The 103507-nt window shown below is 46.6% G+C and overlaps 3 protein-coding genes and 1 long non-coding RNA gene across 16 annotated transcripts; 3 read left to right on the forward strand and 1 right to left on the reverse strand.

Annotated features, from left to right (window-relative positions):
* Positions 1-1633: 1633 nt before the first annotated feature.
* On the reverse strand, positions 1634-25714 carry DYDC1 (DPY30 domain containing 1). Of its 6 annotated transcripts, none has more exons than XM_086680127.1 (9): positions 25587-25714; positions 25361-25434; positions 23007-23101; positions 22278-22440; positions 21516-21617; positions 15263-15355; positions 13096-13152; positions 12340-12444; positions 1634-2540 (listed from the first exon to the last, which is right to left on the reverse strand). In XM_086680127.1, exons 4-9 carry the CDS (start codon positions 22422-22424, stop codon positions 2496-2498), a joined length of 549 nt encoding a protein of 182 aa, XP_086536253.1. In that variant the 5' UTR covers positions 22425-22440; positions 23007-23101; positions 25361-25434; positions 25587-25714; the 3' UTR covers positions 1634-2495. The 6 variants fall into 6 exon arrangements, with proteins under 6 accessions (XP_086536253.1, XP_086536254.1, XP_086536255.1 ...); XM_025918347.2 differs by lacking the exon at positions 1634-2540 and adding an exon at positions 8779-9915; XM_086680128.1 differs by lacking the exon at positions 23007-23101.
* A 135-nt stretch (positions 25715-25849) lies between these two features.
* On the forward strand, positions 25850-34567 carry DYDC2 (DPY30 domain containing 2). The gene is given in 4 exon segments (XM_086680137.1): positions 25850-25898; positions 29841-29997; positions 30353-30475; positions 34053-34567. Coding segments are annotated over 3 exon segments (528 nt in total). The 5' UTR covers positions 25850-25898; positions 29841-29850; the 3' UTR covers positions 34311-34567.
* A 993-nt stretch (positions 34568-35560) lies between these two features.
* Positions 35561-82876, forward strand: PRXL2A (peroxiredoxin like 2A). 8 transcript variants are annotated; one of them, XM_086680135.1, is made up of 8 exons: positions 35561-35576; positions 64588-64693; positions 72525-72687; positions 74437-74528; positions 77594-77734; positions 78381-78545; positions 82122-82231; positions 82393-82876. In XM_086680135.1, exons 3-8 carry the CDS (start codon positions 72543-72545, stop codon positions 82448-82450), a joined length of 711 nt encoding a protein of 236 aa, XP_086536261.1. In that variant the 5' UTR covers positions 35561-35576; positions 64588-64693; positions 72525-72542; the 3' UTR covers positions 82451-82876. The 8 variants fall into 8 exon arrangements, with proteins under 8 accessions (XP_086536261.1, XP_086536259.1, XP_086536260.1 ...); XM_086680133.1 differs by lacking the exon at positions 35561-35576 and adding an exon at positions 62121-62274 and having other exon boundaries at positions 72508-72687; XM_086680134.1 differs by lacking the exon at positions 35561-35576 and adding an exon at positions 62121-62274.
* Positions 82877-99987: 17111 nt separating this feature from the next.
* LOC147576022 (uncharacterized) lies at positions 99988-101262 on the forward strand. The gene is made up of 2 exons (XR_015241996.1): positions 99988-101022; positions 101135-101262. It is a non-coding gene; the product is annotated as an uncharacterized LOC147576022 (long non-coding RNA).
* Positions 101263-103507: the final 2245 nt, after the last annotated feature.

The raw sequence follows: 103507 nt of genomic DNA on the forward strand, positions 1-103507 counted from the left end.
AATAAAAAACAAAACAGATAGGAAGAAAGAAAGAGAAAGAAAGAAAGAAAGAAAGAAAGAAAGAAAGAAAGAAAGAAAGAAAGAAAGAAAGAAAGAAAGAAAGAAATGGAATTCTCTAGTCCCAGCCCAAGACTGCCTTCCTTCCTGGGGGTGCATTTTAAGAAGCAAGCCCTCCAGCACATTGCGGCCCATGCCCAAGTTCAGAACCGCTGCCCCAGAGAAACTCACACCTCAGCTCCCACATGTTTCAACAGGACATTGCTAGAATACTGGGGTCATGGTTCTGGATACACTGCCTACAAAGGTGGTCTGACAGATCTTGGCTTTACTGGGACAGAGTGTCATTGAAAGTTAAGGGACACTGTGAAGGCAATCCAGGTTTCCTCAAATGTACACATTTGCACAAAGAGATGTGTACAAGGATGAACGTATAAAAAATGAAGCATTTAAAACAGTGTAAACAGTGGCCAATAGAAGAGTAGGTACTATGGGACATTATAGAGCAGTTAAAATTAATGAGATCTACATGAATCAGCAGGGATAAATCTTGAAAATATAATGCTGAACGAGAAAAAACAAGTTGCAGAATGACACCTATAGCAGGACACCACATAACATTAAGTTAAAATCTCATCCAGAAATCTACATTGTCTTTTGAGAAATACACAAACCCTTGTATGAAGACATCAGGGATGTATGTCTGGAAAGCACGCCTGCTGATCTTATTACGATAGTGGTTATCTGTGGGCAAGATACGAGAGGGATGGGATACAGGAGTACAAACAGAACATCAACTGTAAGATTTTTTTTTTTTAAGCTGTCAAATAGGGTAGAGGGTTAATATTTGTTAAACCTGAGTTGGGGTAAAACATATGGCTTATATTAATGTGTGTGCTCTTGTGCATATTCAAAGTATTTCATCATACTGATTTTAAGATTTGAAGTTCATTATATTTGTGAATACTAGAAAACCTTATCTCTGTACAAAAAGAAATCTTGTAAAGCCTCAGCCTCAAGAGGTAGAGCTTTTAAAAACTGAATCTTTGTGACACCTAGTGGCAGCAGAAGGTTACAATCTAATACACGTTTAGAAACAAACTGGGTTCAACATACCACAGATACCTGAATTCTTGGTTTAATTAACCTTTCACAAAATTTTTAAAGCTTGTGCTGTTTGTTTTGATTTGTGTTCTTAGTGGACCACATTTGAACATTAAAAAAATTTTTTTTTTAATCTTTATTTTTGAGAGAGAGAGAGCGAGCAACAGAGAGAAAGGGAGACACAGAATCCGAAGCAGGCTCCAGACTCTTGAGCTGTCAGCACAGAGCCCAACACGGGGCTCAAACTCACCAACCGCGAGATCACGACCTGAGCCAAAGTCGGACGCTTAACCGACTGAGTCACCCAGGCGCCCCTGAGTATCTTTAATGACACTTTGGAATATGGTATTGTCTTGTATACATTAGTCATGGGGCTCAGACTCTGGTCTCCTAAAAAAACATCAATTATGTCACTTCCGGTGTCTCCCACACAAGCCCCCGCCCCCGCCCCCACCCAGCCCTGCCACCCCACTCCCTGGGTCAGTGAGAGCAGCAGAGAGGAGCTCCGAGCTACACACCCAGCTGGCCAAGTGTCCATCCCTACCTCACACCAGTGCCCCCGCCTCATCTCCCCGAGCCCTCAATGGCCCTGTCGAGGTTCCAGATCCAGGTTTTTCCTGTGCCCTCCATGTCCATTCAATCAGCTTCCAAGTCCACCTCTGGAATGTGTCAGACCCATCACTCACTTACTCCCTGCGAGGGACGGGAGGCGGGACCATCAATCGCTCACATTCATGTTCCCCATAAGAACCTAGTTCAGTTCTTGGCGCGTGCGTGGTCAACCCAAGACAAATGTTCATGGAGTAGATTTCCACTGCCATGACCCAGGCTCAGACCCTCATTACCTCAGGCCTAGACTAGGACAACAGCAGCCTAAATACCATCCTTTAAAACCTCTTAAAACTTCTCCCTGTGACAGAGGGCCACATCCTCATCCCTCATTCCCAGTGAAGTTTGTCCACGTGCAGATCTCATTTCCACTCCCGTTGTCAGCAGACACGGTTTAAACTTCTTAGCTTGGGATGTAATGTGCTTCACAACCTGGTCCAGACCTGACGTTGCTCAACCTCCCTCCCCCAGACCCCTGCCCAGACCTACTATTCTTCAAGCTTCCTGAGGGTATTCCCATCTTCACTGCTCTGCTCACATGTTCCTCCTGCCCACCCACCATCAATTCTGCACCTTTGTTCTTGTGTGGGTGTCGTTTGCTCTGAGTCTTTCACTTCCATGCAGCTCTAGGTGGCGTCTCTCCATGTAAAAAGTTAATGGCACTACCTACCAAACTGGCCCTTTGGAGCTTGTGTCCTGATTTATCTGCTTGCTTGTGCCTTTGCCCACCATCTGGGAGAGTGCATTTCAATGGTACTGACCGCCTCTCACACTGGTTTGTGTTCTCAGAAACTAGCACAGTCCTCAGAGGGAAGCCAGCTCAGAGGGATCTGTGGAAATGAGAATTAGATAAAGGGTGAATGGCCATTGACTGCAATTGGGATAAGCCCTTACAATCTTTAATCTGGAGGTAGCTGGCACAGGACTCTGAACAATGTGTTATACAAGCTGATCTCTTATATTTTGGCTAAGAAACCGATCACCTGTGGCTGTGGAACATGAGAGAAAAAGGAGTCGGTATCAGGCTCCCTGTATTGGGCTCGAAGTATAAGAAGCACGGAGGGTCAAGGATGACTCCCACCTTCTAGATTGGGCACTTGGTTAGTAACAAAGCTACCTATCGTGCTGAAGAAATGAGGAAGGGAAAAAGCTACTAAGAAACTAGAGTCAACTCTATTTTAGACAAGGCTATTTTCTAACGCTCTTAGTATCCCACACACATTCAGTAGTTCTGTCAAACCGCATGGGGCAGCAAGGCCAGCTCCAAGGTTCATTAGTGAACAACTCTGCGTAGTTACTTTCTGAAACTTCATTCCTCCACACATTCAAACACAAGCTCATACCCACAGTCCCACGAACTCCTGATAGAGCCTCCGGCATTAAGAAGTGCTCCCTGTTAGTCCTCTCCCCTCTCCACCAATTTCAAGCCTTCCCACCCAGTCACAAGCCCCCTTCTGTCTTGCCCCAGTCCTTCCAGTTGGGATCAAAGCTGGACAATGGGCATTGACCCTGTTCCTAATTTATGGTCAAGTTCTTTGTAAGGGCCACAGCCTTCCTAAACACTGACTGCTTGGCTGGGCCAAACTCTTGCAGACGCCTCCCATGACTTATGCCCCTTCTTGTCTCCTGGCCTACCTTGAGCACCGCCCCCCCCCCCCCCCCCCCCCCCCCCCCCCCCCCCCCCCGCCATCACCACCATTCCCTGGCTGGGAATCTGCTTTGAACAATGCCACTTACCTCCTGGCCTAGAGCCAAGTGCTGACACCCAGCTAATGGTGACCATGGTAGCCACACACTCCACTGCTGCTCGCACTTGACTTCAGATCCCGCCGGTCTTGTGACAGTCTGCCAATCCTCAATTCTAGTGTGCCTCCATTACCCATGGATGCTGTTCTACCCTTGAGTTTGTTATGGGGCACTGGGGAATAGGACTGAAGAGCTCTAATGCAGACTCCACTTACCTAGCACAGTACCTGGCAGGTAAGACAGCAGCAGCAACAACTTCACTACCTGTTAAGTGCTTACTAAGGGCTAGCCACCCCTATGAAAACTTCACATGAATTGAGTCACTTCATCTTCAGAGCAATACTAAGAGGCAGGCACTATTACTTATTATCCAGATGCGGAAACTGAGGCAGAGAGTAAGCATTATTAAGTGCTTTTTTATTTATTTTTTTTAATGTTTATTTATTTTTGAGAGGGGCGGAGGGGCAGAGAGAGATTGGGAGACACAGAATCCAAAGCAGGCTCCAGGCTCTGAGCTCTCGGCACAGAGGCCGACACAGGGCTCGAACACACGGACCGCGAGATCATGAGTTGAGCCAAAGTCAGACGCTTAGCTGACTGAGCCACCCAGGCGCCCCTATCAAGTGTTTTTTGACTGAATGAACTTCCATTGGGCCCAAAAAGTTGTCCAACATTAATTCTGTGGTCCATTCCCCCGGCAGATGTTTTATTTATTTATTTTTTAATTAATTTTTTTTTAAGCATTAAACAATAGATACTCATTAAAGGCTAAAATATCAACGTTCAGTTTATCCAAGGGTCATCAGGCCCTAGGATATATTAGGTCAAGATGCCCAAAAGGCAATGATACCAAAAGGCAATTATACAATTTACAATGAAAAGCACAACTATTAAGTAGGCTGGTCTTTGTATTGGCTGGGTGACACATTATTGCCACAGGGAAGAAGCTTTCTAGGGGAAGCAAGTTTAAAATTACAAGGTGTTTGCCCCCCACCCCCCAGCCGAAAGGCTTCCCCTCCATTACCTTTCCTCTTTTTCATTGCCAATTTTTTAAATATAGTCCAGCCTTTATTAAAACTGGGATGCTCTTTAAAATGCACATTTCTGGTTTTTGCTAAAACTAAGTTAGAACTTCTAAGACTGAGACCCAGAAATGTTTATATTTTAATAGCTTCACCACTCCATCCAAATGATTTTAACGCGCATTAGAGAATCTTTTTCATAAATCTGTACCCACTTCCTCACTTCATGTTGTTTATTCATTTCTCTTTCTTCCTTTTTACTTGAATTGAAATCCAAGTTAGTTAACATACAGTGTTATAATGATTTCAGGAATACAATGTAGTGATTCATCACTTACATATAACATCCAGTGCTCATCCCCCAAGTGCCCTCCTCAATGCCCATCATCCATTTAGCCCATCTCTCCACCTAACACCCCACCAGCAACCCTCAGTTTGTTCTCTGTATTTAAGTCTCTTACGGTTTGTCTCCCTTCCTGTTTTTATCCTATTTTTGCTTCCCTATGTTCATCTGCTTTGTTTCTTAATTCCCCATATGAATGAAATCATACGATATTTATATTTCTCTGACTTATTTTGCTTAGCATTAAATACACTCTAATTCCATCCATGTTGTTGCAAATGGCAAGATGTCGCTCTTTTTGATAGCTGAGTAATATTCCTTTATATATATACACACACACCACATCTTTATCCATTCATCAGTTGATGGACATTTGGGCTCTTTCCACAATTTGGCTATTGTCGATAGTTCCCAGCACATGTTTTTTTTTTTAATTTTTTTTAACATTTATTTATTTTTGAGACAGAAAGAGAGCATGAACAGGGGAGGGTCAGAGAAAGAGGGAGACACAGAATCTGAAACAGGCTCCAGGCTGTGAGCTGTCAGCACAGAGCCCGACGCGGGGCTTGAACCCACGGACTGCGAGATCATGACCTGAGCCGAAGTCGGACGCTTAACCGACTGAGCCACCCAGGCGCCCCCCGCCCCCAGCACATGTTTTAAATGCATCCTCACTCATGTACCTGACCAGCCTCTGCCCTTCTCTCCTTCTTTACCAAAAGGATCAGAAGTAGAGAATCCTAGACTGTGTGCGCTGCTCCACTACCCTCAAATATTCATCCTCTTCACTTAAAATGTCTCTCTCTACATTTTCCCCCTCCTGGGGGGAAAACATAATTTCAGAAGTGCTCTCCTCCCTCTTGTCAGTTTTGACCCACACTTAGTACTCCTGGATCCCTGCTCCAACCCTCCTGAGCCCCACCTTCAGTCTCTACTTCTGGGCTCACCAACTTTCCTGTTTCCTATTGCCAGAGTACAAGCAAAGCCTCATTTCCAAGGAGAGCATCCCTGCTCAATCCTGCTACACTCTCCAGTCGCTCTCTCTTCGTCACCAAACTTCTCCAGAAGATCACCTCAGTCTTTTTCCTTTCCTTACCAAAATCCATGCCCTTAGCCACACGATCCGAATTTCACTTCCACATCCTGAAACTGTGGAAAGTCCTCAAAGGCCATCCTGGGTCTTTCCACACATCCCTCCCTGGCGTCAAGTACAGACTTTGGAGGCTGGTGTTCAGACCCTCCCCAGTCAGGTTCCTACCCATCTGTCTTTGGCCCAGTTTCCTTCTCATTTCCATGAATTTCACCCACTGAAAACTTACCTCTCCTTTAAGGTTCCTTTGGAAATGTCCTCGCTTTCATGAAGCTTGCTCCAATCCCATTCCCCTAAATTCTTAGCTTCTATTTGCACCAGGTACTTAGTTCCTATTATATGTGCACACAAGCTGTACTTGACCCAAAAGTGCTGTAGGGCAAAGGTCATGCCCTATTCTTATTCCCCATAGTAAATGGCAGGGCCAGGAGGAGGGCAAGGCAATCAGAGTTCCCCATAGCAAAATTTTAGAGGCGCTCATTCTCAGGTTCATGCTAACTGCAGAGATGGCACTTATATTTGGTTCTCTAGGGGCCACACTTATGCCACCCTGGTGACTACTTATGACCCTTTGACATAGATTGAAAATAAATGAATCTATAAACCAATGAATCAGTAAGACGACAGTGTAATGATTCCTTATCTTCCTTGTGAATGAAATTGGAGAGAGTAAATGTAGAATGCAATCATAATCAGTGAGACAGAAAGGGAAGTCTGCCGGGGAGTTTCTAGGAATATAAATAAAAACACCAGGAGGACTCTCCCCTCTTCTTCCATGAGATGCTGTCATGGCTGAATATAGCACCTGGAATTATTGACGGCAGCCACACTGGGAAGAGCCCAAGGATGAGACCGGTGGAGACCAGAAAGGCAGAGCCAAGAGAGAGGGTGCTGGAGCCCTGACCCATCGCGTCTGCGGCCTGCCCATTCTCTGGACTTCTCATGGGAGACAAGAGATCATTTGATCCATTAAGCCACTTGCATCAAGGGTGTCAGCCTGTTTCCAAGTCAGGGTTTTTGGTCACTTACGTCAGGCAAAATAATACTGAGAAGTGTCATTTCCCAGGAGAGAAGCGTGTGGCAGAACAGGGAGCCAGGCAATTTCTGCACCCTCTTCTCTTCCTTCTTTCAGGAGATGGGTGAATGGGTCTGGGTAAAGGCCCCACGCTCAACCTGGCCTCTCGAGCTCTCGCTCCTGAAGGCCCCGGGGATCAGGACCGTCCACAGCCCCACCGTGCTTCGGTCCTCCACGTGACAAGCAGATCAGGCGGACTCTTCAGCTGACACAGAGAGAACTATCATTCTCCAGCGGCTTCTCTTCAAACTAGCCAGGAGGAACAGGATACTCAGCTTTGGCCTGGTGTCCTGCACTCTCTGGTGGCCTTTTAGCATCTGTAAAGTTGATTCCTTGATTCCCGCTTAGCCCTTTCGGCCTGGTTCCAAGCAGGTTAAGAGACACAAGTCATTCGATACTTCCCAAACCCCCTAAATTCTTCTCAGAAAGTAACCACATTAAATTTCGCCAAATTAGGCAAGTTGAAGAAGCAAAGGAACAGGGATTTTCATGAGAAAACGTCTGTGGCATCTGAACTCTGGTTTCAGGCGAAGGTGGACCGACAGAGACAGGCCTTGCCCTCACCTGTGAAACGACGAAAAACCAGCACCGTTTGGTGCGACAAACCACACTGTCCCAGCTGTTGGGACAGTGAACCTGAGGCAACAGAGGACAAAGACCTCTGAGGAACGGGAAACAGTGTTCCCTGCAACCGCATCAGCGCTCTGCCTTGTGGGTGAAGCCCAGTGGTCTCAGAGCCCGGAGTCCAGGGGTACCTCCAGAGGGTCCCCCTGAGTCTTCAGCTGAGTAATAAATGCATGGGGAGGAAGAAGTGATAAGAAGCCAAGGAAAGAAACTCTCAGATGACTGGAGGGCACACGAGCTCTCTCAAAGAGAGCTGGGAATAAGTTACCTTTCTGTCAACCATACCTCAGTAAAGTGGTCTAAAAATACAATGAAGATAGTGTCTCTTTCCACAGCCAAAGTGACAGTTCTCATAATTCACTCAACATGGGGCAGTGTCCCTAGAGTGTGTGGCCTTAATGGTGGGACAAAACTTGCCCTAGACTCAATTCTTCTCTGGTCCCACCTAACAAAGCTTCTTGAAAGCAAGACCAGAAAGGATCAAATTATTCCCGAGTACCTTAACGGCATCCAGAAACAAAGCTCGCAAATATTTACAGGGATAAAAATATCCAACACCCAAGAAGATAGAATTCATATCTCATCCAAAATTACTCGGCGTAGAAGAAGGTTGAGAGAAAAAGCGTCATCTCCTTTTTCACCCCGTTCTACGTCCTCCCTCTTATGCTCAGATCTGGCTGGGGATGCTTCCAAGAGGGCTACCCTGTGTCCCAGAGCCACAGTGATTCACCCCGCGACTAGCCGGCACTCACAGACTCTTGCTGTCAAGCCCCAGCACCAGACTGCCTGGGCTGCGCTGAGGCCAAGGGCCCCCTGAGCCCGCCCTTCCACCCCCAGCCCTCCACGAGGGTGCCCTCACAGGCCCAGGCTGGGGGGCAGGGGGACACGTGCTCTCTCGCTGCCTTAGACACCTGCCTGGCAGACTGAGACAGGTCATCCATGCTGGGGACACAGTGCCTGGTGGCCCAACTGACCCGGAAACCATCTCTCCAGGGTACCTGGGACTTCTTTCTAAAGAATATACAGAACTGATACGACGAGATAACATTTCTTTTTAATGAAACCAGTGCTTCCCCCATTATTTACCCCCTTTCTCTCTTCCCATTTAAGCAACTTGGCTGTTCTGCTCTCACTGCCTCAGGAAAGATATATGATGACCAAAAGCAGATCTTTTAAATTTTTAATTAATTTATTTTTTATATAATTGTTTTAATGTTTATTTATATTTGAGAGAGAGAGAGACAGAGTGCGGGGGGGGGGGGGCAGGCAGAGAGAGGCTGAAGCAGGCTCCAGGCTCTGAGCTGTCTGCACAGAGTCCGACACTGGGGCTTGAACTCACAAACCATGAGATCATGACCTGAGCCGAAATCGGATGCTTAATTTACTGAGCCACCAGGGAGCCCCTAAAATTTTATTTAAGAATCCTCTTCCTGGCATTATACCCAGGCCTATACCCTTCCTTAAATAACAGAAAGGATTCAGAATAAAGACTTAGATTTGGAAGAATTTTAAAAAGGAAGAAAAGTTCTCCCTAAAGTTCAAGGTTGGGTGTGAAACTTCCAAGGGGCCAGGAGAGCAGTCAGGGCCCATGGACCACCCAGCGCCCACCCAAGGAAGCCCCCTGCATGGCCTGTGTCCAGCGAGAGCGTCTCTCCAACAGTATCACCAGGATGTCTGCCCACACTGGTTGATCCAGAAGAAATGCTGGGTCTTGGTACCCCAGAACTTGGCATCCTTCCCCATCCAGCCCTATCAGTAAGCGTGGATTAATGGTCCTACAAAGTATCACTGCCGAGCAAACTGGAGAAATCCTCACAGTCCACTTCCAGGGGGGAGCTCAGATCTAAGGCATGTCGAACACTCCCAAGTCCTGCACAGTGGTAGCCCCTTTCACTCTTCACAGACCGTAACCTTCACCTCGGGCAATCTTGTTCTTGCGCGCGCGCGCGCGCGCGCGCGCGCACACACACACACACACACACACACACACACACACACACACACAGTCTTTTCAGCTCATCTCCCATTTGCACCTTCCGGTTGCTTGGGCAAACTCTCTCTCTTGCTCTCTGAGGAATCCTACAAACAACCAGTTGCATCGGAGAATCCAAAACAACCTGTTAAGGCTACCCTTGAAAGCCCATTTATAAAGCTGTCTTTAGAGAAAAAAAAAAAAAGCAGAGTTCAGGTTTGGAGGAAAAAAATACAGTTGGGAACCTCATGTTTTGAAACTTGAAACAAGCAGAAAAATGTATTGCTCTTGGGTTGGTTGATCTTACAAATCTTGATCAATGTTTAATGCAACCTAAAAGCAGAATAAAAAGTAAATATACTTTAATACAATCAGAATTGTGAAAAGGTACAAGCCAAAGAAATCAGAGTTGGGGTCAATTCTATGTGACTATGTAAATGAAGCTTTTCGATAGTTTTCGAACTAGTTCAAGTAAGATCCAAACTCAGCATGATAACAACGGTGTTCTCAAGCACAGTGTTTATCAACCCATCCTTTCTTCTCCTTCTCTTGCTCCCCTCCCCCCTTTCTTACTGTTATCCCTATCATTCTTGTAGGGGTCCTCCTCCTGTGTCCACCCCTTAAATGATGGAATGTGTAATGGATGTGCCTGAGCCCCGTCCTGCACATTCTGCACATTCTCCTAGGTACCCGACTCCCTCTCCTAGCTTCACCTAGCTCATATGCCGATGACTGCTATGTTCCTATCTCCTGCTTGGACAGCTCTCTTGTCCTCTGAACCTGTACCGCACATCAACTGGTCTTTGGCCACTTACATCTGCGTATCTCAGGGTCACCTGAGACTCAGCATGTCCACAACGGAAGCCATCATTTTCACAAAACCTACTTCCTCTTCTTATGTTCCTCACCTCAACAAATGGCTAAGCTCTGAGTCCGGTTGGTTGCCCATGGCAGAAACCTGGGCATCACCTTGACTTTCTTCTGTCCCTTATCCTCCCAGCCAATATCAAATCCACTGGGTTCTCCCCATCTCTGCTGTCTACACCCTGATCCTAGCCCTGGTCATCCTGCATCTGGACAATTATAAAACCTCCTAAGTGGTCTCTCTTTTCCACGCATACCCACTCGAATCCTCTCTCTCCCCTCTAAAGCCACATCTCCAGTCCTCACATAAACCCTTTCAGTGAATCCCACTGCACTTGCCATACAGAGTACAGTGTGATGTGGCCATTAGCCACTTCTCCAGCTTGGAGTTGCACCATCTCCAAGCTCCGCACAACCCAGCCAGCGTCTCAGCTGGGCCATTCCGTTCTGTGGGAGTGTCTTGCTCTCCCTGTCTGCTGGGCTGAGCTCAGACTAACCCCTTAAGTTTCATTTCCTCAGGAAGACTCATCCAGGCTAGGTCTGTCCTCTTAGGTGCCCTTGGCCCATGCCGCCCCACCCCCACCCCGAGGGCAGGAGGCCCATCTGTTCTGTGCATTTGTCTTCGCTACCTCCCTGCGTGGTCCCAAAACACAGCAGACATTTAATGGAACATCTCTACTAACTGATTAGCACCAAGCCCTTCCAGTTCCCCCTTGTGAATAGGCCACCGATGCCATCTCTCTCTCGATTACTGCATTAGCCTCCTAATGGGTGTCCTCACCTCTCTCTCTCCATCCTCCCCTCCATGCTGCTGCCAGAGAGCTTTTCTAAAATGCAGGGCTGATAGCATCAGCCTCCATTGCCTTTAGGATAAAATCTACGGCATCTGGGCACAAATTACCAGGCCTTTCACAGCCTGGTTCCTGTTCCCTCCCCTGCGTGGTCTCTCCTCCTCCCTGCCTCACACCCCCAACTCTCCCCTGTCAGGTCTCTAGCTGTCTTGTACTCTCGAATCCTCCCCCTCGCACCCCCAGCAATCAGTCACCAACTTCCTTCAGGAAGCCTTCCCTGACAGGGCTCCTCCACTGGGCTGGCTGTCCCATTTTGTCAGTGCGCATGGTTAGGTCACTAAATACATCCTCTGCCAGGACAGTCCTGGTCTATACCCGCAGGTCCGGCTTAGATTAATAGCTCCCTTGTTCATTGTCAAAGCCTATTGCTCTGGGCAATAAACCACTTGTTCCAACAATGACTATCAATTGCTTATCCAATCGCCTATTTCCCCCCTAGACAAGGTAAAAAAAAAAAAGAAAAAAAAACTGTTTTATTCACAACATCAGGCACAACGCCTGGTACCTAGAAAACACCATGTGTTTATTAAACAAGCATGTGTACTTACATACTGTAAAAGCATGCACTTTCATTAGGATATGTATTTCATTCTAGTGTTTGCTCCTGAGAAACAATAAGCTGGCCCCCAACATTTAACTTAAAGATTATGTATTTCACCAAATGATTTTAAATATATATCTTGAAGAGATTTTGAGATTTTCAAAGCCTAACTCCAAAATATATATACATCACCCTCTGCATATGGCACACCATGACCTCAGCTCCAGCTTCCAGCTACTTTCCCATCAGTGCTGACACATTTGCAAGGAGCCAGACCTGCGCCCAGCCTGCCCCTGGTGGCCAGCAGCACAGGTCCACCAAAGGGCAGAAGGCCGATTGGGAATATGGTCAGCACTCGGGGAACTGGTTTCTTTCTATGACAGTAAGGGCCCATTTGCCATCCAACCCAGGCCTCATAGGCACTAGGCTTTCCCAGAGTAAAACAAAGCAAACAAACAAACAAATCTGTTTTTCACAAAACACTTTCTTAAGGATACTTACATCAGATAGCATTGGCTCATCAAGTTCTTCCACTCTGCTCAGGTTAGGTGCCCCGTATCGATCGCTAATTTCAGCTAGCGTTTTGCCTGAGTCTGGTGTTATATCCTACAATCATTAAAATTCGTTTCTAATATTAGATGAGTTCAAAACGAATACGTTAATTTTCTTTGATTTTGGTAGGAGATTTCTGAATTACAACATCCAAATTCAGTGTCATTAATTAATGGAATGAACCAACACCTGTTAATGGAGAGAGAATTCTAGAGATAAATGCTAAAACTTACTTAAATTTAAGAAATTTAATTTAATACAGAAAATTAACATGTATCATTGGAAGTAAACATATGGTCAATAAATATCTCACGACATTCTGGTTTTTAAAAATGGGTGATGGGCGTTGAGGAGGGCACTTGTTGGGATGAGCACTGGGTGTTGTATGTAAGACATAAATCATGGGAATCTACCCCCAAAACCAAGAGCACACTGCACACACTGTATGTTAGCCAATTTGACAATAAATTAGATTTAAAAAAAAAAAATACAAACGCAAACCAAAAGTCCAATTTTTATCCACTTTGAGATTTTGCTCTAAAGAACACTGTACTCGTGAACTGTTGTTACTAGAACACATACTTGGACTATCAAGTTTGATAATTTCCTTATTAAAAAGTTTAGCTCCTAATGCATCAAAGTTAAGCTTTGCCCCCCAGGACACTCATTCATTTCACGTGACACAGAATAATGTTTCCTTCTCACCTCTGAATGTGAACTATCTTCACTCGTAGGTATGTTTTCTATATTCATTCCCATCTCCTACAATATATAAAAATGAAGAAAAATATTTGAATATACTTTCCATTTTGATTCCATGTTTAATGTTCAAGAAGGTTTATTTTTACATAGTGCTATGATCAGTTTAACAGCAAACATGTCATCACTTTTAAAAGGGTGACCTGAATACATTTAGTACAAAACTGCAGCTCACAGTCTCACTTAACACTTGACACTAATAGAAAACCATGTTTTATTTATAATTGAACACGACTCTTTGAAAAATGAAATGATCTGAGACATTAAACCGAAAGCCAAATTATTAGTTAGGGTGACAAGTGACAAAACAAAAACTTTCCTTCCATTTGACATCACTGAATCCTCACCAGAGAGAAAGGGGATATACGTCCCCATGTATTTAAAAAAATTTTTTTAACGTTTATTTATTTTTGAGACAGAGAGAGACAGAGCATGGACGGGGGAGGGGAAACAGGCTCCAGGCTCTGAGCTGTCAGCACAGAGCCCGACGCAGGGCTTGAACTCACGGACAGCGAGATCATGACCTGAACCGAAGTCGGCCGCTCAACCGACTGAGCCACCCAGGCGCCCCAACGTCCCCATGTATTTATGTGTGTGTGTGCACATGCATGTATAACCACGTGCCCTCCAACATTCAGACTGAGATAACATCAGCATCTGTGTTTTGTTAACTACGTGTGTTTTCAGACTATGTATAAGGTTTTGAATTTATCTTTTTTGTGTTTTATCTTAGTATTTTATTTTTTCAAGTAGGCTCCATGCCCAACACGTAGCCCAATGAGGAGCTTGAACTCACAGCCCTGAGAGCTGAGATCAAGTGTCTGACACTTAACTGACTAAGCCACCAGGAGCCCCTTAATTTATCTTTTTAAGAATCTCATTTTTTTTTTCAACGTTCATTTATTTTTGGGACAGAGAGAGACAGAGCATGAATGGGGGAGGGAGCAGAGAGAGAGGGAGACACAGAATCGGAAACAGGCTCCAGGCTCTGAGCCATCAGCCCAGAGCCTGACGCGGGGCTCAAACCCACGGACCGCGAGATCGTGACCTGGCTGAAGTCGGACGCTTAACCGACTGCGCCACCCAGGCGCCCCAAGAATCTCATTTTTGATTTCAATCCATTCTTCCACCTTTCAAAAAAGTGCTCTAAATAATGATGCTCTCATCTAAGCCATGAATAGACATATTCAATGAAACCTACTTCTATTTTTCATTTTAATTGTGGAATAAATCGAGGCTGGTTATAAACATAGAATATAAAATATCCAGTTGAAAGGTATAACTCAGTCCTTCAGAAGTTTGGTCTATGTGACACACACATTTTGGATCCCAGGGAACATTGGCCAAACTAGAGGTCTGACATTATACAGACAGTCAATGGAAACAGACTTTTTTTTTTAATTATTTTTTTAATGTTTTTATTTATTTTTGAGACAGAGACAGAGCGTGAGCAGGGGCGGGGCAGAGAGAGAGGGAGACACAGAATCCCAAGCAGGCTCCAGGCTCCGAGCTGTAAGCACAGAGCCCGACGCGGGGCTGGAACTCACGAACTGTGAGATCATGACCTGAGCTGAAGTCAGACGCCCAACCAACTGAGCCACCCAGGCGCCCCGAAACAGACTTTTTAACATAAGTCCCTGCGTAATTGAATGAAAGACATGAAACAGCCATATAAAAATATTTTGAAACGTAGAAATATTGTTGATAACACATCTAACACGAGGAAGAAATATGCGACTGTCTCAGAGATCAGAACACCCTCAACGTTACAAAGAACTTAACCTTCAACATCAGCTACCATAGTCAAGGACCACTGTGCCTTGACTAAAATGTTGCTAACATCCCCAAGAGAGAACTCTACTGCTCACAAAGCAGTTTCACTTATACGGTCTTGACTGATCCTCGTGACAAACCAGTAAGATAGTGCTAGTGATATCTTGTTATTCTTATTTTTCAAAAAGGCAAAAGGAGACTAACAAGGTTATGACTTGTGTCAGTCACACAGCTAATGTGTAGCACGTCTATGAATCCCACGTTATAACAGCTGGAAGAAACAGTTTGAGGGTTCTAAGAGGTTTTAAATAAAGCGGGCAGGTATAAAACTTCAAATTACCTTCTCTAATTGTTCCTGAGCTCTGTGTAGTTCTTCTACTCTTTGTCTCTCTTTTTCTTGCATTTCCAACTCCAGCTGGAATGCCAGCTGTTGCTGAATATTCAGAAATAAGTAAGTCATGTTAAAGTCAGATCAATTGCCAGGAATTAACTCTAATCACTCTGAAATGTCCCAGGATAATTAAGTTTATACCTACGTAAATTTCAGACGCTTACAAGAATAAATGATCACAGCCGCCTAATACTTTAGCTTTTACAAATATTTCCTGAAGTCTAACATAAAAAAGGAAGCTTCCTTAATTGCTAATTTGCAGAAAAGAACAATCTGCACAAAATCATGTTATTTTCTCTGTTCTTCTTAGAGCAACAAATGAGATTGTCGTACTTTTTTTCAGATAAAATCTCTTCATCCATAGATAGGTCTTCAAATAGCCAAACCTTGGTTACAGAAGAGTGGATGAGAAAACCTTAAGTATATTATCTGAAACCACAGATAATCAACAGCATATTTGGTTCCAACTCAACAGACATGCCACACTAGAATAGGGGTCAGCAAACTAAATTCTGTGGGCCACATCTGAACCCAGTCCTGTATTGTACAGTCCATGAGCTAAGAAAGGTTTTACAGTTTTAAATGGCTGAAAAATACCGAAAGAATAATATTTCGCAGCACATGGAAATTACAGAAAATTCAAATTTCGGTGCCTATAAACAAAAATTTTGTTGAAACACTGCCAGGTTCATTTGCTTACTTATTGTCTGTGACTGGTTTTGCAGAACGGCGGTTGGGTAGTTGCAACAGGGACCATAGGTGGTACTCTCATCATTTTGTGCTCTGCTCAGCACACTACAAATCACAGTCATGCCATTTTATCTCAACAGTTCTTGGAGTGGCATGGTATCACCACACCATGACATTTTTTAAAACAGTGCACACCCATCATGTCAAAACAAGAAAAGATGTGGATTTGGAATGTTGCTCTCTGAAGATACAGTGGAGAGTGGATTATTTTATTATCAAATTAAATGGCAAAGTATGGTGTTTATGAAGCAATGATACTTTATTAAAAGAATGCAACACTGGGAATGCAAGCTAGTGCAGCCACTCTGGAAAACAGTATGGAGGTTCCTCAAAAAACTAAAAATACAACTACCCTACGACCCAGCAATTGCACTACTAGGCATTTATCCAAGGGATACAGGTGTGCTGTTTTGAAGGGACACATGCACCCCCATGTTTATAGCAGCACTATCAACAATAGCCAAAGTATGGAAAAAGCCCAAATGTCCATCAGTGAATGAATGGATAAAGAAGATGTGGTATATCTATAGAATGGAATATTACTCGGCAATCAAAAAGAATGAAATCTTGCCATCTGCGACTACGTGGATGGAACTGGAGGGTATCATGCTAAGTGAAATTAGTCAGTCAGAGAAAGACAAATATCGTATGACTTCACTCATATGAGGACTTTAAGAGACAGAACAGATGAACATAAGGGAAGGGAAGCAGAAATAATATAAAAGCAGGGAGGGGACAAAGCGTAAGAGACTCATAAATATGGAGAACAAACAGAGGGTTACTGGAAGGTGTGTGGGAGGGGGGATGGGCTAAATGGGTAAGGGGCACTAAGGAATCTACTCCTGAAGTCATTGTTGCACTGTATGCTAACTAATTTGGATGTAAATTTTAAAAAGTAAAATAAAAGGGCACATTTTGTAAAAAAAAAAAAAAAAAAAAAAAAAAAAAGAATGCAATACTACCAGACTAAGCACGTGTCATCACAATATTCTCAGCCCACATGAAAACAAAGGTCAGAAGTATTAGAAAATTTAAGCATAATTACTTCATCACAGGATTTCTTCACAAAAATTAAAAATAGAAATGAGACTGCAATGGAAGCAAGTTCCCAAGTGGTTCCTTTGTTAGCGAAGCAAAGACGCTCACTTACCAATGATGATTTAATGACGCGTTTTGATTTCAGTGTCCTGGGGGCAGGGGGTGGGGTCGGGGGGGACTTACATTAAGATTTTGGTGAAACAGTTGCTCAAAGAGTTGATGGCTTTGGGAGCAACATCAACAAGCAATTAAAAACAAGGCGAATTATTTTGAGCGATTTTCCTTGGCTCCTGATGGGTAGACTAATGTTCCCAACACTGCTCAGGGGTTACTGTTTACTGGAATCAAGGCTGAGGGTTTTTGTTTTGTTTTGTTTTTTGGACAGAGAGACAGGGGAGAGGGAGAGAGAGAATCTTCAGCAGGCTCCATGCTCAGCGCAGAGCCTGACTCGGGCTTGATTCCACAACCCTGGGATCACGACCCGATCCAAGAGTAAGACGCTCAACCGACTGAGCCACCCAGGCGCCCCAGGGCTGAGTCTGAAGTGACTGAAAGATCAGCCTCTATGAACAGTCTTCATGGGACAACTACAGGCAAGAATATTTTCAAAGAAGTCGAGAAACATTAATTCAGTACAACCAGCAATGAAACCTGCTAAGATGTGTTACAACCAATGGTGAACGGAAAGAGGCTTAGTTGGACACGTTTACCAAGCTTGTGAAAACACAGCGTGGAGAGCCTATGAGTCGTGGCCGTATTGCCCACCAGCAGGTGCTCTGCAGGAAGTGTCACGTGCTCTTGAGCCAGCGGGACCAGCAGCACCTTTCCTTCACCCTTTTGAGCGTGCCCATCATCAGTTCTGTGAATTTGTGTCAGGAACGGAAACCGAATAAATCTAGGCTTGCCCTACCACACAGCAGTTCCACGGCTTCACCGTGAAGCCGAAATTTGAATTTTCTATACTGGCCATGTATCATGAAATGAAAACACGGTAACAGTTTAGTGTGAATTTTGGGGCTCAGGACCAAGATTGAAATTTTTCTGAATGAGAAGAATCATGTTCAGTCACTATTATCAAACCGTAAATGGCTTTGGAAATAAGCTTTTGCTACAGACCTAATAATGTTTTTAAATCGATTCAAACTAAACATACAAGGTGAAACAGCGCTAATATGTAAAAATTTAGCCCTGCAGGACACACATTTCAACAACACCTAATGTTTGAATCACCATGTCAAGCTGCCTCATTCACTTCCCATGCAGGCAAAATCTAAAACAAGAAACTAGACCCCCATCCCCACACAAATCTGCAGCAGGTATATTTCCCAATCTCAAACTACAGATCCAGAGTTTTGTTGGGTTTTTTTTTTTTTTTGGCCTTGATTTAAGTGCAAATTAAATTTCCATATCCCCAAATCCATTTAACTGTGTGATTGAGAAGCTTTTACCAACCTTCAATTGGAAGTGATTAATCTACAAGGTAATGACATGCCAAAAGGCAAAACAAGATAAAAATCTAACAGAATTCTACAAATGCATTCCAGGAGATAAATATAGTCAAAATTATATGCACATGGACTGATAATCAGTATTTGGCAGGAAGCATCTCTAAGCTATTTTCAAAGATGGAATACTAAAATCTCATTACAGATCAGCATTCACAGATAAATATTTTCAATCAATTTTGATGATAAGGAACATTAACTCTGAACTCCAACTAAGTGAAATATTATCTTTAAAAAATAATTTAAGTCTTCCAAGTAGTAAGCCGGATTCCAAAAAAAAAGTTATATTTTGCAGTCAATTTTATTTTTTTTTAATTTTATTTCATTGACACAACATTTGTGGAAATTTGTTCTCTCTTGCTATGTCTACATAATACTCCATAATACATACATATCCCATTAAGAGCATTTAAAAATTTTTTTAAACATTTATTTATTTTTGAGACAGAGACAGAGCATGAACGGGAGAGGGTCAGAGAGAGAGGGAGACACAGAATCTGAAACAGGTTCCAGGCCCTGAGCTGTCAGTAGAGAGCCCGACGCGGGGCTCGAACTCACGGACCGCGAGATCATGACTTGAGCCCAAGTCGGACGCTTAACCGACTGAGCCACCCAGGCGCCCCAAGAGCACTTTAAAGCTATGCTTTTAAAACACATCTTTTAAAAATAATACATTTTGACAAATAAAGAGATAATAAACAGGAGTTAATATTTATTTACGAAAGGTCGTTGAAGGGAATTTCTTGGTAATTTTGTATCATGCACACTAGGATAAAAGTGATGGGTAGGTAGCCGAAGTGCAAGAACACATCACTCAATCCACTTGCAGATATTCGCAGAGGAAGTGAGATAACTAATCTCTCAACAACAATGCAAAATGTACTTGGCAAATACCAACCACATTGGTCATCAGAACCAGTGTAACATTTTCGGGAAAATTTCAAAACCTAAAACCTTCTTCACACATGAGTAAAACCATTAGAAAAGGTATTCAAAAAACAAAACAAACAGACAGACCAGCTTTTATACCTCCTCAGTAAGCTCTTAAGTAGAAAATGGCAGTAAAAATACTTCCCAGTTCACAAGGGCCCGGGGTTTACTGGAGAGTGCTTAAAAATCAGTAGCACTAACTGTGAGAGCAGGGAAGTGACCAGAGTCCCGAAGCCCAAGCTCACTTGATCCAATGGACTCTGAGCGCCTCTATGTTACTTTGCATCTCGGTCTCACTCTCTCCCAAGCTCTTCTCTGGTGCTCCCTCCTCCCGACCCACGTGCCCCTTTCCTCGTCTCATCTATTTCTGCCCACCAAGCTATTTCTTTAACTGGTCATAAAATCTTCTGGAGACTATTACTGTTATCTTCCATTCCCCATACAATGCTCAGGGTTCAATGCACAGCGGATCACTTCACGCTGGTCAACAGGATACCGCGAGAGGAGTGCTTGATTTCTAGTATTGCCAACTTGGATCTAAGTAAGACAAAGTGGATGAGTCAAAGAACGTTAAGTGCCTCTACATTTGTGACGTAACTGCCTTGGGGAAGGAGAACTGCTGAGAGATTCTCCTTATTCTGATAGAAGGGGGCAGACACTGGCTGTAGAAGCTGAAGAACAAAGGCAGCTTCTCGAAAGTTGGGGCAACTACAGCAGACACTCACCCATTTGGATGATCGTTTGACACCCAACTCAATGCTTTGCCACCTCCTGATAGGAATTAGCCAAATGATTAGATAAAAAGAAGATTCGGAAGCAGTAAAGTTTTCAATAGCCATATCTGTCTAAGGTGCCTAGAATGTTCTACCCAAGTATCAGGTATGAGAGTTTAGGCAGAGAAACTATTTGCCATGTCTATACTCTCCTTATCCACACACCCAAATCACGGGCTTCTTTCCCTTTCCCTTAGCTGTGACTCGAGACTCTAGAGTTAAGTACTATGTGGTAGAATGGTAAGGATAACCTAAATTTAGTTCAGAGGCTCTTCATAAATTAAATCGGTCCAGAAGCCACTCTGGAACTTTCCCTATCTTGTTTACACTCCAGGACTCATCCCTTAAACCGTTCTCTTACCAACATCTTCAGCTCCCTAATCCCGTTACCCCAAACCTACTTTAGTCAAGGGGTCTGCCCCTTCCACATCTTCACTCAAATATCTGGCCTAAGTGGAGAAAACCCATAATCATAAAACCAAACCAACTGGCAACATTATAAATGCCTGGTCTCTAACTCTAACAGGGTACTCCATGCCACCAAGCAATGCTAAGTTTCCTGGTCAACTCTAACATCCTCCAAAGCCACCATTTCAAACCCTCACCACTCTTCCCACACCTCCCACTTCATTGCCCCATTCTTGGAAGATGATCATGGTCTCTACTTCATAAAGAAGAGTCATTCAGAAACTGCTTTCAACTTTGTGCCACAAAACCTATACACCCACGTGTACCCAGACTATCCTCTCCCCATTTCTTAACGTCAACCACTCCCTTCCCCGCTGCTCCTAAAAAAAACCCAGCCTCCCTCCTTGAAAATCTCCTTGAAAGCATTACCTTCACTCACCGTCTCCCCCGTTATCCTCCCCCTTCCCAACACACTGCTCCTATCAAGGTCACCAGTGGCCTTGAATGAGCACTTCACAGTCTTGCTCTCACTCAACCAGCAATTGACTCCTCGGGTCTCAGTGAGACGCTCTCTCCCCTTGGCTTCCATGAGAACACACTCCCTGGGTTTCCTCCTACCCCAGCTGCTGCTGCTTCTCTAGCAAAGAAGGCGTAGATGCAGAAACACAGAAACATGAAGATAGAAGAAAGCCATTCCTAACTGACTAGCAATGAGGAGTTTTTCGCCATTTGGGTCGCACCACACTGAGGCTGACCCCACTAATTCCAGTCACCCCTGAACCCCCACGCTTGTCTCACCTGCTGAATCAGGAGCTCCTCTGCTTTGAGCCTCTCCATCATTTCCTGCTCTATCAAAGCCAGTTCTCTCTCACGCTCCAGGCTGGCCATTTCCTTCTGTCTCTAGCAGTGTTCAAAAATAATATCAAGTGACTAAGTGGAGATAAAACAATTTGTGAAAACAATCTTGAAAGCATGTTAATCACCAACAATGGGGAAAGGGTAAGCAAATTTTACTTCACCCATGTGGAAAATGTGTAACAATTTGGGGAAATGTGTGTTTTACTTGAACAAAGAGCATAAAATTAAAATTATACAGTGGGTATGTTCACGATTATGCAAAAAGAAAAACTACAAATGTATAGAAAATGTATAGAAAAAAGACTAGAAGAAAGAGGTCTTCTCTGGGTATTTTTTTACGTTTTTGATATTGTCCAAGTTGTTCTATAATAAACATGCTATTTTTATAAACAGAAAGAAAGAACACTTGAACTTTTTAAAAAAGCAAATCGGACCAATTATTTGACTCTTCTACTGTTTTTTAATGCTTATTTATTTATTTTGAGAGACAGCACATGCAAGTGTGCATGTGAGCAGGAGCAGGAGAGGGGCAGAGAGAGAGAGGGAGAGAGAGAATCCCAAGCAGGCTCCACGCTGTCAGCTTAGAGCCCACCAGACGCAGGGCTAGATCTCAGGAATCATGAGATCGTGACCTAGTCGGACGCTCAACCAACTGGGGCATCCCTCACTCTTCTAATTTTCTACAAGAAGGTCCCCACTTACCAGCTGCTCCATGGTCACATTTTCCTTATATTTGTAAATCCACAATGCTAAATATTCTATTGGATCCACTGGGCGAATTCTCGCCACTTCTGCAAGACCTTGAGTTAGACACGTCCCAAGGCACTTTTGAAGATATGTCGACTCCATTTCTCACCCCTAACCTCTAAAAGGTAAATGTTTTTGCATTAATGCAGGAAATGTTCAGTAAGGCACAATAAAAGTAGAGTCCGGCAAGGCCAACAAAGCGTTACATCCTGTCGTGGATGTAACGTGGGCGCCCCCCCTCCCCCTGTCAGGGATGACACAAAAAAGCTGGCTCCGGGGAAACTTCTCACAGTTTCCAGAAAGCCTCCACAGATGTCACTACGACTAACACTAAGATGCGCTTTCAAAATCCTGAAGGGCTTTCGAGTCCAGGAGTCAGAGAAGAGCAACAAACAAAACCCCCAACCAGCAAAAGGAAGGAAATAATAAAGATTAAAGCAGAAATAAATGATACAGAAACTAAACAACAACAACAAAACAACGACAAAAAAAGAAAAAGGGTTACTGTCATTGGGAGCTGACTATACGCCAAGCAATGCATGTGTCACTTAATCCTCACAACATGGGTAAAAAATCGGTATTATTTATCCCCACTGTGTGGATGAGGAAGCCCAGACACAAGGAGTGTAAGTCCATATGGTGGAGATGGGATTCATACCCAAATCTTCATTCCAGAGCCATTACCTTCATGACTAAGATGTTCCTCCCAAGCCATGGGGGTCCGTTTTAGAAAACATCACAATACTCCACCTCAAGAAACCACAGAAGTCCATAAATCTCTAAGGACAAAGAATAAAAAGAATTCAACCTTCAAAGGATAGCATAAGAGGCTCCTCATGCTTTGGCCCCAATTTCTTCGCCCGCTCACCTCCAGACATCTCCTCTGCCACCAGCACATCCTGGGCTCTAACTATACTAAACATTCTGCCATGCTGCCAGTCACACCTTGCACACTTCAGTCTCCAGGACTGTTGTGCATAATGATTCCTCACCATCTCCCAGGCTGGGAAATGTCTCTCCTCACCCGCAAGATGTAGGTCATCTCTCATTCCCTGAGCCTTCCCAAGCACCGTAAAGAAATTCTTCCTTCTCCAAGCAACTCACATAGCACCTGTCATACAACCTGAGAATCATCTGTGTACGTGCATGTCCGTCCTCCCTCTAGAAGACAAACTCCTCCAGCTCCTCAAGGGGTGTGTTTTAATCACAGGGCAGACACGCTGGTTCCCCATGGAGCAAGTGAACGAGTTTCTCCATTCTCCCAATAATGTCCCAGTCTATTCAGTTATGAAGATGGACAGGAATAATCTTAGACCAGATTTAATTTTTTTTTTGAGAGAGAGACAGAGCATGAGCAGGGGAGGGAGAGAGGGAGACACCGAATTGGAAGCAGGCTCCAGGCTCTGAGCTATAAGTACAGAGCCCGACGCGGGGCTTGAACCCACGAACCGTGAGATCATGACCTGAGCCGAAGTCAGATGCATAACCGACTGAGCCACCCAGGTGCCCCAATCTTAGACTGGATTTAAAAGAGAGAAGAGAGAGAGAGAAAGAGAGAGAGAGAAGGAATGAAGGAAGAAGGAAGGAAGGAAGGAAGGAAGGAAGGAAGGAAGGAAGGAAGGAACAAGGGAAGGAAAGAAATGTAGCAACAACTGCATCTCAGGTGCTTTGAAAAAACTAATCACCCTCAAATTACCCTCACGGTGTCCAGTCTCTTCTGAGAATCTAATGAGATATAATCGTTGTTCAACAAATATATACTGTGTGCCTATATGTCAGACATGAGCAATTATAGAGCAGAGAATGCCAGCATGTCTGGTCCTGTCCCTGGATAGATGCACCTAACATTCCGCCTAAAATTTCAGAAACAACAACCTCCTGAGGTTCATCCATAAGGCCCACCTCTTCTCTCTCATTTGATGGTGGTGAGGGTACAAAATGGTATAGTACCCATGGAGAGGAATTTAGCAATATCTAGAGAATTAAACAGATATTTACCCTTTGAACTATCTGTCTCACTTCTGGGGATCCTATCTTGCAAAAATATGGAGTGATGATACATACACATGGTTATTTTGCACCGTTATTTAGAATAGCCAAGCTGCAACTGTATCCAAAACTTCTTCATTAAGGGACTGACGAAATACAGCAACACAATGAATTACTGTGCATATAAAAGACAAGAGGAAAGGGGCGCCCGGGTGGCGCTGTCGGTTGGGCGTCCGACTTCAGCCAGGTCCCGATCTCGCGGTCCGGGAGTTCCAGCCCCGCGTCGGGCTCTGGGCTGATGGCTCAGAGCCTGGAGCCTGTTTCCGATTCTGTGTCTCCCTCTCTCTCTGCCCCTCCCCCGTTCATGCTCTGTCTCTCTCTGTCGCAAAAATAAATAAACGTTGAAAAAAAAAATTAAAAAAAAAAAAAAAGACACGAGGAAGGTCTCTAAAATAGGGAGTGACCTCCAGGACACTGGGAGAAAAAAAAAAAGCAAGGTGAAAAAATTGTATATAGTATGTTTTGTATTAACAACGGCAGTGGAGAAAGGAATGTGTATATGTGTACATAAGTGCAGCCATAAAAACTTAAACTCTAAAAACTGGCACAAATGAGCCTAATTCCCTATCAAGCTTAACCATACAGAGAGAATGACAGTATTACAGATGAGTTTGAGACACGGTATCTTCACTGTGCTTCTTCCGTGGGATATACTCTAAAGACAAAAATAACTACATTGACAGGCAATGTCATCTGAAGTGGAGTAACACAAAACAGGCAACAGATTACTGAAAATACATGGGAAAGGGACCATGTCCCCAAGGAAGAAACCTCTGGCCTAAGAGCGGCTCCCAATGGAGGGTCAGTCTCGGATCTCTGGGCGTGGCTTAGCAGAACCCAGGTAACATCTGCTACCTCGCTTGGCATGTTTCCTGTCCATGAAATGACAATACCCATACACAGGTTCTTGCAAGGAATGTTACTTATCATATACACCAACGGGAGCATCGGCGCAATAGAAGAAAGCTCTTTCCCACAGAAACAGCTACCTCAAGCCCGTAGAAGTTGTCACAAGAAGTACAAAGAAGTCCTTTTGCCCGTGCTTAGGAGAAAGCCGGCCGGCCTAGTGAGAAAGGAGGGGCCCGGGTAGAGTTTCCAGTCCTCTCCACCCGGCGGCGCAGTGCCGCCAGCGGGGTTGAGGGGGGAGGAGAGGGAAAGTAAGAGGCGGAGGAGGAGACGGTAGCAACGGCGGCCGCCCCCAGGCGCTGCACTAACCTCGCTCTGCTCGGGGAGCCCAGGCGTCGCCTGAGCCCCACACCACTCACTAGGTCCAACGGCCCGAACCACCGCGCGCGCGGGACCCCAGCCAAGCGCCAGCAACAGGTCTGGGCGGCGCCCGCGCGCTCAAAGTCGCTAGGCATCTCCCGTCGCTAGGCAACGAGCGCGCGCCTCGGGACGCGAGAAGGCGCGCTGCCGCGGGGAAGGGACCCTGGCGCGCGGGGCGCGGGGCGCGGGGCGCGCGGCGCGCGGGGCGCGGGGCGCGGGGCGCGCGGCGCGCGCGGCAGTGAGCGGGGGCTCCCAGGTTGGGTGAGTCCGGGCGCCAGCGGGCTGGTGGGCGGGGGAGCGAGCTCGCGGCGGAGAGGAGCGTGCGCGAGACTGGGGCGCAGAAGGCGCGTGCGGGGTGTGGCGGGGGCGCCACGCAGAGGGGGGAGCGCCGCCGTAGGTGAGCCGAGACTTTGCAACCTGGAGGCTGGGAGGAGGGGGAGGCCGAGAGGAGGAGTGGAGCGGCGGACAGGCCCGCGCTCCCTGGGAGAGACCTGTCCCCCAAGGGCGGGAAACCCCTAGAGCCCCCAGCCAGAGGAGACAATCGCGGTATTTCGACGGCCCCGATGTTTTCACAGCTTCGCACCTTTGCGAGTGCCGGTGACCTCTGCTTGGTTCCTATCAGAACCAGCTCAGGCGCTCCCACCTCCGGGAAGCCTTCCGACCTACGCCATTGCGGAGCCATTGCAGTCTTCCCAGGCCTAGTGGTTTGGGCACAGCGCTCTGCTAGCGTCTCCCAGGTTCTGTTTTAATTTATGTTGGGCAGTGCTGGGCAGGGGAAGCCTCACCAAACGTTGGTTGAGGCAGTAAGTACCAGACTGGGCACTGACAGATGGACGGGAGCTTGGGCTCTTGCCTGAGCTAGCACGTGCCAGGGCCCTCACTGATTAAGTCAAGAAATATTTCCTGAGCACCTACTGTGTGCTTAGCACTGGGAAGAGTGTCAACAAAGACCATCTCTATGCCGACTGAGTTGCAAGGCCGTGAGCAAGGAGGCGCAGTGTAAGCAGACCCTCAGAGGAGCTCTGGGGAAAAGAGCCCCCGCCCCCTTGGTAAGTGTGCCCTGAGTTTGTGGACAGAGGGCTGCGAAAGGCTTCCCTTTGGCCTCTCCCTCCCGAGGCCTCACACGGTGGTTCTGTTTTTCTGGCTCTACTGCCTTTGCAGCAAGGCCTTGTAACTGTCAGGTCTCCTATTTCATTGAGACCATTGTTGAAAAGGTGCAGTGTCCAGCAGATGCTCACTCCAGAAAGGGTTTGCCCCTCCTTTCCTGCGGACAGACTGGTCCCGGAATGCAGAGTTGGTGATTCTGGCAGCTCTCCAGTGGTGAAAGCCAAGTAGGGCTGTAACAGAATCACCTGGGGATTTTGCTAAAATGCAGACTCTGAATATGGAGGTAGGGGGTGGGACCTGAGAATCTGCGTTTCGACAAGCCTCCAGGTGACGCAGTCCTGCAGATCACGGACCGAACTTTGAGTAAAAGGGGTGTGGAAGACAGCTTATCCAGGTGCATTGGTTCAGGTGGGCCGCACATTAACAGAAGTAGAATACCTCGTACCCCCACCCCCACCTTCCACTGTTATCCCAAACTTAGTAGCTTTAAACACACATTTATTCTCTTAGAGTTTTTGAAGCCAGAATCCAACATGAGTCTTAAGAGGGCTAAAACCCACACGTCCGCAGGGCTGGCTCCTTCTGCAGCCCCAGGGGAGAATCCGTTTCCTTGCCTTTTCCAGCTTCACAGGCTACCCACACTCCTTGGCTCCTGAGTGACGTCACAGTTTTGCCCTCAACTTCTGCCATCACACCTTGTTCCCTGTCTGACCTTAGCGTGTTCCTGTTATAAAGACCCTTGGGATTACAGTGTGCCTATTTGGATAATCCAGTATCGTCTTCCCAAATCAAAATCTTTAACTTCATCACACCCGCAAAGCCCCTTTTGCCACAGAAGGGAACCTCTTCCATAGGTTCTGGTATTAGGACTTAGACACTTTGGGGAGCCATTATTCAGACCTACTACACTGTGTAGTTCCTAAGAAAAAGCGCATTTTCTTACTCATATCTCAATGGCCAAAACCGGGAAATTTAACCTTGATACACTTCTATTATGCAACGACCATATTCCTATCTAGTTTCCCCAACAACATAATTCAAAAGAATTATGAAATTCTTTTTTTTTTTTTTTTTTTTGGTTCAGATTCAATCCAGAATCCTGTGTTCGGTGCAGTTGTTAGGTCTGTGTAGGCCTCTTTGCTCTGGAATGGTTCCTCTTTTCTTTGTCTTTCAAGATCTTGACATTTATAAGAGTAAAGGCCAGTTGCAAGGCTGTCTCTCAACTTGGCTTTGTTTGTTATTTCCTCAATTAGATTTGAGGTTTGCATTTTGGGCAGGTTCCACAGAAATGTATTTTATCCCACTAAGAAGTGCATCACATCAGGAGACACATGATGTCACTTTATCCCTTTACTAGTGATGTTTACTTAGATCGCTTGATTAAAGTTGTATTGGGCAGGTCCCGTCACTATAAAGTTCTTGTATTTCCTTTTGGAATACAAATTGTGAGGAGAAACTTTGAGACTATATGAATATTCTGTTTATCAAATATTCACTGAGTTTTAGCACTCACTGATGTTTGGCTTGATGAAGTTATACTGTGATGGGTACAAAATGTTGATTTTTTTTAACGTTTATTCATTTTTGAGAGACAGAGTGCAAGTGGAGGAGGGGCAGAGAGAGAGGGAGACACAGAATCCGAAGCAGGCTCCAGGCTCTGAGCTGTCAACACAGAACCCGACTCAGGGTTCTACCCCACAAACCATGAGATCATGACCTGAGGCGAAGTCGGACGCTTAACCGACCGAGTCACCCAGGTGCCCCCAAAATGTTGATTTTTAAATACTCCATTATTCCTTCTATGTTTATTAGTTGACATTCTACTTTTAGAACTTGCCCTATCTCAGGGCACCTGGGCGGCTCAGTTGGTTAAGCATCCAACTTTGGCTCAGGTCATGTCTCGTGGTTCACGAGTTGAAGCCCTATATCGGGCTCTGTGCTGCCAGCTCAGAGCCTGGAGCCTGCTTCGGATTCTGTGTCTCCCTCTCTCTGCCCCTCCCCTGCTCGTACTCTGTCTCTCTCTCTCTCAAAAATAAATAAAACATTAAAAAAATAAGATAAAAATATTATTCACTTTATTATTTGCTCTTTGGGACATAAGATATGTAAACTTCAGAAATACAGAGTTGGTCCGAAATAGGCCAGGTGTCAGTCTATCTACTTTTATGTTATAGTCTTCCACTGTAATAGCTACTATTTATTAAACACTTCCTGTGTGCCAAGCTAAGTGCTTTACATGTATTTATTATCTCTTTTAATCCCCACAATTATGAGGCACATACGTTTATTATTCTGTTCTACAGATGAGAAAATTGAGGCTCAGAGAGACCGGGTGAATTGTTGAAGATCACACAGCTAATAAATAGCGGCACCAGGACCGGAACTTGGTCTGTCTGTTCCCGAAGCCTGTGTTCAGACTGCTACACTACACTGCCATCCCTAACTTATGATCTGACTCAGCCTACACGGCCCCCAGCTCTTGAAATCTGACTAATAGCAAATACCGGGGCGTTAACTCAAGCTCATGCAGTTTCTTGCTTGAGCACTAGACAGCAGAATATTGTGTTAAGTGCTGGCAGGGCCCTGACTATGGGTAGCTGTGGCACCTGCCATTTTCCCTTCCTCTCCTCCCCAGGGCTTCTCAGTGGTCCCTTATGAAATAAATAAGTCTGTCTTATCTATGTCACAGATGACTGTAGCTTCCAAGCTCACAATAGCACAGCTTTCTGGGTCCTTAGAGCCGCTCTTGGGACCTCCTGCCTGCTCAGTTATTTCCTCCCTACTCAAGGGTAGAGACGTGGGGGTAAATGGAGACCTTAGCCTCCCCTAATCACCAATAAAGCAAGCTCCTCTCGGGCCTGATGACCCCCAGGATCTATTATTATCTGACTTAAGACAGCTGGAGAGCTTTTAAAAAAGTCCACTTGAATATAAGGACGATAGGCAAATATGTATTTATTGGCTCTTTTGGGAGGGGTGGCGTCCCAAAGAATCTCAGAGTTATCCAGAAATGAATCCGAATTGATTAGAACGTGTCTATCTTTAAAATCAGATCAAATTCACAAAGTAGCGTGACTCTGCTTTGATGTTTCCCAGGCCCACAAGGATGGAAACGGACTACCTGAAGAGGTGCTTTGGAACCTGCCTGGGCCAGGCACTGGCAGAGGTGGCGAAGGTTCGGCCCAGTGACCCCATAGAGTACCTGGCTCACTGGCTTTATCATTACAGGAATACCTCTAGAGCAAAAGAAGAGGTGTGTGTGTGCACTGAGTCGTCTTGGGGACGGCTTCTCAGCTTCCTCACAGAAATTTGAAATCCAAAGCAGGATTCCAGAGCTAGCCCAAAAGGTTTCTTGGTTTATTCAACCTGGGAGATCGCTTGGGCCCAGATATTCTTGAAGTCTGGGGCGTCTGGGGGCTGAAGAAGGAATCCAACTCAGAGGGGTTGTGGAATTGGTAGATTTGGAGGTACCAGCAGGCAAAAGCTAGTTACAGGAGCAAGTTTCAGAGGCCTACAGGACCCGAGTCTGTGGTCTATCCCAGCGAGGGCAGGCCTATTCGTACAGGCTTCCCAGGGACTGACCTGATTCAGCTCTCGAATCACCCCAGGATAGCCAAGAGAAGATCCGGCTGAAGGAAGAATACGATAATAGCCTCAAAGAAACCGAGATGACAGAAATGCTGAAGCAAGAAGAGTGTCAGATTCAACAGAAGTATGATACGTGTCACCAGGTAGGGAGAAGGAGCTCAGCAGTGGGGGTGTATGCATCCCAGTGATGGATATCTGGAAATCTGTAAGTCCTCTAGGCCCCAGTGCAAAGTGCATCACGGCTCCTGTAAGCCTACCTTTCCCTCCTTATTCATATGTTTATGTATAAACCTGTCTTATTGGCAATCCTTGTCAACGAAAAAAGAAAATGTTTTTTTTTTTTTTTTTTTAATTTTTTTTTTCAACGTTTATTTATTTTTGGGACAGAGAGAGACAGAGCATGAACGGGGGAGGGGCAGAGAGAGAGGGAGACACAGAATCGGAAACAGGCTCCAGGCTCCGAGCCATCAGCCCAGAGCGTGACGCAGGGCTCGAACTCACGGACCGCGAGATCGTGACCTGGCTGAAGTCGGACGCTTAACCGACTGCGCCACCCAGGCGCCCCGAAAAAAGAAAATGTTTAAAGGCAATTCCATTTTAGATTTCAGGAAATACCTTAGATGTTACTGGTTTTAAAAAATCAGATTTAAAAACAAATCTCTCACTTAGAACAAATATGTTTCCTTACAAGATCCTTTGAACCCTTTTCAAGTGTTATTCAGCATTCCAGAAACCAAATATGGTTATCAGTATATACTTCAAGTACACTATTGTATTCATTATATACTATTTACTTAAGTATTTTATTTGCTCTGAACTACCTATTTATGTATCAAACCACAGATGCCTTCTCTGTGATGCTTTAATACTGGTCATAAATTGTTACCTTCTTGTAGCTGGAAACAGCTGTATGTTCATTAGTCTGCCAAGCTTATCTTTTATCTCCCGAGATTTTTGCCATAATCTTCTGAAAAACATCTTGTGCCTATTTTGCGCTTTCTTCAAAGTGCGTGATAGCTGAATAGGAAATTGACTTACTGGGCTTGATATCTGACGTCTTTCCACCTCTCACCGTATCCTGTGTGTTAAAATCTTTAGTGCAGTTTTGTGCAATCCACTAGCTTTTGCTGCTTTCCAAAGCCACCTTTGATGAAGAGACATGAAACTATTTAGCTTACGTACACTTAGGCTAATACGCTCAGCTCTCCTCATCATTAATAGGTTTATTTTTTTAAGTCTGGATGTTTTAAAGGTAAATCAAGTCAAAAGAAAGGTAGGTTCATACTCCTGTTTGTCAATAGTCCAAAGGAACTCTCACTCAGGAACATTTCATTCTTTTTCTTTTTCTTTTTTTACCTTTTTAAAGCTTATCTATTTATTTTGACAGAGAACAGAGCACACGAGTGGGGTAGGAGCAGAGAAAGACAGAGGGAGAGAATCCCCAAGCAGGCTTTGCGTGCAGTCAGCACAGAGCCCCATATGGGGCTCGAACTCACAAACTGCGAGATCATGATCTGAGCCCAAGTCAAGAGCCGACACTTGACTGAGTGAGCCACCCAGATGCCCCGGGGAACATTTCATTCTTTGAGCAGTTGCTGGGAGATGGTAGTAGGGAGGTTGTGAAGCCGAAGCTGTCATCCCCTTACCGCCCCCCTCATCCTTTTCTAACATCACGCTTCCCTGTTAATAGAAGTATGAATATATAAGGCAGGGAACGACTTCCAAAACTCCACCCTGGTTTTAGGATGCCTTTATTAAAGAAAACTTTGCTCACATGAATATTTTGAATCATCCCATTGTGTTGCGTGCAGGAGCTATGACACCCTGTCGCAATATTCCTTTGCAAGATTTAGAAGAGTAAAAGGTATGCTGTTCTTTTGCCAAGTGTGAGACAAAGGCGATTGTGAGGAAAGATGGGCGGGGGAGCCAGCATGATGCCAGGACTAAGTGCCAGGTTTTCAGTTTCAAGGAAGAATGCGTGTGCAAATCGTGATCATGGAAAGTGATGCCCTTTGTTAGAAGGAAGTAGAGAGACCCAACGATGATCAGGAAACAACGCTTCCCTTGAAGAGCCACATCATCCACAAGCAAGTTGCTCTCAGAGTATGAATTGAAGGAGCTGGGTAGAGAGGGCAAAGAAGTGAAGATACCTCAAATAGGATGAAATTCTAAGTTCTTGTTTCTCACCGGCTCAAGGCAAATGGCAGACTATTCCTGGCTACTGGTCATTTTCAGATTTTGAGTCACTAGTACTCTGAAATCTGGTCTCAAATAGGCCCAGGAGGAGTGGAATAAGATTTCAGCGGGCCTGCCGATGGGCTTTTGTGCACGTACTCAAAGCTTTGCTAAACTTACCTTACTATCTTACAACCATGATCGCTTGCATATACCTTAGAAAGCCTTTGAGTGCCCCAGATTGAATATTCCCGGTCCAGTCGATGCGTCAAAAAGAGGAGTACAGGGGCGCCTGGGTGGCGCAGTCGGTTAAGCGTCCGACTTCGGCCAGGTCACGATCTCGCGGTCTGTGAGTTCGAGCCCCGCGTCGGGCTCTGGGCTGATGGCTCAGAGCCTGGAGCCTGTTTCCGATTCTGTGTCTCCCTCTCTCTCTGCCCCTCCCCCGTTCGTGCTCTGTCTCTCTCTGTCCCAAAAATAAATAAACGTTGAAAAAAAAAAAAAAAAGAGGAGTACAGACAGCACTGCGTGTGGTAGAGATCTTAGCCAATTATAGCCATCAAGAAGAGGTGGCAAGAGAAGGTAGTATTTGAGTCAGGCCTAAAGGAAAGCTAGCGAAAGTTGCCCTTGTATTTCTCTTTATTAAGCTGAGGTAGTTTTAAGTAACTAAACCATAATTCTGTTTCTATGTTGGAAAACAATCCCTTTGTATATAGAGATGTGGCCATACAAATGTTTTATAATTACATTTTTATGGAATCAATACATCGATTTGCAGGGCGCCTGGGTGGCTCAGTCGGTTGAGCCTGATTCTTGATTTCGGCTCAGGTCATGATCTCAGGGTTTGCGGGATGGAGCCCGGTGTTGGGCTGTGAGCTGCTTGGAATCCTTTTTCCCTCTCTCTCTGCCCCTCCCCTGCTCGTGCCTCTCTCTCTCTCAAAATAAATAAACATTAAAAAAAAAAATTCTTTTTCTCCCTCCCTCTGCTCCTCTCCCCACCCCATGTTTTCTGTCTTTAAAGACAAAAAACAAAAAAACATAGATTTGCTGTGTAGACGCATAGCACTTTGAAGTTGGAAGGGTCTTTTCGATCTCATGGGACTGCAGTCACATAGATGCCAGACGGTTTGATACTGTGTCATAGGTCACTGAGACTGAATTTATTTTTTCAATCTTGACAATATTTGTGATAAGTGTTTTAAGCCCTTTGTCATTTTAAGGTCTCTTTCTATTACATACTTTTTCCCTAGATTATGATATGTATGTCTAGTAATTATTATTTATGTGCTGAACATTGTAGATGATACTTAGTAGGGAGCCTAGATTATGTAGTTTTCCTTTAAATGGTGTTCAGTTTTGTTCTGGCAGGCAGTAAAATTATTGGTGAATCATCCCGATCCTATCTGATTTGTTTTATACTTTGTGAGAGCAGCTCTGTTTAATTTTGTTATTAGTCTTGGGCGTGAAAATGGCAGTGTTGTGTTCTTGGCATATTGAGTGTGTTTTAATCTCTGCTAATGAACTCTTTTCCTTTTTTGTTTTGTTTAGCCACTGGTATCTGTAGCTAGCTCCACAATGAAGACTGTATTCATACAAGAGAACACAAAACCCGTTGAGAAGGATGGCTTGAGGCAAGAATCTTTGCCAGGTACTTCCAATATGGTTCCCGGGATGCCTCAATAGATTCCTTCTTGAGAGACATCTGGCCAGGCTGACTGCAGTGTTGAAACTCCACAAGAAATAAATTCCTAGGCTTTTCGGCATAAAATTGCTCCCAGAATGCATCCTGGCTCCAAATCTCCTTAAGTTATCAAAAGGTGGCTGATTCTCAGGATGCTTCTCTCAAAGCTACAAGCTCAGAAAGGGGCCAGCTAGGGCTCTGACTGAAGATGGTAACTATGTGAATTAAACCAAAATTTGAGGGACTGTGGAGGGGGGTGTCTGCAGGGACTCTCCAGCCAAAGTTCTGTTCTGATAGCCATGAAAACCCCTTAATCATGTAAACATTTCAACTACTGATAGGATAAAATAAACTCATGAGGATTTCAAATAAGTAACCAAAAGACTTTTTTCTCTTGATTTATCTTTTTTTTTTTAGATTAGACAGTAAAAACATCCATTTCATGTGTTCGTGTCTTGACTTAAAATTTTTTTTAATATTTATTTTATTTTTGAGAGAAAGAGAGTACGAGCAGGGTAGGGGCAGAGAGAGAGGGAGACACAGAATCCAAAGCAGGCTCCAGGCTCTGAGCTGTCAGCACAGAGCCGGATGCGGGGCGTGAACCGAGCCGTGAGATCATGACCTGAGCCAAAGTTGGACACTTAACCAACTGCGCCATGCAGGAGCCCCGTGTCTTGACTTTAGATGAATTTTGCAGTCAGGTCCCCGAGTGTTTACACGTGTCCTGGAGCATACCCATGTCACTGACAACAGGTATTTTAAAACAGCTCCAATGACAGTAGAGCTCGGTGTGCCCACTTCCACGATGAGGCTTTTGGGGAAGAAGAGGACAAGCTTCCCACGCTCGCTTGAAAATGGCTTGAGATAACAAGGGGAGACTGGCTTGGGGTTTATAGTGTAGTTAGGGGTGGACCCATGTAGGGGTTCCGCCCTCGGGGAGAGGCTTGCGTGGCTTGAAACTCCCGCTGTGCCAAAGTTGGGAGCACCTGAGTTTATCAGTTTGCCCAGATGTGGGGCACAGTGGGGAAGGGGAAGAGTTGAAACCTAAAAGCTGTCGGCAGTCAGACGCCAAAAAGTGGAGTCAGACTTTATCACAGAGGGCAGACCTGGGAAACTTGGGAGTGGCCTTGACCCACTCAGTCTTTGAGTAAAGCAGGTGGTGAGGTTATTACTTCAAATTTGCACCTGGTGGGTAGACATGCAGCCACACTTTCCAGAGTAGCTGGGAAAAAGCCAGAGGATCCAAAAACCCACACACAGAAGCAGAGAGAGCTTTGTAGAGGACGCAGTGCAATCCTCGGTGGATGGGATGGTATCTGCAGCTCCCCAGTGGGAAGGTGAAGTCCTCTGCCTGGGAGTGGTTGTCCCTTGGACATCACAACCCATGTGAGGTGAGTTGTAACTTTTGTCTGCTTTAAGGGATTCCATACTTTTGCCTTTGACCGTTATTTAGCCCCAGTACGTGATCACGTTACTCATCCATGAAAGTGTAATCAATCCCTACTAATCTTTTTTTGCACTGTTTCCAAGTTTGGCTTTTTTTGTTGTTGTTATTTTGTTACCAGAAAGTTGTTACAATGAACTTCCCTGTACACATATCTTAGAACATCTCTGCTGATAGATTTATAGATTGCTGAACTGAAAGATATTTGGGGGCGCCTGGGTGGCTCTGTCGGTTAAGCGTCCAACTTTGGCTCAGGTCATGATCTCACGGTTAGTGAATTCGAGCCCCTCATCGGGCTTCATGCTGACAGAGCCTGGAGCCTGCTTCAGATTCTGTCTCCCTCTCTCTCTCTGCCCCTCCCCCACTTGCGTGCTCTCTCTCTCTCTCTCTCTCTCTCTCTCTCTCTCTCTCAAAAATAAATAAATAAACCTAAAAAAATCAATGATGGGGCGCCTGGGTGGCGCAGTCGGTTAAGCGTCCGACTTCAGCCAGGTCACGATCTCGCGGTCCGTGAGTTCGAGCCCCGCGTCGGGCTCTGGGCTGATGGCTCAGAGCCTGGAGCCTGTTTCCGATTCTGTGTCTCCCTCTCTCTCTGCCCCTCGCCCGTTCATGCTCTGTCTCTCTCTGTCCCAAAAATAAACGTTGAAAAAAAAAAATCAATGATGCACCACCTCACGTTTGTCAGGATACCTAGAGTTAAAAAATAGTGACAACACTGAATACTAGTGAGGATGAGGAAAACCCAACTCACTCATACTTTGCTCCTGGAAATGTAACGTGGTACAATTACTCTGGAAGACAGTGTAGCAATCTCTAATAGAACTCAACATGCAGTTGCTACATAAGCCAGGATTTGTACTCTTGGACACTTGTCCCAGAGGAACAAAAACTTACATTCATAGAGAAACCTGTATGTGAATGTTTATAAAAGCTTTATTCACAGTAGACAAAACCTGGAAATAACCCAGATGTTTTTCAGTGGGTCAACCGTTAAACTGTAGTCCATCTGTATCTCAGAATACTACTCAGCAATAAAAAGGAATGAACTGGGGCGCCTGGGTGGCTCAGTCGGTTCAGTGTCCGGCTTCGGCTCAAGTCATGATCTCAAGGTTCGTGGGCTGAAGCCCCGCGTCGGGTTCTGTGCTGACAGCTCAGAGCCCGGAGCCTGCTTCGGATTCTGTGCCTCCCTCTCTCTCTGCCCCAACCCACTCTCATTCTGTCTCTGTCTCTCTCAAAAATAAACCTTAAAAAAAAAAAAAAAAAATTAAAAAGGAGCGAACTAGTGATACCCAAACAACTTGGATGAATCTGAAGAGAAATCATGCCGAGCACAAAAGCTTGTAGGAAATTATGTCTAATCCCAAAAGGTAGCAGACTCTATGGTTCATTTATAAATAACCCCACAAAGGTGGAGGCTAGATTAGCAGTTGCCATGGCTTGGGGCAGGGGTTTGGGAGGGATGATGTCGTTATAAAAAACAAGAGGGGGTTTTGTGCTGATGGAGCTGTTTTGTATTTTGATTGCGGTAGTAGATCCGCAAACCTGCACATCTGAAAAAAAATCGGTTGGAATTAAACGCACCTACAGGCAAGTACAAGTCAACGGGAGAAATCTTCATTTTTTTTTTTTTTTTTTTTTTTAAATTTTTTTTTTCAACGTTTATTTATTTTGGGGACAGAGAGAGACAGAGCATGAACGGGGGAGGGGCAGAGAGAGAGGGAGACACAGAATCGGAAACAGGCTCCAGGCTCTGAGCCATCAGCCCAGAGCCTGACGCGGGGCTCGAACTCACGGACCGCGAGATCGTGACCTGGCTGAAGTCGGACGCTTAACCGACTGCGCCACCCAGGCGCCCCGCGAGAAATCTTGAATCTGATTGGTTGGTTGTATCAGTGTCAATATCATGGCTCAACAGTTTTGCAAGATGTTACTATTTGGGGAAACTAGGTAAAGAATCCATGGATCTCTATATTATTTCATACAACTGCATGCACATCTGTAAGTATCTCAAAATAAACCGTTTAATTTTTTAATAGTTGATACACTTCTCACCTACGCTCCATTTTCAAACATCCTAAATTATCCCAATAATGTACTTTGGTTTTTATTTATTTTAAAAAGAAAACGTTATCTTTTATGTTGAATTGCAATCAGTTTTGCCTAATTGCCACCTAGAAAGCTAGACGAACGTACACTCCCATTTCAAAGTGGCCATTTCTTGGGGCACCTGGGTACTTGGTCGGTTAAGGGGCTGACTTTGTTTGGCTCAGGTCATGCATGATCTCGCAGGTCATGAGTTCGAGGCCCGCGTCGGACTCTGTGCTGGCAGCTCGGAGCCTGGAGCCTGCTTCAGGTTCTGTGTCCCCCTCTCTGCCCCTCCACTACTCATGCTCTGTCTGTCTTTCTTTCCCAAAAATAAATAAACATTAAAAAAAAATTTTTTCAAAGTGGCCATTTCTTCATACTCTTGCCACACTCACTGAGCTGGTTTAGTTTTATTTTCTGTCCATCTGATATGTGAAAAACAGTAGAGTTCTGTATAGATATTCCGGATACTGACCCCTAATCAGCTATGTGTTTTGCAAATACACACCATTATTATCCCCATTTTACCAACAAAGAAACGGAAGCACAGAGACAGGTAGCCTGCCTGAGTCCATGTGGCTAGAAGTGGGAGAGCCAGTGTTCAAACCCCCCAATGGTTTGGTTCCAGAGTGAGGGCCCGACCTCACTCATCAACACCGCCCTCAGAAGAGTAGCCTCAGAGCGGCCCCTCAGTGGCTCAGTCGGTTAAGTGTCTAACTCTTGATCTTGGCTCAGGTCATGATCTCATGGTTCACAGGTTTGAGTCCTGTGTCGGGCTCTGTGCTGACAACATGGATCCTCTTTGGGATTCTCTCTCTCTCTTTCTCTGCTGCTTCCTCACTATCTCTCTGTCTCAAAAATAAATAAACATGGCATTAAAAAAAAAAAAAAGCAGGGGCGCCTGGGTGGCGCAGTCGGTTAAGCGTCCGACTTCAGCCAGGTCACGATCTCGCGGTCCGTGAGTTCGAGCCCCGCGTCGGGCTCTGGGCTGATGGCTCAGAGCCTGGAGCCTGTTTCAGTTTCTGTGTCTCCCTCTCTCTCTGCCCCTCCCCCGTTCATGCTCTGTCTCTCTCTGTCCCAAAAATAAATAAACGTTGAAAAAAAAAATAATTAAAAAAAAAAAAAAGCAGCCTTGGAAATCAACTGGTTAAGGGAACGGGCTTGCAACCTGACTTATCCCTCTCCCAACAGAGATGGCCCTAGTCCACAGCCCAGGACAAAGTCAAGACGGGTGACCAGAGTCTCACAGGTTTTACCAAAAGCTTGTTTTGCCCAGGGACTGAGTGGCAAAATAAAATGGCCAAGTCCCTTCCCTCTCCCCAGGGCAGTGCCTGGAGGTCACTGCCAATGCTTGTGCTGCCTCTTTCTGATGGACACATTCTCTAGAGGAAGCTCGATGCCTTCACTGGGTGTATGGTCTTTCTCACCTCTCTCACTAAGGTGACATTATGTATCCCACCTCTGACCAAGCTGGCTTTGCTTTTAGGGCGCAACTGAAGACTAACCTGAAGAGAGGCAGCTGTGCCTTCCTTGCCTCCTAGTTCTTGTGGTTGGCACCTCTCTTCACCTGTCCTGTCGCCCTCTTTGAGCAGCTATGGCCGGCAGCAGCAGTAATTCAGGCAGAAGAGGCGTTCAATGACCACAGTAAGCCCAGTGCACGGAGAGATGGTGGCAGAAATGACAGTAGGTGAAAGACATGGAGATTGGGAGAAGGGCACGTGCAAAGGCACAGGGGCAAGAGTGAGTACTCACTAGAGCGTCAGCAGGGTGTGTGTGGAGGAACTGCCAGAGGGGCTCAGGGTGCAGGAAAAGGGCTGGATTTGAGAGATGCTGGGGAGGAGGTATCCTCAGTGAGTGGGAAGAAGTCTAGAATGGACCCAGCTTTTATTTGCTTAGGGAGAAATTAAGAAATTAAGGGGCTGAGTAAATTTGCTCCAAAAGAACGCTTGATTAAAAAAAAATTTTTTATGTTTATTTATTTTTGAGATATGGGGGGGGAGGGCACACAAGTGGGGGAAGGGCAGAGAGAGAGAGACAGAGGATCCGAAGTGGGCTCTGTGCTGACAACAGCGAGCCTGACACGGGGCTCGAACTCTCGAACCGCGAGATCATGACCTGAGCCCAAGTCAGTTGCTTAACTGACTAAACCACCCAAGCACCCCGTAATGTTTGATTTTGAAGTGACTTTGAAATCAGAACCATTCCCAGGGAGCCTGGGTGGCTCAGTTGGTTAAGCATCCGACTTCGGCTCAGGTCATGATCTTAGGGTTTATGGGTTTGAGCCCCGTGTTGGGCTCTGTGCCTGGACCCTGCTTTGGATTCTGTGTCCCTCTCTCTCTGCTCCTCCCCCACTCACACTCTGTCTCTCTCTTTCAAAAATAAATAAACATTAAAACAAAAATTTTAAATCAGAACCATTTTCAAAGAGTAAATGTTTAGGATGGAGTACTTCTTCCCCCAAAGGATACATATTCAGTCAGACTTTCTATACTTGCTTTTTTTTTTTTTTTAAGTTTAAGTTTTTATTTTAATTCTAGTGTAGCTCACATACAGTGTGATAGTGATTCAACAATTCCATACATCACCCTGTGCTCACCATCACAAGTGCCCTCCTTAATCCTCACCTATTTAACCCAAACCTCTGCCCGCCTCCCCTCTGGTAACCATCAGTTTGTTCTCTATAGTTAAGAGTCTGTTTCTTGGTTTCCCTCTCTCTCTCTCTCTCTCTCTCTCTCTCTCTCTCTCTCTTTCTCTCCTATATTTTCCCTTTGCTCATCTGTTTTGTTTCTTAAATTCCATATATGAGGAGATGAATGGATAAAGAAGATGGGGTATAGATATATGCAATGGAATATTATTCAGCTATAAAAAAAAGAATGAGATCTGGCCACTTGCAACATGGATGGAGCCAGAAGAAAATGTTAAGCAAAAATAGAGAAAGACAAATGCCATATGATCTCACTCAGACTTTCTATACTTTCTAAAGGGAATATGTGAATTTCCACTTACCCCTTAAGTTTATTCCTTCACCTGTGTTTAAAGAAAGAAACATACTTTAAAAAGCATTATCTTGGTTCTCAAGAATACTATCTGACTTATGCTGGATATTTAATATGTGCCAGGCCCTATGCTAAGGGCTTGATTACATTATCTCATTCAATGCTCTCAGCAACCCCCTCCCTGAGTTGGGCACTTTAATAATCTCCATGTTATGGCTGAGGAAACAACTAAGGCTCAGAGATTAGTGGTTGACTCAAGGTCAGACAGCCAGGAGGTGGCATTCGGGTCTGTCTATCAGGAGCTCACACACTTGACTGCCAGGCTGTGCTGCCTCACACCTATTGATAAAGGAAGTTTAATCCCCTGTCCGTGGACATTTTGCTCCAAGTCAATTACAGTCTTTTTCTTACCTCGTAGATGAAATGAAACCTTCAAAAAGCTTTCAAATGATCATTGCTATCCAGAAGCATTTAAGCTCACTCATGTATATTTTATTGTCTTGATTATCACCCAAAATTAACCAACGCTCTAAGCATTTGCAATCCCAAACAGGATACTTCAAAAATCCAGGTTAGATCCTTTAAAGCCACTTATAACCATGAAAGTGATAAGGTCCATAAGTTAAAACTTTTCCCAATGATAGAGTAACATCTTCCAGTGAAAACATTCTTTTGAGTAACTCGTACTTAGTGATATCATTCTTATATTTTTCCATAGATTGTAAATATTTTTCAAAAGGTGGAATAATATCCTATGGGGGAAATAAACACCCCTCTTCTCTCTTTGGAAAGAGAATGAGAAGAATGACTTTTGGAGAACAAACACAAAAGCTATGATGTCACAACTAGATATGGTTGGAACATGAAAATGAAAATATAAGTATTAATATAAGTTAATATAAGTTTTAACTAACAATGTAGCTAGAAGAAGATGCTTGTCAACAAAGAAACACTGGTGAGTGATTTTCATAATAGGATTAAAATTTATGATTTGTATGAAGACAGTTTAATACTTGAGCCAACAGCTCCTCAGGGATAGCTTACAGCTGAGTCATATGAGTAGAGGGAAAGTCCTCCAGGTCTTTCTGCTTTCATGTTTGAGTTCTGTTTGTCAAGAAGAAACCTCTGAGGCCTTTCAGCAAAAGGCAAGTCCGAATGTCACCGAAAGAAGAGAATCTCAGTTAGTGTTCCCAGAAAGTAGACCTTTGGATGCCATGGTCAAAAGTCATGCTGGCACCAGATGGGGTTTCTTGAGTCTTCTCTAGAATCATGGTCAAAAGATACCCCCTTCCAAAGAAATGGTTAGAAAAGAAAACAATTCTTTGGTTGTCATTGTCCAAAAAGGCAACTTTCAGGAATAAAACAGGATCCAAAATATCATTGTCCGGAAATACCACACTTGCAGATAAGTTTAGGCAAAGTGAATTGGAACAATCAAAGAGCGTACAGTTCAGAGATAAGGGTTGTTGGCACAAAATTTGCTCCATAAGGGGCACCAGAAAAGAAAAATCCACATATAATGCCAAGAAGGGAGAAATTGATGACAAATCATGGCCCCTAATGGTAAAACCCATGGCTATTTTCAGCCAGACCACAATCGCTCCCCACCCCTCTCTGAAAAAGTGACAGCTGGGGACATATTCCAGAACCATAATGGGCCAGAATAAAATATCTTCAGATCATTTGAAACTACATGGATGCAAATAGCTGAGAAGAGACTTTGCAAGAATTATCACCAGGGGAGATAAATTCTACAGATGAGCCTGACCAAGGGAAAAAACTTCATGAATAATGACCAAAAGAAAGCAACTTTATGAGAAAAGTTAGCCAGGGAAAAATTCCTCAATATTCATCACTGTCACAACCAGTGCATAAAATCAGTGTTTATGAGACTCCTCAAAAATCAGTTGCTGGATAAAGAGATTCCATGAATAAAATTAGCCACCAAATAAGTAGCCCAGGAGGGACCCTTGGAGGCCTGAGATCCTTGGATAAAGATATTCAAGACAAGCCTCTTCAAAAAGGAGTGTTTAGGTGGGGGGAGGCACCTGGCTGACTCAGTGGGTACAGCATGTGACTCTTGATCTCGGGTAATGAGTTCAGGCCCCATATTGGATGTGGAGCCTACTTAAAATAAAAAAGTAGAGTGTGTGTGTGTGTGTGTGTGTGTGTGTGTGGTTCATATTTTTTAAAAAAGAGATGATTGAGGGCACCTGGGTGGCTCAGTTGGCTGAGTGTCTGACTTCAGCTCAGGTCACGATCTCATGGTTCGTGGATTCGAGCCCCGCATCGGGCTTGCTGCTGTCAGCACAGAGCCCACTTTGAGTCCTCTCTCCCCCTGTCTCTCTTCCCCTCCCCTACTCACACTCTGTCTCAAAAATAAATAAAAACATTTTTAAAAATTAAAAAAATTTAAAGAGAGATGATTGGGGCACATCCTTCAAGTGACATCAGTGGACATCTCATCAGAGGGCAAATGTGATTGAGACCCAGTTCCTCAAGCAGCTTCTTCAGGGAGGCAATCATGTAGAAAAGACCGTGACAAAGACATGATCTCTTACAAGTCTATTCAGGAGCAGCTGAATCCAATTAATAGAAATCCAGAAAGAAATCCACTTCCCTCCCCCAAATTCTGGTCTGGAAGAAGCATTCCCAGTGTCCCATTCAGGACGTAATTACAGAGAAAATGGCATAGGATTGTCCAGAAAAGAAGATATTCAGAAAGTTCATACAGAAAAATAACACCCAACGATCAGGATGTTTAGAACAAAACCTCAAAAGAGGCTTGCTTGAAAGATGGTTTGTTGAATCACTGAGAAATGATAAAACTAAGCAAATTTGGACATCAGGAGGAATTAAACCAATGTATAAGGGCAAAGTGTCTTGGGATTACTCTTCAGGAGTAACAGGTTTACAGGTTCTGTAGCACAATATCCTGACATGAATTCAGACACATTACTATTCATCTCTATATCCCTTTGGAACAAAATATCAAAAGAATTATCATTGTCATGGGTCAAACTACTAAATAAAAAATCCTAAATAAAGAACAAGTTCTTCAGCAAATGTCACCACAGATATTAGTAGATAAGTCTGGTCAAATAATGCATCTGGAGATTAAAAGTTTCAAGTATAAGATTAGTCAGGATAAAAATCTTTCAAGTAATTCTTTAGAAGAGGAACAAGTAATGAATATTTTGAGCCAGGACAATTCTCCCCAGCATATGCTGTCAGAAAATCTATGGAGAGGCTCCAACTCAGCGAAGTTCCCTGGAAAACATTAACCAAAGGAAAAAAATCTTTAGAGAAAGATAGCCAGGATCAAATGTCTTAGGAATAGGGAATAGTTTGAAGTAAGTCTGAGCTGCACTGAGCTCACAATGCTGTCTGCCTGAAACCCTTCAGGAGAAAGTGCTCAGCAAATTGCCTCTCCTACGAAAATTCCATGACGGGTGCTTTGTGGCTCAGTCAGCTCGGCATCCAACTCTTGATTTTGGCTCAGGTCATGATCTTGTGGTTTGTGAGTTTGAGCCCCACATCAGGCTCTTCGCTAACAGTGCAGAGCCTGCTTGGGATACTCTCTCTCTCTCTCTCTGCTTCTCTCTCTCTGCCCCTCCCTGTCTCTCTCAAAATAAATAAATAAACATAAAAAAAAAAGTTCCATGATCTCAATTAATCTTTTTTCAGGAAAATCAGGTAACCAAGGTAAAGGAAGTCCAGACCACATATTCCCACAGATGTCATCTTGAAGTGCAAACTCTGTAGAGTGTTACCCAAGCTAAAGCTGTAGAGGGAGCTCTTCCTTCAGTTTTCTGTGACCCTTTTCTAGAGAGCCATGAAGGCATGAAGAACTTTCGCCACTTCAAGGTTAATCCGCTTACCTTTAGTACTTCAAAAATAGTCTTTTTGAAAGTTCTCACAAGATCTACAACAGCCAAATTATGGAAACAGTCCAAGGGTCCAGCGACTGGTGAATGGATAAAGAAAATGTGGTGTATACCCACAGTGGAACATTACTCAGCCATAAAGAAAGAATGAAATCTTGCTGTTTGCTAGGACATGGATGGAGCTAGGGAGTAGAGTGCTATGCGAAATAAGTCAGTCAGAGAAAGACAAATACCATATGATTTCACTCATATGTGGAGTTTAAGAAACCACACAAATGGGCAAAGAGGGAAAAAAGAGGCAAACCAAGAAACACCCTCACCTATGGAAAACAAACTGATGGTTACCAGAGGAGAGGTGGGGGGGGGGGTGGGTGAAAGAGGTGATGGGGATTAAGGAGGACACTGGTCATGATGAGTGCAGGGTGTTGCACGGCCGTGTTGAATCACTATATTGTACATCCAAAACGAATATCATACTATATGTTAACTAACTGGAATTTAAATAAAAACATTTAAAAAAAGGTTTTCACAAGAGACAACTCCAGATTAAGATCAACCAAGACGATACCTCTCAGCCAACAAAAATGAAAGTCAGCGTCAAAGAACAAGGTCAATCAGGAGGCAGTACTGAAAGAATGATTCACAAAGACTTCCCTCTAAAAAGGGATGAAGTTCCCAAAATGCTTCTGCCTTCAGAAACAAGTCGGGAGCTGAGAGGGGATGTTACCAAATTGCCTCTCAGGAGAGGTGGGTGTTGGAGGTAACAGACATCAGCGAGAAGAGGTAGAAAAATCCAGCCACACTTCACCAGGAGGTTCCATCACGAGAGCTACGTTCCCTGGAGGCTGTTCATGAAAACTGGACTGCTCGTCATATCCCCCCCACTCTGATTCAAATTCCTTCTCAAAAGCGGTTATTTTATAGGCAACCATCACTTTTCCACTGTGGTTAAGTGATACTCCTTAGACATGAAGAATGATGGTGAAATCATCTAAGAAACTGTTTCTCCCTAGATTATCAACAAAAAAATGTAACAAAATATCAAGGCTAAAGGTGCATCAAATACTTCAGAAACTCCAGGAGAAAAAGTAAATGACTGGGCACCTGGGTAGCTCAGTAGGTTAAGCTTCCAACTTTGGCTCAGCTCATGATCTCATGGTTTGTGGGTTCAAGCCCCATGTCGGGCCCTGTGCTGACAGCTCAGAGCCTGGAGCCTGCTTCAGATTCCCTGTGTGTGTCTCTCTCTGCCCCTCCCCAGCTCATGCTCTCTCTCTCTCTGTCTCTCAAAATTAAATAAAAGTTAAAAAAAAATTTTTTTAAGGAAAAAGTAATAACTATATGGGTACCTAATAAGGAAATGAGCTGCGTATAGTCCCTTATCTCAATGAAGATTGGAAACAACAACAGCAAATAGAGAATTGGTAATGAGATCGGTCCATTTCTACTTGATTTTCTCCTCAAGGAATTTTTTTTTTTAATGGAAAGAAGCATAACATAATGATCAAGGGTCAGAATTTTGGGTTCAGCAAGACTTGGGTATAAATCAAAGCCCTGGCATGCATTTACTAGCTACATGGCCATGAACAAGTTACTTAATCTCTCTGTGCCCCAGATGCCTGACTCCCCTGGAATTAGGATGCTTGTAAGCTTTCCCATGTAAAGTCCTTTTGGGGTTTCCATGAGGCAACATACATAAGTGCTCAATAAACAGTACCTATGGGCCACGTTTCTCCAGCTCAATATGGCCTCTAAAAACTACTAATTAAAAGTGATTACCCATATTTTAGTGGTCTCGCTTATTCCACTGATCAGTTCAGACCCTTCCCTAGATTATTTTTGTCATCCCTAGTGATATGTCACGTCAGCACACGTACGATGCCATGTAGTATCTCTCCTGCTCAGTGAATTTGCTCCCTCTGCTCTCTAAAGAATGGTTTGAAGGAACCTGCCACCAACCATTCCTCCCTTCCACCTCCACAGCCACCTCCAAGGGCTGAAACTTCACCAGAATCCCAAGGCAGAGCTCTGAGCCTTTGGGGAGTTCTGGTAGCAGTAGAGAAAAGAACTTCTTGCCACTTTATGCCTCCGGCAGTCCCTCTGCTCCTACAAAGGAAGTGAGGCATGAGAAAGAGCTTGTTAACTTATCAAGATGTGTAAAGATGTAGTTACAAAGTTGTACAGCAAAATGTGTTTATAATAATGAAAAACCTAAAGCAATGAGAATGCCCACCAATAGGGGGAATGAGGTAGCATGGTTAAATGCTCATATGGGGTGTGTGTGTGTGTGTGTGTGTGTGTGTGTGTGTGTGAGCATGAGAGAGACAGAGATGGGGTGGGGGGAGAGAAAGATGTGGGGTTTGAAAAGATGCTATAAAAGGATCGTGTTCTTCTACCTTATTCCAAACTCATGAAATAAGGCTCAGAATCTACAAAACTACAAATAAAGCTTCTCTCTCTTTTAGTATTTCTTGCTCCTGTCTGATTAGTGTCCTTCTAGTACCCAAGTGAAGGGAAAAAGGAGGAAAAGACAGACTAGACGTTGCCAGGCACAAGTTTGACTGCCCATCTCCACCACCAGGGGGCAGTATCAGAGGATGGGGACGGGACCGAGGTGCAGGGGAGGGGCTCCAGGTTTAGGGAACTTTTCCAAGCCCTGCCTGTCCACCTTTCCCCTCTAAGGGTTTTGTTTTAGGTAACTGGCAGAACGCGGTATTGTGTCCCAGGTTCCACTATGCTTAGCATGCAACTTTTTCGTAAAACAAAGATAGGAACATTTCCTGAATAACTTCACAGAACAAAAGAGAACACATAGAAACATAGACTGACAATTTTAAGAGAGGATCACAAAAAGAGGGCTTTGATTTGGTGTTTAATATCTTGTGTATTTCAAATAGGTAGATAGAAAGAACAAGTCGCATTACCGAATTCATCACGAAAACATTCCGCTATGACTCTAATTCAGCCATTAAAAGCAATCATGTAGAAACATATGTCATGACATAGCAAATGTATTATCTCAGGGCACATGTTTATGTGTCTGTGCAGGGAGAACTATATAGAAAGACGCTCATTTGAGCGATAGGATCGCTGCTGAATTTTTATGTTTTGAGTACTTTTCTGTATCACTTAAACTTCTTTATGAATGTTTTATAAAATTAAAAAGAAATAAGGCAATATTTCCACTGGGAAAATAAAATTTATTTTTTTTAAAAAGTAAAATTTATCCGTATGAATCTAAGCAGTTCAATTTCTTTACTTTTAGAGGTCTGAAATATACATCATTTTTGTTGAATGTTTTTATTTTACTTTTGAGAGAGAGTGAGTGTGTGTGAGAGAGAGACAGAGACAGAGAGAGAGTGAGAGAGAGAGCAGGGGGAGGCCAGAGATTTAGAGAATCCCAAACAGGCTCCAAGCTCTGAGCTGTCAGCACAGGACCCGATGTGGGGCTTGAACTCACAAGCTGCAAGATCATGACCTGAGCGGAAGTCGGACACTTAACTGACTGAGCCACCCAGGCATCCCTGAAACATGCATTTATAACCTTAGCCTTCTCCGTGACTGTTTGATGGGATGCTCCATTCTCCAGTCTTTGTGTTGCCGCAGGATTCTTCTGCACCAACCTCCAGAATGGGACGGTAATTTTCCTGGCTACTTTCTCTACCAGTCCTTTCTCTGGGTGGAGAACTGACCTCTCTGGTTATTGAGATTTTCATGTGCCTGCTCGTTGTGGTGTCACATCTCTCTCCTGGGGAGACTGAATCTATCCAATGTCACACTGTTTGGTGTCCTCCCCCGTGGTCTTGTGAACCTGTCGGTACGTGTCAGAGGCTCAGCAGGCCTTCCTCCTCTCTGTTTCAGCTTCTCAACCTGCAACTTTGGGGAACGCCCGTCTCCATGGACGGAGATTACCCCATTCTTCGGTTTAGCTGGTTACCTATTCCTCTGAACGTAATCAGGAGTGAACCATTACTCCACTGAAATACAGGGAGGACCCCCTGAAACTGTTCTCTTGTCATAACGCTGCCCTTCAGATTTGAATTATTATAACGGCCTTTGCAATGGCCATTATCCATTGCCCATGGCTACTGTTATGGTCACTAATGTAACCACCATTAACTAAAGCTTCTCTTTCCTACGAGTCATAGTCCCTTCAGAGGTCTCATTGTCAAGAAGTCAGTCTCTGGTTATTCGACCTGCGAACATCCACCTCTGGCTTCCACTGGCCCCAGTGACACTGAAACGAGTTAATTCACATATAGCACACAGAGTAGTGTGCCTGGCGCATAAGAACTCCTGCATAATATATCAGCTGCTGTTGCCCTTACTGTTGTTGTTGTTATGCTAAACTCAGGTAATTTTAGACCTGTAGTTGTGGGGCGCCTGGGTGGTTGAGCTTCTGACATTGGCTCAGGTCATGATCTCAGGGTTCCGTGAGAGTTCTCAGGTCATGATCTCAGGGTTCTCAGAGTTCTCACCCTCGGGCTCACTGCTGTCCGCACGGAGCCCGCTTCAGATGCACTGTCTCTCTCTCTCTCCCTCTCTCTCTGCCCCTCCCCTGCTGATATGAGCTTTCTCTAAAAAATTAATAAACATTACAAAAATAAAATCTAAAGACAAATCATAAATAAATAAATAAATAATAAATGAATAAACCCGTAGTTGTGATATTACTGTCGCTGCCACGCCCTCACCATTGTCCCCTTTGTGCTGACAAAAGCCCCAGCCTGTGTTTCCTCGCACAGCCATGTGGTGTCAGAAGCACTTCACAAACTTTCGTCTGAAAGGTCTTTCAGCGGGGATTCTGATCTGGCCCACGTGTCTGCTTATACAAAGAACCAGGCCTAGATGAACAGATCTTTGATGGATTGCAGACCGGGTTCCTTTTTGTATTTATTTCCATGGAGGTTTCTTTACCACTTAATTTTGTGTAAAATGTCCCTGCTTTAGCCTCTGTATTTCTCATTAAGAAATTATTAAGTAGGTGCCCCTGGGTGTCTCAGTAGGTTAAGTGTCTGACTTCTGCTCAGGTCACGATCTCACGGTTCGTGGGTTCGAGCCCCGCGTGGGGCTCTGTGCTGACAGCTCAGAGCCTGGAACCTGCTTCGGATTCTGTGTCTCCCTTTTCCTCTGCCCTCCCCCACTTGTGGCCTGTCTCTCTCTCAAAAATAAATAAACTCTAAAAAAATAAAAAAATAAATTATAAGTAGAGGGGCACCTGGGCGGCTCAGTCAGTTAAGTGTCCGACTTCAGCTCAGGTCATGGTCTCTCAGTTCATGAGTTTGAGCCCCGCATTGGGCTCTGTGCTGACAGCTCAGAGCCTGGAGTCTGTTTCAGTTCTGTGTCTCCCTCTCTCTCTGCTCCTCCCCTGCTCACGCTTTCTCTCTCTCTCTCTTAAGAATAAATAAACGTTAACAAAATGTTTTTAAGAAATTATGAGTAGACCTTACTATAGAAGGGGCAACTTGTAAATAAGAGTGGCTATATATTGAACACCTCCCAGGTGCAGGCACTGTCCTAGGAGGGAAAGCCCTTGCTCTCCTGGAGTTTACAGAGTAAACTGAGGCCAACCATGAAGATGAAGCTGGAGAAGGCACCGAAGCCACTGTGCAGATCGTCTTGTACAGGGCAGTAGCTTATGAAATTAGCAGCCCCAGCCTGGATCTGGACCCATGGCAGCCCCCACACAGGCAGACCACGTCAAGATGCTAGGCCAGGTCGTCTGGCAGAGGCCAGTTGTCCTCAGGCTGCATGGCTGGTTTCAGGCATGAGATGGAAATTTTGCAAAAGCCATGATGTGTCTGCGAGTGTGTTTAATTTGGCCATCCGTGCATCTATCCATGAATTCCAGAGGAATTATAACCCTATCTCTATGTTTTCCTTGCACTATGACCTTAACCAGATCACTTAACCTCTCTAAGATGATAGTAATGCTTGGGGCACCTGGGTGGCTCAGTTGGTTAAGATCTGACCTTGGCTCAGGTCACAATCTCACGGTTCACGAGTTCAAGCCCCATGCCGGGCTCTGTGCTGACAGCTCAGAGCCTGGAGCCTGCTTCAGATTCTCTGTCTGTCTCTTTCTGCCTCTCCCCTGCTCATGCTCTGTCTCTCTCTCTCTCTCTCTCAAAAATAAATAAACATGTTAAAAAAAAAAACCCTTTTAAAATAAAGAGGATAGTAATGCCTTCTTTTGTTTTTCCTGAAGTTTATTTATTTTGAGAAAGAGAGAGTAAGCATGCAAGTGGGGGGGGGGGGGAGGGGGGCAGGGAGGACAGAGGGAGAGAGATCCCAAGCAGGCTCTGAGCTATCAGCGCAAGCCCCCCACCAGGGGACCAATCTGGAAACCGTTGAGACAAAGACCTGAGCCAAAAATCAAGAGTCGAACTCTTAACTGACTGAGCCCCCCAGGCACCCCCGTAAAGCTTTCTTGACAGAGCCGAGGTGAGGATTCCTGAGACGGTGTATGTAAAATGCAGCAGCTGGCCAGACAGGTCATGAGTGTATGGCGATTGGTAGTTACTGTCGCCACTGTGGTAACAGATAACACAAAACCATCCAATACCAGGCACGAGTCCATACCATGCTTGGCTCTGCACACATAGAGAAATTGGTCCAACATAATCCTTGTCTCCAGGGAACTTCTAATCCAGTCACGGAGCAAATCATACAGCAAATAATAATTACTCAAAGCTGATTGGAAACACGTATCAGGAGAGGAACCGCCAGTCTCGAGAGAATCCAAAGCAAGAGAAGTTGAAGTTGCCCAGGAGGTAGGAAAGGGAAATTAACCGAGACTTTTGGATGTAAACACAGGCAGGGGATGGAGGGGCAGAGGTCAGGCCCATGTACCCAAGGTGGTGCAGAGGGAAACCAAGCCCACCACCCAGGGTGCCATTTATTGGATAAATGAGAACACAGCCTGCAGCCCGCTAGAAAGGTCCATGCAACATCCCCTGGATAAGGCTCTTTCTTCTCTAAGGCTTGCCGTAGCTGACAAACTGAGTCACAAAGGTACCTCCCTGGGAAGAGGGGAACTGTGGCAATTGCTCAGAGAACTTTCCAAAGTTTCTGGAGAAAGATGAAGCACTTATCTCAGGTTACTGGAGCCTCCTGCATTCCACCACCCCTGGGGACACATTTAGCAAGACCCTGTAACACAGGGCAACCCAATTTCCTTATGGCTAATTATAGCCCAGAGCTACACAAGCCAACCACCAGTACAGGTACTTTCCTGCTGGGAAGGTCAGGGAAGGATTCAAGAAGGGGGTGACATTGACCTGGGCCTTGGTGGGATCCGGGGAAGAAGTTCTAGAAATGAAGAGCAAAGGAAGACAGAGGCAGAGGTTGGAATGCACGGACCGTGTCTGGATCTGGTAAATGAGCCAATTCTGCCGGAGCAGAGGACCCCTGTGCCACCGACAAGGGCTCCAGTTCCAGGTGCTTCCAGGGCTGCTGACATTGTGCAGGAGTCTGGGCGAAGGTTTGGAACGCCTTATCTCGTCATAATTTTACACACTAGATACTATCATCTCCGTTCTTTGTTAAGACAGTTTCAGAGAGATAAGTGACTACGGTTTCGGAGAGAAAGGCTGTTAAAACTGGAATGTGACCCTGACCCCAATTTCTAGCGAAAGTCATTATGCAATGTTAGCTTTCAGTGAGATATGACTGGAAAAGTACATTAAGGTCAGGTCAGAGATGGCCTCGAATACCTAGCAGAGTATGGTGTTCATTGACGCTAAATCTCTGTGGTGAGACCATTTTGGAGGTCTGGAAGGTTCTGGTGGTCTCCTTAAGCCTGAGTAGGAAGGTGCATGCAGACTCAAGCCAACGAACAACCAGGATGCAAGGCCAGAAAATCTCTGATTTGAGATAGGGTGGTGACTGCTGGGCCTGTGACTCCAGATCCAGGGCACGGGAAAAGGCTTCCCAGGTACTGAGCATGCTCCCTCTGCCATTCTTTGGCAACACTCTGGGCTGTGTCATCTTCAGGACCCAAAGGGGCACTTGACTGGTTTCCATAGTTATGTATACTTAGGCCCAAGAAAAATGGGCCACTGGGAGGCTGATGATACGAGAAAAGATAGGGTGGTACTGATGAGAACTTAGGGCCTCACAGGCCCTCTCCTCACTACCCTGGGAGCACCCCAGGGCTTTGGTTTCCTCCTTTCCCCAATGGAGGAGGAAGGAAACTCAACAGACCTGCTGGAAAAGCAGGCTGCTAAAGCACGGGAAGTAGCCAGCTGTGAGTCAGGTCACCTTGAACAAATGGATGAAGAGCTTGGGCAAATGTGTGTGCCATCTGTAAAACAGTAGGACAGACCAGGTGATCCTGAAGAGCCTTCAGAGATTGATTTGTTGTTGTTGTCGTTCCATTTTTTATTGTGGTAAAAAAAAAAAAAATTGCAAAACATGTTACCACCTTAACCATCTTCAAGTGTATAGTTCAGTACATCAAGTATACTCACACCATTGTACAACTGATCTCCAGAATTTTTTTATCTTGCAGAAATGAAACTCCATGCCCATTAAACAACTCCCCATGTCTACCCCTCCCCTGCCCCACTGGTAACCACCATTTTACTTTTGGTTTCTAGGAGTTTGACTGCTTTGCATACCTCATATAAGTGGGATCGTACAATATTTGTCTTTCTGTGACTGCCTTATGTCACTTAGCACAGGGTCCCCAAGGTTCATCCGTATGTTGTAGCCTGTGACCGGATTCCCTTCCATTTTAAGACCAAGTAACATTCCCGTGTATGTATGTATACCACATTTTGTTTACCCGGTCACTCGTTGGTGGACATTGGGTTGCTCCTTCCTCTAAGCTATTGTGAATAATGCTCCTATAAATGTGGGTTTGCAAATATCTTTTCTGAGACCCTGCTTGACTCACAGGTTTAAGACGCAATGAGTTTGGTTGCGTGTTTTATGACTGCTTTATTTAAAAAACAAAACAAACAAACAAACAAAAAAAACAAACCCAAAGAACAAAAGCAAAAAACACAGAGCCTCTTGAAGAGTAAACAAATGGAAATTAACACTTCAGATACGCAGAGCGATGTTTATTTTAGGATATTTGGACACTCCAAACTAATATTTTGACATTCGACAAATTCCTAAAGCTGGGCCACTGGAAGGAACGAGAACAGTGCTAAATGTGGGCCTTGCAGAGAGAGTCCTGGCATTCTGTCGCATAATTATATGAACTTCAGTCACAACATTATCCAGGAAACCCTTTCAGCAGATCATGGGTATCTATTAATATAAATCACTTGTTGGATGAGCCATGCATTGACTTGTTGGAAAGTATGGAAGATTTTATGCCAGAAAAAACATCCTTCAAATTCAGTCATGTATACCGTACCCCCAGGGAAAAACATTTCGAATCCACACATTTTCCTTTGAAAGAAAAGTTTGCTTCTCTCTCCTGAGCAGCCTGGTTGAAAGGTCTGGCCAAGGATCAGGCTTGCAAGAATGTTCCTAAATATTGGAAGCTGCCCCTCCAGCACCGTGACTCAGTGGGGTGGTGGGTGTTTGTTAGATGATTAATTTTTTAGCAAAGGTGTGCCTGCTGGCAGTGGTGCAGAAGTAACTTCAATCACTAATCACAGAATCCTCTTTAGAGAAAACTGTAATGAAACTCGGCTGATCCACTGAACCTCTCCTTGCGGAGTTCATTTCCATAATCAACGTATGCTGGTCCAGTGGGGAAGGCAGACAGAGTCGGTGGGGGGGGGGGGGTGAAGGGGGGTGGGGTGGGGACTGTGCTAGCAGAAGAAGGAACCAAGCATGGGAGCCCAGAAGAGCGGAACTAACTCCGGCAGACTGTGAGAAGGATCGTGCAGATAATACTTGAGCGGGGCATTGAAGGATGAAGAGAAGTATTGCAGCAGAAAACCACGAGGAAGGGCAGTCTAGGCTGGGGGAACAGCATGGGTGCAAAGATCTCCTCACGTTTGGAAACATGTAAGAATGGAAGTATGGCTGAATAACACACGGCACGTGAGGTTAGACATGTGAAGTCCTCTTAATGAAGTGTGGGCACTCCGGAACAGGGCCACGGTACCCTCAGGGACCCCTGTCAGGAGCCCTGTGCAGAGCCAGTCCCATTCCTGGCCCCCCGGGTGCCCAAGCGTCTGACCAGAGAGCGCCACGGCTTTCTCTGGGGGCCTGAGTGCCTAGGGCCAAGGACAGAGAATAGGTATTGCCTCAAGGGTGACACAGGCACCACTGTGATGGCAATCTGCAGACAGGAGGCACTGAATTACCAGTGCGAGGCAAAAGCTTTGAGCTGATGTTTCCATGGGCGAGGCTGAGGTGAGTGTGGAGAATGCCCACTGCCTTGCTCCTTCAGGCAGTAGCCATGGTCATTCCTGCCACTGACTGGAAGCTCACCAACATCCCTGGGATGCAGAAACAGCATCCAAATAGGTCCCTGGGTGTCCTGACAGTGTGCCAGTGAGAGGATGCTCTTGATACTTTGAGAGAGTAGCAAGAGTCCGTACGGCCAGGTAACTGGAGGCAGGGAGGAGACTTTCATTTTCTCTCAGAAGGACTGAGTGGCTAGTGGCGCCATTTTATTGTCCAAAGAGGGTTACCTGTGGTTTGGGACACAATGCCTTTGTTCGTCCCAAACACAGTTCTTCTGTCTGAGACACATACTACACTGAAGAGGACACTACGAAAAGAGACACAAATCTGGACTGTGTTAGGTAAACCTAGACTCTCTCTGGGATGCTCTTCCCTCTAAACATTTTTATAATGAAACTGAGACTGTCTTGGGAAGCCCCCCAATGAATGGAGCCACCTGTCTCCCTAGATAGGTCGGTCTCTCTGTGCCTGGGATCTCTGAGTGCCTCCCCATCCACAGTGAAAACAGAGATGATTTTAAAAATAATAACTAATAATTAGGGGCACCTGGGTGGCTCAGTCGGTTGAGCGTCTGACTTCAGCTCAGGTCATGATCTCGTGGTCCGGTCTGTGAGTTCGATCCCCGCATTGGGCTCTGTGCTGACAGCTCAGAGCCTGGAGCCTGCTTCAGATTCTGTGTCTCCCTCTCTCTCTGACCCTCCCCCATTCATGCTTTGTTTCTCTCTGTCTCAAAAGTAAATAAGTGTTAAGAAAAAAAAATTTTTTTAATAAAATAAAATAACTAATAATTAAATGAGAGGTAGGCCCGGCTGGGCCTTCAATACCCAGCTCAAATATTATCTGCACGATCCTTCTCACAGGGATAGAGACACGGATAGAAACCCTTCTCTGATGTCAGTGATTCCTTCCTGTTCACCCTAGACAGGGAATTTGAGGACGTAGGATCTTGGGAACAGAGAGTGAGGAGTAAAAGTTTTCCATTTCCAGGCAACTGAGGGGACCATACTCACCTACTGGAGCACCACCTTGGGAAGAAGATACAAGCCAGTATGAAAGGCTGGAGAAGCCCGATGCATAGGGATGTTGAAATTTCTAAGACTAACAGAACAGATGGGAATAGAGACACCCAACATGATGGAGGCTCTAAGTTCTCTCAGTCTCTGGATTCCTGCAGGATGTTCATAGAGATTGGACCCTATGCACTAAAGCACTGAGAGTGGCTTTAAGAGTCTAAAGTCAAGTGTACTGTCAGTGGAGGAAACCACAGACAACTGACAATACCAAATATTGGGGAGGGTGTGAAGCAGACGGAACTCTTACATGTTTCTGGCGGGAATGAGAATCGTAGAGCCATTTTGGAACACGGTTTGAGAGGGTCTTATAAAGTCGAGCATACATTTAGCATTTGACCATTCCTACATATCAATCTAAGAGAAATGACAGCATACGTCCAAGCAAAGGTTGTACACAAATGTTCACAACAGCTTTATTCACAACTGCTAAAAACCCTTGAAACAACCCAAATACATCCATCAACTGGTGAAGAGATAAATAAATGTTGGCCTATCTGTGCAACGGAATACTTCTTAGTGACAAAAAAGAACAACGTACTGAGGCACACTGCAACATAGCTGAATCTCAGAAACATTTTTCTAAGTGAAAGAACCCACATGCAAAATACTACATACTGCCTGATTCCATTTATATGAGATTCCACAAAAAGCAAAACTGAAGTGTAGAAAGCGGGTAAGTGGATCTGGGGAAGGGGATTGGCTACCAAGGGACATAAGAGAACTATAGGGGGAGATAGAAATGTTCTTTATGATGACTGAGGTGCTTGCTGATGGTACATGACTGTATATGTTTGTCACAACTCTTCAAATTGAACACTTAAAACTCGGTTTACCTCCACTATAGCTTGATAAAAATTTGTATTTTATTAAAGCTGAAAATAATTTTTTAATTCAAGAAAAAAAAAGTGATAAGAAAACTGATACCAGGATTGAGAAACAGGATGTAACTATACAAGGCAGAGTTTTCAGAAAATTATTAGGGAAAACTTTAAATAAGCATATCTTAAAATTTAGTTGGGGCGCCTGGGTGCCCCAGTTAAATGTCTGACTTCGACTCAGGTCATGATCTCGTGGTTTGTGGGTTTGAGCCCCGCCCGCATCGGGCTCTGTGCTGCCAGCTCGGAGCCTGGAGCCTGCTTCAGATCCTGTGTCTCCCTCTCTCATGCCCTTCCCTCATTCTCTGTCTCTCAAAAATGAATAAACATTTTAAAAATTAAAAAAAAAACTTAGTTGATGGGGTGCCTGGGTGACTCAGTCGGTTGAACGTCCGACTCCTGATTTTGGCTCAGGTCATGATCTCACGGGTTTGTGAGTTGGAGCCCCATGTGGGCTCTGTGCTGACATGGTGGACACTGCTTGAGATTCTCCCTCTTTCTCTGCCCCTCCCCTGCTCTCACTCTTTCTTGCTCTCTCTCTCTCTCTCAACATAAATAAACTTAAAAAACACTTAGTTGAAATGAGCAATGTTTCAGAAAAATATAATTGAATAAACAGAATCAATAGAAAAGTTCTTGACTGCCAGCATAACCCAGATGCCCCCAAACCTATCAAGGACGGTGAGTTTGAGAGAGCACAATCCACAAGTGACCTTGACTTCTGACACCAACTGCAAGTTCAGAGCCCCTGAGACCACACTTGGGTTTGGCAATTCACTAGAGGAACTCACAGAACTCATTGGAAGCTTTTACGTTCATGGTTATAGTCTTTAACTGGGAAAGGATACACAGTAAAATTAGCCTAAAAAGAGATTCAGAGGGCAGAGTTTAAGAAAGTATCAGACTCGGACCTTCCAGATGCCCACTGTGGAGTCATGAACAGTGTTACTGGGTGATGGGTGACAATATACGCAGAGTATTGGCAACGGAAGCAGCTCCCCCCCCCCCCCGTGTTGGTGTTCAGACTCTTTGTTGGGACTCAATCACGTGAGCTTGATTGGCTGCCCATGCGACAAATCTCAGTCTCCCTACCCTAAATCCCCTTGTTACTATCTGGTTCTACCAATTTTTAAATTCCAGCAAAAAAAGGGAGAAGGAAATTCATACCAGGATTGAGAAATTGGCTATAACTATAGATAAAGCAGAGTTTTTAGACAAAACCATATTAATTTGAATTACAGTGACTTTATGGTATATTTTGATATTTGGTAAGGCAAATTTTGCCTCATTGTTCTTTCTATCTTTCATAACTGCTCTCAGACACTTATGTTTCCTTACAAAATTTGAATTCTGTATTAGCAAAGTTGCATTCAGTTACAAATGCACATTGTTTATGCCCCATGAGTTGAATTTAATTGTTGTATAAAAATCTTCTAAAAGATTACATTATGATTTGGCACTGAAATGAAAAAGTTATTGTGAATGCAGAAATTCATATGAACAGCAGTAGAACATAAATTCGATATTAGTAAAGGAAATTTGTCATCAGAGAAATGACTTCATTTCCGATTTTCTTGCAAAGCAACAATGAAGAGGTTTATAAAACTAAGAAAGAAAGCTGTCCCCACCCCCACCCCCCCACACACAAGTAAAAATCTGTTATGTTTTGCTACCAAGATACATGCAAAAGGATTGTAACGCAATGGAAAATTTGCCAAATCTTTTGAAATAGATAAATTCCAAAGCAATGAGAGGTGGTGTCATCAATTAATGTGTTTTGAAAGACTATCATTAAGATGTCAAACATCTATTAATCAAAACTTCTTGCCGACTTTGAGCAGAAGACAATAGTGGAGCACTCTTTTAGAAACGTCCCATCACCAGTGTTCCTAACAGCCAAATGATAATATTGTGGGACAAACGCAAACATCAGTGATTCTGAGTCCAAAAATGATAGAGAAGAGTAAGACTTTGTATATGATGCTGTCTTAGGAACACCTTAATACCTTTATTTCACTTCTATTTTCCCTGTTAAGTGTGCCCACAATCATTTACGAGACCCAGACTTAGACCAATCAGAGTTCAGGAGTACCCTGGCCACAGTGATTGGCCAACCAGAGTGAGGCTCTGGGCTTTGTTCACTCCTGGGTCTAACTGCCCTCTCTCCATACTGGATCTTGTGGGCATCCTATGACCACAAGAGGAACCAGCCTTAACATGAAGCCAACACATGGATAACAAAGCAGAGAAGCAAAAGAACCTGGATCATTGGTGTCATTATGGAACCCAAGATCACCTCAAGTCAGTTTGAGTTGGATTTTCTTTTTTTTTTTTTTTTTATAATGTTTATTTACTTTTGAGGTGGGGGAGACAGAGAGAGAGAGCCGGGTAGGGGCAGAGAGAGAGGGAGACACAGAACGTGAAGCAAGCTCCAGGCTCCAAGCTGTCAGCACAGAGCCCAACATGGGGCTCGAACTCATGAACTGTGAGATCATGACCTGAGCCAAAATCAGATGCTTAACCGATTGAGCCACCCAGGCACCCCTGAGTTTTCTGTTTCTTGCAAACTAAAGTTGCCTAGCCAAATGAAGTCTCATTAAATGTCAAAGGATAGACCGAATGATGATGTGTGAGGCAGTCTTACTTCCCCAACCTGGGAATGGAATGATCCCACCATTCAGCCCCTAGTCAGTCACCAATTCACCTGTTAAGCCATTGTTTATGTCTCTTGAGGACTTCATGTAGAAGATCCTAAAGGCTTTGCTGTGCAGCACACTGGGGAAGTAGGGCATCTTTAGATACTTTTTCAAAATGAGGAAGAGTGGAATTCAGGGATATTGGCAAGTAAAAAGATATTTGTAGCTGATACGTGCATATTTACGTGGTTCATACATTTCCAGATCTTGATCAGACTTTCACGTATTCACAGAATGGGAATTTAGGCCTGAGAAAGTCAATGAAGTCAAGCACCCATTTTTGCTTTATTTTCACTTTAATGCTACCTGCTTCGCAAGCTGTTCTCACTGAGCCCAGACACACTGCAGGACCGATCAACTTTAAAAATTGTGTTATACCGCAAGCATGGATCACTGCTGAGAGAACAGATGAAGCTAGCTGAATGTAGAAGTAGTTGTGATGCTGTAAGAATCCCAAGTCTTTATCCACATCTGCCTCCTGCTAGCAATGTTTTCTGCCTGGCCTATGAGATCAGGAAGGAGAAAACACTTTCCTAGCCCCTGTCAAGAGGATAACATACATAAGTTACAGAAGTTATCACAAAGCTCCTAGTCAACCTTAATTTCTACCTGCTTCAATTCAAAATCTAGGTTATTTCATGGTCTTTACAAAGCTAGAGTTACTTTTCTCCTTAAAACTTGGCAGATTCATGTTTTTGTTTTTAATCCTTGAGCTTTATAAGTTTTTCTTTCCTGTGCCTACTTGCCCATAGCTTATTCTTCTGGTCTGATGACTGCTTTTTAATGAGTTCAGCCTGTGCTTTCTTGGACAAATTGGGAGTGTGAGGAGTGTGTTAATTAGCTATCAGATCTAGCCCGACTTTTGAAGTTCAGAGCTTTGGAATGTTACAGAAGTGTAAATACAATCATGGTTTTTTGCATTTGGTAACTATATCTCAGCTGAGACCTCAGGGAGCCTCCCACCTCAGGATTCTGTGACCCCTGACCCCTGAATGGTTCTGTCATTAATGGCCAGTCTCTGGGGACCCATACCCAAAGGAAATGTCTTCCTGTTTTGTTTAAGTGGCCCTTCTTTCTTGCAGCCTTCCTGTTAATCAAACATCCAATTTCAGGATGGAGAAAATGAGCCTCCTTCTCCCCCCCTCCCCATAGGGTAAGGAGGAATGAGGCAGGAGTGAGAACGTTCCTCTGGGGGGGGGGGGGGGGCGGTAAACTGCCTTCTTATGACTCTACCCATATTGTAACAAATTATACCAAGTATTTCTGGGCCTTCAAATCAGATCAAATACCTGCCTACTCCTGCAAGAAGCCTGCATGATCACGCAAACTGATCCTTCTCACCCCCAATCTAGAAACATCCTCTTTTTCAAAATGGTTCCCAGGCATGTCTTGGTGCCGGCCCTCGGCCAGACTCTGGGTCCCATGGTTGAGTAAAATAACTCACAGTCTGGTTAAGGAGAGGTCTCTTGAATAGACTCTATAGGTCCATAAGTTTACAAAGAACCTGGAGACAGTGCGAGATCAGGGAGGTAAATCAGGAAAGCTTTTGGACTTTGTACCCCGATAGATGGTTCCCAGGTGACCTGGGGTGGTTACTGCAGGCAGATGGCCACCTCTGACAGGTGGGCGTGGCAGCCCTGCTTTGCGGCTCCATTGCACACTGCCCTGTGACCCATCACCCCTTTGTCCCAGTGATATTTTAAGTGTATTGTGAGTCAGTTCTTCCTGTCTCTAAAAAGGTGTTCTCCCAACCACACTTTCATAAAACAGCGTGGACACAATATATGAGTAAAAGAATGAGTGAATGAATGGATGAGTAAGTGTGGGCCCAACTAGACCATGTGACTCAGACTCCGTGAGGAGCCGGGCAACATCCCAGGAGCCAGTGCGCAGGCCACACTCCACCCCTCGCTATCCTGTGTCCAATGGCTGGGATTGTGAGGTGAAAGAGAATGTGTGCCCCGCGGGGTCAGAGGCTAGCAGTGCTGAATTTGTCCTAAAGCGTGAAGGGACACGCATTGTAAATCGTAGAGATTGCTCAACCCTATACCAAAAGGGAAACAAAAAGTTCATTTAAAAAACTGCTCAAAAACTCGCTGAGCTGAAAGGTGTCCTCGGTCCTCGGCTACAGGGCAGGTGCTTTCAGATCCAACTAAGGCAGTCCAGAGCCTCCCTTTGCTCCAGGCAGTGCTCCTAACGAGTCGGGCGTCAAGGGTCACCACTCGCGAAGAATTGAACTAGGCTAGCGCGGTGACAAGGGACCGAGAAGGAGCGGCCTGAAAGCCGCACAGGGTCAAAGGTGACCTCTGCGCGGGGGGGGGGGGGGGGGGGGGGGGGGGGGGGGGGGTTGGGCAGCGCCAGAGCCTTAAGATATGGGACCACTGCATTGCCGGGGCTCCGCCCACAGGGGGCGGGGCTCCGTAGGAGAGGCGGAGCCCGTGCTCCTCCCAGAGGGGCAGGGCTGGTCACGTGGGAGAGGGAGGCGGCGCAGGCGCCGAGGAGCGCAGGCGCGGGGGCCAACGCTCGGACGCCTGGGCGGGGGAGGGCTTGGCCCGCCAGCTTCCAGGCGTCGGGCCTGGGAGCAGGTGGGCGGGGGAATGTGGTGCGAGCTGCACTCGCGCACGTGACATCCGCAGGGGCAGGCCCCGCCACGGCGCAGGTGAGGAAACTGAGGCAGGGCCGGGGAAGCGAGGCTCGGTCGGCGGCGCGCGGGTGGATCAGACACCGGCTGTATTAGGCCTGCCCCTCGGGCGGCCCCAGAGTCCGCGGGAAGCTCCCGCCGAGCCGGCCTGGCGCGGCCGCACCTGCCGGGCCGAGGCAGCCCCCACCCCCACCCGCTCCCGCGACGGATGCTGTTCCCGCCCGGCCCGGTTTCAGCGGTCAGCGGAAAAACCGCGTGTTGGAGGTCCGAAGACCTGGGGCCAGGACTGGCGCTGGTCTGACTGGCAGACTCCCCCACCCCCTTCCCAGCCCCTGGCTTGGAGTAAGGCTGATGACACCGACCTGCCTGAATTGTTGGGACAGAGACCTGAAAAAAAGGACTCTGCCCTGGCGCTCTTGCCCCGCGGGGGGCGGACCTGGGGGCTGTCCGGGGGTAGGGGGCGGAACAGCTGCAGGTGAGCGACCCCGGCTCTGCCCTTGCCTTAGGGTGTGTGCTTTCATAGGGTCGTGTGTTTTACGGGGCCACGGTTTTCTTCGGAATCTCAGAGACACCTGCTCTCTCCTTCCCCTAAAGGTTACACACTCCTGACAGAGTTGGAAAGAGTCCAAAGTGTACATTTAAGATCCCTGTGCTGAAGTCTAGGAACGAAAAGACCAACAAGGCACCGATCTGACAGTCTCGAGATTGTTGCAGGGGTGGGGAGGTGAAGGAGATGGAGAAAAGATGGTTAAGGTCCAGCCTGACGAGGGCTCTGGGGAGGGACCACCCCCCCCCCGGGAGTCCAGAAGCTGGATTGGGTTTCAGACCCAGCGGACTCTGGGCCTTTTTTCCTTATGAATGATGTTCCTGCAGCTCAATTACCTAGACTTCAGTTTTGTTTATTTTAATCTATTTTCCTTTGAGCTTGGCAGATGATTTAAAAAAAAAAAAAAGAAAAGAATCGCTTAGGATTTATTTTGAAAAGCATTGTCCAGGAGCCAGCTTGGATGCTAGTTTGCATGCTTCTGCTCCAGCCCAGTCCTGGAGCCCGAGAATGGGGATGTAGAGTGCAAACCCTGACTCTTTGGAACATACCCAGTCATCGGAAGCCCTCCATTTCGTTCATGTACAAACAACATTTTTGGGGCGATGATTGACTAATCTAGAAATGAGTAAGAGTTATACATCATATGTACGTCACTCTTTGTAAGATAGCTTACAAAGCGCCATCCGGACATTTAATCTTTGGATTCTTACAACCCTGTAGAAGGTAATTCGGGAATCATTCCCGTTTTATTGTTGCGAAAACAATGCCTTGTTCAGGTTCTCCAACCTGTAGGAATTTGATTTAGATTTCAGTTCCTCTTGGTGTGGCTCTTCCCATATCCCCTGCCTGTTTAAGGGTATGCCCTTTCATTGAGATCTTATGCATTGTTCCCTAGGGGTACAGAAGACATTTCTGATGATTGTCTTATCAGCTTGTGTCCCTTAATTGGTTCTCAGAAAATTTGGTTAGGACTAGAATTCTGGATCTTGAAACTGCAAGCTGAGTTCTTGTCTCATTGTGAAATGTTGAGCTGAGACGCTCCAGGTCTCGCTCTGCTGAGGCTTGTGTGGCAATAACTGTCCAGAGGCTGAGGGACCCAGCCTCATCTCTGATTTCAGTGGCCTCTGGCACAGGACAGTAACACATGGACAGTGCCCTTTGCCTTCTCTGGTGCTGTTAGTGCAGACAGGCTGCAGAAGGGGCACAGCACTGTAGAGTGGGCAGTTAGGCCAAAGGGGCCTGAGACACACCAGGTTTCCCTCCAGACCTAGAACTTTGCCCCGGAGGCAGGTCTGTACTGACACAGCTGGGGCAGCACAGCTGGAGAAGTCCTTCAGTGTTTTGTGTTCTTCAAATGATCTGCCCTCAGACCCAAGTGAATCTGAGCCTTGCAAAGAAGAGAAAGATAATACCTTAAATTCTGCGGTACTTTATTGTGTAGATGTGTGTGTGTGTGTGTGTGTGTTCTTCCTGATAACTCTTTAAAAGTTCCCTTGTTTTTAGGAAAGAGATGCTGAGGGACAAGGTGACCTCTCAAAGAATGAAAACCCAGGATTTTTGTCCAAAAGCCCAGGGTCTTTTGTGGTATTGTCCTTGCCCTCCCAGCCACCCCTATATGACTTGATAGAGCTGGTGTCCTGAGCCCAGTTAGGAGGCCGTGCAAGCAAGGGGCAGAATGGCCACACGTTTGGGGGCACCTCTGTAGCTTCAGTCACTGATTAGAGGATTTGTCTTTGTCTCAAAGTTTCCTAGTAACTGACTTTATCCTCTTCTTCTGCTTTCAGCATCTATTCAGAACTTCCTGACTCTGGCACCTGCGAGGACGCCTGGGCCACAGCTGGGCAGACAGTCACCCTGAGGAGCCCAGCGGGAAGTTGGAGACTGAGGCAGGTAGGCGAGAGCTCACTGCAGGTGGCTAGGTCCGTGGTCCTTGATGACAAGGGTGGGTGGGAGCGCATCCCCTACTGCTCATGGGGCCCTGCGGTACCCATGTCACCAGGCTGCTAAACTGGTATTTTCAAGCCTGTGCCTGTGTTATCCAGAATTGACAGGACCTTGTTACTGTGGGGAGGAGAGGTGCACAGTGGCCACTCGGCTGAGAATGAGCCGTGTGACCCTTACAGAAACATTTGGCTTTGGATTATAAGCTGCTTGCAAAGCACTGGGCCTGGGAAAGATAGGTATACTCTCTAGCCACAGATTTCCCAGGCCCTGTTCAGTTGCAGTTTGGCTTTCAGCCTTCTTCAGGCCAGCAAGCAGATTCAGGAACCTTACCGCTCCCCTGCCTTCTTGAACCCTGACCCCCCTCCCCACACTCCACTGTTCCAGCTTTGCAGGGGTGTCCAATGGAGGATAAATAATCATGGATTGGGAGTTGGAAGACCCAGACCCAGCACAGCCACTGACTAGCCCTCCCCCATGTGACCTCAGACTAGCTAGCCCCTTTTCTGGGCCTTAGTTTCCTCATTTGCTCCGTGAAGGAGGGGCTGAACCAGAGCTCTAAGGGAAGGAGAGGGGACGGGAGAGCAAAGAAGGAAGATGAAGCATCCTTTCCAGCCTCGTTCACTGAGGGCTGGAGGCAAGGAGACCCATGTGCACTCTTAGTTTCCTATGTCTTCCTCAGCAGCCCTTTCTTCCTTCTGGCCTATCTCAGACCAGCTCATTCTGGGGAGGAAGGATTCCCTGGGTGGGGCTGGGCTGGGCAGGTGTACCCTCTCCATATAGAATATGTTGTCTCTACTTGTTTCAGGCATGAATTATCCCACCCAATGCTGATACTTTGTTTTATGAAGACTTTATCAGTTCCTGCCCAGAGGCGGCTCCTTGAACAGGCAGGAATTAGGCCTGGGGAAGCAGAGAGTGAGAATGTGCACGCCCAGCAGGAGAGCGGTAGCAGCAGGTGCCTCCATGGCTTTCTGGACATCAGAGCTCTGGAGTTGCAACTGTGCGGTTACTTTCATGTCTTCGGACATCCGAACTGGGGCAACCTCATAGATTTGCTAGTTCCTTCCTCTGTCTGTACACAGAGTCTTTATAGCTTACGTCAGATCGTCTTGCCGTTGAGCGGCAGAACTATGACCCAACCTAAGATCACCTAAACCCCAGGCTTGAGTGTTTTATTTAAGGTCAAGCCAGCCCTGTCCAAAATTACTTTCTGGTACGGAGCTGAAATTGGGTGACTCCAAATCAGTTCCAACGTGGAGTTTAAAAAATAGCGTTCAGATAATTTCATTAGACATTGAATACCTACTGATTACCAGGAATTGTGTTAAATGTCGGGGATGTGGGAGTGAATGAGACAACAGCCCTGCCCTCAGATTGCTCCAGCATATTGTGTAAACAGACATGCCAATAGCTAAAATACACTAAGTCCGTTTGCTTGTGCAGTGTGCAAAGGTCTGTATGTGTCTCCACGAGCATGCATGCTATATAGTCAGAGGTGAGGGAACAGTTGATTGTTGGGGCATTCAGGAAGACGCTTTGGGACAGAGTGTTATTTGTGCTGGGCCTTTACATAGTTGGCACGGGGCGGGGGAGGGTCATGCTGGGCAAAGGAAACGACACAAGCCACAGTTTGGAGGCCTAACAAGACATGTTATCGTTCTTGCACAGGGAGTGGTCAGCATGGTGGACCGCAGCTAAGCTGTGAAGGGTCCCGTCAGCTGTGCCGAGGAGTTGTGAGAGCCCAGAAGCAAGGCAGGGATGCGAGCAGGTCAAGGTGTTTTACAGTCACTCTGGTTGCAGCATGGAGAGGAAATGGTAGGGGACCTAGCTCAGGCCAAGCCTGTTCTGTGCTGTGGTTACTGAGGGAGGCCAGCACAGGGTAACAGGGTCCTGAGCACAGAGAGGCTGAGGAGAGGATGAGCGTCAGACACGTTGCACAGGCCAGATTAGATGCGGGTGACAAGGGAGAATGAGTGTGGCTCTCAGCTTCTGGCTTGAGCAGTCGGCTGGGTGCCTGTCATTCACTGAGCTAGGGAACTCCAGAAGAAAAACGGACTGTAGTGGATGTCAGTTTTGGATGTGGTATAACAGAGATGACCTACGGAACCCCCAAGTGCAAACTTTAAGTTGGGAACAGTAATAGGAACCTGGAAGTCAATACCAAGGGGCAGGGGTGAAGCGCTGGGAGTAGGTGAGGTTGCCCGGGAACAGGTGGGGGTGAGAGGAGTCACCTACGCAGAGGAACAAGAAGGGGAGTCTAGGAGGCCTAGAGGACAGATAGCTGGTGAGGCGCCTCAGTGGTGCCGGCTGACCGCCTGGGTGTAGGGTGAAGAACGGGGCGAGTGGAAAAGGGGACGTCTCCCTTGGATTTCAGTTAGTGTGAGGCATGGGCCCCGTTGAGGGCTTCACCTCCTTAGTCTGCACCGGATAGCAGGGAGGGTCTGCTGGCACTTTGTAAATGTTACGGTCTGCATGACTGCAAGTGACTCAAAGTTTGTTCAGCTATTTGAAGGGCTGGGGGCCTTGGCAGCTCTCCATGATGTTTTCTGGAGATTGAGTATTAACAGCTGAAAGAGCCCCAGGGTTTCTGGGTGGCCTGGTCCTGCCTGTCGTGTGAGTGAGCGAGCTTGGGGCCATAGGCGGGACTCCAGAGCCCCGCCTCCGGCCCTCCCCTGCAGCCTGATTCCTGCCTGCTCCTGCTGGGTCAGCCTCTTTGTCGGCAGGAGCCTGGAGTGTGCAAGCTGCAGATGGTGAGTGCCCCGCTCCCAGGTTTGCACCACGGAGGCTGGGGAGAAGGGGCCATGGGCAGGGAGTGGCTTGTGGAGTCCTGGGCTGCAGGGAAGAAACACTCTAGAAGCTGAAATGGGGGAGCAGGGGATAGAGTTCTGATACAGACCCAAGATATGTGCAGACTCCAAAGTGAGCTGTTTTTGATAGACCCACATGATGGCACTGGAGTGCTTTAAGGAGCCTCAGCACCCACCTTGGCAAACCACCCCCCACCTCATTTTGGGATAAGGAAAATGGGGCCGAGGGAGGGATCGCCCCAGTTTGGCCTCGGGGGCCCAGCTGGGTCTTGTCCCCTGACCGCCGTGCTCTTTCCCTCACCAGAGCTGCTGCTCTGGGCTGCCACAGCTGTTGTTTGTGTGTGGGCTTATCACTCTTCACCTTCTTCTTTGGGAGAGGACTGGACGAGATAAGTCCCGCAGTGGGAGAGGAGTACTGAAGCCGGGGCAGGTGGGGGCTGGGGTAGGTTGGGGCTGGCTTCTGTAAACAACCTTGCTATTACCTCCTAGGGAAACTGACCTTTCCCTTAATGGATGGGGGGGGGGGGGGGTAGGACGGGGAGGACAGAGAAGGGACATCTGTCATGTGGTAAATTTCCTTTAATGGTTTGGCTGCATTTGAGGACTGAAACAAAAAAGTCCATCTTTTTTAATGCTCTTTAAGACAAAGGGGATCCTGCCCCTTGACCCTCAGAAACCCACAAATGAATGTGTGGGGAGGCAGCGTACGCAGCTCGAGAGACCCAGCGGTCTGGGTCCAGGTCCCAGTACTGCTGCCTGCCGGCTCTGTGACACTGCAGAGTGTCCTGAGCTTCTCTGAATTCAGTGTTGTCAGCCATAAAACAGGGTAATGTCTGCATCATAAGACTGTTGAGTGAGTGGAATTAGGCCATGAGTGTCAAGTGACACTAAATAAAGGCTGGTTTACGGGCTTTCCCATCTCTCGCACTGGCCTTGGAGGCCCATGTGAAAATGCTTTGTTCTGTTTGGAGAGTAAGGTCCCCTGCCCCCTCCCCTCTTTTTGTCGTGGGAATCGCTGTGGTTCAGGATTCCCAGTCAATCTCGCTCAGCAGAGAGTTGGAGTGCTACCTGCACCAAGACGTGCCGGGATGGGGATTGCTTTGTAGCTCAGGGGGCTTGGCCGAGGGGCTGGGCCTGCACATTCTCTAGGTGTTTCCAGGAGCCAATTTTCACCCCTTCCTCCAGCACAACCCCACCCCCACCGCCCACCCCCCCCCTCGCAGAAGAGCCTGCTGCCAGAGGCCCACTGGGGGCGGATGTTCGTGGAGAGGCCTGACTCCCCTCTGGAGTTACTGCTGCTCTCACGTCTTAGTGCTGGAAGGCCTGAGAGTGAGGTCCATGCTCCTCAAAGGGACGGTTCTCTGCTCAGACTTCCTGGGTGGGGGCCTGAGGTGGGGGTGGGGTGGTAAACCATACTCCTGGGGCTTTTGAATCCCACGTCTTGTATTCCAGCTCTTGAACTGGAGGTAGGGGGGTCGGGGGCCTTTGGTTCATGGAAGTTTGCCTTCTTGGTGTGCCTTGAGCACTGATAGCCACCGCTAGCCTGCCTGGTCTCTCCCAGGCTTATTCAGCCCAGACGGGGCCCAGCCCTTCCATCCTGCCCCCCCGCCCCGAGTCCTACGCCAGCTCCAAAGCCACTTCCTTCTGGGTGCTTCTCTGGCTTCCCAGATCGGATGGAGCTGGCTTTCATTCCCCATCGCTTCATGTTCACACCTTGCCCAAGCTGCCTCACCTTGCCGCTTGAATTTCTGTTATCTGCATGCTAGGCCTGTGTGTCCTCGAGGACTGGGTATCTTTTAGTTGTGTGTCCTCCCAAATTGCCATTTATCAAACAGGTTGGTGCTGAATAAATGTTTGGAAATAGATGTTGAGTCTCATTGAGTCCTGTTCCCTTGCAGTCGCAAGCAAACAGGCTGACTGGCTGTGGGTGGGAAGATGGAGCCCGTTGGCCTCTAAGAGCAGCAGGGGTGTGTTGGGGGGAGGTAGAGCTGAATGTAAGGATCCCTGGACTTCCTGCAGTGCACTGAAGTGTTTCAAGAGTTGAAGCGAGTCCCTTGTAGGGGGGATGTAAGCTGGTGGTTGTGAACTGTTCAGAGCTGGTATCAGATCTGTGATCAGAAACCATGCCATATGCTCCTGAGTCATCCACATATGTCAGAAATCCAGGGATGTTTGGGATGCACGTAAAGGTGCAGAAATTGTTCCAGGCTCTGGGGAGTCTCCTGTTTACAGCAGGCAGGCGAGAGCTGTGGTTGTTCCGTGAATTCCCCCAATTGTTCTGCGAATTATAATCGAGTAATGTGTAACTTTGCTTCATAAAAGAATTGGAAGCCGGCCTGTGGAAGGTTCTTTCCTGCTTGGCCCAAGAACTTGGGTTTTCCATAAGTTGCTGTCGTCATCATTTCGTTCCGTTGAGTTCATCCGAGTGCACAATTATGGAGAGCCCGCTGTGTACCAAGCAGGCACCGTGCTGGGCATGGCATTTCAGACACAAGCTGAGGGACAGAGTCAAAGGTACGTAGGTCCATATCTTGGGTGGAGCACATCGGAAGTGTCACAGAGGCGAGGTGAGGGGGACCGAGCATCTCTTGCGGGTGGCAGCCAGGGTAGGCAGAGCATCCAGGAAGCCTTCTTGAGGAGGCGTCCAAGTCCTGAGGGGCAGAACAGATGAGGGAGGACATTCCAGGCAGAGGCATGGACTTGTGCTCACCGGTGAGCCCCTCTGTCCCCCACAGTGAGCTGAGAGACCAGAGGGCGCAGCTCTCCCAAGCCAGCCTGCCCTTGTCACTGTTCTTTATTCCATGGCTTCCTGCCAACCAAGTGCAAAACCATGAATTCTTTGCTCTGAGACAGTGCTCCTCAAACTTTCATGTGCATGTGAACACTGCCTGGTCTGATGAAAATGCTCTTGATGACTCATTAGTTCTGAACTAAGGGGTGAGGTCTGCATTGCAGTGTGACGCCAGTGCTTCCAGCCAGGGGGCCACAGTGAGTGGTGAAGCGGGAAGAAACTCCTCTCTCTGGGCTCCTGTCCCTCGTGAGAGAGGTGCCTCAGCAGCCTCCCTCCCCCAGCACACACACCAGCCTCCCCTTCTTTTTCCCCTCCCAAATTCCTCTTTCGGAAATGCTGTTTTCATTTGGTCATTCCTCCTCGCCACCCTCCACCCCCACCCCCTGCCTGGAAGTTCCCTTTTGTTTTGTTTTTTTTTTAATTTTTTTTTTTTTTTTTTTTTTTTGTCAACGTTTATTTATTTTTGGGACAGAGAGAGACAGAGCATGAACGGGGGAGGGGCAGAGAGAGAGGGAGACACAGAATTGGAAACAGGCTCCAGGCTCTGAGCCATCAGCCCAGAGCCTGACGCGGGGCTCGAACTCACGGATCGCGAGATCGTGACCTGAGCCGAAGTCGGCCGCTTAACTGACTGAGCCACCCAGGCGCCCCCCCTTTTGTTTTTTAACTCAAATCTGAACTTTTCACATTGGCCTAACACAAGCCTGGCCTACCCTGTCTTCCCAGTCATCACCACCAAATGACTCCCAACCCCACCTCATGGCAGTGGACCCCTCAGAGCCTGCCCCTGGGCGGTGGCATGTGGATTTCTGGGACTCCGCTCAGTCCTTTGGAGAAATCTCCTCCCCAGCCAAGCACCGTAGGGGAGACGCAAGTCTTTGGTTAGGTGGGCCGCACGCACACCACCGGTCTATACCCGGTGATCTCGGCACACATCATGGGGGCACTTTGGGAGGAAGGCCCCAGTATAAGACCCTGGGTTGGCAGGAGGACCATGAGAACACGTGTTTTAAGCAGTTGTCAGGAGAAGGGAGGCCAGCTGGGGTACCTGCTACCCAAGGGGTGGGCTGCTTCCAGGGGCTCCCGCACAGAAGCACAGGGCTCCCCACCCGGAGGAAGCCGTAGGGAGGCACCCGGGACTGAGCTGGGAACAAGGCTGGGTTCTACGGGACCCGAGCGGAACTCCCATTTGAGTCGCAGAGCCCCGTGCCCCACGCAGACATCTTTTGGCAGCCCCTCTGAAGCAGACACCCGGCGCCATGCCCTTTCTTACACGACGCCCGCTCTCTCGGTCCACTCCCCTTCCTTCAGCAGACATCTGTGTAGCTCTGTTCATAGGGTGGAAAACGTCAGGCTGGACACTGGTGTTCAGTAGTGGCCCTCTCCGTTGAACTGTGTCGTTTCATAGCTGGTAGATATTCAGGGGATATTTACTTTGCTGCCGACTATGGTTTTATGTATTCTTTTTTGATTTCTGTTTTATTTTCACCGTGAGCCTGTTTTATCTGTTTAATGGAGGAAATATAAAGCTGTTTGCCGTTGAGAGAAATGCACTGAGATCACCTGCCTACCAGGAGTGAGGCCCTGCTGGGCACTGTCTGGCTGGAGGAATAGTATGGTCTCTGTTTCTGAGGGAGTCACAAACCAAAGGGGGAGAAGGATAAGATAACAAAACAGTGTGATTGGTGTACTGAGTATCCTTTGATCAAGGAAGAGAAGGCTGCCCCTCCCCAGGGAGATAGGAGCCCAGATTCCCAGACTGTGAGGGAAAAGCAGGCACCGACACAGAGGGGAATGAGGAAGGAGGCTGCCGCCAGGGGACCCAGCACGGACACACCACACAGTCGGGAGGCTGCAGCCTTGGGCCTGGGAGAAGCAACAGCCAGAGAGGCATCGTAGAGGGCTGTCCTATCTCTGTTCTCGTGCCTGACCCACCAGCCAGCTCCCTGCGGCAGGGACCTCCGTGTGTCCCTTGTATCCCCCAAGCTCTTGCGCCAGCAGGTGCCCCGCAGCCCTGGTCTGGTCCCGACTCTGACACGGCCACACCCCTCTCCCTGCTTCAGGCCTCCTGGTTGGCTGCCCGAGGGAGGCTTGTCCGGAAAGCAGGTTCCAGCTCTCTCTCGACGTGAGAGCAGTAACATCTCCTTCCTCTCAATCTCCAGAAATGTCTTTCCTCCAGGATCCGAGCTTCTTCACCATGGGGATGTGGTCCATTGGCGCCGGGGCCCTGGGGGCGGCTGCCTTGGCACTGTTCCTGGCCAACACGGACATGTTTCTGCCCAAGTCCCGGAGAGCGACTCTGGAGTATCTGGAGGACATAGACCTGAAAACGCTGGAGAAGGGTGAGCCCTGACCCCACTGGCCTCAGTACTTTTCCAAGGTGCTGGGATGCAGGCTTCCTCATTTTTTTCTCATAAAAGGGCCCTGGCTCTCTCTCACTTTTTTTTTTTTGTTTGTTTGTTTTAATTGAAAAGGCACTATAACAACATTAGGAAAAATCTAAAGCATTCTAAAGCATTTTAAAATTTACCGATAATCCCATTGCCCCCACACAGTAATCATTTTTACTTTTGCACATCCCTTCCCCTGTGTACACAGTATGCCGTTGTGATCTTGTTGGACATGATATTTTACATTTTAGCTTTTTCTTACCAAGAGTGTTTTTCGCTTTCTCTTGTAGTCTCTTGGAGCTTCACAAAAAAAGGAGTTCCTGGGTCAAACACATTTGAAAAACACTGTGTATGCAGTTCCTTGTTCTGATGCTCAGCACAGGACTTGCTTATTGAAATGCGGCGTCTGGACTGTCACTGATACGGGCACGGTCAGCCCTCACCTGCGGTGCAGACGTACATGGAGGGGTGGGAAGTACATGGAGAGGTGGGAAGCACAAGGTCGCACCTTTAGAAGGGACCCACCCATCCCCCTCTCCTTGGGAAGCCCACGTGGAGTGCCCGGTGGACAGCTGAGAGCCGTGGCTCCTGTGCCGCCTCACCGTGTGCTCGTGGCACTGGATGGGGAGCCCAGCAGGATTTCGGTGATGCCGACGGTGTGGGTGCAGTTGGCCTGAGTTTGGTGAAATTTGGGTCTCACGGAGCGGGTGGTCTCCAGGTTGGCCCTTCACAGGGAGGCCATCGTCAACCCGCTCAGCAAGTGAGGAAGATAGTCGCGGGGGGGATCGCCTCGGAGGAGGGCTGAGAAGCCCTGCAGAGGGACACCCGTTTGCTGCGTTCAACTCGAGGCTTCCCAGTCTCACTTGACTGCAGACCCACCCCGCTCCTTTTCCTCACATAACATCCCAGAGGCACGTGGTTCCCTCTGAGGTTTCTCGGAGCCCCTGCAACAGGGGCTCCTGCTTGCTGAGCCCTCACTAACGCTGTCAGCAGACACGACGGTGGGCACTTTTCTACCCACCTTCTGATGCCCCCTGCAGCCTCCATGTAGCCGCTAAGTGTCCACACTTATGAGGAGACGGGGTTTCGGGAGGAGCTGGCGCGTGCCTGAGGCCACACGGCCAGATGCAGGCCCTGTCTGACCACGGACCAGCCAGAGCCGCAGAACCATGCTGCCCTGGGGCGTTTCCTCGTTGGTCATCTTCTGCCCTGTCCTGTGAATAATACTGCAGTTAACATATTTAGGTCAAACAGTTTTTTCGTTAAAAAAAAAAAAAAATGTTTTTTCTTGTAGAAATTTCTGTTGACTTAATCCCTTTGAATACTTTTTTTTTTTTTTTTTTTTTTTAAAGAGTTAGGGTTTTTTCGATCAAAGTGCAAGATTTCTTTCAGGTTTTGGTCATGTGTCTGTCCTAAAGGATCATGACAGCGTCTACCGATACCAGCAAAGGAATTTGCCAGTTTTCCAGAAATGTTCCTGTCTGGAATGTTCAAGTGTACAAACAGATTTTTACGAGGGAGGGCCCTTTTGGGGGTATAGTAGGACCCTTACACTGTATTAATTTTCCTCTGACGGGTGAGTATTTCCTCCATTTCCTGTTTGGTATTTCCAAGTCATCGGCTGGTACCATGTATGAGCTGGCCTCCGGTTGGGGCCGGGCTGGGAGGAGATGGTGCTGAAGCGCCTTTTCTTCTCCTCAGAACCAAGGACTTTCAAAGCAAAGGAGCTCTGGGAAAAGAACGGAGCGGTGATTATGGCTGTACGCAGGCCAGGCTGCTTCCTCTGTCGAGAGGTGAGTACACGGAGGCCCTGTGCGGAGAAAAGCACCCTAGCCAGCGGGACCAGCGCATTCCCAGACAGGACCAAGGGCCAGTAGGCCCACTCTGACCTTCAATCAGCACTGTTATTTGCTCTAGGTATTTCTTTTGACTTATTCCCTGTTTGTGTTCATTTGAAAATTCACCATATCTTGGGGTTGGCAAACACACTTGAGTCTCTTTTGTCTCTCTCAAGCCTTTATGGACAATCTGTGTCCGGGGCCATCTTCTCATTTAATCAGGGATGGGGACCGGGTCCAGTTGTGTGTTCCCAGTGCTCAGCACAGGACTTGCTTATTGAAATGCGGCGTCTGGACTGTCCCTGGTACGGGCACGGTCAGCCCTCACCTGCAGTGGGAAGCACAGGGTCGCACCCATCCCCCTCTCCTTGGGAAGCCCACGTGGAATGCCCGGTGGACGGCTGAGAGCCATGGCTCCTCTGCCGCCTCACCGTGTGCTCGTGGCACTGGATGGGGAGCCCAGCGGGATATCGGTGATGCCGACGGTGTGGGTGCGGTTGGCCTGAGTTTGGTGAAATTTGGGTCTCACGGAGCGGGTGGTCTCCAGGTTGGCCCTTCACAGGGAGGCCATCGTCAACCCGCTCAGTAAGTGAGGAAGCTTGATGTGGGGAGGTAGGGCCCAGCTTTGTCACTTCACAGGTAGGTAAACCAAGGGCCAGAGTGCTTTGGTGACCTGTCCTGGTCACACAGTGATAGAAGACCCAGGTTCTGAGGCCGGCCCTGCCTGGGGGAGAACTGGGAATGAGACAGCATCGCTTCTCACGTGGTGGCCGTGGCCCTGTCCACGTCGCCATCCTCCATCCAGTTGTTCTCCCCGAGCCTGAGGCTTTCCTTTCAGCCTTGCAATCTCTGTCCTGCTCGTGTGGCTGGGCTAACAGAATCTCCTCCCATTCGGGGCACTTCAGTGTGTCCTCCAGGTATCCCTGGAAAATACAGCTTGTTTCCCAGAGGAAGAAAGTGAGGGACAGAGGTTGTGACAAAGTCACGCTGCTGCGCGAGGCGTGTCCATTTCCTGTTGCTGCTGTAACAAATTATCACAGACTTGGTGGCTTTAAACAACACAAGTCTATTAGCTCACCGTTCTAGAGGTCAGAATTCTGAAATTGGTCTCCTTGGGCCAAAATGAAGGTGTCAGCAGGGCTGCATTCCTTCTGGAGGCTCTAGGGGAGAAGTCATTTCCTTTCCTTTCCCAGCTTCTAGTGGCCATCTACATTCCTTGGCTCCCGGCCCCTTCTTCCGTTTTATAGCCAGTGATGACTCAACCAGGTTTTCTCGCATTGCGACACCGTGACACTGACCTCTGCTTTCCTCTAACACGTTTTAAGGACTGGGTTGGGGCCACCCAGAAAACACAAGATCGTCTCCTTTATGATCAGCTGGTTAGCAACCATCTGCTGCCCTAACCCCCCCTGGCCATATCACAAAACAGATTTACAGCTTCCTGAGATTAGGATGTGGACATCCTGAGAGGGTATCATTCCTCCTACCATGGGAAGTGAAACCCAAAGTCAGGGCTTTTGGTTCAAAATCTGTGACGCCTTCAGATACCAACATGGAGACCTGTTGTGACTTGATTTCCCAAGGCAAGTTAAACCCAAAAGATGCCAAGAGCCAGTGCCCTCCCTAGTTAGCACCTGCTTGCCTGTGCCCCGGTCTCCACCTGGCAGAGCACTTTGTGGAAAACATGTGGTGGGTGGCAGCCTGGGTTCTTTTGAGTGGCCCAGAGCGGAGGTGTGGAAGGTGTGTGACTGAGTTTCCACATCCTGGCTCCGTGCAGTGACACGCCGGAGTAAAGGGCCCAGGAAGAAGGAGTAAACCCTTGCGTCTCACACACAGGTGGTCTTTGACCACAGCAGACCTGTAGTCCTCTCTACTGTAGGGCAAGGTTTGCAGAAAATACTCACTGAAGCTCTTGATAAATCATGGTGAATTCTGCTTCATTAGCTATCTCTCTGTGTGTGTGTGTGTGTGTGTGTGTGTGTGTGTGTGTGTGTGTGTTCTAGAAAACGAAAGATTAAAGTAGTTGCCACCATACGGCACCGCATTTGTATTGTATTGGAGGCAAGTGGGCTGCTAGTTCTTTAATTCTGACACCAAATGGGAAGGATTTGTTGTTAACAGTGAAGATTTTCCATGATGCACGTGGTTTCCTTTCTTCATCCGGCATGTAATTCGTGAGAATCAGGATGTCTGTACTTACCAGTTCAGCTGTGTTCTCCCCACTATCTGCCTTCCCTGTCGGATCTTTCCACCTGGTTCCTAGTACCTTCCGCGTCTTCAGCCATGTGCTGGGCACGGAGGGCTACAAGAAACGGAAGATGTAGTTTCTAACTATGAGACACAGTGAGGAACTTAAGTGACAGTGCCCAACTTGGTGGTATATACACAGACTCAGTTCTGAAGAAGTCCGCAAGCAGGAGAGATTGGGTACTCACAGAGAGCTGGGGCTCTAGTCCAGGCTCCACTAGCCAGGGAGAACTTTCAGTGCAGGGATGGCTTTCTGGGGGTGGTGATTGGAGCAGGAGAAAAAGGAAGGGTGTTGCAGTTGGGGGAGCCCATTGAGCGACGGTACGGAGACAGCTGTTCCCCCGGACGGAGGGGAGTTTCTGTCAGGCCCCTGCGCTAGTTTGGTCTAGTGCAGGGGAGGGGCTGGGAGATGAGGTGGGGGAGAAGCATCGCTGCTACAAGTGGAGGACCGTGTCTGGGTGCAATCTCTTAGCTATCGGCTGCTCCCCAGGCCATGGTTAGACGCCTGTAACAGGAGGCTTGCCTCTCCTTCCCACCGTGGAGAAAACCAGAAGCTTGGGCTGAGGAGGGGACCTAACACCCTACAACGGAGGCCTCGTGCCCAGCTGGGACAGGCTTATGCTGGGCTACACAGGCCGCAATTGTTTTGGGCATTGTTGCTTTTGTTCTTCTGCGTTCAGTGCCAGCCACGCTCTGGGCCTGTAGGGAAGTGGGTGTCGGTTGGCTGCAGAGCCACCCGAATTTGTGCCCCTGATGTTCCCTGTCTTCTGCAGGAGGCTGCTGACCTGTCCTCCCTGAAGCCCAAGTTGGACGAGCTGGGAGTCCCCCTGTACGCAGTGGTGAAGGAGCAGATCAGGACTGAAGTGAAGGACTTCCAGCCTTACTTCAAAGGAGAAATCTTCCTGGATGAAAAGGTCCGTGTGCTGTGGGTCTGTGGACACGGACTGGTGGGGCTTGTGCTCAGGTGTGGGGAGTTCATCGGCCCAGGGTATGTCTGGCCTGGAGCTGGAGGCTGGCCTCCCTTCCGGCCACCCTGAACTCAGAGAGGCTCGCCCAGCCCTCTGGGCAGAGCATGATGGGACACTTGACGGGTGTTCTCTCGGGTGATACTTGAGCCCTTCCTGAATTGTGACCTGGGCATGGAAGCCTAGGAGATCGCCGCAGCCCTGCTGGGCTCTCGCACCGTGCAGGTGAGGGCCGGCATGAGCCCCTTAATTCACTGCAGCCGTGTTTCCCCCGTCTCTGCTCTCACCCATGCAGGATGTCGGACTGTTCCCACCCTATGGACACAAGAGCCCTCCACATGTCTAGCAAGGGGTCAGAGTCAGAGCGGGCTCGAGTTTGTCGAGCGTGGGTCCACCCCACGGCTGGAAGCTGGCCCTGGCAGGGTTGTCTTTCCCTGGGCAGCCAGGCAGGAGCCACGTGTGTGTTAGGGTCGGGGAGGGGACGTGAAGCAGCAGACTTTGCGCCTTTGAGAACGTCCTGTCGGGAAGCTTTTCTCCTGAGGGGTGGCAGGCATACGGGCTGCTCAAAGGGGCTCTGTCTTTCTCGCTCTTGCAGAAAAAGTTCTACGGTCCCCAAAAGCGGAAGATGGTGTTCATGGGATTTGTCCGTCTGGGTGTCTGGTACAACTTCTTCCGGGCCTGGAACGGAGGCTTCTCTGGAAACCTGGAAGGCGAAGGCTTCATCCTTGGGGGAGTTTTTGTGGTGGGGCCAGGAAAGCAGGTAAATTCCTCGTGTTCACGTATGGATCTGTGGGTGTCTGTGTCTGTGGGAACCAGACCCTGATGGGGGTGGTGACTTCCTGTACTTGGAATCTTGTGGTTTTCCGTCCAGAAAACCAGGGAGCATGGGAGGGGAGAGGGAGGGGAATTAGCATTTGTCACCCATCTGTTCTTGAGTCACCTCACCCTCGAATCTCCTCACTCATCACAGTGATTTCCTGAGATGGTCCGGAACTTTCGCAGGCAAGTAACTTGGCCTGAGAGGGGCGGGTGAGCACCCGCAGGAGCACAGCTCATCAGCACTGCCAGGGCCTGCACCCGGCTTTTCTGATGTCAAGTTCTATCGTCTGCACTTGAACAGAAGCAGAGTTTTTATTCTGTCAAGAATGTATTCGCTTGCAGTTTTCCCAGGCCATCGGGGATGGACAGTAGAAAAAAGTAAGAGAAGAGAAGGAATAGAAACCGGCCTAATTAGGGGGAGTAGCAAAATGTGGGAGGCGACAGCACTTTTCCCTGTGGGGCGCCGCCCCGGAGACGTAACAGCCTTCTCTGCAGACAGGCTGCTCTGGGCCCTGGCTCCAAGGATCCAGAGGCAGCACGGGGACCCTGTGCGCCCAGGAGGCAGGTGGTTGGGTGCTCCGCAGAGACTACGGGCAGCCTCGAGCTCTGGTGACCCCCTGTGCTGGAAGGCAGTGCCAGCAGGTGCCTGCCAGATGCAGAGCAGGGGTGGGGTGAGGTGAGTGCAGCTTCAGGGCCCTGACTGGTGGCCCGACCTCAAGTCCTGTCTCTGCCAACTTTGGGCATGACATTAACACTTGGCCTCATCTGTAAAAAGATGGCATTGTCTGCATTGGTGAATCTCACTACTAACATTAATAATTGCATACCCTTCAGGGCACCCGGGTGGCTCAGTTGGTTTAGCCTCCAGCTCTTGGTTTCGGCTCAGGTCATGATCTCACAGTTTGAGAGCTTGAGCCCCACGTCAGGGTCTCCCCTGATGGTGTGGAGCCTGCTTGAGAGTCTCTCTCTCCCTCTTTGTCTCTCTGTGCCTCTCAAATAAATAAATAAACTTAAAGAAAAATAAGAAATAATTTCTGGGCACCTGGGTGGCTCAGTCAGTCGAACTTCCGACTTTGACTCAGGTCATGACCTCACAGTTGGTGAGTTCAAGCCCTGCATCGGGCTCAGCCTGGAGCCTGCTTCAGATTCTGTGTCTCCCTCTCTCTGTTCCTCTCCCAGTTGCACGTGCCCCCCACCACCACCAAATAAACATTAAAAAAATGTTTTTTTAATAATTTCTTATTTTTCTCAATATGGGAGGAATAAAAGCTAGTGGGAATAGAAATTCTTAATTTTTAAGCTTTACTTCTAATCTCTTTCTTTTAAACCTTGGTAACTGCTATTGCTTGTCTGTATTAGAATCTAGCATGGGTTGATGTCTGATTTAACATGAACCTATTTGCTTCCTTTCTGGTAAATATATTAAAGTGTCTTAGTGATCATGGCTGCCAGCAAGTGCCTCCTAGTTCTGGGTCCTCGTGTACATGATCTCATATCTTCCTCACAAGCAATCTGGGATGTTAGGTATTTTTATTCCCATCTACACGTAAGGAAGTGAAATATGAATGATCTGAAATAACTCAGCCGAGAGCTACACAGCTGCTTAGTGGTACAATGGAAATGGAACTCGGGAACTCAGATGCGTCCTGCTCCAGGGACCCCACTGGTCCCCTGCCCATAGCCTCTCTTCAGAGGTGGCTCCAAAGACCCCTTCCAGATGCCCTTGCACTCAGGCCACTTGCTGAGAGGCTCAGTCGCTCAGCTTCTTCCAGCTCTGGCGCTCTGGGATTCTTTCCTCCTCCTTGCCTCTACCTTCCCTCAGCCTGCAGGGCAGGGCTTAGGTCACCTGGAAGCCTTCTCTTGCCTGGCAGTGACTCATCTGGTGCTCACAGGCTCCCCAAGCCTGGCCGGCACATTCCCTGTGTTGCTAGGTGTGTTGTTTGACTTTGTTGGTGCTTCCCGAGGCCCTGCCTTCTTCCTTCCTGGTGGAAGGTGGCCTGGGCGGGCAGCGCTTCAGGACTTGCCTCCGTGTTTCTTTCTTCTTCCTTCTTTTTCTTTTTGTTCAAGTAGGCTTCACGCCCAGCACGGAGCCCAATGCGGGGCTTGAACTCACGACCCTGAGATCAAGACCTGAGCTGAGATCAAGAGTCAGACACTTAACTGACTGAGCCACCCGGGCGCCCCTACCTCTGTGTTTCTTGAGGGCAGAGTTTTTGCGGTCCCACTGAGCCAGCAGCCACTCAGTGGGGATTTCCTTTGGAATAATAATCTTTAAAGCACACTTACTTTAAAGAAGTAATGTGTTTTCAACATAGCAAATTTGAAAACCCCACAGAAAGTGAGGAGAGCCATTCTGTCAGCTCAGCCACCATGCATAACCCATTAGAACAGCACAGAGCTGAGCTGAGAGGCCTTTTATTCTGTTTAGTTTAGAAAATGGTGTCTTACTAAACGAGGTACTCTTTTTTTCATTTAATGGTGTATCATGAACATTTTCCACGTCATCACATATTCTTCCTCAGTATTTGTAGTGTCTGCATATACCGCTTTATTAAACATGTAAATAGAGCTTCCCGATCTGTTTCCCTGTGGTCACCACAGGGTGGTGGGACTTTCTGTTTTTTTAAAAAGTCTGTACCAGGGCGCCTGGGTGGCTCAGTCGGTTGAGCATCCGACTTCAGCCCGGGTCATGATCTCACGGTTTGTGAGTTTGAGACTCATGTCAGGCTCTGTGCTGACAGCTCAGAGCCTGGAGCCTGCTTCAGATTCTGTGTCTCCCTCTCTCTCTGCCCCTCTCCCCCTCATGCTCTGTCTCTTTCTCTCAAAAATAAATAAACGTTAAAAAAATTTTTTTAATAAAATAAAAAAGTTTGTATGAATAATGGTACAGCAAACATATTTGTTTGTTTATTTATTTATTGTTTTGGTTGAGTTCCCTGATGTCATGGGTCAAAGAACTTGTTAACAAGGATTCCTCGATACTGATCTCAAACACGCTGTTTTATGTTTTTTACCACTTTAGGGTACCTTGGTATACTCTGTCTCAGAGCATTTTGCTTCACAGTATCAGGAGCGGCCTCTGGTTTCTTAGGAAAACTGAAAAGAGGGTCTGTCTCCCTTTTCAGATGCTCATTCAACCCCTGCCAAAGCCTGACCTCAGAGCTCCACCTCCACACCTTGAGGCTTTTTGTGTCTCTGGAAGCTCATCCTGTGGAAACTCTCTTTTCCCGGCATGTTCGTTTACTTCACTTCTATCTGTAGAGCCTTCCCTGGTCACCCCACTCTGTTTAATCACTCCTGACTCCCTCCTTCACTCCTGACTGTGCTGCTTGTACAGTCCAGCCGTTGTGAGGTAGCCTTCCCTGGTCTGTCTTCGCCCCCAAAATGGAACCCTTCAAGAACAGAGCCAGGCCTGATTTGGACCTCTAGTCCCTGCCGCCCAAGCTGCCGCTCGTTGTCTGTGTCATGAACGAGTGACTCACAGTGAGGACTGATGTTTCCTCTTGTTTCTTTTCAGGGCCTTCTTCTTGAGCACCGAGAAAAAGAATTTGGAGACAAAGTAAACCTGGTTTCTGTTCTGGAAGCTGCTAGGAAGATCCAACCACAGACTTCGGCCTCAGAGACAAAGTGATTGTATGAAATTGCCCAGCTCAGGGATAGCTAGGGGCACTCACCTGTGTCATGGGATGTGTTATGGCTCTACTCACGTCCCTAGAGAGTTAGAAACCCACTCATGCCATGTTCTCAGTAGAGATCATTAATGTATTTTACTATTGTGCTCCGTTTAGGCCCGATAAGGCAAAACAGCCCCCAAACAGGATTGATAAAAATCCAAGAAACCAGTGAGAGTTACTTCAGCTGAAACCTGGAAAATATGAGGCTTACTATTGACTGCTGCCCCTCCTCACAAATGTACCTGGCATGTGAGTGCTGTTATTTACAGTGGTTTTTATTTTCATGTCTTCAAAATTCTAAGAAAAGTTGATTGAAAGATTCAGGATATAAAGGCTTTGGGCTTGTGTGTTCTCCATTAATGACCTGTTATACGCCATTAAAGTAATACTCATATAAAGGAATTGAAGTGCTCTGTGTGGCTTGATAAAAGTAAATTATAAAGTGAAATCTATGTTTTTCATTGTCTTCCATTCTAACCTCAGAGGTTTGTTTTTCTAGAAGAAATGATCATCTCTGGCTCTAATAAAATTACCTATCAGAAATTGCCTGTAATACAAGTCTTTCTGATAAACCTAACAATAAAATTATTCACTGTCATGATGGCTGAATTTAAATTATTGGTGCCAAGTGGAACATGGAACATGAAAAATCAGCATTCTCCCTGTATGTGGGGGTAAAGGTGGGGGGGGGGAGCTCCTCTAGTTCTGGTGCTCTTAAGAGGTTTGCAGACCACCAGAGAAATTCATTCTGTCCTTCGTGTTAGTGATTTTGCTGTCCTTCGGGGAATGACTTCAGTATTTAAAATTGGTAGCTGCTTTCCTACTGATAGTCTTTCAGCCTAATTTGGTGAATGAAGAGGAGAAGGGCCAGAGAGGATGAAATCTAATTAATTTAATTTTATTTTATTTTATTTTTAATGTTAGTATTTATTTTTGAGACGAGAGAGAGCATGAGCAGGGTTGGGGCAGAGAGAGAGGGAGACACAGAATCCGAAACAGGCTCCAGGCTCCGAGCTGTCAGCACAGAGCCCAGTGCGGGGCTTGAACTCACGGAGTGTGAGATCATGACCTGAGCTGAAGTTGGACACTCAACCGACTGAGCCACCCAGGCGCCCCGAAATATAATTTAATTCATTGCTTTGTTACGTAAGTATGAGGTCAGCAAAAGCCCGGAGGGGGGCTCTGCCCTGGGTGGCTGCTCAAGGCACCAAGTCTGCTCTGGAGTAGGAAGGTGGGGATGGGAATCCAGAGAAGAAGGGACCAGGGAGCAGACCGGCCAGGAGGGGGGGAGTCAGTGTTTACCCAGGAGAGCAAGAACGGAGACAGGGTCGGAGATGCGGCTGGGAAGTAGGAGGGCATCAGCAGTGAGTGCAGAGTAGGTAGTGGGTTCGAGACTGAGGCCGTGCCTGGGTCCGACTTCACGCAGCAGCGGCAGCACGGTGTGCACACGGCCTGCGAAGGGCTGGGCTCCTGCAGACTTCGAGATAACACCTTCAGTACTTGACCAGGGTCCGCATAGTGACTGAGCCCCCAGAAGCCGTGCTCCTGGGACCCCAGCCACAGACTGTCACTCAGACGAGAATTCCCCGGTGTCTAGAAAACACAGGATTCTGACACAGTTCTCTTGCAGCTAAAGAAGAGTAGAACCCGCAAAGACACGGCGGGGATGGGCACACGAGGACAAACCTTACTCCTTCACCCAACTGTTCGCTGCCGGGTGTTCCTGTACAGTGTGCTCTTCTCTCGAACCGGCGCGGCTTTATGACTGAGTCACCAAGTCGGCTCCCGTTCTGCTTGACCTTGGTAGAGTCTCTGACCTTTGGCCCCCTCACTAGTGCAGTGCGCATCATGTCTCCTGCCTGCCATTCAGGGCTGTTCCTAGAAGTCATTGAGGGGATGATGTGTGCAAAACGATGCTTCTCCAACTCTAATGTACATGGAGATCACCTAAGAGTCTTGTTAGAATGAAGACAAAGAAAAGCCGGATGCTAGTTAAAGGCAGGAAAGACGGGTTTATTCAGTGACCACTGCAGTAGGGGAGAGGCCTCCATGTAGGACTGAGCTCCACTGGGCTCTGTGCAGAGGTGGAGCAGAGACTGGAATTTTATTTTATTTTATTATTAAAAAAAATTTTTTTTTAACGTTTATTTTTGAGAGAGAGCACAAGCAAGGGAGGGGCAAAGAGAGAGGGAGACACGGAATCTGAAGGAGGCTCTGGGCTCCGAGCTGTCAGTGCAGAGCCTGACGTGGGGCTCGAACTCACAATCCATGAGATCGTGACCTGAGCCTCAGTCAGATGCTTAACCAACTGAGCCACCCAGGCACCCTGAGACTGGAATTTTAAAGGGGGATGTAGTGGGGAGGAGGCGAGGCAGGAAACAAACAATGGCTTGAGCAGAGTCAGAGAAGTGGAAAGCTACTGAAAGTGGGTGGTGGGGATTGGTCAATGTGATTAGGCTATCTGTGTCTGCTGACTGGCTAGCTTATCGTCAAGTTAGACTTCTGCTCTCCCACAGAGACTGGGAGACAGAGCCTTATCTGTGTTGATGGTTATGTTTCAAAGAGATGACGCTCGGGTCCTTGAAACAGACACTCCTGGGTTTCAGGAGATGCACAGACATCTCAAAGCGACAGAGAAAGGATTTACAGTTGTAAATTTTTTTAAGTGAAGGTTTTAAGAAAAGGGAGGGCAGAGGGCTATGGTCAGGTGTTTGGCTGAAACAAATGGTATATTCTTTTGTCAGCCTTCAACACTTCTAGGCAGGGACTCAAGGGAGGGCTGGGTTGTCCTAGGGAAACAGTCTTCTGCTGCTAGAAACTACGCTAGTGTTTGTTCAAGTCTCCTAGTGGGGGAGGCGGGTGGACAAAATCGTTTGTGCTCTAAGTTTTACAGTTCTCAAGACTGGGCTGAGGCTGGAGTTCCTGTATTTCTTTCTTTTTCTTTTAAAGTTTATTTTGAGAGAGAGGGACAGAGCGAGCGCATGAGCGCACAAGTGGGGGAGGGTCAGAGAGAAGGAGAGACAGAATCCAGAGCAGGCACAGCCACATCGGTGCAGAGCCTGATGGGGGGCTTGAACTCGCTAACCATGAGATCATGACCTGAGCTGAGATCAAGAATTGGACGCTTAACCGAGTGCGCCACCCAGGTGCCCCTGGAGTTTCTGCATTTCTAACAAGCTCCTGATGGTTTTGGTGTTCTCTGAGTCCATGGTTCACACTCTGAGAAGCAAGGATCTAAAAATCCCTACAAATCAAAGGTTATTAATATCTCAGGGCTTTGGGCTTTGAAGCTTCAGCAGCCTTTGGCAAGTGTTAATTAGCAAGTTCCCTTTCCATTATTTGAAAAGGAATTGACAGTCCATAATCAAACTACCCAAGAGAATCCAAATCTACCCAGCTAGAAAGCTGATAGTTCTCAATATGGATACACAGTAAAGCCACTTGGGAGGTTTAAAAAAAGTCTGATGCCTGTTCACACCCCCCAGGTCCATTACATCAGAATCTCTGTGCTAGGACCCAGGCAACAATATTTCTTTTTGTTTTTTTTTAATGTTTATTTATTTTTGAAGGAGGGGGACAGAGCGTGAGCAAGGGAGGGGCAGAGAGAGAATGGGAGACAGAATCCAAAGTAGGCTCCGGGCACCGGGCTCTGGGCTCCGAGCTGTCAGGATAGAGCCCGATGCGGGGCTCGTACTCACAAGCTGTGAGATCATGACCTGAGCCGAAGTCTGATGCCCAACCGACTGAGCCACCCAGGAGCCCCCAGGCAACAATATTTCTTAAAGGTACAGGATGATTCTGTGGTAGGGTCCCCTCCCTAAGGAAAGGAAAACAAAAACTCACGGCAACCTGGCTATAAGTGACAATATCCCTCACGATCTTGTAACATGAGACCACTTAATCAGACTACATGTTTGTGTGTTACCATATATGGGAGACAAAGTCGAAAATATATATAAAAAAAAAACTACGCCACGTGGTGTTTGGGGCTCAGTTCTTTGGGGCTCAGTTCTTTGGGTACGAACCCAACTGAGTGGTGCCAGCAGGAATAAAGTTGCTTCCTGGAAAGAAAAGCCTCGGTGTCATGACTCTCTGTGTGAGAATCCGGCTACAATTCCAAATGGTAGTCAAGGTTGAGAACCATCCTCAAAGAGCTCAGTGTCAAGTTTGAAAGACCAGCACTCACACTTTTAGGAGAACTTCCCAGAACTAGGCTGCTCTTGATAATCTCTGATGAGTTTGGAAAGTAGACTTCAGGTGGCAAGGATCAGGGACTCTTTGGCCGTGGATGTGGGAGGTTCTGGCTCCCCACACACACAAGGTGGAAATTTGGATAAAGAGGTCATTTCAGGGAGGATCAAGTCTCTGAACCAAGATGTAACCAGAGGAAAGGTGAATATAGTAGGTGTGGGAGGACAGGGAGGCGTCTGATCTGTTTTGCTCACCTGACTCAATGTCTTCTTGCCCAATACACTGATTTCTCAAAAGCACTGCTCTTTTTACATGGATGACTATTTTAAAATTAAACTATTTCACTGGGGGTTGAGGGGCGCGTGGAAAGCAGTGCCTGTTTTCCCAGAACCAGGCATAACTGGGGTGATGGACGGCTCGGAGGGTAGGGGGCTGGTAGGGAAGGTGAGCTGCAAGGAAAAGGCTGTAGGGGGTTGTGAGTGTAGTGCGTAGATTGAATCAGAAAGTCCAGACTGAGCAGCACTCCTCAGCCCTGGCTACCTTCCCTCCATTTTCATTTGCTTATGTCCCATGGGGCAAGCAGGCAGGTAGATATTTGTGAGTTTATGTTTGGGAGGGAAGGGGAAGGATAAGTTGTCTTGTTCTGTGTGATTTTTTTTTTAATGTTTATTTTTGAGACAGAGAGACAGAGTGGAAGCAGGGGAGAGGTAGAGAGAGAGAAGGAGACACAGAATCCGAAGTAGGCTCCAGGGTCTAAGCCGTCAGCACAGAGCCTGATGCAGGGTTGAAACTTATGAACTGTGAGATCATGACATGAGCTGAAGTTGGTTGTTTAACTGACTGAGCCACCCAGGCACCCCTGTCTTGTTCTGGTTTGATCCCTCAAATCCTTTTCTAGGTTTAAATGAGAAGGGTCTCTTTTGAGGTTAGTCTGTATTTAAAGCAATGACCATAAAGGATGATCGTGGGAGGGATCCTAGGATTTGTGGGGGGGGGGGGGGGGGGAGGGAGTGGAATCCTTTCAAGGTCATGCTTTATCCCTGGTATACCTGGGTTATGTAATGATGGTCCAGGGCAACCCAACAAACTCCTTGAAAGTATGAGTCAGTTCTTCTCATAATTCAGTATGAACACAAGGAGTGGTGGGGTGGGTGCAGTACTGGGGACAGCTGGCCAGAAGGGCCTCTTTCATAAAGTGACATCTGGGCAGACACCTGGGAGAAGTAAGAAAGTAGGACTTGTTAACCTTTAAAATAAGTTTTTATCAGCAAAAATGGATTTATTCGGGAATAGTAGAGACTTGCAACTCATGACACACAAGCTGTGGCAAAGCCATAGGCAAGCCCAACAAACAAGAGAAAGGAATGTTATTTTATGGAGAAGAAGGAGGAAGTTAGGAGGGGTTGTTCTGAAGTAAAGTCCCTTGGAGAAAAGCAAGGGCTCAGAGTGACCATGTTTCTCATTGGCTGAGTTGCAAGAAGTAGTCAATTTCTTGTAGGAGATGCAGTATACATCTTTTCCTGTTGGGGACTGAAATTGATGATTCTTTCCTCTTGTGGATTCTGTTGCGAGTCTGTAATTGACCATTTTTCCTGTAATTGATGTTGAGCGGTCCGCCCCTCCTTCTAGCCTGCTAACTCTACTTAGTGAGGTTTCCTTTTATTAATTTTCACAGTCTTATGAATATTGGAGGAAGGACATTCCAGGCAGAGGAAACAGCAACTACATACAAAGGCCCAGCAGTGGGGATGGGATTGTTATGTTCAAGGAACAATAAGAAAGCAGGTGTGGCTAGAGCAACACGAGTAAGTGCGGAGAGGTAGGCGGAGAGATGATAGAAATGCACGCCACGTCGTTCTGGCAGGTCACGGTGAGAATTTGTGAATTCTACCAAGAGAGATGGGAATCCATTGGAGGGTTTTGAGAAGTGGAGTAACACGATCTGATTTATATTGTCCTGACTGCTTTGAGACAATAGGTTGCAGAAGACCCAAGGTTCCACCGGGGAGACTGGGATGCTATTCACAAAAATCCAGGCGAGATAATGGTGGGTAGAGCCAGGTGGTAGCTGTAGAGGGGTGAGAAATTGCCACACATCAGATATATTTGAAGGCAGAGCTAAGAGGATGTCGGGAACAACTGGATGTGGGATGGAAGAGACAGTCAAAGATGACTCCACGATGTGGGGCCTGAACAACTAACTGCATGTGAATTTTGCAGTAGAGGGGACAGAAAATGATGGGGTAGAGGAAAGGCTTTCATGTGCTACAACAGTTACAGTGAATGAACCAGAGGTATAAATCAACTCAGGATGCATCAAAACAACGCTAGGGTGAAAACCAGGCTTCCAAATGGTACACTCAAAAGGATGCAATTTTCATAAATTTTTAAGACATGTTCAACAGTATTGTTTTGAGCTCCATACATATGTAGTAAAGTGTGAAAACACACATGGAATGATTAAAGAGTGTGCAGTCAGGGTTGAGCACCATCTGGTTGCTTTACCCTTTAAAAAATCCTATTGCTCAGGACCAATCCTCGGCCAGTTAAACCAGAATCTCTGGGGATGGACCCAGGGCATCTTTTTTTTTTTTTTTCTTTAAGCTCCCTGGGGATTCCGCTATGGTGGTAAGGTGGAAAACCACTGCCTTAAACTGAGCAACAATTGTGAAATCTGAGAAGCACAAGGAATTTCTTTTTTTATGCCTAAGCCTTGGACAGAGTATCTGTTTTATTTATTTATTTTATTTTATTTTATTTTATTTTATTTTATTTTATTTTATTTTATAAAAGTTTAGGGGTGCCTGGGTGGCTCAGTCGGTTGAGCATCTGACTTCAGCTCAGGTCATGACCTCACAGTTTGTGAGTTCAAGCTCTGCGTTGGGCTGTGTGCTGACAGCTGGGAGCCTGGGGCCTGCTTTGGATTCTGTGTCATGTCTCCCTCTCTTTCTGCCTCCTCACCACTTACACACTCTCTCTCTCTCTCTCTCTCTCTCTCCAAAATAAACATTAAGAAAAAATTAAAAAAAAAAAGTAACCAAAGCTTTGATGAGAAACGTTTCTCGTTATGGAAGTACTCGCTCAGGGCTGGTCCAGCCCTAATTAGAATGGGAGTGGGAGAGACCAAGTCCCTGGAAAGGCCTCTCTGGATGCGTCTGTAGGACAGCTGTCTGCAGAGCTTTGCCTCCAGCACACGATGCTTCTACCCACACTCTTCATCCAGCAAGGTGTCCTGGTTCTGCTTCCTACTCCAAATGCTCCTTAGTACAGATCAAATCAGTTAAATTCTTGATCCTACCCCTCACTCTATAGGAGGAAACCAGAGTTCTTGGGAGATTGTAATACAAGACTCAACACTGGTCAGGGGCAGCTTTCTTACAGGAAAGAGCTCTAAGTAACCCTCCAGAGCTGGACCACTACTTTGCCACGAAACCTTGGGCGGGTCTCTTCCTTCTGTGGGCCTGTTTCTCCAACTGTACCATGTAGAGACTATTCTAGACTCGGTAGCCACAGGCCCTATAGCTCCATCATCAGGACCAAACCCACTGCCCAGATCTCTGTATTGTTATTCCATCCTCCATCGGATCAATGAATTGCACATTCCAGGAAAGCAGAGAAACGTTGGTCTCATTCACTCTGGTTTCCTCAGCAGCTAGGACAATGCCTGGCACTCAAAAATAATAGACCTTGGGGCACCTGGGTGGCTCAGTCGGTTGAACATCTGACTTCGGCTCAGGTCACGAACTCATGGTTCATGAGTTCGAGCCCCATGTCAGGCTCTGTGCTGACATCTCCGAGCCTGCTTCGGCTTCTGTGTCTCCCTCTCTCTGTCTCTGTTCTTCCCCATTTCACACTCTGTCTCTCTCTCTCAAAAATAAATATTTTTTTAAAAATTAAAAAAAAATAATAGACCTTGGGTGGCATGACAACTGTAAGCAAAGTTAAAAGACCAACAAACTGGGGCGCCTGGGTGGCTCAGTCAGTTAAGCGTCCGACTTCGGCTCAGGTCATGATCTCGCGGTTCGTGAGTTCAAGCCCCGCGTCAGGCTCTGTGCTGATGGCTCAGACCCTGGAGCCTGTTTCCGATTCTGTGTCTCCCTCTCTCTCTGACCCTCCCCCGTTCATGCTCTGTCTCTCTCTGTCTCAAAGATAAATAAACGTTAAAAAAAAAAAAATTAAAAAAAAAAAAAAAAAGACCAACAAACTACTGGGGAGCCTAACCCGATGCAGTTTTATCAGAGCCTAACTGACACAGGAGAAGAGAAATACAGTAGTCCCCCTTATCTGTGGTTTTGCTTTCTGCAGTTTCATTTACCAATGGTCAACCACAATCCAGGAGCGGATGATCCTCCCGAAATGTCATCAGATAGTCAAGAGAACACCTCACGCTACGTCACTGACCTCACTTCATCCCATCATAGGTATTTTGACATCCTACGTCATCAGAAGCAGAAGGGTGAGTACAGTGCAGTAAGATATTTTGAAAGAAAGAGACCACATTCATAGCATTTTTATTACAGTATGGTGTTATAATCATCCTATTTTGTTATTAGTCATTATTGTTCATCTCTTGCAGTGCCTAATTTATAAATTAGACTTTATCATAAGTATGTATGTGTTGGAAAAAACACAGTATATATAGAGTTCAGTATTATCCATGATGGTTTCAGGTATCCACCAGGGGTCTTGGAACATATCTCCTGCCAAAAAGGAGGGACTACCTTACCTAACTCCAGCAGGCTCTAAGTTTCCAGGTGGGAGAAGGGAAATGCCTCACTGCGACCCACTGTCGCCATCCTGTGCCACCTACGGGGGTCGGGGAGGGTTGGGATGTGCTAAGAAGCACTTGTGAAGTCCACAGTCCAGAGGCACAGGCTCAATAAAAGAATCATACTTAATCATAGGACTATAGAACACGGTCCCCTGCCAACACACACATTACTGAATTTTACTACCACCATATTACTAAAGGACTGTTACAGCAATTCCTTTTACCCAGTCCATCATGTCCAGCCATCAGGAAAAAATGACAAGGTCTGCTAAACGGGAAAAGTCCAAGTTTGAAGAGACAAAATGAGCATGAGGATCAGACTCAGATATGGTAGGGATGTTGGAATTATCAGATTGGGAATTTAAAACGACGACGATTGATATGCTAAGGACCCTAATGGATAAAGTAGACTGCATGCAAGAACAGACAGACAGTGGAAGCAGAGAAATAGAAACTCCAGGAAAGTATAAAAAAGGAAAACTGGAGAGAAAAAAACATTGTAATAGAAATGGAGACTGCTTCTGATGAGCTCACTGGGAGACTGGACACAGCCGGGGAAAGAACCTCTGAGCGTGAAGATTCCTCAGGAGAAACTTCCCAAACTGAAAAGCAAAGAAAAGAGACTGAAAATAGTGGAACAGAAGATCCACGAACTGTGTGACCACAAAAAATGAGGTATAACATAGGCATAATGCGAATACAAGGAGAAGAAAGAAACAAGCTAAATATTTGAAACTCTAATGACTGAGAATTTCCCCCAGATTAATGTCAGGCACCAAACCACAGAACTAGGAAACCCAGGGAACACCATGCAGGATGAATGGAAAACAAAAACAAACAAAACCCACACACAACAAAACAACAACAATAAAAACCCTACACCTGGGTATATCATATTAAAATTGCAGAAAGGGAAAAGTAAAGAAAAAAATCTTGGCACGTCACAGGAAAAATACCTTACCTATCAAAGACCAAAGATAAGAATTACACCTGACTTCTCCTCAGAAACCATGCAACAAGAGAGTGGAGTATAGTTTTTCAAGTGTTGGGGGGGAGAAAACCACCACCAGCATAAAATTCTGGATCCTGTGAATTATCCTTCAAAAATGAAGGAGAAATTAAGATTTTCTAAGACAAACATAAATTGAGGGACTTTTCGCAAGTATATCTGCTCTAGAGAGAAGGAAAATGATATAGATCAGAAACCCAGATTTATATGAAGAAAGGAAGAACATCAAAGGAATAAGTGAAGTTAAAATAAAAACATTTTTCTTATTCTTAATTGGTCTAATAGATAGGTTTGTTCAAAAAAAATGGTAACATTACATTCAGTTATATATGCTCATGTATAAGTAAAATGAATGACCCCAATCATGTAGTAGATGGGAGGGAAGAATTAGGATTATTTTGTTATTATAAGGAACTCACGCTGCTCATGAAGTAGTAAAGAATTATTTGAAACTGGACTTATATTAGTTGCAAATGTATACTTCAAACTCTAAGACAATCATTAAAAAAAGTAAAAAAGGAAGGATAACTCATCTACTAAGAAAGAGAAAATGGAATCATAAAATGCTCAGTTAAAACCACAAAAGACAAAAACCAGTGGAAGACAAAAATAGGAACAATAACAAAAAAGGCAACAAATATAATAGATATTAATCCAACCATATCAATAGCCACTTTATTATTTTTTTCAACGTTTTTTATTTATTTTTGGGACAGAGAGAGACAGAGCATGAACGGGGGAGGGGCAGAGAGAGAGGGAGACACAGAATCGGAAACAGGCTCCAGGCTCCGAGCCATCAGCCCAGAGCCTGACGCGGGGCTCGAACTCACGGACCGTGAGATCGTGACCTGGCTGAAGTCGGACGCTTAACCGACTGCGCCACCCAGGCGCCCCTCAATAGCCACTTTAAATACAATGGTCGAAATACGCCAAGAAAAGATATGTCACAGGGGCGCCTGGGTGGCTCGGTTGGTTGGGCGTCCAACTTTGGCTCAGGTCATGATCTCACAGTTTGTGGGTTTGAGCTCCACGTTGGGCTCTGTGCTGACAGCTCAGAGCCTGGAACCTGCTTCTGATTCTGTGTCTCCCTCTCTCTCTGCCCCTCCCCAGCTCACTCTCTGTCTCTGTCTCTCTCAAAAATAAATAAACATTAAACAATTAAACAGATATTGTCACAGTGGATTAAAAGGCAAGACCCAACCATATGTTATCTACAAGACACCCACTTTATATATAAAGACATGTATACATTAAAAGTAAATAGGTGGAGAAAGCTATACCAGGCTAACATGAATCCAAAGAAAACAAAAGTAGCTGTGTTACTTTCAGACAGAGCCAACCTCAGAGCAAGGAAAGTTATCAGAGATCCATCAACTGGATACAACGGACATCTATAGACTGCTTCATCCAACAGCAGCAAATATGCAATCCCCCCCCAGCTCACACAGAGCAGTCACCGAGACAAACAGCCAAGGGCATAAAACACAACTTCACAAATTTAAGAGAATAGAAATTATACAATGTCTGCCCTCAGACCATAGTGGAATTAAACTAGAAATCAACAACACAAAGCTGGAAATCCCACAATGCTTGGAGATTAAACAGTGCTTTTCTAATTAACATATGGGTCAACGAAGAAATCTCAAGAGAAATATGAAAATATTTTTAGTTAAGTGAAAGTGAAAACAAAACTGAGCAAAATTAGTGGGATGCAGTGAAAGCAGTGATTAGAGGAAATTTCTAGCATTGAATGCATATATTAGAAAAGAAGAAAGATCTAAAATCAATAATCTAAGCTTCTATTTTAGGAAACTAGAAAAAGAAGAACAAATTAAATCCAAAGTAAGCAGAAGAAAAGAAATGAAAGTTAGAGTGTAAATCAGGAAATTGAAAACAGAAAATGAATAGAGAAAATCAACTAAACCAACAAGGTGATTCTTTGAAAAGATCACTAAAGCTGGTAAGCTTCTAGTCAGGCTAACTAAGAAGAAAAGAGAGAGGACACAAATTAGTAACATCAGAAATGAAAGACTGGACATCAATACTGTCCCCTCAGACGTGAAGAGGATAATAAGGGAATACTGTGAACAACTCTGTACCTGCAAATGTGATAACCTACACAAAATGAACAATTTCCATAAGAGACACACGAGAAAAAAATAGACCATTTGAATAGGCCTATGTCTGTTACAGAAACTGATTTGATAGTTAATAGTCTTCTAAAACACACAAGGTTCAGATGGGTTCACTGGTGATTTTTACCAAACATTTAAAGAAGAAATATACCAACTCTAAAATCTCTTTCAGAAGATAGAAACAGAGTGAATACTTCCTAACTCGTTCTATGAGGCCAGCATTATCCTAATACCAAAACCAGATAAATACAGTACAAGAAAAGGATAAATGGGGGCGCCTGGGTGCCTCAGTCGGTTAAGCGTCCGACTTTGGCTCAGGTCATGGTCTCGCGGTCCGTGAGTTCGAGCCCCGCGTCAGGCTCTGTGCTGACTGCTCAGAGCCTGGAGCCTGTTTCAGTTTCTGTGTCTCCCTCTCTCTCTCTGACCCTCCCCCACTCATGCTCTGTCTCTCTCTGTCTCAAAAATAAATAAACGTTAAATAAATAAATAAATAAATAAATGAAAAGGATAAATGAATATCTCTCATGAACATAAATGCAAAAATGCTTAAAAATGAGCAAATTCAATCCAACAATGTATACAAAGAAGTATACACCACAGACAAGTGGGATTTATCCTGGGTATATAAGGTGGTTCAACATTCAAAAATCAGTTCATGTAATCCATCACAACAGGTTAAAGAAAAAAAGTTACATAATCATATCAATAGATAGAGAAAAGGCACTCGACAAAATCCAAAACCCACTCATGATAAAAACCCTCAGTAAATAGTCATAGAAGGGAACTTCCTCAATTTGACAGAAAAAAAAAAATCTATTAAAAAAACCTCCCAAATAGATCAGCATGTCATATGCTCTCCATTACTTGTCTATATGCCTGTTTTTCATGTCAGTACTATCCTATTTTGATCACTATATCTTTGTAATATAGCTTGAAATCAAGAAGTGTGATGCCTCCAGCTTTGTTCTTTTTCCTTAGGATTGCTTTGGCTATTCAGGGTCTTTTGTGGTTTCATACACGTTTTAGGATAGTTTTATCTATATCTGTGAAAAATATCATTGGAGTTTTGGTAGGGATTTCAATGAACCTGTAGATCGCTTTGGGTAGCATGGACATTTTCACAATATTTATTCTCCCAATATAAGAACATGGGATACCTTTCCATTTATTTGTGTCTTCAATCTTTCATCAGTGTCTTATAGTTTTCAGTGTACAGGTCTTTTGCCTCCTTGGTTAAATTTATTCTTAAATATTTTATTGTTTTTTGATGCCACTATAAATGGGATTGCTTTCTTTTTTCTATTATCATCCCTTTATGTCTGAAAAGTTTATAATAATGGCTCTTATTTTATTCATGATTCTGATCATCTGAGTGGTTTTTTTTCCCTTTTCTGCATGATATTGTATCTGCGGGGTTACTAAATTCATTTATTAGTCCTTGTAGTTTTTGGTGGAGTCTATGTTTTTTTATATCACGTCATCTGCAAAGATAATTTTACTTCTTCCTTTCTGATTTGCATGTGTTTTATTTCTTTTTCTTACCTAATTGTTATGGCTAGGGCTTCCAGTACTATGCTGAATAGAAATGGTCAGGGGTGCCTGGGTGGCTCAGTCGGTTAAGCCTCCGACTTCAGCTCAGGTCACGATCTCGCAGTCCGTGAGTTCGAGCCCCGCGTCGGGCTCTGGGCTGATGGCTCAGAGCCTGGAGCCTGCTTCCGATTCTGTGTCTCCCTCTCTCTCTGCCCCTCCTCCATTCATGCTCTGTCTCTCTCTGTCTCAAAAATAAATAAACGTTAAAAAAAATTTTTTTTAATAAAAAAAAAAAAAAGAAATGGTGAGAGTGGCATCCTTGTCTTGTTCCTGATCTTAGAGGAAAGGCCTTTAACTTTACACCATTGAGTATGACGTTAGCTGTAAGCTTGTCATATATGGCCTTTATTACGTTGAGGAACAGTCCTTCTAAACCTAATTTGTTGAGAGTTTTTATCATGAAGGAATGTTGAATTTTGTCAAATGCTAAACATACTTCTTTCCAATAAGATATAATCTGGAAGGGGGGCGCCTGGCTGGCTCATTCAGAGGAACATGCAAATCTCGATCTTGGGGTCATGAGTTCGAGCCCCATGTTGGGTTCAGAGACTACTTAAATACATAAAACTTAGAGAAAAAAAAGATATAACCTGAGAGAGGTACACATCACTTTTGCTTACATCCCATTGGCCAGGTCTTAAGGCCACACATAACTACAAGGGTGGCTGGGAAATGTAGCCTTTCTCATGGATGGCTTTATACCCTGTTAAACGTTGGTGATTCTATCTCTAAAAAAAGAAAATGTGATGGATTTGAGGGTTCAACTAGCAGTGTCTGCCATAACATATTGACAGGAAAAGACTTGAAAAACTGGTAAGAGTATTTCTCTAGGAACAGGGTACTGGTGGCTGGGGATACAGATGGCAGGAAAATATCCCCTTTAAACGCTGATTTGTTCCATGTAAATGCATGTAAACATTTTAAACAAAGTACTCAAAACAGCACTACCCTGTGTACTTGGTAAATCTCAACAGCTGGCTCAGTGACCAGAAGTTTTTGCACCCTCACCCTCACCCACTCAGAGAGGGTTCTAGATGTGGTGTGAAACTCGGGCCACATCAAACTGTACAGAATTCGTATGGTTTGAGGAGCAGGGGAAGCCCATTGGTTTGCATGGGCAGAGGCCTGGGGAGGAATGCAAATTCAGATAAACACGTGTGAGAGCTGCTCTTTTGCCAGCAGACCCAGTTGGCATCAAGCCTTCCTTATGATGGTGCTAGGCTTGCTTGGGGGAGAGAAGGCCAATTCTGCTGCCAAGCTCTTCCCCAGAGCTGCTCTTACACAGAAGGAGGAGGAGACCAGCACCCTTTGAAATGGAGGGGTTGGGGAGCTGGGCCCAGAGACACAGCCAGCTTCTGGGGTAGGCGGGGCCACTTGCCCTTTGAAGCAAGGAGCGTTTGAACCTTCTGCCAGGCACAGGTCACAGCTGCCTTTATCTGGCTCTCATCCCCCCCTCAGCCTTCGTGACTCAAGAGAACATTGGAGCAAACTTCAGGCTTGCATGGGGTGAGGGCTGCAGGGGTGGTCAACCCCTCCACCAAGTGCATGGGGCCACCCCCTCCCACTGGCCCCAGGTGGACCAGGTGGCACAGCACAGGACAGACACCCTCCCATCCCCTGGTGCACAGACAGTGCAGGTCTGGCTCCCTTGACTGGGTCCCAGCACCCCCTGGGGCTCCCCACAGCGGTTCTTTAATGCCCAAGGGGCTCTGTGCACAAAGAGAAACATGTCTAACTCTACACCTGTCTAATGTGCAATGTAGGAAAATTGCAACAGCGTTTCTCTAAATGCTCACATGCAGGCTCAGCTCAGAGATGCTGTGGGTTTGGTTCCATACTATTGCAGTAAAGCTAACATCACAACAAAGCAAGTCAAAAGAATTTTTTGGTTTCCCATAAAAAAGTTACGTTTACACTATAGTCTATTATTTAAGTCTATCAGGGGTGTAATAACATTACGTCTAAAAAAAACAATGTATGTACTTTAATCAAAAAATACTTTATGGCGTGCCCGGGTGGCTCAGTCAGTTAAGCTTCTGACTCTTCGTTTCGGTTCGGGTCATGATCTCACGGCTTTGTGGGTTCGAGCCCCACGTTGGGCTCTGCACTGGCAGGGTGGAGTCTGCTTGGGATTCTCTCTCTCTCCTCTCTCTCTGTCCCTCTTCGACTTGCACTGTCTCTCTCTCTCTCTCTCTCTCTCTCTCTCAAAATAAATAAATAAACATAAAAACAAAGAATGCATGGAATTGAAAAGATCCTCATTTTATTGAGAATTAAAACAATTATTTTAAAAAATACTTTATTATCATTTGAGCTTCCAGCTAGTTGTAATCTTGCTGGTTGAGGGCCGCCTCTGTGTTAATGGCTCAGCTGATTAGGGTGGTGGTTGCTGAAGCCTGGGGGGACGGCAATTTCTTTTTTTTTTTTTTTTTTTTGCCCCAATCTTTTTTTTTTAATGTTTATTTATATTTGAGAGAGAGAGAGAGAGAGAGAGAGAGAGAGAGAGAGAGAAGGGGAGGAGCAGAGAGAGCCAGAGACAGAATCCGAAGCAGGCTCCAGACTCTGAACTCTCAGGACAGAGCCCGATGCAGGGCTCAAACTCACCAACTGTGAGATCATGACCTGAGCCGAAGTCAGTCCCTTAACTGAGCCACCCAGGTGCCCCTGTGGCGATTTCTTAAAATAAGACAACAATGCAATTTGTTGCATCGACAAACCCTTCCTTTCATTTGAACAGGTAGGGGCCACTGTAGGGTTTATTAATTGGCCTAATTTCAGTATTGTTGTGTCTCAGGGAACAGGGAGACCTGAGGAGAGGCCGAGAGACGGGGGGACGTCCAGTCAGTGGAGCAGTTAGAAGCCACACAACATGTATCAACTGATTTCGTGGTCGTGTATGGGCTTGCTTCGTGGCGCCCCACACAATTACATTGGGATGTCGAAGATCGCTGATCACAGATCCGTATAACAAATAGGATAATAATGGAAAAGTCTGAAATACTGTGAGAATTACCAAATGTAACACAGAGACCCGAGGGCACAAAGGCTGTCGGAAAATGGCAGTGACAGACTTGCTTGGTGCAGGGCTGATGCAAACCTTCAGTCTGTAAAAAGTGCGACATCTACAAAACATCACAGAGCAAAGCCCGAGCCGAGGTATGCCTGTATTCTCCCTACAATTAATACGCTGAATTTTTATCACTTCAACAAGATAGATTTCCCCGAACACTTAAACATTGCATGTAATCAATTATATACCCTTCCTAATTCTAACGATTCAGATTCTCATAAATGTTTCAACTGCCTTTAAATATCAACGAGTAAGGATACAGCAGTCACAAAAACCGGATCTGCATACTCATACTAAGACTGGTTACAAAATGCTAATGCACGGAGCTAAATTTGTTTTACTTTATTATCTGTAGTCAGCACTCCCAGCAGCAGACGGAGTAGACATCCTGTGTGCCACCCATCACTGCCCTCTCCTGGGCATCTCAGAGAGCTGGCATGCTACCCTCCCGTGGGAGGCGCCTCGCCACATCTCTGTGCCACAAACCGTCCATCCTGGGCACACTGACTGGACCTGGGGTGGGTCCCAGACTCTAAGTCAGGACCTCACGGGCCGGCCAGGCATATCTACAAGACTGGCACAAAAGTTCTGCCCAAGGAAGGTTGTGGATGGTGGCATCTGAGCCAAGCGATCAGCAACGCGCCGGGGCACCCGAATGTGGGGGCAAACACCAAAGACTCACAGAGGAGGCAGAGGGCAGAAGCCGGGCAGGAGCCCTGAGCAAGTTGGGGACCAGCTGGTCAGAAGCAGCTGCAGCAGTGGAAACAAGGTGGGACAGCAGTGTCAGAGTGGGAATGATGCTCTGGGAGTCGGTGATGTGGATACACCCGCAGGCCTGTCCTGAAGAACCTGGCTAGGGGACTGGCCCAAGTGGTTTTCTCCTCTCCCCACCCCCCCGCCCCCCCCCACATGTTCTTCACACAGGTGAAGGGAATGGGCGGAAGATCTCCTGAGCTGACTTGATGGCATGTGTGGAGGCCAAGCACACAGGACACAGAAGTGGATTCAGAGATTTGTGTGCAGAAAGTGAGGGGAAGCAGGATGGGGTGCCGGAAGAAAACGAACTGTGAGGCCATTCCAAGGGAGGCCTCAACGGACCCCATGGGGAGGCAGGGGCTGGAGTCACTCATCAGTTGTCCGGAAATGAGGCAAGGGGACTTTGGAGAGCCTTGGGTCCTAGATCCCCGCGTGAGGCAGCTTCCTTGTGCCAGGGGCAATTCCTTCCTGAGCTCTCAGATTTCAACACCTGATCCTGAAGGGTGGCCTGTGTGGCCACCATTATACTAGAGGTGGCAGGCTGGTCAATGAGCGTGAGGTTGGCCTGTGGTCTGAGATGTGATCTGGTCAGTGACCAGACCTGGCCAGCCTCTGTAGAACATTCAGTGAAAAGAGCCTCTCATGGTTTAGGGGAGAGAGCTGACAGGATCAGATTTTCATTCTAGATTGCTGTGGGAGCTCAGGAGAGAGAGCAAGACTGATGAGAAACATGAAGTGTGGCCAGTGCACAGAAGATGTCTAAAGACACAGGAGTGGCTAGGACCTCACAGAGCCTGGGAAGGTAAGGGGGGGGCGGAGCTTAGCGCAGAGTCTGGGGAAAGCGGCGACACTTACAGGGCGGGGAGATCAGGATACTCCAAGGAGTTGGGTGTGCAATAGTGCAATACATGGTCTTTCCTGGGTGGGTAAATTGGAGAGCCAAGAGAACGAAAGCTCCAGGGAGGAAGGTGACATCACAGACCGAAAAGCCCTCCTTTCCTCCCCCAACACATGCACACTCAAGCAGTGGCTTGGTAAACTGAGTTCAGCCGGCTGCCCCTAGATGGCAGTGTACGCACATAGCAGGAGCTGCCCAGCAAAACTCCCCAGGGACAGCAAGGGTCTCCCGTGGGACCAGCAGAAGCTCACCAGGGCTGTGAGAGGGACCAGGAGAGGCACCCATGATGCCTGCTGCATCCACCTATGCTCTGCTTTGCTGCAGGTGTGTGTGTGTGGGTGCCTCTCTCTCCCTGTCCTCTGTGGGGAGCGGGGTGGGCAGGGCCTGAGCACAGCCCCCCCCCCCCCCCCAAATCCCCATGTTTATGACTCTCCAGGGGCACAGTCTTGGGTGGAAGATTGGACATAAAGCCAGTGGTTCTGGTTCGACCACTTACGGGCTGAAGTGACTCGCTGAGACTACTTTGCACATTCGTTTTATAAACGCGCACCTTCATGAAGACCAGTTCACATGAGATTATTCCAGAAGGAATGCTTCTACACCGTCAGGTGACTTTCACTTCTGTGTCTATCCCTTATTTGCATGCTTTCAGGGACAGACTGTGGGTTGAGCCAAGACAGTCTTACGGGTCCTTGTCTTAACCTCTCGGATCTGTCCCCCCCCCCCCCCCCCCCCCCCCCGCCGATGTCTCATCTGGCCACATCTGGGGACTTCCTCTTTGGCAAAATTATCTTCTCCCATCTGAAGTAATTACAGTATGGGTGGCACACAGGCAGGGCTGGAAGGGCACTGGGAGGTCATCTACTGAACAACCTTCCCCTCTCTCCTACCCTCAGTTTATGGATGGGATGAACGAGGTGAGAAAGCCAATCGCCAGCACAGATAACATGGCCTCAGCCTCAATCATTAAAGTGTGCTCCACCACACAAGTCAGACCCTCATGTTCACACGTGAGTTCCTACCACAAATCTCTACAATCTTGTAGGAGACACAATCAGAGGGTAGGGGGCCCATGGCTGAGGCTGCAGATGCAAATAGAAGCAAGGGGCCCTTGGAAGTTTGCAGATTCTTTAAAATAGATTTTTCTGGAACCAACACAACAGGCATTGGGTGACAGGCCAACCACTCTAAACTGGGGATCCCTCCTTCCTTCCTGAAACATTCGTTTCCCTTGACTTCCACACACCAGCCCTTCTTTTTTTTTTTTTTAAACTTTTTTAATGTTTATTTATTTTTGAGAGAAACTGACAGAGTGCAAGCAGGGGAGGGGCAGAGAGAGAGGGAGACGCAGAACCCGAAGCAGGCTCCAGGCTCTGAGCTGTCGGCACAGAGCTGGATGCGGGGCTCAGACTCTGGGACGGTGAGATCATGACCTGAGCTGAAGTCTGGCACTTAACCGACTGAGCCGCCCGGCGCCCCATACACACACCACCCTTCTGACACTGCTCTTACCCCACCGGCCGCTCTTTCAGTCTCCTTGATCCCTGTCCTCTTCCTCTTAATCTCTTCCAAATTTGTGTTCATGGGGATTCTGCCTTGGTCTTTGCCCTTCTCATCTCCCAGTCCCAGGATAATTTCCTCTACCGCCATGGTTTTAGCCACCATCCCTGTGCTGCTTTGTCACTCACTACCCGTTCTCCTGTCCTTTCTTTCAAACAGGCTTGGGAACTTAACTTTTTAAAAATTACATTTCTCCGCCTCCCTTGGAGCTAAGGCTTGCCACGTGACCAGACTCGGTCAAGGAGCCATCACATCAGCAGGGGTCTGTGGGGATTTCTGGGAAAGTTTTGCTTTTCTAACAAGGTGCTGTAACTTCTGCCTGTCTGGAATGCGTGTGGGGAGTAGAGCTGGAACAGCCAACGTGTGACCACAAGCTGCGGATGATGGCTTCCTCAGGGAGGCGAGCTAGAGCAGACCTACAGAGAGTACCTGGGACCTGAAGGCACTGTGGAACTCTGAACGGCCTCGCCCTGCTTACCTTTAGACTTTTCATTACGTTTTTCATCAGAGTTTTTCAACAAGTACAGCACCAAACATCAACAAAACACACTCAGTTAAAGCAATGTAATTGGGTTGCTGTTACAGGAGCTGAACACAGGCTCTAATTAAAACCCAAGGGGTGCCTGGGTGGCTCAGTCAGTTGAGCCTCTTGCTCTTGGTTTTTAGCTCAGGTCCTGATCTCATGACCCACGTCATAAGATCAGCCGTGGTTCGTGAGTTCAAGCCCTGCATCGGGCTCTGTACTAACGGCACAAAGCCTGCTTGGGATTCTCTCTCTCTGCCCCTCTCCTGCTTGTGTGCTCTCTCTCTCTCTCTCAAAATAAATAAATGATAAAAAAAAAAAGTGTTAAAAAACACCCCAAGGGGCGCCTGGGTGGCTCAGTCGGTTAAGCATCCGACTTCAGCTCAGGTCACGATCTCACTGTCCGTGAGTTCGAGCCCCGAGTCGGGCTCTGTACTAACGGCACAAAGCCTGCTTGGGATTCTCTCTCTCTGCCCCTCTCCTGCTTGTGTGCTCTCTCTCTCTCTCTCAAAATAAATAAACGATAAAAAAAAAAAGTGTTAAAAAACACCCCAAGGGGCGCCTGGGTGGCTCAGTCGGTTAAGCATCCGACTTCAGCTCAGGTCACGATCTCACTGTCCGTGAGTTCGAGCCCCGAGGCGGGCTCTGTACTAACGGCACAAAGCCTGCTTGGGATTCTCTCTCTCTGCCCCTCTCCTGCTTGTGTGCTCTCTCTCTCTCTCTCAA

The sequence above is a fragment of the Puma concolor genome, chromosome D2 (assembly GCF_028749965.1).
Source record: "Puma concolor isolate L17-30 chromosome D2, mPumCon1.1.hap2, whole genome shotgun sequence".
NCBI classification, from domain to species: Eukaryota; Metazoa; Chordata; class Mammalia; order Carnivora; family Felidae; genus Puma; species Puma concolor.

Coding starts and splice junctions, on each gene's coding strand:
- DYDC1 (XM_086680128.1), bottom strand. CDS start 22,424: ATGGAGTCGACATATCTTCAAAAGTGCCTTGGGACGTGTCTAACTCAA. Junction 12,445..13,095: donor AAGATAGTTCACATTCAGAG/GTGAGAAGGAAA, acceptor TAATGATTGTAG/GATATAACACCAGACTCAGG. Junction 2,541..12,339: donor ATGAGCCAATGCTATCTGAT/GTAAGTATCCTT, acceptor TCATTTCCACAG/ATCCCTCTGAGCTGGCTTCC.
- PRXL2A (XM_086680133.1), top strand. CDS start 72,510: ATGTCTTTCCTCCAGGATCCGAGCTTCTTCACCATGGGGATGTGGTCC. Junction 74,529..77,593: donor GCTGCTTCCTCTGTCGAGAG/GTGAGTACACGG, acceptor TGTCTTCTGCAG/GAGGCTGCTGACCTGTCCTC. Junction 78,546..82,121: donor TGGTGGGGCCAGGAAAGCAG/GTAAATTCCTCG, acceptor GTTTCTTTTCAG/GGCCTTCTTCTTGAGCACCG.